The sequence below is a fragment of the Gorilla gorilla genome, chromosome 1, assembly GCF_029281585.2.
Source record: "Gorilla gorilla gorilla isolate KB3781 chromosome 1, NHGRI_mGorGor1-v2.1_pri, whole genome shotgun sequence".
In the NCBI taxonomy this organism is placed as follows: domain Eukaryota; kingdom Metazoa; phylum Chordata; class Mammalia; order Primates; family Hominidae; genus Gorilla; species Gorilla gorilla.
Window position 1 is genome coordinate 161,811,510 of NC_073224.2, and position 118,797 is coordinate 161,930,306.

Genomic DNA, 118,797 nt, shown 5'->3' on the forward strand with positions numbered 1-118,797 from the left:
TTGCTTTATGGGAAAGAAAGTATTTGGTTTATTTCATTTTTATATTTCCATTTACTTTTCACTGAATAGTTGTTAAGAATTAAAACTAATCAAACTATGTATATAACAACCTATCTGAACCACAAGGGCATAGAAATTCTAACTTTTAGGGAAACCACTTTCCAAGGCTAAATTAATTCACTGAATCTGTAATTTTTAAAAATCAGAAACATTATTTTTCAGATGACATATAAGATAAAGCATAAATTGTGTTCAGTACCCTAACTCATACATGAAGGGATGCTGGCTAAAAGAAAATCTAGACAAGGAGAATTAGAGTAGCATTTTTATAAGCTTAGCTTTTGCATAATCAAAACCATAGCACTTACTGTCTTTGAGAGAGGCCAGTCTTCTTATCGTGCATACCAATTCCATTCCACGAAAAGCAGAAATGTTCTTTGAAAACCATTGTTTCAGAAGATCCTCGTCTGCAAAACTAGAAGAGGATAAAATACCTTACAAGGGTAAGTAAATAGCTAATATTTATTTGTATCGTTGGTAAGCATCAAACATGGCATGTAAACCGAGGCAAAACCATCATATGGATTAATCCATAGTGTGTCAATCAAGAAGTCTATTTCACTAAGGTAACCAATTATTCCAGCATACCAAGTTATATTTAGAAAATTGGCTACTTTGTAAAATTAAGAGCTATCCTACTGTCATAGGCAGCTTTTTGTCATGCTACCTTACAGTCCATGTTAGCACTTTTCTGATTGTATTAGAAATCTCTTCATGTCTCTGCTTACCTTGATAGATCATAAGTTCTTGAAGTCATGTCTATCTTCTCACTGTAGTGCTAGGTCAGGGCCTTCAGAGACCTCAAAGTAAAGGCCTAGGATTCACCTCCATTAGGATCACCTGGAGGACATGTCAAAATGCAGATTGCTGGGCCCCCCCTTAACATATGGAATTAGCATAGTATTTGCAAGGATTTCTAACAGCTCTAATAGGGCTTTCAAACTGTATCAATGAAGATAATAAATCCCAAAGGCATACTGCCTAACAACTATAGGTTGACATATCTTCTACTTATCGACTTACACTATTGTTTGGAAACTACTCCCACAATACTTGTTGAATGAAGGAACAAAGGATAAAGTGTCACCCTGGGTAAACCTCCATCTTATAACAGAAACAGCTTACGACTATTTTATATTAACAGTATTATGGCAGTGCTTATCTATGCATCTTTACTGAATCAAGGCAAATAATTTGGGGATTTTAAATAGAACTTAGAGGTTACACCTTGTATAAAATATGTTAAGAAAAAATATACCAAAGATATGTTAAAACCATAAAGGCCTGAACAATCACATGTGTTATCCTTATCACTTATTTAAACAATATTAAAGAGTCTAAAATTATTAAAACTCTAACTCTATTTATGATGAAAATAGTCATCAGTTTTTTCATGAAAAAGTTCTTATTTTAAGGAGTCATATTTTAAATATAATTAATTAGCCAGGCGTGGTGGGAGGTGCCTGTAATCCCAGCTACTCGGGAGGCTGAGGCAGGAGAATTGCTTGAAACCCGGAGGCGGAGGTTGCAGTGAGCCAAGAAGGCACCACTGCACTCCAGCCTGGGCAACAAGAGTGAAACTCCGTCTCAAAAAAAAAAAACTATATATATATATATATATGTATATATATATATATATATATATATGTATATATATATATATATATGTATATATATATATATATATATAAAATAGCTTTACAAATAATTCACTTTTTGATCAACATATGACTAAATCTGTACATCTATCAATATAAATATAGTAAACAGTACATTTTAGAATGGTTCCAAAATATAATTTACAATTTCATATATTAAGAGACTCTCAAATTTCAATCTCAAAAGTTTTTAAAGTTTAAGTAATGATTTTCATCAAAAAAGAAAAACCTTTTTTTCCCACAAAAATAGAATGTTTTATCTGCATATAGTCAATACTATTGCATGGCACAAACAGTTCAAAACATTAAATATTGACTCAAAACTACCTTTAAGAAGTTTTTTCAAATTTCTCCTTTCTGTTACTGCTTGAAAAATATCTATGGTTATACTTAAGTCTTATGAAGACTGTATCCAACTGAATTAAAGACGTCACATTCAATTTTCACACTCCTAGCAGATAATAACCATGAGTCATTTCTTAGAACTAGGTTTTCAGGTAATAGGGTAGGGACAGGCTGTACCATTTTGTATACTTCACAATTTTATCACCATGACATGTGTAAGAACTTGTAATTACTTTATCTCCTTCAATCTGTGTCAAGAAGATAATAAATGTGCATTTTATACAGGGCACTAATACTTGGAACTGTGAGTTGAATAGCATCTCTTGTGTCTCTATTCACTAATAGCTTAGGTAAAACACTTAACTGTCCTTCTAACCTAGTATCTCCACCAGAGTAATGGCAATGTTATTGGTATCCATATATATTTAGATGTATCACAGAGCAAAAGGGCCATTATATGATCAATCTTTTACATCTTTGGTTGATCACTGTACTCTTTTTAGAAGAACCATTACGTTGAAAACTCCATTTTGCTACTATGTTAGACAGGCAATAATTGAAGGAGACCAGGGAGTCTCTAGAAGTGAGGAAGGTCTAGCAATAAACAACATGGGACTGGCCCGGTGCAGTGGCTCGTGCTTGTAATCCCTTCGGGAGGCCAAGGCAGGAAGACTTCTTGAGCCCAAGAGTTTGAAACCAGCCTGGGCAACATGGCAAAACCCCATCTCTACAAAAGTACAAAAATTAGCTGGACATGGTGGTGCACGTCTATAGTCCCAGCTCTTGAGGCTGAGGTGGGAGGATCACATGAGCCTGGGTAGGTCAAGGCTGCAGTGAGCCATGATCAAACCCCTGCACTCCCACCTGGGCAACAGAGTGAGACCCTGTCAATAATAAACAAATAAATAACATGGGACTAAATAAAGTTTTACTTGGAATATGTGTATTCGCTAAAGTTACAAGGGAAAATATTGCAAATTATACATCATTTGAAAAATTACCTCTCTTTAGTTAATTTTCAGGCACAATATTGGATGTAGCAGCTCCAAATAGAGGTTACCTGATTATTGCTTTTATAATTGAATTCTTAAAGAGTTTACATCATAATTATATAATTGTATTTTTGAAACATCACAGAAACCCAACATGTACCTATTTGTAATCATCAGAGTATATACATCTGATTAGGACTCAGCTATGTTCAAGGCCTCATCGAGCCCAACATACAATTATCATTTGCATTTTCTGCTACAATCAAAGAAAACACATTCTGTGCTATTAGTGGCCATTGCAAGAAGGAAGATGCTGTTTTCAATAACAGGAAATCAAGAACAAACAAAATAATCATCTTCCATTTAAAAAAAAAAAGCCTACAGAAAAGTGAAAAGGACAGGGTCCTAAAAACATCTAGTGATGCCAATAAAATGGAATGTTTTTTAAAAAGTGATTTGTCGCACTGAAGCTGCAGAAGGGTATCCCACACTTATATATTATGTGACTGCACTAAAAACAGACCCTTTTTGTGCACTAAGCATTACAAAAAGGCAGAAAGCTCACAAATAGATGCAATTTTAGGTATGGGAATAAAATGACATAAAGAAACTGACCTTGTTATCAGTTTAGCCGTAGAGGTGAAAGATAAGGATATTTCAAGGAAAAACCTATTACAGGTAGTATATAGAGTACTTGGGCCCAGTTGAAGCCCAGGTAATGTGATGATAGTAATGATAATGGTCCACTGAATGCTAACAGACAAGTATATATAGTTACAGCTGTACATGGATATCACAACCTTACACACAAATTCTAGAAAGATCATTGGGAAAAGGACATTCCATAAATCACACGGAATCAGCACCAAGTGTGTCTTTACGCATGCCCAAAAAGGAAGGAGAAACTGACATCCATCAATAATGAACAATGACTTATTTCAAATCTAATATCTAGTGCTGATAAATTTATTTTGTTGTTGTTGTTTAAACTACAATGTTTCTATGGGCCTCCTAAGTCATCTTATGCCTAAAAATAACAGCCATTTTTTGTGTCTTTCCAAGAGAGGTAATATTAAGAATTAATAGGTATTTCAGAACCTCCAAAACAAACTCACTAAACAAGTACCAACAAGTTACAACCTGAGCTGGATTTTATTTTCAAATGATAAGCAACAGCAATAAGGCAGTACATATTCTATAAGCTACTTTTGTTACACATTAATGACTAAAACAGCTTCTGTGTAAATTTCAAATTAATCGGACAAAGAATATCAGCTTTATGGCATTAAACTCATTTGAAAAAGGAGTGGATGGCAATAAAACTAAAGTTTTACCAGAAAACAAGAGTTATCTAAGCAATAATCCAGCAAGAAAAGAGAACTACTTCTGATTTCCTAGAATACATCCCTAACAGGTTATTATTTCTGATTACCATGGCAGCACACAGCATTTTTCATCTAACACTTTACAAAGATGCTTGGTCACGCCATGCTCTGCTGTATTAAATGATCTTCGTTGAAACCATTCATTTCCATTTCTCTTACACCTACAAAATGTCAAATAAGAGTGATAAGACAGTCATTTACTCTCAATTTTCTCTATAATGTAAGGTTTAGAGGAGTGTATTAGAACTCTAAAATAATAGACTAATATATTTTCTCAATTCTCCCTTCCTCCTTTCTTTCCACTGGAAGGAAATCTATTTCTGATAGCATCTCTTCTAAAGTTTAGGGAACTAAAAACTGCTGCTGTTTAACCAAAAAAAAAAAAGTTCTAAAGCATAGTTATTTTGAGTAAATATCTTTCCAAAAACTCTACAAAAAAATATAAAATCTTCCCTGGAGTGCTTATAAAAGGTAACATAAAAGTGGCTATGAGTGAAAAAAGGAATAATGTTTTAAGGACTGAAAAAAAAAATCAAATGCAAGTAGTTCTACCCTACCCATCTCTTTTTTACCCTTCTTTTACACATGCAGAGACACACACACACAGCACAGATTTCAACCACAAGTTTTAAGAGCATGTATAAAGAAGCATACAAGAAAATCAATCAATCTTTGTTTTACAAAGAGAGAAAGTTGGCCATAGAAATCAACATGCCACAGGAATCTTCCTTCCCTTATTCAGAGGATCAAAAAAAAAAAAAAAAAACAATGCTTCTAGACCAATAAGGGGCATAATTCACCTTTCATTTCCTGAACATATCCTGTTCAAACTAGGATAACACAGTGAAGATACTATGAGGTAAATCATACTCCAATCCTAGTTTACATTAAGATTTTGAAAAAAAAAACTACAAAGCTATTGAAATCATCTATTTATATGTGAAAAACAAAGCATGGGTATTAATGGAGAAGAAAATCATCTGTCGAGAAATAGTCCTTAAAACTTACTTTTAAAAACCTTTTGAATGAATATTATAATTGATCCTTATTTAGGTCATTTCTCTTAAGCATACTACATCAGCAATGTTAAAAAGTGCCCAGAAATCAAAATTACCAAAATTATATTTCAAAGAATATATTCCATACACATGAAATTAAACCAGAGTTAGTAAAGGTGTCCAAAAACAGATCTCATAGGACTTTTAAAAAAAGAGGAAAAAAAGAACGATGGGTTGTTTCTTCAGAGATAGAGTGTACACATCATAATCCTCTTCGTTTGGCATCACCAATGACTCCCCAAACATCAAAGACAAATTCGTCTGGGAACGCAAAGTCTCCAAGAGTTTCGTCAAGTGCCACAGCAAATTCATCTGGATTTACTTTGTCCTTTCCAGCTTCAAACATTGTGGTGGCTATCAAAAATAATATTAAAAAATTAACAATAAATGAAATAGCATCAAAGGACTGAGAAAAATGGCAACAGGAAAGTTACTTGCTAAAAGTAACATGCATAAATATATTTCAAATTAAATGCAAAATTAAATGCAAATTAAAACAGTAAGATACCCTCTCTCACACACACACATCAAGGTGGCAAAGATACTTTTCAACAATGTGTCCACTGCACCCAGGTTTGCAGCTGCCACCCTTGCCCCCTACCCAACCTTGGAGCCCATCAGTTGGGAACCTCTGGCATTCCCATGGGTAGAACAAGATCCCCTGAAAGAAACCCTGTGGCTGTGACTAACCCTAGCAGGAAACTTAAAGAACACCCCTTCCCCAACCTCCTAATAGTCACTACTCTCCCTCCCTCCTCCACCAGTCCCCCACTGCCAACTGAGATGGAGTCCAGTCCTCCCTGTCCAAAGACAAAAAGACAAAGGATGACAGCTTGCACTGGAGCAGTCAAGCTGGGGAGAAGCAGAGGAAGACATCTGTCTACCTGTGGAATCAAGGTACCTTTTCTGAGCCCCTCTCCAGTTTGGGATAGAACATGAAAGTGGCGGCCTTGTTCAGTTTTTCTACTAAGTTGCCTGGGTTCCATATTCTATGTCTTGGAACCAGCATCTTCAGGAGTACTTAGGACTTGCCCCAGCTGTCTGGGAGCCCAAGAGGCTCAGTAGATTTCCACTCAGCACCCTAGAAGCACCAGCAACCAGAAAGAGATGGTGTATATGTGATGTGGGACTTGGGTTAAAAACCTCCATGTGAAAGGGAAACGCCAAAGCCCCAGGGAAAAGCTCCAGCATCTCCTTTCCTTCCAGGTTAAGGGTGAACTAATCCAAGTTTGTATGACTTCTCTGAACGAGCCACAAGGTCTAGAGAGATAAAAGCTATGCCTCTTCCCATCAGTTCAGTCCTAACACAAGGCAGGCTAGGAAGAAAAGGGAGAGATGTGGCCTATAGAAGGGCACCAGGATCAGAGCAGAAGTAGGGTGGGGGTGCAGTGAACTAGTAGAGGGATCAAACCTCTAGTAAGGTAAGGAGGGCTTCTATATGGCCAGGCAGCCTGGCATGGGGTGGGAGAGTACAGAAGTGGTGAGGATGGCATGGGAATGGGGAGGGAGGACAGCAGCCACGGTGATGAGAGATTAGTTACACATATGGAGATGGATCACATACACACACACACACACACATACACACACACACATACATACACACACACATACATACACACACACACATACATACACACATACACAGACACATACATACAGAACAACAGGAATCAAGTTTGTCACTGCCGGAAAAGGATAAATAGGGAAAGGGAGAAAATAAGAATGAACCCTATGGAATTAGAATTGTAGATATCACTGGAAATATATATATATCTCCAATTGAGGTGTTATAAAAATATAGACATAAATGCATACATGCACGTGTATACACATTCCTCAGTCCTGGAAGCATGACATCCTAACAACAATGAGTACACAAAGCACCGAAATCTTGGTTCTTAAATACCATTCTCCATTAGAAAGACTAAGACTTCCTCAGAAAAATGGCAGATTCCAGGGCTAGAGCAGGCAAAGTGCAATATGAACTAAGACTATCTTGTACCAGAAAGTAAGAAAGTGTCACAAAATGATGGGAACATGTGAAAAGGATATAGATGTCAGAGTGCAAGAGTTCACACTGACCAAATCAGGGATAATTTAAATATCCAAATAAGTAATGATGGTAATATATTATAACTCCAGTGAATAAAACAGGAAGCCATGAATCCATAATACATACATACACACACACAGACACACACACACACACTATTTTTTTTCCTTGTGTAACCAATGTTTATCTTTAAAACTAAACCCTAGTGGCAGTCTAATCTAAAGAACCCTTGGTTCTCACTACACTACACTACATTAATGCTGTACCCTCATAAATCTGACCACTCAAAATGCTATCTTCGCTGCTTTCTGCCTTTGCCCAGGATAACCTCCTCCTAGCCACCAGCACCACCATCAAAATCCTTCTCTCCTTCAAGGCTCTCTCCTCCATGAAATCCTTTGTCCACAGCTGGAAGAGATATCCCCATTCTCTAAACCCTTCTGCCAGTGTTTTTCATGCTTAAATGCACAAACAAATCACCTAGGATCTTGGCAAAATGGAGATTTTGGTTCAGTAGTTCTGCAGCCCTGAGATTCTGCATTTTCAACTCCCAGGTGATGCTGGTCCTCAGGCAACACTTTCAATAAAAAGGTCTTAGACTGCAAATTCAACATTGCTCTGCACTGACATTTATTTTTCTGTGTATTTTTTCTCTCCTACTAAAAGAATAAACTCCCAACAGATCTTGAGTAGCTTACTCAGTCTTTTATGCCCATAGTAACTAATTCAGTGTCTCATGCATAATAAATGCTAGTGAATGGGCGGTGCAAGAGGAGGGTGTGTAATTACACTTACATACTTTTTGCACAGGCACAGTTAGCATGCACTGGGGAAAGTGAAGTCCAGAACTCTGGTCTCATAGCCAGGATGTAAAAGAAGAGTAGCCAGAATGTTAAGGTGAAGTATTGCTGAAGTAGAACTCCAGTTCAGAATTTTGCTTACTCTACCATTTTAACTCTTTCTCATAGGCTTTACAGGTAGCATTTATTAAGACAACTACCTAAAGATTATAATGACATATGGGTAACACATGTTAAGGAAGAAAGCTAGCTGAGGAAGAAATAAGATGCATACAGATAAAAGACATAAGAAAATGTACAGACCATTCAGAAACAGAAACTAACAGTATAGATGACACTCTTAAATGCTGGGGGAGACAATGACAAGGATGCAGATATTCACTGATGGACACTGAATCAATTTCTCTCTCTACACACACACACACACACACACACACACATATCCTTGGCTATAAGAGGGAAAAAGAAACAACTTGGTACATGGTTTTTTTTTATACCTCAGGAAGCTCAGCAGCATTGTCTAGTGCACTAAGCCCAGGAACTCCATGTTGTAGATCTCACCTGCACTGACTTGCAATGTCTGCTTTGGGTTTCTAGTCATAAAAATGAAAGAAAATGCTGCTTCAAGATGCCCATAGTCTAACCTCACAGTCCAAAATGCATAATCTCGCTCACGCACTCATTCTGGCACAGCAGAAAAGTGAAGAAAAACCCCCACACTCAGTACTGCCCAGAGCTGCTGATACAGTCTAGTTATACAGCTCCACATGTTCTCCCTCTCTTACCACTGCCATTACAACTACTAATAGTAACCATCATTAGTGATCATCACTAAGAATGATAATACCTACATCCATTATTATTTATGATGTGACAGGACTTTATACAGATTATTTAATTTGATTCCTTGGCAACCCTATAAGATTATTTTTATTATGCCCCTTTTATAGATGTGAAAATTAGGATTCTAAGTTTAATAATTTGCCCAAGGGCCAAAGCTCCAAACTAATAAAATTAGGACTCATGCTCCCTGTGAATTCACTACTTTTGTGACTCTCAACAGACATTTATTAAGTACTTACTCTTGGAGAGGTACTGTGGTAAGAGCTGGGATTAAAACTGAGCAAGATATGGTATCTGTCTTCAAAAAATACCTGATCTTGTAGAAGCAACAAAAAAATGCCAATTACACAGCTACATAATTGTGCTGGAAATACTGCATGTAATACAGTGCTCTATACATCTTTTAAAAACCAGTAATTTGCTATATGAATTCAAAAATGGAGCATGCAGCTAAATATGTTATATATTTTTCCTAATACATAAAGTATAAACATCGCTTTTTTATTTTATTTCTCATCCTCAGCTGGGTTTGGTGAACATAGCTTTTAAGACAACTTTACAGGATAAGTAAATGGTAAAATTCATCCTTTTTGATAAAATATTATAGCTCTGATTTAAGAGAAAAGCAAAAGAAAATTTAGCAAAATAAAACACTTTTTATAAAGGTACAGCATATTAACATAAGATAGCCACTAAGATTATTTTCGTCTGTTGATTATAATAAAATTACAATATACTGCAATAATAAACCTGAATGCAATCTGGCAAAAAATATTCCATTAGAAGAGTAGAATTTTCTTTGGGAGGCCGAGGCGGGTGGATCACGAGATCAGGAGATCGAGACCATCCTGGCTAACACAGTGAAACCCCATCTCTACTAAAAATACAAAAAATTAGCTGGTCGTGGTGGCAAGCGCCTGTGGTCCCAGCTACTCGGGAGGCTGAGGCAGGAGAATGGCATGAACCCAGGAGGCGGAGCTTGCAGTGTGCCGAGATCGCGCCACTGCACTCCAGCCTGGGCGACAGAGCAAGACTCCGTCTCAAAAAAAAAAAAAAGAAAGAAAAAAAAGTAGAATTTTCTTACAGTATAATGTTTAGAAACACATGAGAAAAAAAGAAAAAATAGATTTAAAAAATAGTAAATGTTTAACCTGTAATCCCTGCTACTTGGGAGGGTGATGTAGGGAGACTGTTTGAGTCCAGGATTTTGAGATCAGCCTGGGCAACATAGTGAGACCCCATCTCAAAAAGAATTTTCTTAACTGTAAAGAGAATTTTTTTTTACCACATATAGCAGCTAAGTGCTGACCTCTAGTGGCCATTTCTATTACTGCCACTGGACTACATTTACATTATTATTAATGGCAAACTTGTTTTGGTGATACAGATCAACATATAATTTCCATTAACTTTTTAAACACTTAAACAGAACTTTTAAATATAAAATATTTACGGTTAAAAATCTTTACGGTTAAAAATCTTGGTATCAAAGTTTCAGAATTAAATCTTAGTTTTTAACTTGTTAGGTGACTGGGCAAGTTATCAAACTTCTCTGAATTTCAGTTTTCAAATCTATAAAATGGCAAATAACAGGGTTTAAAGATTAGTCATCATTATTGTTAGTTTAATCATAAAATACGCAACTACATCTCATTCTATGGAAGGTCTTCAGGCCTTACTTTTCCTAAGACTTTTTATAAATATCAATGCTTTTCAAAAAATTCACAAGTCAAACATCAAAAATGCAGTCAATGTAGAATGATTTTTAATGAAAATTTCTAAAACTTCATTGGCTTTATCTGAAAAGGATAACTTTCTATAGTGTTCATTGTTTTGAATTCACTATAAAAAGAAAGTGATCTGGCCCGGCATGGTAGCTCATGCCTGTAATCCTAGCACTTTGGGAGGCCAAGGCAGGTGGATCACAAGGTCAGGAGTTCTGGACCAGCCTGGTCAACATGGTGAAACCCCATCTCTACTAAAAATACAAAAAATTAGCTGGCCATGGTGGCAGGCGCCTATAATCCCAGCTACTCAGGAGGCTGAGGCAGGAGAATCGCTTGAACCCGGGAGGCGGGGGTTGCAGTGAGCGAGATTGCGCCACTGCACTCCAGCCTGGGTGACAGAGCAAGACTCTGTCTGAAAAAAAAAAAAAAAAAAGTGATCCTAGGAAGAAAGGAAGAAATGTAATTCTCACTAGTAAAACACCATTACTGTATACTTTTTCAAGAGCTATAACAGACTTCATATCTGCTCCAAAAGCAAAGTAGTAAAATTTTTAAAAAGAAAAAAAAAGAGAAGATTTTATAGAATAAATGACTTTGAAACAATCATTCAAATCTTCTTTCCACACATCTCAGGATCTCAATAAATTTGAAACCCTAAAATTCTGAAGTTGCTTGGATGATCTCCAAACTCCTAAATTGGTATCATCAGAAAACATTATAGTTCTATACACAACTTACACAGTTTCTTTAAACATTCAAGAAGAAACTTGTATGACACAACTTTCCACTGAGTTAGGTCAAGACCATGTGAGGTCTTATAGGACTCAGCATCTTTTAGAACGCTTACTTTTTTTCATGGATAACATCCCAAGGTGACCCATGTTGACACTGGCTGGTAGAAAAGTCATCGTTCACAACTTAACTTTACAATCAAATGAAGCACTTTCATCTTCAGGATTACTCTCTACAAAAATTCATTTAAATTATTTTCCATTTTCAAATAATAAACACCTCTTAATCTTTTTTTGAGGATAGTGTTTTAAGTCACGTTGTTGCCATATTACTTTTTAAATTTTTATGATATATACTTACATTAACAAGTACAGAAAAATGTGATGTCAGTGTAATTTGCATTAAGAATTAACATTTCTGAAAGCTAAGAAATACTGAGAATATTTATACAAGTAAATATATTTGTCTGTTAAATCAGTATCACACTTGTGATTTATATTTCATGCTAATCAGATCTGAACAATGAAAGAAATTCCTAATTTAACAATGGCTTACATTCTTCAAATAATTACTTTCCTTACACTTTACCTCTCTAGGTAACTGATTACATTGCTAATCATGTGTAATGATAATGGCTTTTCATGTCAATTAGAGGAATTTGTTACAGATGACTAATTCACTTTACAAATAAATTTCTGGTTAATTTACAAAGAATTTGTAAGGAATGTTTAGTGCCCTGAATTTCCTTTTTTTAAGCTGCATTTTCTTTGTTCTTTTTTTTTCATTTATTTATTTATTTATTTATTTTTAGAGACAGGGTCTCACTCTATTGTCCAGTCTAAAGTGCAGTGGCACCATCCTAGCTCACTGCAGCTTCAAACTCTTGGACTCAAGCGATCCTCCTGCCTCAGACTCTCAAGTGGCTAAGACTTCAGGTGCATGCCACCATGCCTGGCTAATTTTTTTGTTTTGTTTTGTTTTTGTTTTTTTAGTAGAGACAGGGTCTCATCTCACTATGTTGCCCAGGCTGGTCTCTTTTAGGGTTAGGGTTAGGGTTAGGGTTAGGGTTAGGGTTAGGGTTAGGGTTAGGGTTAGGTTTAGGGCCTCAAGCCAAATATATATGCCTGTAAGCAATACTACATCATATCTCTTTTACTGTATGTGAGCATAAATACATCTATACATATGTGTGTATGTATATGTAAAAATTCATGTACACATATATACATTTGCTTCCCTCCTATATGGAAAAATACCACCAAAGAATGGCCCACAGTCTAGACTGTTGTACGAATAAATATTTCTATTCTAAATTTGATTTATGTACATGTTGATGCCTCTGTTTATATGTTACATATTTCCTTATATGTCTAAAAGTATTCATGTTTATGTGTATGTTTGTCTTTATTCCTAGTTAGATCTTTTCCTAGGCCCTGTGTCTGTGATTCACTCCAGACCATAGCATGGATTCTATTGTTCCTTGAGAGCTGCAGTTTCAAAACAGGAGACTGAGGCTGGGCTTAGCAGCTCAATGCCTGTAATTCCAACACTTTGGGAGGCCGAGGCAAGAGGATGGCTTGAGCCCAGGAGTTCAGGACCAGCTTAGGTAACACAAGTAGACCCCATCTCTACAAAAATTAAAATTAAAAAAATTAGCCAGGCAAAAGGAATGGAAAGAGAAGTTCTCAGACATTGGTTTTCAGCTTTAACTTCTTGTCTGCACAGAGGATAAAAGCATCCACACGAAAATTTTGTATTTTTCTCCAAGGAGCAAGGAACAAACTACCAATGTTTTTAAGTTGCAGACAGCATCTGTACATCCAGTACAGAAATTTTATTTTAAAAGTTCACTCAGGGCTGGCAATGATGGCTCACACCTGTAATCTCTCCCTGCACTTTGACAGACAAGACAGGGGGATCACTTGAGCCTGAGCAACATAGCAAGACCCCATCTCTACCAAAAAAAATTTGTTAAAGTAAAATAAAATAAATAGCCTGGTATGGAGGCACACACCTGTGGTCCTAGCTACGTGGGAGGCTGAGGTAGGGGAAGTGCTTGGGCCCAGGAGATCAAGGCTGCAGTGAGCTATGATTGTGCCACTGCACTCCAGCCTGGGTGACAGAGTGAGATCCTGTCTCAAAAATTAAAAGATACATAAAAGTTCACACAGGCAAGAAAGAAAATAAGAATAGATTGTTAAATAAAATTTATAGGAAGTGATTGGTTTGGACTGAGCTCCTGTACTAGGCCTAACAGACCAAACCAAAATGGAGTTACTCATGCTGAAGTTCCACTCACTAAGCCAAACTAAGTTGTTTATCTGACCTTCCACGAAATCAGGAGAAAGATAGGTAATAGCCAAATCCCCAAATGGGCCAGTTTTAGCTGGCATGATAAGGAAATTCCCCGTTTTCACCTTTATGAAGAAAGTAACCTTGCAACGGGAACCCACTTTTTGTTATGTTTCTGATTTCTTCAGCCATTTTCTGACTCTAAAGTCAACCTCCTCTGCTCAGCTCATCAGAGCACTCATTTTGAGGTGTTGCCTGATACTAGAGTTGCAAATAAAAGCCAATTGAGATTTTTAAGGTAAATGTTGTTTTGTCTTTTGGTAATTCTATAAGGAAAATGGAATATGAGTGGAAGTAGAAAAGGATAAACGAGCTTCAAATACTCTACCTGGTAGCAGATAAACAAAATAGTCAAGTTCTTACCTTTAAAAAATGTAGAAAGTACCTGATTCAAATGCATACCTGTGGATGCATGCAGACATAAACCCCCACACTGGAGTGTACATTTACTCTCTTTTCTCTACCCAGCATGCAACTGCCCTACTTAGTGGAACATTTATCTTGCTTCTGTGTGGGAAGAGTCAGGCCTTTTTCACACTCTTGACCCTTGTATTTCAGGGTCACTGTCAGTTCCAGAGCGTTCAACCCAGACCTACCATCCTCTTGGCCTCAGTGACTGGCTCACTTGAGCCAATCAGACCAACCAGAGACAATATTGGGCATTTTGTTTGAATGATTTGGAAGAGGTCCTCCCTCTTTCTCATTGTGCTTGATGCCACGAGGATGCAGAGGGTGGAGCAATAGCAGTCATTTTGGCCCCATGAGGGAGAGACTGAAGCTGCCAGGGGATACCACAGGGGCCTGAAATGAAGCCAAGACTGAGAGAAGAGAAATCATATCCTGATGACAGCATGAGAACTTGGGATCCAGCCATTCTTGAAGCCAAGGTCTAGCGCTAGAATTTTCAATTATAAGAACCAATAAGTTTCTCCTTTTTTTTTTCCTTAAGCCAGCTGGAATTAGGGTTTTTTGTTTGGTTTTTGTTTTAGTCATTTCAACTGGTAGAGTCTTAACTGATAAACAAGACCCTGACAGCCTAATGATGACATAAGAAATACGCAGAAATTCAACTGCTTAACTGCCCTTCTCAGTCATATGCCAAGTGTGTCCTCTTTCTTCATATTTCTAATTCCTTGTTCATAGGGCTTCAGTAACCCTGTTAAAGGGTGCAATTCAATCAATGCACTTCTGATATATCAAATAATAATGCCTTTTATATGTATCATCTACAAAATTCATTTTGTGTATATTTTTTAAATCCAAACAAACAACACTAAAGGAGATAGTAGTCACAGTTTAATGACTAAGAACTAACTAAAATGTTTTAAAGTTTACTTGGCACTAAGACCTCATAGCTAGAAAGCGGTAAGGAACAGGTCTTCATTATTCTTATCTTTATGTCTGTTATTCTTTTCATCATACCGCAAATATTTTTATCTTCAAAAGTATAATTGGCTGTATGCACAAACAAGACATAAACATTAAGCAGATTAAGAGATATGACTTTTTTAAATAGTATAATCTTACCTAAATCAATATCTCGAATTCCCATGTACAACTCAAGAACATCATCAATCTTTTCAATTGCCTTTGCTTTGGTTTCAGAAGGCTTTATCAAAAAAAGAGAGAAATAAGATATTATACAACAAAATCTCTTGATTGTCAGGGCATACACAAGAGAAAGCCTGATGTGGAGCCGGTTCATAATTGTGTATTTCAGCTAATTTTAATGGAAATAGATCTAGAATGTGCTCTGTAACTAAATACAAATCAATACAGTAAATACTTATTTTTAGTGTCAGCACTAAGTGTTACGGATTCAAAAAAGAAAAGCCAGGAACACAATCCCCAAGTAGCTAACAATCTAGAAGAGGAAACAGATGTGAAAATAAATAACATGTAACAGTTTTTAAAGGATATAAAAGGCACAGAAGCATCACAAGGGAGGAAGCAAATTTATATCTCTAACAGTCATGGAAGACTTTAGAAAGAAGGTGACTTGGCTGAGCACAGTGGCTCACACCTGTAATCCCAGCACTTTGGAAGGCCACGGTGGGAGAGTTGCTTCAGCCTAGGAGTTCGAGACCAGCCCAGGCAACATGGTGAGACTCCATCTCTACAAAAAAAAATTAATTAATTAAAATAATTAGCTGGGTGTGGTAGCACATGCTTGTAATCCCAGACACTTGGGAGGCTCAAACAGGAGGATCACTTGAACCTGAGAGGTCTAGACAAGCCTGGGCAACATGGTAAGATTCTATCTCTACTAATTAATTAATTTAATTAAAAAGTAACCAGGTGTGGTGGTATGCACCTTTAGTCCCAGCCACTCAGGAGGCTAAAGTGGGAAGATCACTTGAGCCCAGGATGACGAGGCTGTAGTGAGCCATAATTCTGCCACTGCCCTCCAGCCTGGCAACAGGACAAGACCCTGTCTCAGAGAAAAAGAAGGATGTCTTAAGAACTGTGGTGGGGTTTTTTTGTCTTGTTTTGTTTTGTTTTGTTTTGTTTGAGACAGAGTCTCATTCTGTTGCCCAGGCTGAAGTGCAGTGGTGTGATCTCAGCTCACTGCAACCTCTGCCTCCCAAGTAGCTGGGATTACAGGCGTGCGCCACCATGCCCAGCTAATTTTTTGTATTTTTTTAGTAGAGACGGGGTTTCACCACGTTGGCCAGGCTGGTCTCCAATTCCTGGACTCAAGTGATCCGCCCACATCGGCCTCCTAAAGTACTGGAATTACAGGCATGAGCCATCACGCCCAGCCAAGAACTGTGTTTTCAGTGATGAAGAGGAGATAAGCAGGAGAGGACACTTCAAGTAGGATGCAATAGATAGGCAAAGTCTAAGTAAGGTCACAGAGTCATGTTAGAGGGATGCCAGAAGTCCCATGTAGCTGGAGAACACAGTGACAAATATGACTAGATCTTGAGGAGTCCTGTGTACCATGAAAAGGACTTTGGTCTTTATTGTGCAGGCCAGGGTCTCCAAACTTTTGATGGCTCATCCCAATAGTAAAACTTTTCTGAACAAATACCCTTATTGTGTATTTTTAACTTTATTGTATGTATTGCTTATCAATTACACATGTATTACCATATTAATATATTGTATACATTATAAAAATACACCAAAAAAGGAAATTTTATAAGAATGAGACAATAAAATAATATTTTTTAAATCATTTTTGTGTTATGTATTAATGGTACCAAAACATTTTTGTTCTTCCCGAAATGATTACTAAACATTTCAGTAAAAATATTATTTTAACTTTTTGGTTTAATATTTGGTAAATTCTGCTCAGTTTATTTCAATACTTGGCTTTAAATGGCATCATAGCTGAAAATGGAATTGCCCAAAGATGTTAACTACTCAACTATACATGCAAATGTAGAATTCATTATTTAGATTATAAGAATTTCATGTTACTTTCAATACTGTTATAAATATATGTTGTTTTGTAGTCTCAAATTTTATTAAAATTATGCATTTTATAGCAAATAAAAATCTATCTCCTTGAAGATATTAATACAACTTTCTCATATTTTTATTTACAAGAACGAAACCTTAAAAACAATAACAGACAATATATTGCTCTTGCCTTCATTACAATGTATCTTGAATTGTCTGTATAAAGCAACAGGCTATGCAAACTAACAGGTATTAACCTTTATATCTATCCAGGCACGTTTTAAGTTACGGTGACAAGTGTCAGTACTCCTCATACCCAAATGGCCACCAATATTTTACCATTCTAATATTTCCTATTTGCTACGGAACAGATCTGGATCTATCACCTCTTCTCCATCCACATTCTGTTTGCCAGTGTTTAGTCCTCATCTTTTCTGATTTGCAGAGGTTTCCTATTTTGTCTCCCTGCCTTTGGTCTTCACCCTCTCAAATCCAAGCTGCTCAACAACCCATAACCTGGAACCAAGGAATTTTTCTAAAACACAAACCTGATTGTGTTACTCCCCTCATAATTCTTAAATGGCTCCCTCATTATCCACAAGGCCCTTCACATCCTAACCCCAGCCTATGCCTCTAGCCTCATCACCCCTACCTAACCAGTACTTCCAGCACCCCACACTCCAATCTCATGAACAGCTTACAGGTCCCAAAAACCCATTATTGTTCCATGCCTAGAACACTCTTCTTCCCCATTTTGAACTCACTCACTAATTTCTTCCGGAGAGAAACACTTCCTGACCTTTTTTTTTTTTTTTTTTTTGAGATGGTCTTGCTTTATCGACCAGGCTGGAGTGCAGTGGTGCGATCTCAGCTCACTGCAACCTCCACCCCCCAGGTTCAAGTGATTCTCCTGCCTCAGCCTCCCAAGTAGCTGGGATTACAGGTGCCCACCACCATGCCCAACTAATTTTTATGTTTTTAGTAGAGATGGGGTTTCATCACGTTGGCCAGGCTAGTCTCGAACTCCTGACCTCAGGTAACCCACCCACATCAGTCTTCCAAAGTTCTGGGATTACAGGCGTGAGCTACTGCACCCAGCCTTCTGACCTCCTTACTTTCCCCAATCCCTGTCAATGGCTGATCAGCCCCTTCTTTGTGACACTGTGTATCCTGCACCTGCTTCCATTAACCCTATCCCACTGGGTTGTAATAGCTTCTTTTCATGCTTCTCTCCTTTTAGAAGAGAAACAGGGTTTTTATTCTTCTTTGTATCACCAGCACTTAGACTGTGCCTGTCTCAGCAAGCATATATTGAATAAAGTATGAGGTTATGCAAGTGGAGAATTGATATGGTTTGGCTGTGTGTGCCCACCCAAATCCCATCTTGAATTGCAATCCCCACGTGTCAAGGGAGGGACCTGGTGGGAGGTGATTGCATCATGAGGTGGTTTCCCCCATGCTGTTCTCGTGATAGTGAGGGAGTTCTCACAAGATCTGATGGTTTCAAAAGCGACAGTTTCTCCTGCACACTCACTCTCTCCTGCCACCATGTAAGACGTGCCTTGCTTCCCCTTCACCTTCTGCCATGACTGTAAGTTTCTTGAGGCCTCCCAGCCATGCGGAAACGTGAGTCAATTAAACCTCTTTACTTTATAAATTACCCAGTCTCAGGTATTCTTTACAGCAGTGTGAAAACGGACTAATACAGAGAATCTTACACCATTTTCAGAATTTGTGCTAGGTGATTAAAGGAGTGATTTGCTTTAAATCCCATAAATCCTTTAAATCCTTAAAGTGTTTGAAATTAGATTTTATGTCATTTGTATCAAATTTAATATTAGCACCAAACAGCTTTTTCCTTTCATTATGAGCTATTTTTAATTGCCCTATTTTAATAAACAGACTATGAAAATAGGAATAGATTTTTAGATGTTTATCTTTGAATGAATCTTTCCTACCTCCCCAGGTAGATCTTAAGCTGCTCTTTTTCCATTCAGGCACCTTTGCCACAGCAGGTGCTTAACAAAGAGTGACGAATGATTTAACCCTTAGAAGATGCTCCTCCTCCTGAAGGGACATGGCATTTTTCCTGCTGACCTGCTTCCATTGTGAGCTGTTTAAAGGTCTGCTCATTTTTCCTCACAGCCTCCAGCAAAAGGCAGAGCTGACTTTTTCCTGGCTCCTCACAGCCAGCAACTTCCCTCTGTTCTTCCCTTCTCTGATAAATTCCTTTCTTCCACTGAGATTTGCTTATTCATTCAATAAACACTTACTGGCCTTCAGCAATATACCAGGCAGTGTGCTGGGCCACAGAGGGAAAATAAAGGCTCCAAATGCCCAGAAGTCACTGCCCTGGGTTTCCTTCACATACCTCATCATATCTCCTTTTCAAAACACTTTTTGCTCTATCAGATCTCTTCATTGCCATTTGCCACTGATTGGTCCTTTCATTCTCCCAGAACCCACACATTTGACTCAGGATCTTCCTCTAGATCCCCCCAAAACTGACAACACCCTGGGTGACTCGACATTCCTAAGGACAGCCTTGGCCTCATGTGTTCCTTAAGTGTCTGCTTCAACAAACCACCCCCATGACCAACCCTGGACCTTGTCACCCAACAAGTTCTGAGATCGCACTCTGTAAAACAGCCTCAAAACTGTTCACCTGTCTGTTTTTTCCTTCAAACACATAGGAACCCAGACAGCATTCACATACAGAGAGACCCTAGAAGGGCCCAGAGCCTTGCCCCTGCCCCCCGGAGCTCACAGGCATCAGTCACCTGCTCGACATCCCATCTGCCCACGGGAGGGCTTTGACCCCCATGCCTTTGCTGCTGTTGTGGGCCTGCTGCTTGCCACTTGGAATCCTTACCATTGCCACCCCAACCTTGCAGTTTTCTTCCTCCACCCTTCTTGCCTCTAGTTGTCACTTCTCCTTCTGGTGTTTTTCACTCAAACACTGACCTATATATAGACAAAGTCATTCAAAGGGAAAAACCCTTGCTTTTCTCAAACTAAAAGGAATCATTTATTAATTCATTAATGCACCAAAGATTTCCATTCCCTTGGTATATCAGGTCCTATTCTAGGTGCTGGGGATGCAGCAGTGAACAAGACATGTGAGCAAAGGAGCTAGACAGTAGACAAAATTAATCAAAGATATAGAGTCCTAGTGTGTTTAGTGCTGATATGGTTTGGCTGTGTCCCCACCCAAATCTCATCTTGAATTGTAGCTCCCATAATCCCCACGTTGTGGGAGGGACCTGGTGGGAGGTAACTGAATCATGGCGGCAGGTTTTTCCCATGCCGTTGTTCTCATGATAGTGAATAAGTCTCACAAGATCTGACGGTTTTATAAAGGGCAGTTCCCCTGTACATGCTTTCTTGCCTGCTGCCATGTAAGACGTGCCTTTGCTCCTCCTTTACCTTCCACCATGATTGTGAGGCTTCCCCAGCCATGTGGAACTGTGAGTCCGTTAAACCTCTTTTTCTTTATAAATTACCCAGTCTCAAGTATGTCTTTATTAGCAGTGTGAAAACAGACTAATACAATTGCTTTGACAAAAATTAAGGACATGGAAGAGTGGGCAGTGGGAGGGGTGGAGGGAGTTGCTGTTTATATAGGATGCTCGGGAAAGGCCTTTGAGATAGATAATGTGTGGGCAGAAACCTAATGATGGCAAGGGAGCAAGCTATGCAGATAAATGGGCAAAACATTCAGGCAGAGACAACAGCAGTACTGAGAGCCTGAGATGGGGATACACCTGGAGTGTTTGGGAACAGCAAGGAGACCAGCATGACTGAAGCAGAGGAAGCCACGGCAGAGGGATGGGAAATGAGAACAGAGAAGAAATACAGAGTTCAGTCATGTTGGTCATTCTGAGGACTTTAGGTTTTATTCTGAGTGTCATGGGAAGCCACTGGAGGGTTGTGAGCAGAAAAGTGACATAATTTCTCTTGCATATTTTAAGGATCATTCTGAGGGTTGTGCTGAGCACAGGTGGAAAGAAGGCAAGGGTGAACACAGGTGGACTAAACAGAAGGTGATTGCAAAATCCAGGATAAGATGATGGTGCCTTGGGGCACAGTGGTGGGCAGGGGTGGTAAGAAGTCACTGGACTCCAGTAACTTATAGAGGTAGATCCACTAGGATCTGCTGATGGAAGCGACATGGGACATGAACGAAAAGAGTCAAAGATGACTACAGGTGTTTTATGTGAGAAGAGGAGTTTACGAATATAATCTTTCATTATCAATATCTTCTTTTGTTTACTCCTACAGGTGGCTCTGAAACATTTTCTTGGTTCTCAGAGAGCTTTGGTTGACTTAAGTTTTTGAGATAGTCCAGCTGTCTATAGAGTCTAGAAACGTCACCTACACGTAACTGAGAATTTCTATAGATCACAATCTCTTCTCATGTCCTTAATTTCTATATTTCCTTTTTAAATACCTTCAGTAATTTCCAGATTGTTTAAATAGACAATGAATTAAAAGTCCAAGTTTTGGTTAGAATGAATGGAATTTTATCTAACTCAACATTTCCAAGCAGAACAGGAAGTAAATGAACATAACATACCATTTCTTCCACGGTGGCAGGACCTTTTGATCTCAGGCGAAGTGTTGCCCTTCCACAACCAATTTTTTCTCCTGATGACTTTCCAGCCTTTGACCTCGGCTCTATTTCTACAATACAATGAACAGGGAAACATACATATACACAGAAAGCATCCCAACAGATTACTGTGAAGGCTAATGTAGTTTCTATCACAAAACTATATACAATTGTTATAGAAATTTGATAAAACGTAGGCCTTCTTATAGAATTTCCCGAAGCAAAATAAATGTACTTGTCATCCATTATTCTCATAAGAGAGTCTTTATGAGAGAGTTCTAACTCCAAGAAAAGGGAATATGTGAAATGTACAGATGGGAAAGACAAAGTTACAAGGAAGAAAAAACAGTAGGCTCTATAAAAAGAGTAAAGAGGAGTAAGTGGTTTCATCAAAGTCACAAAAAAAGGGAAAGAATCATGTCTTGAAAGAAGAGAGGTTTCTTCTCCCAATGGACCAATAGAAAAAGAAGAAACAAAAAAAAATTTAAAGGAAAAAAAAGAGAGAAGAGAGGGACAAGAGCACTATTATTTGAGGATCTACCCTCTGTGTGATGCTTTACATTAAAAAATCCCATTTAATACTCATACCAACCTATGAGACCGGTGATTGCCCTCATTTTACTGATAAGGGAACTGAAGGCAGTAAGAAATGGGGCTGGGATTCAAAACCAGGTCTTGCAGATACAGACCAGATTTCAAAGTTCATATGCTTTCGTGAACAACGCTCCAGCCCACACCTCTTGAAAGCACAAGGGATAAAATCAGAGTTGACATACTAACAGAAATGGGGTCCAAAAGAAAAAGAGCCTGAAAGCAGGTTCCAAGGAAGGAATTCCCTGCAGACAGCAAGGACAAGAGCAGGGAGCAAGAGTTCACAGGGAGCCACTACTTTCCTTATGCTTGTTTTTTCTGTTGTGTCTTATCCTGCATTTGCAACAAACTAAGCGTCACCACCAAATATGTTACCAAGCAGTAACATAAATGAGTGAAAGGGAAGGGCGAAGAAAGAGGATAATTGGAAGAAATGTGCCCTATGTAGGCCCCACTCCAATAACTTATTGTGCTGTGGGAATATAAGCCCTCCATAGCCAGATCATCCACTTTTTTTTTTTCTTTTTTTTTTTTTTTTGGCAATGAAACTGGAGACTCAGGCCAGGGCGATTACAGTAATCTCATGCCTGAATCTCAGCACTTTGAGAGACCAAAGCAGGCAAATCGCTTGAGCCCAAGAGTTCAAGACCAGCCTGGGCAACAGGGTGAAATTCCGTCTCTGCTAAAAATACAAAAATTAACCAGGCATGGTGGCACGCACCTGTAGTCTCAGCTACTCAGGAGGTTGAGGTGGGAGGATAGCTTGAGCTTAGGTGGTCAAGGCTGCAGTGAGCCATGATTGCAACACAGTGAGACCCTGTGAAAGAAAGAAAAGAAAAGAAAAGAGAGAGAGGAAAAGAAGGAAAGAAAGAGGATACTCAGAGTTTTGTGTGCATCTCTGGATTTTTAAATTTTTTAAGTTTGGACAATTAAATCAAACTTTTAAAAACAACATATTGGCAAAAACAAAAGAGATCTATGGGTCAGATTCCAACCACAGGATACTAATTTACAACCTCTGCAAATACCGTGTGCTTCCTTGACTGAGGACTCCACATGGCAGCAGTTCAGGGGAAGAGGCAGGTGGGGAGGGGATGCTGCACTGAAGTAGGGGTCTCCAACCTCCAGGGCCGCAGACTGGTACCAGCCCATGGCCTGTTAGAAACTGGGCCACACAGCATTACCTTACAGCCTGAGCTCTGCCTCCCTTCAGTTCAGCAGTGGCATGAGATTCTCACAGAAAATGAACCCTACTGTGAACTGTGCATGTGAGGGATCTAGGTTGTATATTCCTTATGAATCTAACTAATGCCTGATGATCTGAGGTGGAACAGTTTTATCCCAAAACGATTCTCTCCTGCCTGCCCCATCTGTGGAAAAAAACTGTCTTCCATGAAACCAGTACCTGGTGCCAAAAAGGTTGGGGACCCCTGCACTAAAGAACCGGAGACAATTGAGCACTCCAGTGAGGCATCACAGGACAGGCTGGTGAGTACCAGTAGGCAGTGAGGTCTGTGCAAAGCTCTCATGACACAGACATGAAGTGGCCTGCATTCTTACTTAGAACCTAGGCAGTATGTCTTCTTTTGAGAAGTGTCTGTTCATATCCTTTGCCCACTTTTTCATGAGGTTGTTTGTTTTTTTCTTGTAAATTTGTTTATTTGTAGATTCTGCATATTAGCCCTTTGTCAGATGAGTAGATTGCAAAAACTTTCTCACCATGAGACACCATCTCACACCAGTTAGAATGGCAATCATTAAAAAGTCAGGAAACAACAGGTGCTGGAGAGGATGTGGAGAAATAGGAACACTTTTACACTGTTGGTGGGACTGTAAACTAGTTCAACCATTGTGGAAGACAGTGTGGCGATTCCTCAAGGATCTAGAACTAGAAATACCATTTGACCCAGCCATCCCATTACTGGGTATATACCCAAAGGATTATAAATCACGCTGCTATAAAGACACATGCACACGTATGTTTACTGCAGCACTATTCACAATAGCAAAGACTTGGAACCAATCCAAATGTCCATCAATGATAGACTGGGTTAAGAAAATGTGGCACATATACACCATGGAATACTATGTGGCCATAAAAAATGATGAGTTCATGTCCTTTGTAGGGACATGGATGAAGCTGGAAACCATCATTCTCAGCAAACTAGCGTAAGGACAGAAAACCAAACACTGCATGTTCTCATTCATAGGTGGGAATTGAACAATGAGAACACTTGGACACAGGAAGGGGAACATCACACACCGGGGCCTGTTGTGGGGTGGGGGGAGGCGGGAGGGATAGCATTAGGAGATATACCTAATGTAAATGACGAGTTAATGGGTGCAGCACACCAACATGGCACATGTATACATATGTAACAAACCTGCACGTTGTGCACATGTACCCTAGAACTTAAAGTATAATAATAATTTTAAAAAAGAACCTAGGTGATATGGTTTGGCTCTGTGTTCCCACCCAAATCTCATCTTGAATGGTTATCCCCATAATCCCCACATGTGGAGGGAGAGACCAGGTGGGAGGTGATTGGATCAGAGGGGTGGTTTCTCCCATGCTGTTCTCATGATAGTGAATCAGTTCTCATGAAATCTGATGGTTTTGTAAAGCAGTTTTCCCTGCTCTTGCATGCTCTCTTTCGTCTGTTGCCATATAAGACATGCCTGCTTTCCCTTCCGCCATGATTTTAAGTTTCCTGAGGCCTCCCCAGCCATGTGGAACTATGAATCAATTAAACCTCTTTTCTTTATAAATTACCCAGTCTCAGGTATGTCTTTATAGCAGTGTGAGAACAGACTAATAAACCAGGATAATTCCCATCTTCAGCCAAGTACTGTTTTGCTATTAGGAATCTATGCCAAAGTGATTAAGGAGTTTGCATATTAATTTTGCATATTAATTTTGACCTATATTCAGGAACAGAATCACCAAAACATAAAACATAAGTCTTCCTCTGAGAATACAATTATTAAAAATTAGCATGTAATTAGTACACTAGCCCCGCCTAACCAAAAACCTATAAATGGTGGCTGATAATTTGGGGAACATCCAAATGCTAATCCAGGTGACCCAACATTCACAGGAGACCAGAGCTGTATCAGCAAGCCTACAGTATTGGCCTTGCCAGTTATAGTATGTCCAGTGTAAGGGAAGAAAGAATTATCATGCACTCAGCATAGAGTTTCAAAAAGAGTATCCAAAGAAAAAGATTAAGTTGACCTATCATCAGCACTGTCCAGGATTCCGTACTGCCTAGCAATGTAAGTATCCCCAGCCCAGAGTCATGTATATCCCTAAAGTGGTGAAGATAGCTTCGTCTTAATGGTAGTAATCTTAAGACATGCAACCTCCTTCCTCGACCCTACTGCAATTTCACCAAGCAACCTACTTGGTATAGTTTGTCTGCCCATATAAATTTCCTGCAGGGTGAAAAATGAACTTCTCATCTACCACATGTGCTTTGGTTTACCATTGATTACACATTTCTAATTGTAAAATAATATATTGCCAATCTGACTTTTCAAAAAACTTGTAAGTTTGGTGAGCATGATATAGCCCTGAAAAACTGAACAACTCTACATACATTGAAAAAATAAATAAAAATAAAAAGGTTTCTGGGACTTACAAAGCTAAGGATCCAGCCTCTGGAGTGTGGGGCTTCATAAAGGTTGTATCATCCCTGCCCAAGAAGTCAGCTGGCCTCTCTACATGACGTTTCTATCTTATCTTGCTCTTACCTGCAACACTGGTAGCCAGAAGGGAAAATCTATGTAGCATAGAAGACTTTTCATTAATAAATCTTTTTTGATAGAGCAGTTTTAGGTTCAGAGCAAAACTGAGCAGAAAGTACAGAAGGTTTCCATATGCTCCCTATCCCCACCACACAGGCACAGCCTCTCTCATTATCAACCTCCAACACCAGAGTAAGACTTTTGCTACAACTGATGAACCTACATTGACACATCATAATCACCCAATGTCCATAGTTTAGAGTTCACTCTTGGTGTTACACTGTCTATGAATTTGAATAAATGTATATTATAATATATATCCACCACTGTAGTATTATACAAAATGGTGTTACTGCCCTAAAAATCCTCTGAGCTCCTCCTATATATCCCAGATTTTTTTTTTTTATCATTATGTATTTGCCAAGCCATCTCAAAGCTAACCAACCACTTGGTGGCACCAAAGCAAAAGTTAAATTTTAAATTCTGGCTTGGACCAGCCTCCAGAAAGGCGGTTTTCACCTCTAAGGAAACAGAAGCCGTGTTTGTCTATGAGCCTATGATCCAGGTACATAAATCAATCTGTTTATACACAAAAACAAGCAGGATGGTCCTGTTCATCCACAGGGGAAAAAAGAGGTTTTGTGTTTTTGAAATGTTTTGGAGACCACAAATATTTATAGCCTGGCCTACTTTTGGGGTGCTGGCCTGTCTAAGCACGTCTGGCCAACCAGGCCAAGCCCTAAATCAGTCACTTCACATGAACGGATCTGCACAAGGCTTCTCTTGGGGCTGAGCTATGACAGGGATGCAGTGGATACAGTAGGCACTGGTAACCAGCCTGCACCTGCAGCTAGCTAGCTGACTCGCTAGATGCACCAGGGCTCCCAGTTAAGGGTACTGGCCGTCCGCCTGCCATACGTCACTTAGGGCACAGGAATGCACAGCTTGTGGGTGCCTAACCACTCCCACAGTGGAGTTGCACATAGCCTAGAAGCAATCAGGTTTGTTCCCAGACCTTTTTGTGGCAATTGTATCTGTTACTCTAATTATGTGCTTTGATTTAAAAGTACATGAGCTGATGAAATGAGTGTAAAACAAGGAGTTATTAATGCTATGAAAACTAGGTTGATGGTTGACTGCCTTGGATAGACTCCATAAGAGTGAGTTGCAAAAAAAAAAAAAACAATAGGTGTGGGCAAGATGACTCTAGGAGATTAGAAAAAATATTTTTGGCTGGGTTCAGTGGCTCACGCCTGTAATCTCAACACATTAGCAGGCCAAGGCGGGAGGATCACTTGACCTCAGAAGTTCAGGACCAGCCTGGGAACAGAGCAAGACCTTGTCTCTATTAGAAATTTTAGGCTGGGTGCCGTGGCTCACGCCTCTAATCCCAGCGTTTTGAGAGGCCAAGGGTGGCGGATCACTTGAGCCCAGGAATTCGAGACCAGCCTAGGCAATATGGTGAAACCCCATCTCTACAAAAAAAATACAAAAATTAGCAAGACAGGGTAGCATGCACCTGCAGTCCCAGCTACTCAGGAGGCTGAAGCAGGAGGATTGCTTGAGCCCAGGACATCAAGGCTGCAGTAAGCTGTGATCACGCCACTGTACTTCAGCCTGGGTGACAGAACAAGACCTTGTCTCAAAAAAAGAAAAGAAAAACAAAATATTTCATCAGCCAGGCATGATGGGACATGCCTGTAGTCCAAGCTACTCAGGAGACTATGGTGTGAAGATCATCTAAGCCTGGGAGTTTGAGACTGCAGTGAACCATGATTGAAAAGAAAAAATATTTTTAAACAGCCATCATTTCACATATCTGTTTTTTTTTAATGAAATAGAACCCACACATATGCATTAAGGTTGTGATTACATAAGACAGACATCTTAGAATTCCAATTTGTGTCCTCTACTCAAAGAAAAGGCCTTTTACATTAAGAGTGATAAGAGAATGTACACTTCTATGTTTTAAAACATAGAAATGGGAACTTTCTGTACTTTCTGTTCAGTTTTGCTATGAACCTAAACATTGATTTTTAGTTTTTATGTCGGGAGCACGAGTGCAGGTTTCTTACATGCATATGCTGCTACTGGTGAAGTCTGGGCTTTTCGTGTACCCATCACCCAAATAACGAACGCTGTTCACTATTCACATCTATGTTTTAAATTAAAATATAATGTTTATTTACACATGTATCATTCTTTACAAGAGCCTATTTTAACTGACATTTTCAATAAACAAGCAAACCCCTAGTTTTTGCTATTTGGTGAAGCTCAGGTAGAGAGATAGGGAAATGGAAAAGGCAGAAAGGATCTGTCTTCCTCCCAACAGCCTGTGCCTCGGCCCTAGTGAAAGAAGTGCTGACAGAAGACAAAAGCACTGTTTTCAGGAGTAGCACATGCAACACGGCTTAGATCCTCAACTGTCGGAAGGACCAAGCAGTGGGGAGACTGTATATTCTCCCCACTTCCGCACAGAACGAGGCCTTGTTCTGGTCCCATGAGAGCCCTGGTTGGCCTGGAGTAGGGAGAAGCACCTATAGGGCCTGGGCAGAGACCATGATTTCAACATGAAGTGGGCACAGATGGACACTGCTGTATCCAAGTTGCTCAGTGAACAAGAAATAGCCCAAAGATGCCCAGAGGGAAGAATGGGATGCTATGGACACAGAGAAGGTCAACAAGGTTGCCTAACAGGATCACACTTCCTTGGAGCATATGTGAAACCCTTGAGAACATCTGGAAATAGTTGTAAAGGGGGAACACTGTAGTGGGCTGAGGGCCTGTGTGAAAATGAGGTAGGAGAAAAAAATAATGAGTGGCATTTTGGTGACAAAAAGGAAACAAACCAATTACTTTCAGTTCCAAACTGTGAAATGAAAGTTGTTCTAATACTTCTGATTAGATCTCTGCTGAAAGTGAGACCCTGATAAAATTTTCCTGACTTCTCAAAAGCACATTATCTGGCTCTCTTAAAACATCTTACAAGGACTTTAGTACTGAGGTCTGATTATCTCTACCATCACTCTGTTTTCAAATGTGGTATCACGATGCTTGTAAGTAATGCTCTCAATTGCATTCTGATCACTGATATCTACTGGGATTACTTATAAGAAAATTAGTATTTTGGTTCAATCTGTACTGTTATCCACAGTGTTGTGGTTAAGAACATGGACTTTGGAATCAGTTAAGAACATGGACTTTGGAACCTTAGTTAAAACCCCAGTTCCTCACCTTGCAAGTTGTGTGAACTTGAGGAATAAGTTCTTATTTACAAAATATTTACACCTATTTACAGCGTAGTTTTAAGCACTCAAATGACCACTGTATGAAAGATGCTTTGCCCAGTGGCCTGGCTCACATTAATAGAAGGCTGCTGCTAGAGTTTATAATTTGCTTCTGCTGGTGTGTTTCAACCTGGAGAGACGGAAATGTGCCCTTCCACTGTCTCCTAACAAAACAACTTATATAGGTTTTCTCTCTAAAAAATGAAACATGCAAAGGCTCCTCGTAAAATGTTCAGAAAGCTGTCACTTGAAAGGCCGGGGGCAAAGGTCTCTTCTTTATTCTATTTTATTTCTTCTTTAAAACAGTATGATTTCTCCCTAAAATTTAGAGGAGGGTGGAATCAACAGATGGCCCCTCCCATTGCTCCATCTGAGGTCCTCTAAAGTGGATGAGTGTAAGCCCAGCCCCTCACAGGGCACTTAGTAATGGGCTCCTTCTAGTGAGGAAGGGGAAGAAGAGCCCACTGAGGGTCCCAGAGAAAAGAGTAAAATCCTTGGACTCTGTGGTCTCTGTCCAGTACCCCCCACCGCCCCAATATCCCCTATTACAGTTTTATCACACCATGTGGGCAAGTGACCATCCATATCACCACTCCATCCCAGAAAAGTAAACATGCAGCTCCCTCCCCTAACCACCCATGCAGGGTGAACTCAGCTGTCTCATCAAATTCAACCAACAGTTTCTGTACTTTCCATCTCTGAAGTTACAGAGCACCAAGAGAAATATCAAAGGGTGGGCCAGGTGGCAACTCAGCAGCACTCGGCAGGATGTGCGCACCAACAATCCTCAGTATTGCAGACCCAGGAATGCTTATTTTTTTCAGTGTTCCCAGAGCTGATCTGAATCTTAGGGATTGATTCACACTAACCAAATTCACAAAGAACAGATCTCACCAAATCAGTTTATTAATCCATAGGGAGAGATGTTATCAAAGGCCCAAGTGGGCTCCCATGCTTCATTCTCACACGCCTGAGACTTCCTGGAGAAAGTGATTCATAAGCAGAGACTCAACCATCACAGGTAAAGACAGCAAGGCTAGATGGGTAAAGGGGAGGAGTAGAGAGAGGAAAGTGTTCCAGGCCGTATAGTTCAGCAAGTTCAAAGATTCCAAAAGTGACGAATGAAGAGGTTACATTTCCAAGTCCCTCCCACCTAGGCAACTCTCAGTTCATTCGTTCTCTATCCCTTCCAGAAATGATTCCTTTGAAGTTTTCTACTCACAGGGTTACCTGAGAGGTTTAGTGTGCATGTCACCAGAGCAAAGGACTTTGGCATTAAGGACAATTCTCTCAGGACAAGACTACAAACAGGGAGTTCACAGTTACATATAGTATACAGACATATTTGTTGGATGTGCAGTGTTTTCAGATTTTTTAATTAGTCGCAACCTTTTAAATATTGGGTGATTTCTCATAAAAATTCAAATTTTAGGTTTCTCTTGGAGAATGACACATTTCTACAAAGCAATAATAATTAGAGTCAACAGCTCTACCTGGGCTTTGCGGCTTTCTGTCCCCATTTTCAGATATCTCTCAAGGTGTAGAGGTTCCCTCTACAGATGGCTACCTATCAAGCATTATAGGCTGTTTTTTTTTTTTTTTTTATACTTTAAGTTTTAGGGTACACGTGCACAACGTGTTAGTTACATATGTATACATGTGCCATGTTGGTGTGCTACACCCATTAACTCGTCATTTACATTAGGTATATCTCCTAATGCTATCCCTCCCACTTCCCCCACCCCACAACAGTCCCCTGAGTGTGAAGTTCCCCTTCCTGTGTCCATGGGTTCTCATTGTTCAATTCCCCCCTACGAGTGAGAACATGCAGTGTTTGGTGTTTTGTCCTTGAGATAGTTTGCTGAGAATGATGGTTTCCAGCTTCATCCATGTCCCTACAAAGGACATGAACTCATCATTTTTTATGGCTGCATAGTATTCCATGGTGTATATGTGCCACATTTTCTTAGTCCAGTCTATCATTGTTGGACATTTGAGTTGGTTCTAAACTAGCATTATTCTTCAAGACCAATTTTATTTCAAAAGAAAAAAAAACACACTATATTCATCTAGGGATAGTCAAGGTAAATTATTTGGGGTAAGTCAAAGGTAATGCCTTTTTATTAACCAAGCATTGACTATATCCCAGGTAACAGCATATAAAATTATCTACATGTAGGCTGGGCGCGGTGGCTCACGCCTGTAATCCCAGCACTTTGGGAGGCCGAGGTGGGCGGATCACGAGGTCAGGAGATCGAGACCACGGTGAAACCCCATCTCTACTAAAAATACAAAAAATTAGCCGGGCGCAGTGGCGGGCGCCTGTAGTCCCAGCTACTCGGGAGGCTGAGGCAGGAGAATGGCGTGAACCCGGGAGGCGGAGCTTGCAGTGAGCCGAGATTGCACCACTGTACTCCAGCCTGGGCGACACAGCGAGACTCCGTCTCAAAAAAAAAAAAAAAAAAAATTATCTACATGTTTTAATACTCATAAAACTATTATGAGATACATATGATTATTATCCTAATTTCATGATTCAGGAAACCAAGGCTTGGAAAAGTGAAATGATTTCACCAGGATCACAGACAACCAGGTAAGTGGGCAGAGCTGGAATAAAAGGCCAGGCAGGTCCACCCTAGAAACACTACCTCATTTTGCATTCTATTAAAAGTTATGAGTTGCCATTGGTAAATAACTTTCATTGGTTGTTTTAGTACCCATTGGTCATTTAAGGATCACTGCGGATCAGGGGAAGCTGACTGCTCCTAGCTTCAGATATGGGACACAAGAATGGGCCAAGCCAAACTGATCCCCTTCATCACAGTGATTGTTTCAGAGGCAAGCATGTGACTAAAGGCCGCAAGGTCAGAATAAATCTCAGGACTTTTGCTAGAAATTCTGAGCCAAAGTCTCTCTCCTTTTCTGCTCTGCATGAATAAGAAAGCAGATGGTCCCAGCAGTTGCTGACCACCATCTTGGGACACAGTGTGGAGCTAACCTTAATATGATGATACCTAAATGATGAAGCAGGTACATCAGACAGGACATCAGAACAGAGAGAAAAGGCAAGGAACTGGGTCCTAGTCACATTGTATGGGCCCCACACAGAGCTTTGCTAATGCCAGCATCACTCATGGACTGCTGGTTTGTACGATTCCTGTTTCTGCTTAAGCCAGTTTAGTAGGGTTTACCATGGTCTCCAAATGAAAGAAACCTCACAGATACAGAATTCTGTCCAAGTAATGAGGCAACCTATCTGAAAAGACCTTCCAATGCTTAGATACATACCAACAGCATTGTCCATAAACACATGCTCCCTACCCCACATTCACCCACAACCTACGTACACACTCCTCAGGATAGCTGACATAAAATCTAGCTTGTGTCTCAGAATTTAAGATTTTAACGACACTCCCTTTCTCCCTGCATCCTTCCTCTCTCCAATATTTCTGAAGCTTCTTTAGAATAGGCTTTAAAAAAATACAATTAGTAGGGTGCTGAGACAGACCAAAGGCAAGGAAAAGGAGGCATATACTGATGCCACCTGCATGAAGGTGTCAGTTGTTGTCTATTGGATCAAAAGAGCTGCCCACATATGAATGAACCCCACAAGCACACAAAGGTGTCTCAACCATTCCGTTGATAAGACAGAACAGGGTGTGATGCATATCAGAAGTGCAATAACTGTGCCAGAAATCTTCTTGTTCTTTAGTTAAGGTGTCATTTAAGAAAGCCCCAACGCTGTTTTCATAACTCCCTGAAATTGCAGGCACAAGTTAATGTGCATCTCTGGGGAAAAAGTTCATACCTTTAATCCAGAGGAGACTGTGTTACAAAAAAAGATTACAAACTTCTAGACTCTAATTTGGAAAGGTAAAAGGTCGTTCTTTTAACAAAGAATGATAGCTAAAATATTTTGTTTTATCCTTTCACTTATTTTACCCTATAATATGATTTTATCATGGGAATTCAAGAAATAAAAATTATTGTTCACCTTTATTACTGGTTTATTACACAGCCTGGACCTTCCCCCTAGACTTTACAAAGTTAAGAAAAATAGTTACCAAAACAGATCCTGCAAATGTAAAGAGTTGATAACATATTCTACCACATTTCTCACATGGAACTATTTATAATAAAATTGTTTAATGAGGAGCATCATATAGTTGAAAACTGTAAAGCTACAATACGTAGAATAAGTTTCTTCTACTTCCTAGAATGCTAGCTCTTTTTTTTTTTTTTTTTTTTTTTGAGACAGAGTTTCACTCTGTTGCCCAGGCTGAAGTGCATTGGCACCATCTCAGCTCACTGCAACCTCCAACTCCCAGGTTCAAGTGATTCTCATGCCTCAGCCTCCCCAGTAGCTGGAATTACAGATGCGTGCCACCATGCTCGGCTAATTTTTATATTTTTAGAAGAGATGGGGTTTCACCCTGTTAGCCAGGCTGGTCTCGAACTCCTGACCTCAAGTTATCTGCTTGTCCCAGCCTCCCAAAGTGCTGAAATTACAGGCATGAGCCACCACACTTGGCCAGCCTTCCTTTTTAAAATAATTGTTTTCTGGTTATGAAAGTTAACATGTTTGTTTTATATTTAAAATGTGGAAAATACAAGCCTAAAGAAAAAAAGTCAGCCGGGCATGGTAGGTCTTGCCTGTAATCCTAACACTTTGGGAGGCCAAAGCTGGCATACTGCTTGAGCCCAGGAGTTCAAGACCAGCCTGGGCAAAAAAGTGAGATCCCATCTCTACAAAACACTGAAAAATTCGCTAGGTTGGTGGCCTGCACCTGTGGTCTCAGCTACTTCGGAGGCTGAAGTGGGAGGATCTTTTGAGCCCTGCAGTGTACTGTGACTGCACTACTGCACTCCACCCTCAGAGAGTGAGACCCTGGAAGGAGGGAGGGAGGGAGCGATGGGGAGAGAGAGGGAGAGAAGGAAGGAGGGAAAGAAAGGGAGGGAAAGAGGGAGGGAGAAAGAGAGGGAGGGAGAGTAAGGAAGGAAGGGAGGGAGGGAGGGAGAAGAAATTAAAAGGAAAGAGAAAGAAAAGCCATCCATAAACTCGCCACCTAGGCCGGGCACAGTGGCTCACGCCTGTAATCCCAGCACCTTGGGAGGCCGAGGCAGGTGGATCACCTGAGGTTGCGAGTTCAAGACCAACCTGACCAACATGGAGAAACCCTGTCTCTACTAAAAATACAAAATTAGTCATGGTGGCGCGTGCCTGTAATCCCAGCTACTTGGGAGGCTGAAGCAAGAGAATCACTTGAACCTGGGCAACAGAGGTTGCAGAGAGCCGAGATAGCACCATTGCACTCCACCCTGGGCAACAAGAATGAAACTCTGTCTCAAATAAGTAAATAAATAAAATAAAAAATCCACTGTAAGGTATTTTTCTTCTACACTTAAAAATAGTTTTTGCAAAACTGGGATATTACAGCACGTTGTGTTGTAATCTGTCTTTTTTGTTTTGTTTTGTTTTTGAGACGGAGTCTTGCTCTGTTGCCCAGGCTGGAGTGCAGTGGTGTGATCTCTGCTCACTGCAAGCCCCACCCCCTGGGTTCATGCCATTCTCCTGCCTCATCCTTCCAAGTAGCTGGGACTACAGGCGCCCGCCACCATGCCCGGCTAATTTTTTTGTATTTTTAGTAGAGATGGTGTTTAACAGTGTTCGCCAGGATGGTCTCAATCTCCTGACCTCGAGATCCGCCCATCTCGGCCTCCCAAAGTGCTGGGATTACAGGTGTGAGCCACCACACCCTGCCGTAATCTGCCTTTTCACATTTTTCTTTTCTTTTCTTTTCTTTTTTTTTTTTTTTTTTGAGACAGAGTCTTACTCTGTCGCCCAGGCTGGAATGCAGTGGCGCGATCTCAGCTCATTGCAACCTCCGCCTCCCAGGTTCAAGTGATTCTCCTGCCTCAGCCTCCCAAGTAGCTGGAATTACAGGAGACTGCCACTATGCCCGGCTAATTTTTTGCATTTTTAGTAGAGACGGGATTTCACCATAATAGCCAGGCTGTCTCAAACTCCTGACCTCAGGTGATCTGCCCGCCTCAGCCTCCAAAGTGCTGGATTACAAGCATGAGCCCGGCCTCACAAACATTTTTCCGCACATAAATCAAATTGCTTATCTGCCTAACTTATCTGAAAACATACTCTGACTACGATTTTTAACATAATTTATTAGATCCATTTTCCTATAATTAAATGACAATTCCCGTTGTAAAAATACTCTTGGGGAGAATATGTATTATTTATATAATTGCTGTTTTCTAATAAATAACATTATAGTCATACTATTCAGATTAGAAAAGCCACTTACATTTAAGCATCATTTTTTACCCCTTCATCTCACATTGCTATTTTAATTAATAAGCTTAAAAACAGTTGAAAACTATTATGTACCTCCTATTCATGGTTGTTATTAACTCTAAATGGTCCTTAAAAAACATTACGGTTCTGGTCGGGCAAGGTGGCTCATGCCTGTAATCTCAGCACTTTGGAAGGCCGAGGTGGGCGGATCACGAGGTCAAAAGATTGAGACCATCTTGGCCAACATGGTGAAACCCCATCTCTACTAAAAATACAAAAAATTAGCTGGACGTGGTGGTGCATGTCTGTAGTCCCAGCTACTCAGGAGGCTGAGGCAGGAGAATGGCTTGAACCCAGGAGGCGGAGGTTGCAGTGAGCTGAGATCGCGCCACTGCACTCCAGCCTGGTGACACAGCGAGACTCCATCTCAAAAAAAAAAAAAAATACAGTTACAAGACATCAATCACTGTTTAGGGTAAATGTCTTGAAAAATATAGCTTACAAAGTTTTTAGTATTATAGATTATAATAATTTCATTTTTCTCAGATTAAAAACTGAGCATTCGATAAAAAAAATTTTAATGCAAGTTTACAACTAGAGTAGAAAGGATCTATATTTAGGTATCCAGCTGGGTCTCTACCTTGAAAACCAATTTATCAATTACACTCAGCACTTGTCTAACACATCTGTGATACTCCACAAAAGGGAACTTGGATTTTTTTATTCATCTTCTCCCATAGTATCTTTGTGACAAATGCTAAGCCAAAGTGTAGCTAGATACGAAGAGGCCAGGAAAAACTCTACTACATAATAAGATGATCGACAGTATGCTCTGCCCCTCAAAATCTGTCACTGTGTACACTTACTTTGCCAAAAAATACATGAAAGAGAGTACCACTGTCAGATAAAATGCAATACACCTGAAACTGAACTTTTATCCCTGACTGTCCCCCAAACCATTTCTACATCCCAACTGCCTCATTTCCAATTACAGCATCATTGTTATCACAGGCTCCTAGGATAGAAATCTTGGGAGTGACATTTGCTTCTGAACCTTCTCCCTTCTCCCCTTTAGCTAAGTGTCATCAATCCACCTCCTACCCCATTTTTACCCTTACAATATTACTCACACTTTTTATTTCCTTTGAATTCCCACTGCTGCCCCTAATCCCAGTCCTGATCATTTCCTCCTGAACTGTTCCAACAGCCTCTTACATGGTTTATCCTCTAGTCATATATAGCCGCATTGGTCTCCTGGGCTTAATTCCCAAATATCTGCTTCATCATGTCATTCTTCAGTTCTAATATCATCTAAATGATTCCCTATTACTCTGTAAAACAAGCCTGGGTTCCCCACCAGAACCCAGAGCTATTAATAAAAGCTCTGAAAAATAAGAGTTTTCAGAGCTCTTATTAATAGGGTCCTGAGCGGCTTTTGCAGCCTGATTTGCTACAGATTTCTGTAGCTTTTAAATTTTACTCCACAATTCTGAATGTAAGAAATGCCTAATTGAATCTGACTTTGAGCACCACCCCCCGCCCCCCCTCCCCCTCCTACACACCACCGGCATGGTACAGGTTTGGTGAGAAATTTACTCTTGGTTTTGCTTTGAAGGCCTCTCCCCATCTCCCAGGCTTCAAAAGGCTGATGCTGCACTCTGTCCATCATAGACCAGACCATGAAGCTCTACGTCCAAGTCAGTGTGTGCACTCACAGGCCACCCCCACACCCACACCCAGTGTGTACAAGGGCCTTTCACCTGAGATCGCAAAGCCACAGCACTTAAAAGCTCTAATATCCTTATGCCATTCTATCAGATGTCCTGTCGCCTTTCATGAGAACAGGACATTGATCCCTGTTACTGGTGGGACCTGCCATAAATCACCTGTCTCATAGCTTTCTTTGTTGAGGGAATTTCTTTCCAATCTTACCACCTCTCAATCCCTATCACTCTCTAAGCCTTAGAACCCCTCCCAATCATGGACAAGTCAGCTCTCAGATAAACTTCACTGTTTAAATCTGCACTATAGCATGCATCATGGTCTGCATTATGTTCTGAAGAAGCAGTAACACATAATGTTCAGAGCACAAGCCTCGAGAGCAAACAGGACTGGAGTGCTATGCCCACACTTACGCCTGCCACTGGGCAGTCTTAATGAATTAACTGCCCAAGCCTCAGTTTACCTAGCTGAAAAACCCTCATAGGAATGGCATGAGGATTATTAAGTCAGGCCATAATAGCAGTAGTCCTAGTCACAATGGGTTGCAATTACATAACACTGTTCTAAGCACATACATACATTAACTCATTTCATCCTCAAAATACTTTATGGGTAAGTAAACAGGCTTATAGAAGGGTTAAATAACACCCCAAATCACACAGTTTAAAAGCAGCAAAGATAGGAATCAAACCTAAGTAACTGAGCTCACAGTCTATGCTCTTCACCGCTATACTATATTTCATTCAACAAATGGTAGCTATTATTGTTAGTAGAATTAATTGATTCTTAATGTGTCTGCCTCTTTATGTAAACTGTAAGTTCCCTGAGGACAGCAAGCATGCTGACTCACTGTAACAGCTGTTAGAGAGCTGGCTCTGGAGGCTGACTGCTTGGCTTAGAAGTGTGCCTCCCTCACTCACTAGCTGTAACCTTGGGCAAACTGCTTCACCTTTTAAGTTGGTTGTAAGGACTAAATGATTTCCTACTTAGAAAGTCCTAGGAAAAGCGAATGGCAGCTACTATTACGATGTACTGACATATTTCATTAGTTGATATGAGATGTGATATTGCCATCTGTCTTTCCAGAATCCAAACAGTGCCAGAGTTCTCAACAAATACTTGTTGATCACCAATTCATCCACATTGCTTTTCCTGTTTCAGTGGGTTTATCTTGTTTCTAAAATTATTCCTTAAAGAAAAGGATACACCTTTATAATAATAGTAATAATAACAGATAACTTATTGAAGACTTGCTATATACCAGGGACTGCTCTATGATTCTTTCATGTTTAATCATTTAATCCTCACAACAGCTCAATGTGGTAGACACATCTTCACATTTTGTATGAGGAGACCAAGGCACAGAAAGGTTAAATAACTTACCCAATGTCACATATCACAAGTCAGTCCCTGGCAGAGCCTACATACTTAACTACTGAAATTTATCATCTCTTTTGTAACTTTTTTCATATTCCCAAATATATTTTGTAGAATTCAGTATATATGAAAAGGTACCAAAAGTATTGATTGATTGAAATTTTTCCCTAGATACAGCACGAGTAATAAAAAGTAATTTTTAAATGTTTGAAATGTCTATCTAAAAAGTCATATAAAACTTAAAAGCCACAGTTTATCTCTTAATATCAAATAGGCTTAGCCTTTGAAGTGAGTACATCAGTTAAGCTGAATCACGAAGATGAGGTCCGAGTTTTCCAGCTGTGAATGACTCAAAAGACTAAGATGCACTTCACATACTTAACATCCTATTCTGATGGATACACCGCACAGAAATGAACCTTCTAAAAGAAGATATAACCCAATGATCTGTTACAAAATCTAACCCTAAAATAAAGACCATAAATGCTTTAGGAGGTAAGTTTCTTCTTCCAATTTTCTCCCTGCTTTTGAAAACTCTTACAGAAATATTTCAGGCCTCCTTCCTCAAACCTCTTTCCATAAAGGGCACGCAAGAATCACAAATTGGAAATTTGCAGGATAAATGAAGTCGAGACTCATTTAAGTAAAACCAAATCAAAGCTTTATGGATTTGTTCTTTTTCTGCATTTAAAAGACCTTATAGGAAAACAAATGAGTTGGTCTTGTCTGGTCTTAGAGTCATTTAAATGGAAGAGGGATTTTCATGGCCTTGGGAAAATCTAGGTTTACCGGGCAAACTCTGCAAGGTTGAGCTCATTGTAAAGACATGTTCCTTTTCATTGGCAAAAGGAGAAAGGAAGTGAGCCATGCCCTAAAAAATACCACTACAGACATTCCAGCCGATACTTGATAAGGACTGGGAATGCTGCCATCAGCTCATGGCTAGAAGAAGGAAAATTTGGATCAGTAACCAGCTGACCAGGAGAAACCATGTTAAGTATGGGAAAAATTTCCCATTCAACTACAAACTTTCAACAAGGGAGTCATTTAAGCCAGTGGCTTTCAAATGTTTTTTTCGGTGACCCACAGTAAAAAATACATACGTTATATCATGACCCATAAATATACACAAAGATAATAAAACTGAAATACACATATTTATTTGTAACTGAAACAATATTTGCAATGTACAAAGCACAATATTTTCAACTCTACTCTACTTTGTGTTCTAAACACACGGGTTGAAACCTACTGGTTGAAAAACAGTAATTTAAATTCTGACCAGCACAGAAGATTCTGAGGGTACATTTTCTAATGGCCTTTATTCCTCCCTCAGAGCCCCACAGCCAACTTGGGAAGGTGCAATGGAGCATCTGCTCGTGGGACAAGTGACTTGATCTTGAGTACTTGGATAAAGGCTACCCAGAAGGCCAGGTCCTCCATGTCTGGCCATTCCTCAGTGCTGGCTCCTCCTTCTCTTTCTGCCCCTTAAATGCTGATGTTCCCCTCACTGTTCTGTTTTTGGTCCTTTTATTACTCTCAGTGATTGAATCTATTTCCATAGCTTCTGCGACCAATCAAAGAAAATTACTCATAAATCTCATTCTCTAGGCCCCAATTATCAATGCTCATCTACCTCGTGTGTGTGTGTGTGTGTGTGTGTGTGTGTGTATTTTTTTTTTGACCGGGTCTCACTCTGTTGCCCAGGCTGGAGTGCAGTGGCGTGATCTCAGCTCACTGCAACCCCCACCTCCCAGATTCAAGTGATTCTCCTGCCTCAGCCTCCCGAGCAACTGAGACTAGAGGTGCTTGCCACCATTTCCAGCTAATTCTTGTATTTTTAGTAGAGACAGGGTTTCACCACATTGGCCAGGCTGGTCTCAAACTCCCGACCTCAAGTGACCCTCCCTCCTCAACCTCCCAAAGGGCTGGGATTATAGGAGTGAACCACCGCACCCAGCCCTTTTGTACAAGTCTAACTGAATCGTTCCACAGATTTCAAATTCATTTAGTCCAAAATTGTATTTATAATTTCTTTCCTATCCTATCTCCTCACCCATATCTATTTCTTTGCCAGCTTTCCTCATCTCAAAGAATGGCAGCATACTCCCTCCCTGAAGCCACAAATCTGAGGTCATCATTTGCAGTCTCTCCTTCCTTTACTTCTATGTCCAACAGGTTACCAATTCAATCTTATTATTCAGTGGTGTGCAGGTAAACATTTAACAATCAGCTCTCTGCACTAAAAAAATTAAAATAAAGAGCCCTGACTTACAGGACTTACCTATTTCTCTTTTATAAATATCCCATTATAGCTCATTTAAAACAATTAACCTGACGTCAATGACGGAGGAGTTGGGAACAGATGTGTACAAATGGCTCCAGCACACCACCGTCTATTCCTCCAAACCATTTCTCTTCTCTTCATGCCTACAGGCACTGCCTTAATTCATGTCTCTCGCACTGAACAAATTATAGCTGTTATTGTTAACAGAACCTTTATGATCTCCTAAACTCTATCTTATATCCCTTTATCTAACAGTCTCCAAAATATCTTTGTAAAATTAAAGACTCACCATGTTACCCCTCTGCCTCTTCATTGCCCAGTCTTTGTCTTCATATATAAGGCCCTTGATATATTTGTTCTCTACTGACTCTTGAGCTACATTTCCTGTGACGCCACCACCTATAACCTCTAAACAAAAACACTGGCAAACAAGGTGTTCCCAAATACATGATGCTATTCTGTACCTCTGTAACTTTGCTTATTCTGTTCCCACTTCCTAGGACAACCTTCCCCAATTCATCCGCTAAGTAAGCACCATTCATACCTTCAGACTCAACTCAAATCTCTTTCCTTAGAAAGCTTTTGCTGGCTGGGTGCAGTGACTCACACCTGTAATCCTAGCACTTTGGGAGGCCGAGGTGGGCGGATCACGAGGTCAGGAGATTGAGACCATCCTGGCTAACACAATGAAACCCTGTCTCTACTAAAAATACAAAAAATTAGCCGAGCATGGTGGCACGCGCCTGTAGTCCCAGCTACTCGGGAGGCTGAGGCAGGAGAATCGCTTGAACCTGGGAGGCGGAAATTGCAGTGAGCTGAGATCGTGCCACTGCACTCCATCCTGGGCAACAGAGCAAAACTCCATCTCAAAAAAAAAAAAAATAGAAAGAAAGAGAAAAGAAAAGAAAAGAAAGCTTTTCCTGAACTTCTTAAGTACACTTGATGTCTCCCACCTTTACACATTCAGTATATTTTAGCTCCTCTAATCGCCTTTATTAAATTTATTTATTTTTTCATATCCATCTCTTCTCACTAGACATGAGTTCCTAGATCTGGATCTTATTCATGCATGTACCAAGCAGGTGGTATGGTGATGGTATACAGTAGGCTTTCAATAAATGGTGACTATTATTGTCTAGGGCAACTAATACCCTAAGACAAGCATATACTAATTGCTCAACAAATGTCTGAATGGAAACATATTAGTATGCTCTTGCTGTCTTCCCAAGGCCAGAGGAATGCTAAAATACCTGTACCTTCTAGATTATTAGGAAGCCCAAGGTCTACTTCCATAGTCAAAGAACTGGTACTGTAATTTTTTTCCTATTATCCTCTATAATTTCCTAGTGCTGCCATAACAAAGTACCATAGACTAGGTGGCTTAAACAATAGAAATTTATTTTCTCAGAGTTCTAGAGGCCAGAAGTTCAGGATCAAGGTTTCTCTAGGGTTGGTTTCTTTTGAGGCCTCTCTCCTTGACTTACAGATAGATAGTTATCTTCATGTTCAAATGGCATCCTCCCTGTGTCTGTGTCTAAATTTCCTCTTCTAATAAGTACACCAGTCATATTGGATTAGGGCCCACCCAAATGATGTCATTTTAACCTAGTTACATCTTTAAAGCCCCTATCTACAAATCCAGTTGCATTCTAAGGTACGGAAGATTAGGACTTCCATATGTGAATTTTGAAGGACACAATTCAGCCCATAACAGCCTCCTGCTAGACCATGAGCTCCTCGAAAGGCAGAAGCCATAACTTAGTCTTCCTCCTTAGTATTTTCTATGCCACACAGAGTACCTGAAACACAGAAGAGTCTCAATAATTTGTGAGATAGATAAATTAAAAATCTTCCTAGAAGCATAGTCAAAATTGGTAATTATGGTCCCCTCCAAATCTGACGGCCAGCACCAAGGAAAATGTGACTTTACTCTTTCTCTGAAAGAAAGTTGGATGCTGTCATCATCTCTAGATAGTCCACTGCCAAACAGCTATGTATGTGGCACCCAACTCACAGCAGAAAAATAAAATCCTTAAGGTCAAACACCCACAACAATTGACAATACGCTTCTCCCTCCAAATCCATTCCAATACTCCCAGACTGACAGATATCATACATGGCTACAGTCAGATTCAAAATCAAAAGAAAATCAATACTGCTGTGGCTGCAGAACAAGATATAACAGCTTAGAAGAAATAGCAAAATGGGCATCTGCTACTTTTTTCCGACCTATAAGGAAATTTATCCCTTCATGTTATGTGTGATTTTGGTAGGTGTATCATATAGCCTGCCTTCCCCATTATCAAGATGGGTACAAGACCTACTTACTTGCTCCACCTCTCCCAGGAATTTGAATCCTGAGTGAAGTGATATGAAAATAGAAAATAATTGCCAAGAGTCAATTCAGCCAGTGCCATGAATGGTTCCTGGTACACACACCGCTGAAACAGGCTTGGTTCCTGGTACACACACCGCTGAAACAAGCTTGGTTCCTGACCTTGTCAAGGCTCAATTGACTGTTTCTGGGACCTACATGGTAGTCTCCAATAAATGCCTTTTCCTGAAATTAGACAGTGTTTATTACGTAGCTCTCCATCAAAGAATATTAACACATATAATGGCCCCTGGAAGTGGAGTGTAGCTAGTGGTGGACCTAAAATATGGAAATGAAGGCAGGCAGTAAGGATTTCCCTACCCACTACAAAGAAGTGGTGCTTGCAGTCCTAGTCACGCCATTGCAAAGCAGCCAACTATGCTCCTTCCTCTTGTGTTTTGGGATATAGTCCACATGCCTCTCCAGGCTAAGTCTTTAGGGAAGTTGGTAGGAAAATGTCAAAATATTTGTGCATATAGCCATTTCTGACAGCTTTTGTTAAAATCCTATAAGTGACTTAGCTACAGCCAAGGTGGCCTATCTGAATGCAGAGAAAACTCTGCCTCATTAAGACTGGCCCTTCTCCTGGTAGAAATCCAAGAGGACAGAGAATCAGACAATCATGAAGGACTATGAAATTTGAATTCTTGGCCCTGAGTCAATAATAATGCCAGAAAATACAGGAAAAAAAGGAAGGAAACATAGCAAAAGATAAGATTAGGACCAAGAGAATTGGGGGAAGCCTGATTCCCCAAGTACCCCTGATATATGCTCCCCTCTCTGGCAAAGAGCTAAGCACTGGGACGAAGCCAAAGGATGAAAAACAAAGTAGCTTTGTCTTTATCCCAGAGGCAAAACAATAAGCAGAAAAATTCAGGGCTGGAGGATAGGCAGAGCAGCCAGGCTTACTTTTAAGAAAGAAACCCCTCACACTAGGGCCCAGAGTCAAGAATCAATCCACAGCACAGAAAATGCATAAAGACCAGCAGCTTGAGTTAAACTTCCATAGAAACCTTGGAAAATAAAAACTTATTCCTCCAAAGTCAATCTCTGGATGTTGTAACCAACAGCACTACCAGAATTCAGGATGCTCAAATAATATACCTCTATTAGGAAAATCCTACTCAGGGTACTTTGCAAATGTGTCCATTGATTTCATGAGGCAACAGAAAGCCGGTTCAATAGTAGTTAGGTACATAAGGCAGTGAAGTATACTGACTCTACTCATGTCTACAACACTGAAGGGAAAATCTAATCATGGAACAATAATAGCTAAATACAATGACCTTTGCAACATTTAAGACTATCACCAACCTAGCATCCAAGTTAAGGTATATCAATAACTTTCTACAAAGACATGAGGACCAAAAGATCTAGATGCAGACAATGGAGAAAAAAAAACAGAAAAATTTACTCTGGAAACAGATTATGTAGTGGAGATCAATACAGAAAAAAATAGATTTCTTGAATTGTGCTAATAGAATGGCTTTGATTTACAAAGAGTCTAAATCAAATAAGAATATTTATCTCAAACCATCTACACCCTGTCAATTTATTTCACCATGCTATCTGGGGAGTTAGGTTACCAAATGAAGCCATCTTGAAAGGAGTTACTGGATAGAAACCTGAGTGCTGCTTTCCTTCCTCTGTGAGAAGTGAGCTCAGATGCTGCAAGGCACCAGGCAGAATCACAGCATCTACAGAGGTAGTTCCTAGAGTGCTCCCTCCAGGAGGTACTGGAATAAGGCATCTTTTTCTTACACCTTCTGGAAAACTGCCTCCCACAGGTAATATAACCTACACTTGTATTTCTGTTAAATGGTGCAGAAGCATGTAGAAGCAGAGAAAAAATTCTAATTCCACATGCCTAGGACCTGTCACTTACTTGCTAAGACACAGAAAACATAATTCCCCAGATCCACTGCATTCTTCCATTATTTCCAATAACTGCCCTGAGAAAATGGCATTAGAGACAAATTAAATGGAATATTTATGTTCTGTGAACAAAGGAAAGAACATAGGGTGCGTGGGGTCATGATGAGTAACAGCAAGCCTGAGATGATTCTGCTAAAGATATTTTAACGCTGATGAATGCTAGGCCTTGGTTTGGCTTATTAAAATAGTTCTGGGTGGTAAGAGAGAAGCTGGCACATTTTTCTGTAGATGAGATAGCCCTGGGTGATTGAACAACAGTTGGAATACAGCTGCCATGGCTAAAACCAAGCAAGTACAGATGTCACCCCAAAGTGGAAATAATTTCATACCATCCCATGCTGCCAAATTCAAAATGCCAATGGAGGAAAGGTATTGGGGAAGCGGGTCTTTAAAATGGACTAGATAACTATTTTAAATACCATTCTGCATATAACTATAATTTTTGCTGCTGAGATCCGTGAGCAACAGTTATTATGGTTTAAAGAGCTCAGTCAAAAATCTTACTGCTCAGCAAAATGAAAACAATACAATGTGCTGTTCTCAGAGATAGGAACAGCCACATCAAATTCCGTCACTAGACATTAGACTTTGTAATTTCAAATGTTTGGAAAATGTCCTTTTACAAGGCAATAATTTTCTTTTTTCTTCCTTCAATAGTTGTCTTTCTTATAAGTAGTGCTACCATTTTCTATGTTTTTAACTGATATGTTAGATAAGAAGACACTAAAAGCACATAGCACCATATCACAGCACTCATTTCCCTTAGAAAGATAAACCAGGGAAAGCAAACATTTCACACACCCGCCCACCAACCCCTGACTTACCAAATGCCTTCTTAGGTTCTATTAACTTCATGGTAAAGAGTTCCTCCTTCTTTAATTCCTTTAACTTCTTAGCAACATCATAGTGACGCCACCCAACAATATTTTCTCCATTTATGGATTCAATATGATCCCCAACACAGATTGTTTTAACTGAGTCAATAACACCACCATCTTTAATTCTCTGAAAGAAAATTTATGATAACATAATATAAAATAGAACTGTGTAACGAATGCACCAATCTCATCTGATCTTGGAAGCTAAGCAGGTTTGGGCCTGGCTAGTACTTAGATGGGAGACTGCCTTGGAATATCAGATGCTACAGGTTTAAAAAAAAAACTGTGTAACAGTACTTTTTATGCTTTTGAGACATTAAATACAATGTATTGACATAACAATGCAGTCTGATGCTCAGTTAGAGATGGAAGACTGAGCAACCAAGAACCACTATCTTACCTCCAACCATTCTTCGTCTTCCTTATCATTCAGAATTCAGCTCACTCATACACCACCTCCTCTGGGAAGCATTTCCTGACATTCCCAACCCACTCCACCAAGAACGGGTAAGGTGCCACTCTCATGCTTCTACAGTACGTTTTGCTGTATATGCTGAATTCTAAACTAAGCACTTTACATTTGTTATTTCATTTAATTCTAAGAACCTTTATGAGATTCTCATGTCACAGGTCAGGAAGATTAAAGCTTCAGAAGATCAAGTAATTTGCCAGATTCAACATACCACAGTGCGATTGTTCATTTACGTCTCAGTCTCCATTACTAAACTAATATCCTTGAGGACAGAGATGGTCTTATTCACTACTGCATGTCTGTGCCTAGCACAATATCTGCAAAGTCCCTTCATTAGTGATTACTGAATCATTTCAATTGAGGCCCATCACATAAGAATAGAGCTTGAGCTTTTTCAATTGGCTGCATTTAGTTACAGATGCAAAGACACAAAGAATAATACCATCTTAGCTAAGATGCCTGATACCCAATGAAAGATAAGTATGGTTATCATTTTGGGAGCCAGTAAGGGTGATTTGATGCTATTGTTTTTCATTTATGTATTTTAGATGAACAGAATGTAGGACCCCAAGGAGAAACTTCAAGTTGGCCTTTCTTAAATCTATCTTACTTCTCTACAATACACCTGTAGGGTAAAGTACCAAAATGGTATCTAGTATTCCCAAGATGGCACCAAGAATTTCTGAAAGGATTTTAGGGGCAGGAGCTCCAGAAAAATCTTCCAGAATTGCAGAAAACAGCCCTGCAGAGGATGTACAAGTTCTTCCACAGTGATGAGGAATGAGGCAAAATGAAGGCCATAATCTGTCTCAGAAGTCCCAAATCCTTCATAGGAATGATAGCAATATCAGGAGTGGCTGCTATTGTGTAATAAAGGTTGTGTATTCTTTACCCTTGCTAGGCGGAAGTATAACATCTTCTGAATCAGCAGGGTGATTGATCATTGTGTCCAAGAGCTAGGAGAAAACAGATCTCAACTACCTCCAGCATCTCCGTCATATTGTCATCAGGAACAAGAATAACTTAGGAAGGTTAAGCATTTTTAATGTTTAAATTGCATTATTATAAATCAAAACTCAAAATAGATTTCTCTTTTATCCCAAATTTTAAGAATATTGCTATGTTCATTCATTCTAATAGTGACTGTTAACATGCTATATGCAAATGTCACAATAATGCCAATTTAAACAGAGCTCACTGTCATTAGAAATAGTTAAGCAAAGATACCAGAAGTTTCATAATCTACCGACATTATTTTATTAGAAACCCATATTAAACTTATATCGCTAACAGAAACAATGGGAATCACTCAGTACAACTAGACTTTCTCAACTGTCATAGAAAAATAAACAAGATTAAAGAAAAGACTAGAGTCTAAAGAACAAAAAACTATTAAATATTTTACACAATTCATAATTCATCAAAGAATTCAATAATCTATACTTTGATTTTTTTTCTTAGTTTTTATTCTAATTTATCTCTTGATACATCTTGAATTTATTTTTTTATTTGGTCAACTACACCATACAAATTTCAGAGTCTCACCACACAGTATTTTTAGCTTAAGATTTAGAGTTACAATTTTATTTAAAATAAGCATTATATAAAAGTTAAAGACTTTGAAGACACACCTGAATCTCACCAGGGAATTAAAGGTCAGAGTAACAGAAATCTAGGGTTGCAGAGGCCCATGAGTCACTTCAGTAATCCTAGAGATGCCTCAGCAACCAGAAGAGTGCCCAGACAGAGGGAGGAAAGGCAGTCACCGGAAGTCAGAGCAGACAGCAGGGTGAGAATCCAGGTAGCAAGAGAAAAGTCACAGCACATTTCACTATCAGAGGCAGCAGATAAGAATCTGGAATGAAGACACAGGAAAATCAATATAGGAAACTTGGAGAAGATGAACCAGATGAAGAAGCAAAGTTGGAGACATGGATTATATATTTTATGGGTTACCTGAGCCTTAGCCTCCAAAGTGGGCAGAATAAACAATATAGGAGCAATGGAGACAAGTTTCTGAAACCTAATGTGCTTTGATAATCATAAAATAACTTGACAGAGATTAATAATATTGCCAAAGGCACTAATCAGATGCAAAGGAATAAGAAGGAAAAAAGAGAGGCATTAATGTTATACTTTATTTACTGAGTTACTTATACTATTCTCTATAACACTCAGGAACTTTCACCTGTCTTTGAAGCTTGATGGTGCAAAAGGTAGAGAAGATTTATTTATTTATTGGAAGATAGGATTTACATTATTAAACATAGAGGTTTCCAACCATTTCAGATCATTATTATAACATCTCCCATTATGTTCATCCCATATATTTAGAGAACTCTGCCTTCTCATCACAGATGTCAGCAGAAGTCTAGGGCAGCATACACTCTCCCTAAAATCTTTTTTTTTCCCCTTTCAATTCATTTAATTTCAAAAATCTGTCAAAAACAGCCAATAAACAAATACTGAATTACATTCTCTTGGGTTTTTTAAAGGCTCTAGACTATAAAAACATCTTGTGTGTCTCCCATCCTGAGCACCCTGCTACTTTTCCATATACCACAGGCCACCCACAGACACAAAGCCAGGGGGTGAAGCTGACATGGTCTACTTGGAGCCAGTAGACAGGAGGGCGATGAGTCCTGATGAAGCACTTATGGACAAAATGTAGTTCACTGTGGGGTTGAAGTTCTTCAAAACGAAGAAGAAGCAACAATGACCAAGACCAGAAACAGAGTGTTGTTAATAGAAGATAGAAAATCTTGTAGCTTCAGAACCAGCAACTTCATTCTTCTTCCACAAGATTCTTACATCTTTCTCCTTCCGAGACATCTTTCTATTATCAGCTTCAGAAAGTTTTCTAGTCACTTCTTTGGAAACAGTATCCTCCCTCTTCTGTGCTACTTTGTGCTTGAGAACAAATTTAACATTCTTGTATGCAAAGGCTACCAAATATGTGCTTTCTAGGGTCATCACACTATAGAAAACAGCAGACTGAATAAGATCCATATGCCATATTCTCCAGTATAACCAGATGGGGATGGCAGACACGACGAACGCATTCCGGAAGAAGATCGCGAAGGACTTGGCCGAGAGGTTGCCGCTGAAATCCTGCAGGAGCAGGTCCTCCTCGGACGGCTGTTTGGAGCTGCCTTTGGGAGCCATTAGCGCAGCGGGAGGTGAAAACAGGGAAGGTAGAGCCAGCCACCAAGCCAGGCAAAGGCCCCTGGCTCCGCCGCTGCGGCCGCCTTATCGGCTCCACTCTCCCTAAAATCTTAAGCACCAGACTCTGAGCTACATGTCCAGTCGCCATGATCAGCAACTTTGAGATTTGTGTTGCTGATCCTTCCAACACTGTCCTCAAACCTCGCCCATAATAATAAGCTAACAGTCATACAGTTGTAAATAGTTATCTCATTTAGTCTTCACAATAAGCCTAGGAAAAAGATATTTATCATTCCATTTAATGAATGAGGAATTTAAGCCACAATAATTACATGGCTTGCCCAAGATAACACAGCTAATAAACAACAGAATTAGGTCTCAAACAGAGGTGACATAATTTTTAAAATTAAAAATGTTTTTAAAAAAGTATAGAACCCAAGGTCTTCTGACCTAAAGCACAAAGTTTTGGGTTATAAATGTCCAAAATAATCTATCACCTTTGAACTCTGAAATTTTTTTTTGACAGCCTTATTTTTCCATTTTCTGTTTCCTTATTTCTACTAAAGCTGTCTCTCATCAACACCTCATCATGGTCTCCAGATCTCAAACAGTACCTGTTTTCACAAATCATCATGTCTATTTCTGGCTTCACAGACCTCTGCTCAGATCCTAGCTTCCATCCTGTAATCCTCTGCCCCCTTGACTTCCTACATTTCCAGTCTTGCTGATTCTTAGTTTGGGCAAATGAACAAGTAAAATGTTAGAAATATGTAAGTATCATATTTCTCGAAATGATCACTCTAAAATGTGGTTCTACTAAAGCAAAAGTATGGCAAATCATAAAGATCTGCAGGAGATATTCTGAGAATGACAGTTTTGTGGTTAGTCAAACCATTTCAATTTAAAACAAAGTCAGGTGGGTTTTTAAAAATCAATTTAGCCTCATTTCTTAATTGCATGTTATAAATCCTTATTTTTATTTTAAATTTGAAAGTACAAGTCTCAGCTGGGTGCAGTGGCTCATGCCTGTAATCCTAGCACTTTGGGAGGGCGAGGCGGGCAGATCACCTGAAGTCAGGAGTTCAAGACCAGCCTGGCCAACATGGTGAAACCCTGTCTCTACTAAAAATGCAAAAATTACCCAGGCATGGTGGCACATTCCTATAACCCCAGCTACTCGGGAGGCTGAGGCAGGAGAATGGCTTGAACCCAGGAGGCAGAGGTTGCAGTGAGCCAAGACCACACCACTGCACTCCAGCCTGGGCGACAGAGTGAGACTCTGTCTCAATAAATAAGTAAGTAAGTAAATTAATTAATTAATTAATTAAAGTACAAGTCTATTCTCTTAAACTAGGTGTCATCAAACTATGGCTTACAGCAGAACTCCAGGGTGGTGTGTACCCTCCACCATGGGCCACCACCTGTTTTTATATGGCCCATGAGTTATGAATGGTTTTTACCTTTTTGAATGGTTCGGAAAAAAATCAAAAGAAGATTTATGATGTGAAAATTATAATAAATTCAAATTACATTGTCTATGAGTAAGTTCTCACTGGGAAACATGCATGCTCATTCATCTAAGTATTATCTGTAACTGTTTTTGTGCTACATGGGCTTAGTTAAGTAGTTGCAGCAAAGACCATATAACCCACAAAGCACAAAATATTTACCATCTGCCCTTTACAGAAAACATTTTCCAGCTGCTGCCTTAACTATATACAGGTTTTTTTATAAGTATGCTCTTAATTTTCTCATTAAGTTATTTATATACTTTTTGTTCTTGGAAATGTTGAGACTTAGATAATAAAATCATGAACATTTAAGTAGGTTGTTTTTTCACCTAAAAAGTTTCATCTGGGCCATGTATGGTGGCTCATCCCTGTAATCCCAGCATTTTGGGAGGCCTAGAGAGAGGGATCACTTAAGCCCTGCTCAACTGAGCAGCATGGCAAAACCTTGTCTCTACAAAAACAAACAAACAAAAAAACCAGTTTCATCTGTGTGAACCATACAAAACTATAAAATGCATTTCTCTGCCATTGATCTCTCCTAATTATATAATAGTTTATTGTTAGAACTATTATTAAAATATTAGCTATTAATTGTGAGTACTGCAGACATTTTAAGCGTGTCATTATATTTATACCCCAAATAATACTATAACGTAGGTGCTAACATTCCCACTTGAGAGAAGGCTCAGAAAAGTTTAATGCCTTGGCCAATGTTACACAGCCAGTAAATAAGTGATCTGGCTAAGACTGAAAGCAGGCCTATCTGATTCTAAAGTCCATGCCCCTATGCACCGCACTGTAATGCCTCTCTCACCATGGAATGCTCACCCTCATTTGAACACCTACCACACTGTCCTACTGTGACTTTAACCTACTCTTATTTCCAGCCAAGTTAAAAACATACCAAGTGCTCACTTCAGCAGCACATACATTAAAATTATAATCACACAGCATGGTCTCTGCACATGGTGATATGCAAACTCATGAAACATTCCATTTTGCTTATCTTGGCAAAAAGAAACACAGGAAGGATAAAACAGAAATTAATAAAATTGGTTATCTCTAAGGAGTGTGGAAAAGTAATGGGATAGAAGAGTTAGGAGAAGGAGTGACACATCTCTGAATGTATTTTTTAATATAGTTTGACTTTTTTTTTTTTTTTAAGAGACAGTGTCTTGCTGAGAGTGGTGGCATGATCATGGCTCACTGCAACCTTGAGTTCCCCAGGCTCAAGCAATTCTCCCACCTCAGCCTCATGAGTAGCTGGTACTATAGGTGCATGCCACTATACCCAACTAATTTTTTCTATTTGCTGTAGAGACAGAGTCTCGCTATGTTGGGGTCAAGGGACTTTCTATTTGTTGTAGAGACAGAGTCTCACTATGACTGGGGTCAAGTAGACCCCAGTGTCTGTTGTTTCCTCCTTTGTGTTCATAAGTTCTCATCATTTAGCTCCCACTTGTAAGTGAGAACATGCAGTACTTGGTTTTCTCTTCCTTCCTGCATTAGTTTGCTGAGGATAATAGTCTCCAGCTACATCCATGTTGCCATAAAAGACATGATCTCATTCTTTTTAATGCTGCATAGTATTCCATGGTGTATATGTACCACATTTCTTTATCCAGTCTGCTGCTGATTGGCATTTAGGTTGATTCCATGTCATTACTATTGTGAACAGTGCTGCAGTAAACATATACATGCATGTGTCTTTATGGTAGAATGCTTTCTAATCCTCTAGGTATACACCCAGTAATGGGATTGCTGAGTCAAATGGTAGTTCTGCTTTTAGCTGACGAATTGCCATACTGTTTTCCACAATGGCTGAACTAATTTACACTCACACCAACAGTGTATGAGGGTTCCCTTTTCTCTGCAACCTCACCAGCATCTTATTTTTTTATTTTTTAATAATAGCCATTCTGACTGGTGTGAGATGGTATCTCACTGTGGTTTTGATTTGCATTTCTCTAATGATCAGTGAGGTTCAGCTTTTTTTTAAATATTATTGTTGGCCACATGTGTGTCTGCTTTTGAAAAGTGTCTGTTCATGTCCTTTGTCCACTTTTTAATGGAGTTGTCTTTTTTTCTGGTAACTTTCCTTAAAGATGCTGGATATTAGACCTTTATCAGATACATAGTTTGCAAATATTTTTCTCCTATTCTGTAGGTTGTCTGTTTACTCTGTTGATAGTTTCTCTTGCTGTGCAGAAGCTCCTAAGTTTAATTAGATCCCACTTGTCAATATTTGCTTCTATTCTGATTGCTTTGGTGTCTTTGTCATGAAATCTTTGCCCATTCCGATGTTCAGAATGATATTGCCTACATTGTCTTCCAGAGTTTTTATAGTTTTGAATTTTACATTTAAGTCTTTAATTCATCTTAATTATTGTATATGGTGTAAGGAGGGGTCCAGCTTCAGTCTTCTGCATATGGCTAGCCAGCATCATTTCTTAGCTGCATATTGCTATCCCAGCATCATTTATTAAATGATCTCCATTGCTTGTTTTTGTCAGCTTTGTTAAATATCAGGTGGTTGTAGCTGTGCAGCCTTATTTCTGGGCTCTCTATTCTGTTCCATTGGTCTATGTGCCTGTTTTTGTACAAGTACCATGCTGTTTGGTTACTGTAGCCCTGTAGTACAGTTTGAAGTCGGGTAATATGATGCCTCCAGCTTTGTTCTTTTTGCTTAGGATTATCTTGGCTATTCAGGCTTTTTTGTCACTGTTGTTCCATATGAATTTTAAAATAATTTTTTATAGTTCTGTGAAGAATGTCATTGGTAATTTGATAGGAATAGCATTGAATCTGTAAATTGATTTAGGTAGTATGGCCATTTTAATGATATTGACTCTTCCTATCCACAAGCATGGGATATTTTTCCATGTGTTTGTCTCTTCTCTAATTTCTCTGAGCACTGTACCAGCTAATACAAAACATACTTACACATAGACCAGTGTTACTATAAAGCAATCACACAAACAAGCCAACATAATAACCAGCTAATAACACAAAGATAGGATCAAATCCACACATATCAATACTAACTTTGAATGTAAACAGGCTAAATGTCCCATTTAAAATGCACAGAGTGGCAAGCTGGATAAAGAACCAAGACCCAATGGTATGCTGTCTTCAAGAGACCCATCTCACACAAAATAACACCCAAGATTCAAAATAAAGGAATGGAGAAAAAAATCTACCAAGCAAATTGAAAACAAAAAAGAGCAGGGGCTGCAACCCTAATCCTGTTTTGTTTCAGACAAAACAGACTTCAAACCAACAAAGATCAAAAAAGACAGAGAAGGGAATTATATAATGGTAAAAGGGTTCAATCTGACAAGACAACCTAACTATCCTAAATATATATGCACCCAACACAGGAGTACCCAGATTCATAAAGCAAGTTCTTAAAGACCTACAAAGAGACACAGACTCCCACAGAACAATAGTGGGAGACTTCAACACTCTACTGACAGTAGTAGACAGATCATTGAGGTAGAAAATTAACAAAGATATTCAGGACCTGAACTCAACATTGGACCAAATGGATCTGAAAGACCTCTACAGAACTCTCCACCCAAAAACAACAGAATATACATTCTTGTCATCACCACATGGTATATACTCTAAAATTGATCACATATTATAACTGGACATAAAACACTCCTCAGCAAATGCAAAAGAACTGAAATCATACCAAACATACTCTTGGACCACAGTGCAATAAAAATAGAAGTCAAGAAAATTGCTAAAGCCCATGCAATTACATGGAAATTAAACAACATGCTCCTGAATGACTTTTGAGTAAATAGTGAAATTAAGGCAGAAATCAAGAAATTATTTGAAACTAATGAGAACAAAGATACAACATACCAGAATCTCTGGGACACTGATAAGGCAGTTTTAAGAGGGAAACTTATAGCACTATAATGCCCACATTAAAAAAGTTAGAAAGATCTCAAACATTAACTACCTAACATCACAACTAAGTGAACTAGAGACGCAAAAATAAATCAACCCCAAAGTTAGCAGAAGATGAGAAATAACCAAAACCAGAGCTGAACTGAACAAGACAAAAAAAAAAAAAATTCAAAAGATCAATAGATCCAGGAGTTGGTTTTATGAAAAAAATTAGTTAGATAGATAGGCCACTAGCTAGACTAATAAAGAAGAAAAGAGAGAAGATCTAAATAAACACAATTAGAAATGATGAAGACAATGTAACCACTGACCCCACAGAAATAAAAATAACCATCAGAAACTACTATAAACACCTCTATGCACACTAACTAGAAAACTAGAAGAGATGAATAAATTCCTGGACACATACACTCTCCCAAGACCGAACCAGGAAGAAACTGATTTCCTAAACAGACCAATAATGAAATTGAATCAGTAATAAATAACCTACCAACCAAAAAAAAAAAAAAGCCTAGAACCTGATGGATTCACAACTGAATTCTACCAAATATACAAAGAAAAGCTGGTGCCATTCCTATAGAAACTACTGAGGAGGAGGGACTCCTCCCCAATTCATTCTATGAGGCCACATCATCCTGATACCAAAACCTGGCAGAGACACGACAAAAAAAGAAACCTTCAGGCCAATATCCTTGCTGAACACTGATGCAAAAATCCTCAACAAAATACTTGCAAATCAAATCCAGCAGCACATCAAAAACCTAATCCAGCATGAGCAAGTAGGCTTCATCCCCAGGATGCAAGATTGGTTCAACATAAGCATATCAATAAATGTGCTTCATTACATAAACAGAACTAAAGACAAAAACAACATGATTATCTCAACAGATGCAGAAAAGGCTTTTGATAAAATTCAACACTCTTCATGTTAAAAACTCTCATCAAACTAGGTATACATACATCAAAATAATAAGACCAATCTATGACAAACCCACAGCCAACATTATACTGAATGGAAAAAAGCCAGAAGCATTCCCCTTGAAAACCAGCACAAGACAAATATGCTCTCTCTCACCACTCCTACTTAACATAGTATTGGAAGTCCTAGCCAGAGCAATCAGGCAGAAAAAAGCAATAAAGGGCATCCAAATAGGGAAAGAGGAAGTCAAACTATCTCTGTTTGCAGATGACATGATTCTATATCTGGAAAAGCCAATAGTCTTGACCCAAAAGCTCCTTCAGCTGATAAACAACTTCAGCAAAGTTTCAAGATACAAAATCAATGTACAAAAATCCCTAACTAGCATTCCTATACACCAACAGCCAAACCAAGCACCAAATCAGAAAGACAATCTCATTCACAATTGTCACAAAAAGAATAAAATACCTAGGAATACAGCTAACCAGGAAGGTGAAAGATCTCCACAATGAGTAAATATTTTAATGACTTTGAAAGTAAAAATTTTGATGGGGAAGCCAAGAAATAACCCTGTGGGGCAGGATGACAATTAGAAGCATCGTTACGAGTTCGTAATTTTTTTTTTTTTTTTTTTTTTTTTTGAGACAGAGTCTCCCTCTGTCGCCCAGGCTGGAGTGCAGTGACATGATCTCGGCTCATTGCAACCTCCACCTCCCAGGCTCAAGTGATTCTCCTGTCTTGGCCTCCCAAGTAGCTGGAATTACAGGCGTGCACCACACCCAGCTAATTTTTGCATTTTTAGTAGAGATGGAGTTTCACCATGTTGGCCAGGTTGGTCTCGAACTCCTGGCCTCAAGTTATCCACCTACCTCAGCTTCCCAAAGTGCTGGGATAACAGGTGTGAGCCACCATGCCTGGCCCAATTCATAACTTCTAATAAACATGTTCTCTAATTCTACCACTGAAAGGTTCTAGAAATAATGCACTCCAATAGCAATGTATGAGCACAGCTAACACCAGAACTTGACTATCAATCTTGACTTCAGTGTACGAGCACAGCTAACACCAGAACTTGACTATCAATCTCTAGTAAAAATCAGAGCTTCTGAGAGAAATAGTTGATTCTAGGTCAGGGGAAAAGGAGATACAAGATGGGTCTAGAATATCTTGTTGTGTTCTAGAAAGTAAGAACCTACTCAATAAAATGATAGGAGCCATGTCAAAAGGACATGGGGGCCCACTTACAGGGGTTCCTGCAGGCCAAGTCTCAGGAAATTTGAGCGTCAATATAATTGATAGTAATAGACTATAAACCATTCAGTAAAACACGAAGTCATGTACCCATGTTGACAATAAATAAGGGCAGCTTTTTCCCTACCATAAAATGCTTTCAGAGAAACATATAAGGAGTGGTGGAATTAGAAAAATCATCATTTTTTCAACCATTATAGGAAAAATTAATTCAGGTAAGACTCATCAACAGATACTAAATTTGTGCCATGCAAGTAAGAAAACAGGGTATCTTCATGATATCAAAGCATCTCTCCACAATTACGTATCACAAAGGAAAATAATTTTGCAGTGAAAAAGACTGGTGGACACTACCTCAGACAAGTGACAAAAATTAATCTCACAAACAATGAGACAAACCAGTTTCATGTACCTTCTGATGTGGTGCACTGAGAAGGACACAGCATCACTTATGTAACTTTCCTGCCAAAAATGCACAATCTATTTATCAACATGAGGAAACATCAGAAAAACCCAAATTCAGGGACATCCTATAAAAGGCTGAGGAACTATTCTAGATTAAGGAAGACTAAAAAGACATGACAACTATTCTAGATTATAAAGAAGACTAAAAAGACATAAATGAAATACAGGATCCTAAATTGGACCTGTATGAGGGGAAAATAATGAACACAATTAGGACAGCTGATAAGACTACAATGTGAACTATAGATTAGTTTAAAAGTATTATATCGATATTAGACTGTATGAATTTCATAATTGTACTGTAGTTATATGTAAGAGAATATCCTTGTTCTTAGTAATTACACTCTGAAGTACTAAGGGGTAAAGAGTATATATATATGTGTGTATGAGACAGAACAAAAAACTCAAACATGGCAAATGGTAAAAATTGGAGATTTGGATAAATGATTTATGGGAGTTCTTTGTATTATTATTGCAATCTTTATGTAAGTTTGAAATTATCCTCTCCCAATTTTTAAAAAATTTCATCAACCATGTATACAGTATAATGTGCATCTCTCTTCTAAGTTGAACTATATGTTGGCAGTTTAGATTACGCCTTGCTTTCTCCTTTGCTAACATGCCCTATATCTCCACAGGGCTAGTGACTAGTACTCTGAGGCAGGCACATGTTTGACAAAGCATTTTTTAAAAAATAGAAAGACAAGCTCTGAATGTCAGAGGCTAAGATTTTAAAAATCCACACGTTTGTGAAACTTCCAAGCCCTTCTCTGCTGCCTGTGCCTCGTGTCCTGAGCTTCCCTTGGATAATCCCATATGACTTTCCCAGTCACAGATTTTCCATTTGGTCACTCACTCAACCTTCAGCACAGTCATATCTTTTGCAGAGCTAAAAATAGCCATTCTATCAAGTGGGTAGCGAAAGTCCCATTTACAGTTAAGAAGATAACTTCCCTAAGATTATTTAATGGTGACAATGCATCAGCAAATCAAGATTTGGACAAAATAAAGGCACAAAATATTCCCTGTTGCATGAAATCTATCATTAATTCTTAATCGAGTGAATAGAAGTGCCAGCTCTGAAGTCAGACCTCATAGATCCAAATCCTGAATGTGTCCAGCTGTATAACTTTGGGCAAGCTACTTAACCTTCCTGAGCCTGTTTCCACATCTGTAAAATAAGGTTGGAAATAGTACCTATCCATGGATCTCATAGGCATCTTTTTGAGCAAAAGAAGCTGAAAATAGTGGAGTATATAATATGTGATTATATGAAGTTCATGGCAATAGATGCCAGAATAATGGCTACTTTGCGGGGAAAGATTATTGACTGGGAAGGGGCACAAATGAGCCTTCTGAGTGGCAGAAATGCAATTTATCCTGATCTGGGTGATGGTTAAACAGGGATAAGTATGTAAACATTCATTAAGCTGTACATTAAAAATGTCTTATACTGCAACAAAAAAATAAATACAAAGAAAAAACATAATACCAACCAAATAGAATTGTGAGAATTAAGTGAGAAATTGTATGCAAAGTGCCTAGTACATGCATTCAATATAAGTCTGTTACTATTATAACTATTACAATAATAGAGTTGTTATTTTTAAGAGATGAGACTACCTTTCTCCTCAGTTCTTAATTTCACACCATTTCAAACTTTTATCTTGCCTTTGAAGCTCTATATCGCTCTCTTTGTATTTGAATAAAGGAATTACAGTTGGCCCTGGGTATCCATGGGGGATTGGTTCCAGGACACGCCATCAATACTAAAATTCCACTGATGTGCAAGTCCCTGGTATAAAATGGTGTAGTATTTGCATATAACCTATCCACATCCTTCTATATACTTTAAATCATCTCTAGATTATAATACCTAACACAATGGCAATGCTACGTAAGCAGTTGTACTGTATTGTTTAGGAAATAATGACAAGTAAAAAGGCCATACATGTTCAGTACAGATGCCATTTTTTCAACTATCTTTAATCTGTGGTTGGTTGAATCCACTAATACAGAACCTACAGATACCGAGATCCAACTTTATATACTTCCTAAAATTTTGAAGGGCATTTTTAAAGAAGTAAATAGGGCAGTCAAAACTATGAACAGTTGGAAATAACACTAATTCAATGGAAATAAGCCAGAAATTCATCAGATGTTAAAACCTACAGACATGGAAAAGCTTACATGGATAATGAGTAGGCACCAGGGTTAGACTTTCCTTTCAGTTAGTTCTAAATTCTAGGGGAAGTTTAAACTAAAGGGAAGAAATTAAGAAAATAGTAAACACAAACTGATATCTGAACATTTTTCAAATGAAAGTGAAACATTACCAATTCATGCATCCTTGCTGAGCGGGCTCTCACTCTGAAGATCATTTCTTTTTTTTTTTTTTTTTTTTTTTTTTGAGACGGAGTCTGGCTCTGTCGCCCAGGCTGGAGTGCAGTGGCGCAATCTCAGCTCACTGCAAGCTCTGCCTCCCAGGTTCACGCCATTCTCCTGCCTCAGCCTCCCGAGTAGCTGGGACTACAGGCGCCCACCACCACGCCTGGCTAATTTTTTGTATTTTTAGTAGAGACGGGGTTTCACCATGTTAGCCAGGATGGTCTCGATCTCCTGACCTCGTGATCCGCCCGCCTCAGCCTCCCAAAGTGCTGGGATTACAGGCGTGAGCCACCGCGCCCGGCCTGAAGATCATTTCTAACTTTCTTTGGCCTGGTAGATTTTCTTAAATGTTATCCTCAATTAGGTTACACTGTTATTTTTTAAAACTTACCTTTATAAAAGCATAGCCAACACCATTATCTGTAATGGTGAGACCAAGTGAATCCTCAGATTTATACACATTCACTTCTTTTTTGATTCCTTTCACGTGGGCAAATATGAAATCTTCTAGTCCTAGTTGTCCTCCTAAGAGTCTTTCCATGTCAATTTTAGGTGTGTTTAAAGTGCAATATAAGATCTGCAAAGAAAAATAAAATGTCAGGTCCATTTCCACTTGGAATACATCTGACCGTTAATTTATTTATAAACATTTATTGACTGAAATACTCCTCAATTTATGATGTAAAGAGTTACATCATAAAATGTGTTTTTATGCTGGCTAGAGAGATTCTGGGACACATTTTCAGACAGTAGCATTAGGTAACATGTATTGAGGGTTTCCTGTAGGCCAGGCTTCACGCTAGACAATTTACATCCCATTATCTCACTTCATCTTTACAGTAACTTTATAAAGGACATTGGTATCACCATATTACAAATGAGGAAACTGAAGCCTGGTAAAAATAAGTAATTTGCCTAAGGTCACACAGCCAGTGCTTGTCAGAGCCAAGGATTTGAGTTCAGGTCTCACCAATTTTAAAGTGGTTTATGCCAAGGGACTTGACATTTTATAATGCTGAAATCAAAGGTTATAGTCCCAAAGGTCTGCATCATGCATACAGTACAATTAAAATATAGGCAAGCCTATATTTGAAAGTTGGTAAATACATTTTTTAAATATAGACAATTTTATTTATCTTGCATTATAGTGCCTGAAAAAAAGCAATTTATTTAGTGAATGAGGTGTTAAAATCAGTATGTTTTAGAACTAAAATGGACTTTAAAGACTATTAACCCAATTTTAAAAAGGGGGAGGGGGGCCATGGAATTGGGGTCTGGAGATTTTAAAACAACTTGTACCAATTCATGTGACAGTAAAAAGAGAGCAAAAAAGAAACCAAATGGTGAAAAGTTGTGTGGAGATTTCAAAGGGGCTTTTTATGTTTACCAAGTCTTTATTTGACCTCATTTTTCTTCAAAAATATGACTCATTTGACTAAAATGTGCAGTGCTACTCAAGTTTGTCAACCATAATCTGGGTAACTTGTGGGGCCCAAATCATAGAAGAAGAGAAGCAGGGTTGAAAAGGTATCATCGATTAAGAAGCTAAGTTCAACAAACATGTATTGAGTAGCTTCTATTTAATAAGCCAAAAAGGGCATTTTAATATGGCTGTTTCATGCCAAAATCACTAAATGAAATTTATCAGATAATGTCCACCACAGGCATTGCAAGCCTCTTCCTCCATCCCGGATCCTTACCTCAGGCCTCACTCTCAACCCTCTCCCAGTATCCTGGAGTTTCACACCAGTCCTAATTCCTAACAGAACCTTGATTGAGCCTTAACACATCCATAACCTACATCCCACTCAGAAATAGGGTGCATTTACTACTTACTGAATGGCTTTTTAGGCCATGTCAAAATGTGTCTGAATCAGAAGAGCTTCATAAAATAAAGCTGTCCCTGCTATACAATCAAAGGTCAAGAGTGTTCAGCCAAGCTCAGAGCAAATCCCAGAGGTGTGTTAAAGGAGCTAGTGATGAGGACAAAAAAAAGGCCACTGGCTACAAAACAGTGAATGCCTACAGGAAACAACTATGGCCCCCCAACTTGTCCTCTTTTCATCCCAGTCTTTGTTGAGCCTTCAATTTAACCCTTTATGTTCCCGGCAAGGGCAAAATACATTCAGCTTTGTAGATAATAAGTTTTTGCACATATTCTCTAGTGTAAAAATGATATTGTTCTCGGGGGAAAAAAATCGGTTAAGTCAAGAATGGTGCATATTTCTGATCCTAACTGTAAAATCAATGGCATATTAGTTTGCTGACAAAAATCACTGTGAATGGGTTGAGGGAGAAGGGAGTATGTGTAGAAAACAGCTTTTCTGACTCTCCTTCACAAAATGATGGGAAGTAAGTAGAAGAAACAACATTTTTCTCCTCCTTGGTTTGTTTTTTTTTTTTTTTCCGGTGAATCTGTCCATGGTATTCACAGTGGGTCCCAAACACCAATATAAAAGCAATTTACCCATTAGCTAGGAAAAAAAAAAATTAAAATACCATGGTGGTATAACAGGATAGAGAAAAACAAAAAGGAAAAAAAGGAAATCTCACACAAACTGAACTTCTAATGACCAAGCCTCTTCCTTTGCTTCCTTTCTTTCAACTTTTCGCATGCTTCACTACAGAGCAAACATTAGATTTCCTGCAGGTAGAAGAACCCTTTTCCATCGTGCTTCCTCCTGTGCAGAATAACATTCCATTCTAGACAGCCAAAAGTTGGCAAGCAGGGCATTAGTTTCTTTTTTCTGTAAGGAATGGAGCCAGCTATATCTTTCAGTGAATGGAACTTCATGGGAAGCTGTGTTGAAAACCTGTAGGAATGTGATAGCCACTGCAAGGTGGAATAAGAGCAGCAGGTAACTAAAGCTCCATGACTTCAGATCAGTTCTTCACGGGAGAATAAGAAGCTATCACAGTATCAATGCACAACTATCAGCAAATATACCTCTAAGTATATGATAAAGGTCTAGAAATTCAAGCATCCTCAAAGATTTTGTATTTTGAACTGCAAAATAAGAAAGTGATACACTAGTTTCTAAAGAATGCAAAGTTCCTGCTCATTCACTCATCAAAAGATAATGAACATTTAAGTCAAAAGGAACCTTAAGAAGCTACTGTGAGCTTTCATACCCTCACTCATACTCATATGAAAACAATAAAACTAACAGTGAAGTGGCCATATTATCAATGCTCCTCTAAGAAATATTTGCTTCCAGAATCTAAGTACGCTACACAACAGGCAGTGAAAGGCAGCATTTAACTTTTTTTTAAAATATAACACTCTCTGACGGACAAACTAAACTAAATCAAAAAAGATTTGGAAAGTAAACTCGTAACAAGGTATCACACAACGTAAGGAAAATGACTGATTCAGTAGATATAATCTTAATGATGTTTTTCATTGTAAAATGAAATCCTTAACACCTTCTGGGGTAATCTGTATTTGTTGCTTTACTGCCAACATTGCCTATTTCCATAACTGATGGAGTACCCATGACTATTTCATTTTCTAGAGCATCACTGCCCAATAGAAATACAATGTAAGCTAAATAACTTTAAATTTTCTAATAGTCACAGTAACAAAAGGAAGAAGAAATAGCTGAATTAATTTAATTTAAAACTATATAACCCAGTATATCCAAAATATTGTCATTTCAGCCTATAATCAATGTAAAAATTATTAAGATGGTTTTCATTTTTTAAATTAAGTTTTTAAGATCCAGCATGTATTTACCCTTACATCTTGTCTCAATTTGGAAGAACCAGCTACATTTAAAGTGCTCAGTATCCAAATTCGGCTAGTGGTTACAACATTAGGCAGTTCAGCTTTAGAATCTCATGTCTTTAGGCTGGGCGCAATGACTCACACCTGTAATCCCAGGCTTTGGGATTACTCTGGGAGGCTGAGGCGGGCAGATCACCTAAGGTCAGGAGTTCGAAACTAGCCTGGCCAAGATGGTGAAAACCCATCTCTAAAAATAAAAAAAAATAGCCAGGCATGGTGGCAGGTGCCTGTAATCCCAGCTACTCAGGAGGCTGAGGCAGGAGAATCGCTTGAACCCAGGAGGCAGACGTTACAGTGAGCCGAGATTGCACCACTGCACCTCAGCCTGGGTGACAGAGCGAGACTCTATCTCAAAAAAAATAAAATAAAAATAAAACCTTTTAGTAGGTAGGGATTTTATCTTACTAGCCTTATTTGTCTTATTGCAGGGGTCCCCAACCCCTAGGCTGCAGACTGGTACCAGCCCTTGGCCTGTTAGGAACCAGGCCACACAGCAGGAGGTGAGTAGCAGGCAGGCAAGCATTACTGACTGAGTTCAGCCTTCTGTCAGATCAGCAGCGGCATTACACTCTCATAGGAGCATGAACCCTAATGTGAGCTGCACATGCGAGGGATCTAGATTGCCTGCACCTTATGATAATCTAACGCCTGATGATCTGAGGTGGAATAGTTTCATCCAGAGACCATCCCACTTGTCCCAATACATGGAAAAACTGTCTTCCATGAAACCAGTCCCTGGTGCCATAAAGATTGGGGACTGCATGCTTATCACTCTGCCTCATCTATATGGAAGACAGACTAATTGAAGGAGAAAGCTATTGCCCTTTGGGGCCAGAAGATGGAGGGCCTTGAATTGTTATTATTGTACTAGACATCAACATCTTCGGTATCTATTCCCTTTCCCCCTAATTTTCCTCTGGAAACTTCTCTTCCCCATTTTAAGCCATATGGTAGCTTGGGTGGGAGTGACCACATCCTCAGGTTTAAATTGCTTAATGACTACCAATTTAGGCCAAGAAAATCCAAGAATGAACTTATTGGGGGTTTGGGGAAAGAATCCTCTTCTCTTTTCCATGGAAGCTACCAAACGGTGGTTCTCTGTCCCTCACTTCTTCTAAATTATATGAGGTCTAAAATGACTGCAGTTATCACTGCAAACATTAGAAGAGTGGGCCTGGCAACAACGCTGACATGAGGAAAGCAGAGCCTCTGGCTCCGGTCTTACTTCGAGACAGTCAGGGGTGGGCACTGGAGATTGTCCCCTCTTTTCCCCTCCTAACACAATTCCCAGATGTGTACAGATTGCAAGCACTTTGGAGGAAAATGACTCACATCCCCTATTCCAGGCATAAAAGTGAACTAGCCTAAGTGGTGGTTTAGGTGTAAGCATGTGGCCCAATGCCAGCTTATAAGACATAGGAGGAAGATGTCCAGGAAGCTCTGGAAAATATTTTTTCACGCCTAATAAAGAAACACAGAAAGAGACAGTCCCTTTCTTCCTCTGTATTTTGCCTTATCTGTGTGTGGTCTAGGAATTTCTACCACCATCTTCCTGCCAGCTGAGAAAGACACCAATGCCAAGAATGGCAAAGCAAAAAGAAGAAATAAACCTAAGTCCTTGGTGACATCGGTGAGTTGCTCAGTTAACCAATTTGGAGCCCACTCTACCTCTTATTTATTTTGAGACAGGGTCTCACTCTGTCATCAAGGTTGGAACACAGTAGTGTGATCATGGTTTACTGCAGCCTCAACCCCCCAGGCTCAAGTGATCCTCCTGCCTCAGCCTCCCTAGTAGCTGGGACCACAGGCACATACTACCAAACACAGCTAATTTTTTTATTTTTCGTAGAGACATGGTCTCACCATGTTGCCCAGGCTAGTCTCAAACTTGTGGGCCTAAGCGATCCTCCTGCTTGGCCTCCAAAAGTGCTGGGATTACAGGCACAAGCCACCACACACAGCTCTCTTTTATGTAAAATAATAAGTTAAGTTATCTTGGTTTAGCCAGTTTGAGTAAGTAGTTTTCTGTTACTTGCAGCTGAAAACACGCTGTCTGATACACAGTCCTGTCCCAGAATGTTTAGTTACGTGAGTCAATAAATTTCGCCAAGCCATCCTGGGTTGGATTTTCTGTTACTTTCAACTAAAAGGTTCCTAACTGATAGAATCATTATGCCTTGTACCTTTATAATTCTTCATAGTTTAAAAGTTCTTTCTGCCTACCATCTCATTTTATCCTTTAAAAAATATCTAAAGTACATGGTGAATTGTGTTTCTTTTAATACACTGAGGTATTATGGCATCCTAATTTCATATTCTATCACCCCTAACAAAAATTTCAGACAATCTCTCCTCCTTACTTCCAATATCAGTAAAATAAATAAATCGATAGACTGGAATAGCCTCATTCTTGTAATGTGTTAAATAGAAAGAAGAGAAAAAGAAACGTAAGAGATGAAAATAATGGATTAAGAGTTAAGAGTTCTGGATCTAGTTTCAATTATGTACCCTTCAATCTCAGGGGGTTTAGTTGAGTCATTTGGCCTCCTTGATCCTCAGGTAAATTGTGGCATTATTAAAGTTTGGTCTACATCAAATGGTCATTACAAAAATTCAGTAAGTATATAAATATGCTTTTTAAACTAAAAAGCTCTCAGGAGGCTGAAGTGGGAGGATCGCTTAAGGTCAGGAGTTCAAGACCAGCCTAGTCGCCTTAGCGAGACTACATCTCTTAAAATAAAATAAAAAAATAATTATCTGACACATGCCTGTAGTCTCAACTACTTAGGACTGAGGCAGGAATATTGCTTGAACCCAAGAGTTCAAGACTGCAGTGAGCTATGTGCTATGTGCTACTACACTCTAGCCTGGGTGACAAAGCAAGATCCTATCTCTAAAAAATAAGTAAATCAATAAAAAGGCTCAATTTAAAGGTTTTTATTATTATTACTGGAATACAGGGCTTCATGAACAATGATATTTATGCTTATGCTTGAAAGCTTCTTAAAGTGCATGAACTTTCCTGAAGTATCAGATTTTGCTCCTTTTTAATATCATAACCAGGATAGATTGCATTTCTCCTCATAAAAAAACTATCCTTCAACTTTTGTTGTTGTTGAAGAATAACTTGCAGACAGTTTTCTTGCTGTGCATTTATATTAAATTTCTACTTTCCTCAGTATTTTCAAATTCTTACCACATGGTTATGATTATTCATCATTGAAACTCAATATGGCTAGGAAGATAAAAGTTCGAACTATCGCACAGAGCCATTAATATCAATTAATATTGCTTTTTCTCTGGTGGCACCATTATATACTCCACAATGTGCTTTGTGAATAGCATTAAATAAATTATTTGTCATTAGTGTTTCAAAAGATATTCTGGTCCACAAACAGGTTAACAAATCTCTCCCAAAACACATCAAATTCATGTTTAAAACTCCAGGAAGTCCACTTCCAACTTTCTTTTGTTGAATGCCTTCCTTAAACAGGAACTGAGCTGGCCAAAGATTCTACATGTTCCAAAGATCTCTGGAACAAATTATGGGCTTATGCAGCTACAGTTACATTATTTGTATATGTGATTTTAAACATAAGCAGTATTATTATTTTTATATGACTACCCTCCTACATCTCAATCTACCCCCAAAATTTTGCTTACTTTTTTATACTGTATCTCAAATAAACATTATAGAAATATCAGCCAATGTCATTATAGAAAATAAAGAGAAAGTCTGGGTGCAATGGCTCACACCTGAAATCCCAGCACTTTGGGAGGCTGAGATGGGTGGATCATTTGAGGTCAGGAGTTCAAGACCAGCCTGGCCAACATGGTGAAACCCCGTCTCTACTAAAAATTAAAAAATTAGGCAGGTGTGGTGGTGTGCACCTGTAGTCCCAGCTACTCAGGAGGCTGAAGCAGGAGAACTGCTTGAACCCAGGAGGTGGAGGTTGCAGTGAGCTGAGATCGGGCCACTGTATTCCAGCCTGGGCAACAGAGTGATACTCTGTCTCAAAAAAAAAAAAAAAGACCGGGCATGGTGGCTCACGCCTGTGATCCTAACACTTTGGGAGGCCAAGGCAGGCGGATCACAAGGTCAGGAGATCGAGACCATCCTGGCTAATACAGTGAAACCCCGTCTCTACTAAAAATGCAAAAAAAATTTAGCTGGGCGTGGTGGTGGGCGCCTGTAGTCCCAGCTACTCGGGAGGCTGAGACAGGAGAATGACATGAACCCGGGAGGCAGAGCTTGCAGTGAGCCAAGATCATGCCACTGCATTCCAGCCTGGGCGACAGAGCAAGGCTCTGTCTCAAAAAAAAAAATAATAATGAGAGAGAAAAGAAACCATACTTTCCTCAGGAGTTAGTACCACATATTTATACATAAGAAAACCACCTGGATTATGGTTCCTTTGTTAGTGACTAAGGTTTTATCTGGGTTGTTCTTATTATCTAAGTCTCAAAGATTTTCTTCAAAGAGAAAAAATAATAATTATTTGACCTCCATCTAAATTACTGTCCTTAAAGTTATAGGAATTAAAAACAAACTGAAACTAAGAATAAAATAATTATGGGGGAGAAAAAAAAATAGTCATGTACCCTAAGTGCTTGAAAAGAAAGGATCAGCTCTACCTAAGCCACAGGGACAGAATCACATTGCTCAAAACTCTTCCAAAAAGCTCTGAGTGTCTTATGCTACATAATCACCCCCAAAATATTTGGTAAATGTGTCATATCAAGGAACTTCTAAAACTCAAACTAGTCTTCAATTATATGCATAGACTGGGAAACTGCTTGTCTCTCTTATTTGTACACAGTTTGGATACTGGCTCCCACTTCCAGTTAAATGCTGTATCGTGAAAGTAAATGAGCTGGGGAGAGGAAGGTCAGCAAGGACTTTTTTCAAAATCAACATTAAGGTCCAAGAAACACTGATTAATGTACCAGCTACTTTCATATGTTACCTCATTTAATTATCAACAACAATTTTATGTGAGATGTATCATAATACCATTTTTTTATAGATTAGAAAACAAAGGTTTAGAGGAGAAAATGGCTTGTGTAGGGTCACATACATAGTAATTGGTGCAATTGGGACTCCAACCCTGGTTGTCCAACTCCAAGTTGTTTTCCCGGCAATGCCTCTCTGACAACTATTATCTGTGTGGGGACATCTAAGTTACTGGTCACTTCCTAATGCATTAGCTGAACTAAATCCTTGTGAGTCAGGTCATGAAGACAAGTATCAATATGCCTTGTGCAGAGAAGAAAACCAGCTCAGACATGTTAAGTGATTTGTGTAGGGTCACACAGCTAGCGAATGACAAAGTCAGAACCAGAATTCGGGCTTTTTCTAACCCATGATACTGTAGCTGTGATGTAAATATAAACACAGCTTTGAATTTAAAACTTTTAGAAGACAGGCATGACGGCACACACCTATAGTCCCAGCCAAGGTAGGAGGATCACTTGCGCTCAGGAGTTCGAGACAGCCTGGGCAACTCAGTGGGACCTCTTCTTTTCTTAAAGAAAAAAAAAAAGAAGAAGAAACAAAAGAAGAAGAAAGAAGAAGTAGAAAAAAGAAGAAGAAGAAGGAGAAGGAAGGAGGAGGAGGAGAAAGAAGGAGAGGAAGAGGAAGAAGAGGAGGAGCAAAAAAAACCTTCTAGAAGAGACTATACAGTTTTATACTCTATATGGAACCAAATATATTGTGTTCATTTAATAAACCCCTCACTTTCTAAAAGGAGTAAGACAGTTTGCATAATATAACTATTTATAATTAGACTTTAAAAGCCAAACATAAATATCAAAATAGGAATAACATTATTTAATTTAAATTATTATAAATGATTTTAAAATTTATTCCCACTAGTTTTAAAAATGACTAGTTACATTTGTTTCTTTGTATTATAAACACAGTAATTTAAAATCTCAGCCTATTATTTTCCCAGTATAATGCACGTACTAAATTTCTAGGATTAGTTTTAAAATATGCATCATTTTATATATACAGTGCCTTTGACTTCATCTTGTCAATAGCTACAGTCATCTAGAAACAAGTTTCACAGGCTGGAAAAGATATAAAATTGGCGACAAGACAGATATTTAGAAACATGATACCGTATGCTCTATTTAGACCTTCATGAGTATATTGTATAAAGCTCTGTCCTGAACTGTGTAGAACTTTCTATAAATGATTCACTTCTAAATTAGCTGCCCTGGGTCAGCAGTGGCAAGCCTTAAATAAAAGGTGAATCATCACTCTTTGTGCTCTTCTCCAGTAGAACTACTTTTTTCAGTATTTCTAATGAGTAAAATAATATGACAAATAAGAATTCTATCCAAAAAAGAAAAACAGTCAAATTCATATTTTGAATCTATCAAATGACTTCCCAGCATAACCAAAAGAACATTTTTTTACTAATGAAATATAATAAAGGGAACTGTGTATCCAAGAAAATCAAAATCCCAAAGCAATCCTTGAGACACAAGAAAAGGATAAAGAATTGGAATAGGTGTAAGTCTTGCCTTTGTGGACATTACACAAATACTAAACCAACGAATAAAATAAATCAAATGCATATAGCCATATATATATATCATCCTCTCCCACAATCTTTTTACACTCAGAGGAGATACCTGAGCTTATCCTAGTCTAATAATGCTGCAACATTGCATGCCAATTTGAAAGACATCATAAATCACTGCTATTTCCCCGTCAGGTGCTGTTAAATTTTCCATGCTTTCTGAACCACTTATCTTCTTAAAAGCCTCCTCTTGTTTAACATTAAAGATGGAAGAGATTCTAAACAGGCAAAGAGAGACTATAACAGGGGACATTTTATATGCTGGAATAGGATGGCTTATAAAACATCATAATTATACATTATAATTATTAGTAAAGAGATTTGTGGATTAAACGTTCCAAATTACCAAACAAATATACAAATATAATTTGTAAAAGATTGCCATTAGACCTCAAAAGGATCCTTAAACAAAACTTTAAAATTTGTTTGGCAGAAGTTCGTAGAGCACTGTGTTCATTTTGGCCCACGAGGCTGAATTCTAACCCCTAAAATGAAATGTCTGAAGAGAGTGTGATATTTAAAAACCACCCAAATGAATCATGGAAAATTGGAAAGCATGGTGAGCCATTCAGGTGTCAGAGGGAGTGATGGGGGAAGACAGTCTATTCCTTACTACACCCTACAACAGGAATTCTGACAGAAAGAGATGAGCACTCTATGGGGAAAATATGGGCCACCTGAGAAAATATCAAACATCTTGAGAGAGAAAGATGTTTCTTCTAAACTAAAACACCTAAAAGTCATCATAAAAATGTACTACAGGGGTCAGGTGCAGTGGCTCATGCCTGTAATCCCAGCATTTTGGGAGGCTGAGGCAGGCAGATGACCTGAGGTCAGGAGTTCAAGACCAGCCTGGCCAACGTGGTGAAAGCCCGTGTCTACTAAAAATACAAAAATTAGCCAGGTGTGGTGACAGGTGCCTGTAATCCCAGCTACTCAGGAGGCTGAGGTATGAGAATCACTTGAACCTGGGAGGCAGAGGTTGCAGTGAGCCAAGATTGTACCACTGCACTCCAGCCTGGGAGATAGAGACTCTGTCTCAAAAAAAAAAAAAAAAAAAAAAAAGTACTACAGGGTTCCCTAGATGAGGGAGCCAAATGATCTGGGAGAAAAGGGTGAAGGCAAATTCACTGACCACGTCACACACTTATATTTTTCATCAGGAAGTTTGAGAGCATAAGAAAATTCACCTATGGGTGGGCCTGACAGGACTGAATCCACAAGTGAGGTTAGCCCTCAATCTGGAGTGTGTGTGAGGATTCTTCTAGGTTCAGACTTTTCCATTTTGAACCACCTCCTGCCCCAGGGATAGAATAAGCCCAGGAAACTGAGAATGGGAAAGGGTGAAGAGCAGCCAAGAACAGAATTCTGTCACAGATTTGGAGGTACCCAGGCACTGCCCTGGCTGACTGACCTTTGCTCGGAGTTGTTGATTATCAGCAACCTGTTCCCTACTCTCACCAAGCAGTTTCTTCCAACTCTCTGCTTGCCAACATTACCGCCATTCCCGCCTGCAAGACTCCCGGTGCTAGGGGAGGCAGAGCACTTAGAAAAGAGAGGGAAAAGACCAAGCAGGGGCAGGAGCTGAAGAAGCTGACAGGCTACCACAGGACTCCATCCTCAACTCCCAGGAATTGTCACCAAGCCAGAGCCAGGATGAGGAGTACCAGTCTCCTGGCTCCAGTCTGGGTGCTGACACTGAGCCCTTGCTACCTGCTTCTATTTTTATGAGCACACATACTCCCTCTCCCTAGCCTTCCAAAAAATGCCTATAATGCAAAACCTTCCTTATTCCCCAGGAAAATGGCTTATATATTGTTGGCAATTAATAATTATATGATAAACTTTCTCACATCATATTTTTCTTCTTTCTCCTTTTCTAGCAAGCAGTTTGGTTATAACTGGGATAACTCTAGGTCCCAGTTTATCCCTGTTGTTCCAGAGTAATTATAAATACTATCTCTTTCACTCTCTGAAGCATCTGGGTTGGTTTGAAATATCAATTTTACACTAACCTGTTTATGTTAAGCTGATCAAATAAGAATGCTCCCACTTCAAGATGCTGAGACTAAGACAGCATGGGATAAAAGGAAAGTCATGTGATTTGGATGTTGAGGAAAGGCAGTGGTAGAGTTCTTCTATCCCTTGGTATTGAAGTAATCTTCTCCACATGCCCCAATCCTGGGCTTCTTGGGAGAAAATACAAGTCCCCACAACTTGAGCACAATGACCAAGATTCTAGGAGACTTAATGAGTGTGGGGAGAGTTGGATATTAACTCTATAAATGTTCAGTGGGGGAAAGAAGTAGAATAACAGAATTATACGCTGAAACAAATTCTGTCACAGGTACTCTCTATGCCTAGAAATACGACATGAAGAACTGCATGTATTACTAAAAGGTTTTTTTTTTTGGCTTAGAAGAATAAGCATTGACAAATGCAATACAAAGCAATTCTGAATAAATTGTATTATTGCCCAAGTTTAACTGAAATGTTCAACTTAGTTGACTGAAATTGCTTATTAGGTTTATACTAAATTTGATTGAAAGAGCCCTCATCAGAAGAGTCCAGGCTAGTTACTATAAAAGAATCCATGCAGGTAGTTTAGACTAAGGACCATCCACAGAGAGTCCGGGTTAGTTACTATAACAGAATCCACACAGGTAGTTTAGACTGAGGACCATCTACAGAGATAGACATTAAATTTGTTCTTATTTTCTGGATGTAGGCAAAGGGTGGGAGAATGAAAACTGTACCTGGTCTAGAATAGAAAAATTATAAGAAAAATTTGAGGCGAGGTGCAGTGGCTCACGCCTATAATCCCAGCACTTTGGGAGGCTGAGGCAGATGGATCACAAGGTCAGGAGATCAAGACCACCATGGCCAACATGGTGAAACCCTGTCTCTACTAATAATACAAAAATTAGCCGGGCATGGTGGTGGGCACCTGTAATCCCAGCTACTTGCAGGGGCTGAGGTGGGAGAATTGCTTGAACTAGGGAGGCGGAGGTTGCATTGAGCTGAGACCACGACACTACACTTCAGCCTGGGTAACAGAGCAAGATTCCATCTCAAAAAAAAGAAAGAAAAGAAAAATTTGCAAAAATAAGTGTCATCCAGCATCTTTTTTGAGGAAAAGAGGAGTAACATTTATTGAACCATTGTACCATTGTTCTGGACACCTAACATGCTATTTCATTTAATTCTCACAACAGTCCTATAAGGTAATTCATTGTACATTTTATTAGTGAGAAAATGGCTAGAAGGTGTCATCTCCAGGAATCAAACCCAGGACAGGCCACCCTACCCTGAAACCCTCCTCCCCATCTGATCTCAAACCCTATGCTTCCCTATCATTCTACCCTAACTTTTGCACCTGCTATAGGACTCTATAAACCTGTCAAATAGCCACAGCAACAGGTGACACTTCAAGATATTACAAAAGATTGAGACATCATAAATTTTTCTAAAATCGCTACTCAATTTTACATGATTTTTTTCATTTAAAGTTCGGGGTACATGTGCAGGTTGTACAGATAAACTTGTGTCATGGGAGTTTGTTGTACAGATTATTTCATCACCCAGGTATTAAGCCTAGTACCCATTAGTTATTCTCCCTGATCTTCTCCCTCCTCCCATCCTCCACCCTCCACTAGGCCCCAGTGTCTGTTGCTTCTATGTGTCCATGCATTCTCATCATTTCACTTCCACTTATAAGTGTGAATACGCAGTATGTGGTTTTCTGTTTCTGCATTAGTTTGCTAAGGATAATAACCTCCAGCTCCATCCACATTCCTGCAAAGGGCATGATTTTGTTCCTTTTATGGCTGCATAGCATTCCATGGTGTATATGGACCACATTTTCTTTTCCAGTCTACTACTGATAGGCATTTAGGTTGAATCCATGTCTTTGCTATTGTGAATAGTGCTGCAATGAACATACATGTGCACGGGTCTCTACAGTAAAATGATCTATATTCCTTTGGGTATATATCCAGTAATGGGATTGCTGGGTCAAATGGTATGTCTATTTTTAGGTCTTTGAGGAATCACCACCCTGTCTTCCACAATGGTTGAACTAATTTACACTCCCACCAACAGTGTTTAAATGTCCCTTTTTCTCTGCTATCTTACCAGCATCTGTTATTTTTTGACTTTTTAATAATAACCATTCTGACTTGTATGAGATGGTATATCACTGTGGTTTTGACTTGCATTTTCTAATGATCAGTGATGTTAAGCTTTTTTTAATATGACTGTTGGTCACATGTATGTCTGCTTTTGAAAAGTGTCTGTTCATGTTCTTTGCCCACTTTTTAATGGAGTTGGGTTTTTTTTCTCGTAACTTTCCTTATAGATGCTGTATATTAGACCTTTTTCAGATGCCTAGTTTGCAAATATTTTCTCCAATTCTCTAGGTTGTCTGTTTACTCTGCTGATAGTTTTCTTTGCTGTGCAGAAGCTTTTTAGCTTAATTAGATCCCATTTGTCAATTTTTGCTTTTTCTTGCAATTGCTTTTGATGTCTTCATCATGAAATCTTTGCCCATTCCTATGTCCAGAATGGTACTGCCTAGGTTGTCTTCCAGGGCTTTTATAATTTGGGATTTTGTTAAAGTCTTTAACCCATCTTGATTTAATTTTTGTATATGGTGTAAGGAAAAGGTCCAGCTTTAATCTTCTGCATATGGCTAACCAGTCATCCCAGCACCATTTATTGAATAGGGAATCCTTTCCCTATTGTTTTTGTCAGCTATGTTAAGGACCAGATAATTGTAGGCATGCAGCCTTATTTCTGGGTTCTCTTTTTTGTTCCATTGGTCTATATATCTATTGTTGTACCAGGACCAAGTTATTTTGGTTACTATAGCCCTATAGTATATTTTGAACTCAGATAACATGATGTCTCCAACTTTGTTCTTTTCGCTTAGAATTGCCTTGGCTATTCAGGCTCTTTTGTGGTTCCATATGAATTTTAAAACTTTTTTTTTTTAATTCTGTGAAGAATGTCCTTGGTAGTTTAATAGGGATAGCACTGAATCTATAAAATGCTTTGGGCAATATGGCCATTTTAATGATATTGATTCTTCCTATTTCCATTTGTTAGTGATATCTCTGATTTCTTTGGGCAGTGTCCCATAGTTCTCCTTGTAGAGATCTTTCACCTCCCTGGTTAGCCGTATTCCTGGGTATTTTTTTTTTCATGTGGTAATTGTGAATGAAATTGCATTCCTGATTTGGTTCTCAGCTTGACCATTGTCAGTGCATAGGAAGAATATCACAAATTTAACAAGCCAAACACATGTTCAACTCTTTTAATTGCAGTCCTGTAAGACTAATCCTGGGCAACATAGTGAGATCCTACCTCTACAAAAAATTTTTTTAATTAGCTGGGTGTGGTGGCTTTTGTCTATAGTCCTAGCTACTCAGGGGCTGAGGCGAGAGGATCACATGAGTTTAGGAGTTCAAAGTTTCAGTGAGGGCCGGGCACAGTGGCTCACACCTATAATCCCAGCACTTTGGGAGGCCAAGGCAGGCAGATTACTTGAGGTCAGGAGTTTGAGACCAGCCTGGCCAACACAGTAAAACCCCATCTCTACAAAAATACAAAAAAGTTAGCCAAGCGTACTGGCATGTGCCTGTAATCCCAGCTGCTTGGGAGGCTGAGGCAAGAGAATCGCCTTAACCAGGGAGGCAGAGATCGCAGTGAGCCGAGATTGTGCCACTGCACTCCAGCTTGGGCAACAAAGTGAGACTCCATCTCAAAAAAAAAAAAAAAAAAGGTTGCATTGAGTTATGATTGTACCACTGCACTCCAACCTGGGTGACAGAACAAGACCCTCTCTCTAAAAAACATTTTTAAAAAAGATGGATCCTAAAACTAAAAGTACAAAACCAACAGGAGGTCTTTCTCCTTGTTCGCCCTCTTATTGTTTCCCATCCCCACTCACTCCCGCACCTCCCTTTTTATCATCTTCTAACTTCACAGTGTAGGACAATTACTTAACCTCTAGCAACCAAGTATAAAGCAGTATTGCTGGAGGTGACAGCCAATACTGGCCTCTAAGGAAACAGGTGGAAATATCAAGGGGTCTCTTTGATTGTTAAAATGATTGTATGGCACCGCTGGCATTTGAGGGAAGCAGGGCATGGGTCAAGGATTCTGTATGAATTGCAATGCTTGAGAAGCCCAGCTTGATGAAGAACTGCTTTGTATTCCACATGATGCTCAAATGTCCTATTAGACATTCATGCTGGAAGGATGGGGGGAAACTATTAACTATTTAAGCCTAGCCCCTAATTCTGTGTTACACACAGTGTATTTTTTATTCTGAATTTCTATGGGCTGCAATTACCATGTAAATCAAGGGGAGACTGTACTTTTTTATGCAGTGCCTTACCAAGAGTTATTTATCGTTTCAGAAAATCAAGTCATTGACAGCAATGCTGCCCATGTTATTTGGATTTGTAACATAAAACATTTATATCAGTCTGCTCCTGTTGTTGCACTATGGCAATTCTATGAGCATTTACAAACATTAATATCTCTTATTTTAAAATGTTGAATATGAGGAAAAAGAGACAAAAACAATCAATTGAATCCCATCTTTTTTTTTTTTTTTTTTGTCTTTTTGAGACACAGTCTTGCTCTGTCACCCAGGCTGGAGTGCAGTGGCACAATCTCAGCTCACTGCAACCTCCACCTCCCAGGTTCAAGCGATTCTCCTGTCTCAGCCTCCTGAGTAGCTGAGTAGCTGGAAATACAGGCATGCACCACCACACCCGGCAAATTTTTGTATTTTTAGTAGAGATGGGTTTCACCATGTTGGCCAGGCTGGTTTCGAACCCCTGACCTCAAGTGATCTGCCCGCCTCAGCCTCCCAAAGTGCTGGGATTACAGGCATGAGCCACTGCACCCAACCTGAATCTCATCTTATTCTTACTCTTTTCAAATCCAAATGTATTCACTACAAGTAGATACAAGCAACTGCTTCATGTTTTTTGTTTTGGTTTTTTGTTTGTTTGTTTGTTTGTTTGAGATGGAGTTTAGCTCTTGTGGCCCAGGCTGGAGTGTAATGGCACAATCTAGGCTCACTGCAACCTCCATTTCCCAGGTTCAAGCAATTCTCCTGCCTCAGCCTCCTGAGTAGCTAGGATTACAGATGCATGCCACCACACCTAGCTAATTTTTGTATTTTTTGTAGAGACGGGGTTTCACCATGTTGACCAGGCTGGTCACGAACTCCTGACCTCAGGTGATCTGCCCGTCTCGGCCTCCCAAAGTGCTGGGATTACAGGCATGAGCCACTGCACCCAGCTGCTTGATGCCTTTTAAGATAACTTTTCCAAATACTTGGATATTAAAATCCAAGTTTGTTTCTAATATTAGAGTTAAGGAATCAATTATGCGTATAGGTAGAAAACATTGTTTAAAATCCTATTTCAGGAAAGTAAAGACGGTATCACAAAATACTTTTTATTAGAGGAAGCCTTTGGGTCTGCTAAGGTTAAGAATCACTTTTGTAAAGGAAAGAATACAGACTTTGACGTCAGATAGACCTCAAGTCAAAGATATCCCTCTGGGCTGTGAAACTTGAATAATTTACTTTTACTCTAAGCTCCAGTTGCCTCTTCTATAGATTGTAATAATTTCTGGGGGTTATGGCAAGAATTACCATTTCCGTTAAGATAGCATAGGTTAAGTGGTAATCGGTGTTCAACAATAATTCCTTGGCCAGGCACGATGGCTTATGAGTGTAATCCCAGCACTTTGGGTGGGTGGACCACCTGAGCTCAGGAGTTCGAGACCAGCCTGGGCCACATGATGAAACCCCATCTCTACCAAAAATACAAAAAAAAAAAAAATTAGCTGGGCGCTGTGTCGTGCCTGTGGTCCCGGCTACTTAGGAGGCTGAGGTGACAGGATCACTTAAGCCTGGGAGGTGGAGGTTACAGTGGGCCAAGATCGTGCCACTGCACTCCAGTCTGGGTGACAGACTGAGACCCCCTCTCAAATAAAAAAAAGAAAAAGAAAAAGAAAAGAAAAGAAGAAACACAGTAATTCCCTTCTCCTCAATTCTTAAGAAATGCCTCCCTTCCTCCACCCACTTTTACATACAGGCAGGAAAATGGAGAAAGGAAGGGGAAAGCACAGAGAACACAGAAGAAGGAAGGAAATAACAGGAATCGTGACCAGCACCTAATACCCAACCACACCCAGAACACACTGCTAGTATCAAATGTGAGAAGCTTCAGGTGGTTAAATTAAGGTTCTGGCCCTGGATCATGAGGGACATAGTGTTAACGCCAATTATACAACCACTACTACATTAATGAAATATATGGATATGTAAACTGTTTTAAGAATAGATACACAATTATCATTTCCTCAACTTTGTTACTGTGTATCCCTTTAAGGCTACTTTAACACTGTAACTTAAGAACCTGTGACTTTTATAGACTGAGATGTAGAGCCTGGATTTTAGTCATCCCTATCCATGTGCTTTGATTTATCTCCAGGGAGATTTTTATACACATAGCAAATACACATTCTGAATGCTTGAGTTCTTAAGCCTCTTAGCCACACCACCTACAGAGGGTCAAATATGTTTCTAAAAAGCAAACATTCAGGCTGGGCACAGTGGCTCATGCCTGTAATCTCAGCACTTTGGGAGGCCGAGGCAGGCGGATAACCTGAGGTCAGGAGTTCAAGACCAGCCTGGCCAACATGGCGAAACCCTATCTCTACTAAAAATACAAAAATTAGCCGGGCATGGTGGTGTGCGCCTATAATCCCAGCTCCTCAGGAGGCTGAGGCAGGAAAATCGCTTGAAACTGGGGCCTAACTGTTTAAAATTAGTGTAAAGAACACTTTATTATAAATTAGCTTGGCTTGGTGGCTCACGCCTGTAGTCCCAGCTACTCAGGAGGCTGAAACAGGAGAATCACTTGAACCCTGGAAGCAGAGGTTGCAGTGAGCCCAGATCGCACCACTGCACCCCAGCCCGGGCGACAGAGGGAAACTCCATCTCAAAAAAAAAAAACCATTCTACCACTGACAAAGCTCTAAGTCCCTTCAACTTCCCACTCCACATTTTAATCACCCAAACCTCAGAATACTCCACACACCCCAAACAGCAGGGCTAGAGTTTCTGAGATGAGTAATGAAGGCCAGTTTCTTGGATCCCAATTCAGACAAGCAGTGACAGAGCCGTCCACCTTCAACTGGCTTCCTCTTTTCTTTGTCTAAGTGAGCAACTAGCCCAAAGGTGTTTGTTAGTTACTTCTCTCTGAATAAGCAGTGTCAAGGAACACGTTTGGTTATATCAGGTGATGGGGGTTTATACTAAGACACAGGGAAACAAAGGCAGCACAGGAAACCCTTTCAGGAAACAGGTAGACTTCTTAGAAATTATTAAAATTTGTCTAATCACAATTAAAGATACAGTGGCAGCTCTCCTTGCACAAGGACTCCCTGGTGGCCCTATGAGACACTGCAAGGATACAGTGACTGCCATTCCCAGGCCTCAGCATTTCTTTCTTAGGGCTACTCCTGTTCTTCTCCCACTACCAACCATACAGAACAGAATACAATATGCTCTTAATTGAGTGAAAAAAAAAAGAAGATAAAGTGGGGGGGATATACCCACACAGATATGAATGTTTATCTATCTATCTATCTATCTTATCTATCTATATATATATATATATATATACACACACACACACACATTTATAGAGTATTTTTCTGGAAGGACAGTAAAGAAAGTGGTTACAATAGATGGTTCTGGGTGGCCCACATCTTTTGGATGTTTACCATGTAAAGATTCAATTTATATACCTTACTTTTTCAACTAAAATAATCATTTACTGTGTAGCTCCACTGTGGACTTCAGCTTTATAGAGAGTAATTTCTGCTAGTAACTTCAGTAAATGAATGCAGCACAAAAGCAAGAGATCACTTTCCTTTGGCAGCCTCTGGTCAAACATATGGATGCCCTCATTAACTGAGAGCCAACAGGTTAATGGGAAGAGGAGGACTTGAGAGGTAGGTTGCAGTTAACACTGAGATAAAATCAAGAGATGAAAGAGGGTCGGTCGGCTGCAGTGGTACACACCTATAATCCCAGTACTTTGGGAGGCTGAGGCGGGAGAACTGCTTGAGCTCAGGAGTTTGAGACCAGCCTAGGCAACATGGCAAAACCCCATCTCTACTAAAAATACAAAAACTAGCCACACATGGTGGTGCGCACCTATAATCCTAGTTACTTGGGAGGCTGAGGTGGGAGGATCACTTGAGCCTAGGAGGCTGAGGCTTCAGTGATGATCACTGTGGGTCTCAAAAAAAAAAAAAGAGATGAAACAGGTTAGATTAGGAATAGATCTTACGAATTGATTACAGCCCACCTATATCCTTTACCTATAAAGCTTTGAAACAACTATAAAAGAATTTGTGTGATATCGCCATCCCAAATTTCCAAACATTACATTTGATGTCAGAAAAGCAGAAAATATGCTTCAGCTTCTAAAAAAATTCTTATTTCAAGTTTATACTACTATGCCTTACTGAATTATATTCATAGAATTCTATTTTCCAAAAGTCCTCATTAAGTTCAAAAACACTACATCTTCATTTTTTGATATCTAATTCACAGAGTGCTATTGGCACTTCAGTTTTAAATTCTCTGTCTAGCACGTCTCTAACAAGAAGTGATCTCTAAATGACTTTATTTATTTTTTCTTTTTTTCTTTTTGTTATTGTTTTTTGTTTTTTCTCACTCTTGTTACCCAGGCTGGAGGGCAGTGGCACGATCATGGCTCACTGCAGCCTCAACCTCCCTGGGCTCAAGCAATCCTCTTGCCTCTGCCTCCCGAGTCCTATCCAAGCTTCAACTTGGGACTACAGCTGGAACTAGAGGCACACATCACCATGCCTTACTCATTTTTGTATTTTTTGTAGAGAGGGGATTTCACCATGTTGCCCAGGCTGGTCTTGAATCCCTGAACTCAAGTGATCCGCTGACCTTGGCCTCCCAAAGTACTTGGATTACAGGCATGTATGTGCCACTGCACCCAGCCTAAATGACTTTAGATACACCAGGGTCTCTACCATTTCAAGGATTTCTATAGTCAAGCCACTTGCAAAACACTGTCATAGTCATCACTGTATGTCCCTCAATACTTTGTACATAAAGATGACACTGGAATATTTTTAATTGAATGCACAAGCTCTGGAGGAACATTCAAGCTAGAAAAGACCTTGGATCTCTTCATTTAATTCAGTGGCTCCCAAACACACAATCTACCAATGGATGACAGGCCAGCCACCTAAGTATATCAGGGAAGCTTTTTTAAAATGACAACATTCTCAGGCCCTAGTCAAAATCTGTAGGGGTGAAGCCCAGAAGCCTGTGTTCTTTAAAAAGGTCACCAAGGTGATTCTAAGAAGCAACTGGCTTTGGGAACCACTGGTGTAGTTCACCCACCCCAACAAGAGGGAAGACTTGCCCAAAGTTGTATAGTGAGGAGGACAGGGCAGCAAAACGATCAGTAAAGGACAAGGATGAAATGGAAGCTATTTGGCAGAGTTCTTTGGTGCTAAATGGGCATTCACTATAACAGAACATTATGAGTTATCATAGAGTCCCTTTTTATCACAGAATAACTGATGAATCATTTTTGAAAAAACATACCAGCATTTTTTTGAAGTATATATCTTGGAATATTGGTCCAGGGAGTGTTTGTTATGCAGGAAAAAAGGGAGAGCACCATACTCAAATAAGTGAAGGGAATAATAAACACCAAGATTCTTGGATATTTAAATTTTTAGTGGACTTCTCAAAGCCATTAATATGTATCATGAATTTACAAAATACAGTTCCCAAAGTTATTTGACAACTCGAGGCATTTTTTCTATAATATGTCAAGGGATTCATGTTGCTTGGAACACATTTTAGGAAACCTGCACTAGCTTGTCAAATTGTTTGTCATTGAACCACACTCCACTGGAGGATGGAGCTATGTCATCTTCACCTTTAAGTTCCCAGCATCAAGCACAATGCTGAACTCCTAATAAGCGCTCTGAGTGAATCCTTCAATTAAAAAAAAAAATCAGTTAAAAGTAACTAAAGATGGTTGTCTATTTGGTAAACAAGTTCAAAAGTTAGAATACAATAAAGACTCTTCCAACTCTAGAATTATAACTACCATTTAAAAAATATCTACTATGTGCCAGGCACAGATCTTACATACATGATTTTTCATGTACCCCTCACGACAACCTTTTGTGATGACAAGTATCATTAACCCCACTTTACAGATGAGGAACAGAAACAAAGAGCAGCCAATAACTTGCCCAAGGTCTCAGAGATAGTAAGCGGCACTCCTAACCACTAAGCTATACTATAATTCCACGCTTCCAAACAGAAGGGAGGTTTAAGAGTATATGGCACAGAGGAGGTATTAAGAGTGGCCATATAAATGATGGAACATTTTCCAGCAAAAAGTATAAACATACTTATGTTTTCCTCTTGCTTAGCAAAAGCTTCTAGGTCCTTAAGGCAAGAAATGTGGGTATAAAAAGAAAACCTATAATTTATAAGAGTTCAGAGAATAACCCAACAATGTCTATTGCATTCAGTCTCATTGACTCAAGAAGTACCCATCTCATAGGATGGAGGACTAGAATGTAAGCTCCATGTGGCCAAGGATATTTGTCTGTTTTATTCACTGATGTATCCCAACATTTGGGGCAGTGACTGGCACAAAGCCAATAACCAATAAGTTTTCTAATGAACAGTAAGATTGAACATGCCTAAATTATCTACCTTCCATTTTAAAACTGTATTATAATCACTCTTTCCAGCTATAAATTCATAACATGTACAAATGATCAAAGTAAACTTTTTTGACATGGTACACACCTTTTATTACAGGGTTTTTAGTTCTTTCTTCCCTGTATTTGGTTCTTTATACACATAACAGGAAGAAATATCTCCACAGTGATTTCTTTTGAAAAATTAAAATTTCACCAGTAATTCTAAATTCCCTGACTTGATCATTACATATTGCATGCCTGTATCAAAATCTCACACATATCCCATAAATATGTACAATTATAATGCATCAAAAAAATTCTGCCAGCATTCAGATGTAGGAAAAGCACATCTGGCTCTGCTCAGGGTATAGCTGGGAGGGTTTCATAGGGATGAAGGGCTCACAGATAGTCCCAGCCATACATTCAGAGGGTTATAGAAAAACACAGTTGCTTCACCGTACAGACAACTGAAACAAAAAACAGAGGAGAGACTTTTCAAAATGGGATGGAGTCTATTCCAGTAGAATAGAACTGACGACATTTTAAAAGGTAAGACCCCTATTTTATCTGTTGATTTTATTCATTCAATATAAAATTTTAACTACACTTTTGATATTGTCTCATCGGGAAAAAATCAAACCCCAACTGATTAAACCTAGACTACAACTATTAATTTATAGGAAATACAGTGACTGGGGATGCCAAACTAGACTACAGGAATGCAATCAGCAAAAAACAAACTGTGAAACACACAGGGTAAAAGATCTGGCTTCTTCAACAAATACACTGGAAAGAGAACAAGACGAAGGGGAATCTATAGATTAAAAAAGACTCAAAAACATATTTAAAAGAAGTCCAAATTATGGTGTTTAGGAAAGCACATAAATGAAAAAACTATATAATGGGATTCATTACCATGAAAGTCAGGATGGTTATTACTCTTGGGTGCAAGTGGGAAGGGGCACATGGAAGGTTCTCAGGTGGCTGATAAAGTCTATCTCCTGACATAGGTGTGGTTACAAAGGTGTTCAATTTATCCATTAATTTACACATTTGTTTTATGTGCTTTTCTCTACTTGTGTTATATTTAATAAAAATTTTGTTAATGAGGGAAGAAAAGAAATGTTGGCAAATGTTGACAATTGTCGAAGCTGGGCACATGGAGTTAATTACACTATTTCCTTGATTTTTGCATGTATTTAAAATTTCTGTAATTTTTTGTTTGTTTGTTTTTTTGAGACAGGGCTTTTGTCGCCCAGGCTGGAGTACACTGGTGCAATCTCAGCTCACTGCAACCTCCACCTCCCAGACTCAAGCCATACTCCCACCTCAGCCTCCCAAGTAGGTGGGACTACAGGCTCACACCACCATTCCCAGCTAATTTGTTTGTATTTTTTGTGGAGACGGGGTTTCACCATGTTGCCCAGGTGGTCAAGAACTCCTGAGCTCAAGTGATCCTCCTGCCTCAGCCTCCCAAACTTCTGGGATTACAGGCGTGAGCCACCATGCCCAGCCATAAGTTTTACTGCATATTAACTGCCAGTCTTTGCCCAGAGTGGCTCTCAATCTTATGGAAGAGACAGACATTAAAGCAACGACGACCATAAAGTCTGATAAGAGTTATGGAAGTTTAGAGGATAGGCACAGAACCCAGTCCTGAGGTAGTGGGGAGGCTTCAGGTAATGACCTGCAAGTCCTGCAGCACAAGTAGGAGTTAACAGGGGAAGAGTAGGGGAGAGATTTCCAGATAAAGAGAACAATGCATAAAGGTCGTAGAGAACGGAAAATACTTTCATTTTCTAAACAGGCCATGGAAGGTGTCTGCCATTTACGTTCCCCTAAATCAAGATGTCTCAGAATATCTACCATGTGCATAGCTCTCTCCTGCAGGACTCTTTATCCACTGCTCACCTACCTTTTTACCACATGACCCTGTAGGCTGGAGCAGAGATGAACCTGACCCACAGGCCCAAGGGTCCTGTCCCACCTGTGCTGTACCCTGACACAACAAAGACTCTTTCTTAGGAAGTTTAATAAGACACACAGGCAGGGCACAGAAAGTAGAGAGGTAAAGAAACACAAAGACACAGTGGGGTGAGGTAATAATGGGAGGAGCAAAGGCAAGAGGATGAGAAGAAAGAATTAGTCAAAAGTAGAATAAGCAGGGAGAGAGAGAGGCTGAGATGGAAGGTTAAGGACAACTAGACTTGCTCTCAGTTCTCTACAGTATAGAGCTATTGCTTTAACCTGAACAGAATGAGCAACGTTCCAACTGTCCATGGAACCTGACTGTGCAGCGGCAGAAGCTGTCCTAAGCTTCCTTACCTCCCTATACATTTTAATATAAATATTTATATGGACTGAACATGTGTGTGTCCCCAAGCTTAATCCCCCACCTCCTACCAGGTGATGGTATTTGGAGGTGGGGTCTTTGGGAGGTGACTGGGTCATGAGGGTCGAGCCTTCAGGAATAGGATTAGTGCCTGTATAGAAGAGGCCCTAGAGAGAGCTCCCTTTCCCCTTCTGTTACATGAGGATGCAACAAGATGGCTGTCTATGAACCAGGAAGTGGGTTCCCACAAGATACCACATGGCCGGCACATCAATCTAGGACTTCCCAGTCAATAAATTTTTGTTGTTTATAGGCAACTCAGTTTTTGATAGTCTGTTACAGCAGCCAGACAGACATATACATACATACAAATTGCCCAAGATAACCTGCAAGAGCCTTCCACTCCACTCAGGGTAGCTGGGTTGGTGATTGCAGGTGAGAGAATGTGAACGGGCTGGCTATTAACCTACAGGTAGCCAGGGTTTGAAGAGGAGTCTACCCCTGCCCAAGGGTGTAAACTTTATTTTAGGGTTGTTCAGATATCTTCTTCAGGGTACTTCTAGCACAACAGCAGTCTTATCCATTTCATACCCTCCTGACAGCAATGAGGTCTATAAGGCAGCTGGTTGGATTCTCCTCCCACTTCTCAAAATGAGTCATGTTTTTCTTGCCTGAATTTTTCATATAAAAATGAGGCTGGTGCTCAGGAGGGGATATCAAGCCTACATAATGACTGTGATATATTTATAACTTCTCAGATGGTATGATGTAAATCCAGAAAATACCATTATATTCCATTTAAACTGAATATTATTTAGAAAGAAAATACAGAGAATGAATGGTTGAGTGTGCTTCTACTTTGTAAAACATGTGTCAGGGATCCTTGCTTCTTCCGAAAAAGATCTGAGTTATTCTCATTGCCTACAGAATAAAATCCATACAACTTCAAGGACATTTGTAGTCTTACTACTATCTATATCCTCAGCTTTCTCTCCTACTATATCCATTATCTACTTTTATTTAGTAAACTTTTAAGGAGCAGCTAAACCATCTAGCTAACCATCTAAGAACAAGATTTAAAAAGGAAAAAAGTCCCAGCCCTCAGGAAGAAATAGAGGAGTAACTAAATTCAATCTTATGTGCAAATACTATGTTAAAAATCATGCAATAGCGGGTATCCAGATTTGTGGATTCACAGGGTAGGCTTCTTGGAGGAAATTACAGGACTAGAAAAGTGAGTAGGAGTTACTGGAACAAAGAACAGCATGAGAAAAAGCACAATGGAATGAAACAGTTATATACTGTTGAATGTAAAGGGGATTATTAAGAAGTGAGATTGGAACAGTGGGCATAGGAGAGGACTCAAGAGGCAGACAGGAATATGAAACATTGTTTGGCTGGTAGTAATTGGTTTGTAAGTAATGAGGAGCCCTTGCAGGTTTTTGTTTGTTTAGACAGTCTTGCTCTGTTGCTCTGGAGTGTAGCAGCACAATCATAGCTCACTGTAGCCTCAAACTCCGGCTTGAGTGATCCTCCCACCTCAGCCTCCTGAATAGCTGGGACTACAGGTACGTACCACCACCTCTGGCTAATTTTTTTTTATTTTTGGCCTTTTTTTTTTTTTTTTTTTAGAGGCAGGGTATCACTACGTTGCCCAGGCTGTTCTCAATCAAACTCCTGGCTTCAAGGATTCTCCCTTCTCAGCCTTCCAAAGTGCTAAGATTAGACTGGTATGATCACAGCATTAAAATACTAAAAGAGGATGAGTGGAGTCAGGGAAACCAAATTCAGGCTGCCTCTTTAGATCTGCATTGTAATAACCCAACAGTGACAAGTGACAACTGTCAATACCTTCCAGGCAAAGTCCACCAGGGATTCTCACCTGCAGTTTATTGCTCCTTGTGAGGAGGGTGACAGCACTCTATGGGAAATCCTGGGGGTTTCAGAAAGAGACATTACAAACGATTTGGGCTTGTGTTAGGTGATTTGGGAGAGGGTCCAAAGCAGGGGTTTGTTCTGGATAGGGTGCTGTCAGGAAGTGGGTGCAATTCCATGACCAGGAATCTTAGTAAACCTATCTGTAAGGTAGGAGAAATTACCACAGTCAGAGCGGTCTTATCTGCTGTTGACATGCTGTGCAATTGTTTATGTGCAACAGAATGCCAAGGCCTTCCTGCAAGTGCCAAGGCCCCTACCAGATGTCAGGGACTGCTTCTCACACTTTTTCTACTCAATTTTGACAGGCTTACTTCATATTCCTCAGACCTCAATAGCAATATTCACTTCCAATTCCCAATTCTTTCATTTTTTGTAGATTTTTGTAACTTGTTTTTCCAGGGCAGGGGTTGCTATATGCAAATCAGTAAAACCCTATTTTCTCTATTCGTCCCAGTTTCCCATTTGTGAACTAGAAAGATAACAGTTCCACTTGCCAGTTATTTGCACTGCTGGGAAATGATAAAGTCTGCAGAACATTTCATGTCTTCTAGAAGTACCACATAAATACACAATATTGACTTTCAAAAGAGCTCAGTGCTAGTGTCAGCAAGTTGAGAAAAGGAAGCAGCTTCTGGGAAGCCTCAGGAAGCAGCTCCTCATATGCTGTAACTCATTTAGGAAGTGACTTTGCTTGCAAACAGAGCCTCAAATTTCATAGTTTCTAAGATGGATATATTAATTAGCTTGACTGTAATAATTATTTCACTACTTATATCAAAACATCGTGTTGTATACCTTAAATATATACATTTATTTTCAAAAAATTTTAAAGATATGAGTGATGTTCCTCACTACCCCCACCTAAAGGCTAGTCTCTTTCCTCATAGCAGAACATAAAAAAAATTAACACCTACATAAGATATTAGTATTGTAACCAATACTAAAGCTTTATGCTAAAGACACTAGGTTTTAACTACTGAATTGGTCAGGATCCTTTTATTCAACAAATATTTTTTTAAACTCCAACTATAATATGTTTCAGGCAAAGTCTAGGCCTTTGAGGGCCACATCAGTAAACAAAGACAAAAATCCTTGCCTTTGTGGAGCTTCTATTGGGGCAAGGGGGCAGACCATAAACAAAATAAGTTAAATATACATAGGATAGTATGCTACGGAGAAAAATTAAGCAGAGAAGGGAACAGGGAGTGTTGCACCTAGAGATGATCAGTGCTAGCCTCACCAAGAAGATGACATTTGAACAGACTTAAGGAAGGGCATTCTGTAGGAAGAGGTTCTGGTGGAGGCAAAAACCAATGCAAAAGTCTTAAGGCTCCAGCATTCAAGGAGACCAGTCTGGCTGGAGCAGAAGGAACAACGATTCTGAAGAGGTAACAGAGCCCGTAGCCCATCATAGTATTTTGGTTTGTTCCAAGTGAGAGGGGAAGGCATGAAAGGTTTAGAGCAGAAAATGAGATACAAATTGTATCTCAGAGACAGCAACTTTTGAAGAGTTTTGCTAAAAAGGAGAAATGAGGTGGTAATATAGGGGATGTGAACAGGTGTCAAAAGAAGGTTTGTCTGTTTAAGAGAAATAACAGCATGCTTGTGAGGATAAAATCTCACCTTAAAAATCACAATTCTACGCCAGGTGCGGTGGCTCATGCCTGTAATCCTAGCACTTTGGGAGGCCGAGGCAGGCAGATCACCTGAGGTCAGGAGTTCAAGACAGGCCTGGCCAACATGGCAAAACCCCGTCTCTACTAAAAATACAAAAATTAGCTGGGCATGGTGGCATGCACCTGTAGTCCCAGCTACTCAGGAGGCTGAGGCAGGAGAATCACTTGAACCCGGGAGGCAGAGGTTGCAGTGAGCTGAGATCACACCACTGCACTCCAGCCTGGCTACAGAGTAAGACTCCATTTCAGAAAAAAAAGAATCACACTTCTTGCCTTTTCTGCTTCTCAAGTACTCTGCTTTCTTTGACTGCTTTATGTATGGGGAGAGAATAAGTCACTGAATTACTCATTTATTATTCAATGAACTATTTGGTATCTAATATCACATACAAACTAATCTAAACAAGTAAAAGGAAGTAATTTCTGAATTCTGCAGAGAAACTGCATCTGAATTTCCAGTTTCTGGACATGTAAAATTTCTAACTATAAAACTTATCTTTTTTTATGAATAATATTTCTTTGTTATTCTTTTAATGTCCAAGGATCAATAATGATGACATCATTTCTTTTTTTTTTTACATTTTACAAAATGAATTTATTGAGCAAAGTGGGGTTCTTTTTTTTATTATACTTCTTTTCTTAAGTTTTCACATTCATTATTTTTTCCTACAATCTTTCCGCATAATAGAGAATTAGGAAAATATATCATGGTAAAAACTACTTGCCAAACAATTACAGTAGTCAAATATTCAAAATGCCCCTTCAACAAAATTTATGACCATAGCTCGAGAGTTTCATGTAACCTGGATATTTTAGAAGATGGTATGTATTGGCCGGAAACGGTAGCTCACGCCTGTAATCCCAGCACTTTGGGAGGCTGAGGCGGGCGGATCACGAGGTCAGGAGATCGAGACAATCCTGGCTAACACGGTGAAACCCTGCCTCTACTAAAAATACAAAAAATTAGCCGGGCATGGTGGCAGGCACCTGTAGTCCCAGCTACTCAGAAGGTTGAGGCAGGACAATGGCATGAACCCAGGAGACGGAGCTTGTAGTGAGTTGAGATAGCACCACTGCACTCCAGCCTGGGCGACAGAGTGAGACTCCGTCTCAAAAAAAAAAAAAAAAAAAAAAAAAAAAAAAAAAAAAAAAAGATGGTATGTATTAAACTTTCTCAAGAAGAGTCTTTGCATTTATGTAGGAGTTAATTGTTCTTTAGATGAGATTAATTTACAGGGTTTTTTTTCTTTTTACTGAATTGTTCATTTAATTGTTTTGAAAAAAGGCATCAGATATGAGGGATTTTTGCATAACTGGCCATCTGTCTCAACTTAATAACAAATCTTAACTGATTCACAGCCTTCATTAGCTTATTCCTTCAGGGACCACAAAACACTAGCTGAAGTCCAAAACTGTCAGTCTCACATCAACATCTTTTTGAGGCAATAAATATTTTTGTGGTTAAGTCTGAGGCTTTTATTGCAAATAAAAATTTGTTTACAAAAGACGTTTTTCCAGGTTTGTGTTTAGAATTTGAATGCAGCTACCAAGAATCTCACAGCTGCTATGTAATAGACATGGAACCGGCCAGGTGCAGTAGCTCACGTCTGTAATCCCAGCTCACTTTGGGAGGCCGAGGTGGGCGGATCACCTGAGGTCAGGAGTTTGAGACCAGCCTAGCCAACATGGTGAAACCCCATCTCTACAAAAACACAAAAATTATCCAGGCATGATGGCGCGTGCCTGTAATCCCAGCTATTCAGGAGGCTGAGGCAGGAGAATCACTTGAACCCAGGAGGCGGAGGTTGCAGTGAGCCACGATCACACCATTGCACTTCAACCTGGGCGACAGAGCTAGACTCCATCTCAAAAAAAAAAAAAAAGAGGTTTTTCTGGGTTCATATTTGGAATTTGAATGCAGCTACCAAGAATCTCACAGCTGCTATGTAATAGACTTAGAACCAGGAAACCAGAATTCAAATCCTGGCTCAGCCACATACCAGCCTATTTAACTTCTTAGAGTCTCACTTCATTCAACTGTAAAATGAAAAGATTCTGGTGAGGGTGGAGTGAACACACTGTAGGTTTACAGGCGTAGCACAGCTGTGGGCACATTATGGGCCCTGATTATCTGCTCCACTTGACATCAAGTCTTTTCCCTTTCTCCTCAGTAAAGAGTGGCTAGCTCTTCATGTAGTGCTATTTATATCCTTACAGCCACCACTCTAGAAAAAAGGCAGGACTTCTGAGTTAACTATCTATTCAATCCCATTAAGGGGGGCAAATGTTTTTGTCCCCACTGACATCTCAAAAGTTATTTACATCACAGGGCTGGGCGTGGTGGTTCACACACTTTGGGAGGCCGAGGCGGGCAGATCACCTGAGGTCAGGATATCAATTCAAGACCAGCCTGGCCAACATGGTGAAACCCCGTCTCTACTAAAAACACAAAAATTAGCCAGGCATGGTGGTGCGTAATCCCAGCTATTAGGCAGGCTGAGGCAGGACAATCACTTGAACCCAGGAGGTGGAGGTTTCAGTCAGCCAAGATCGTGCCACTGCACTCCAGCCTGGGCGACAGAACAAGACTCCATCTCAAAAAACAAAAACCAACCAAAAAAAAAGTTGTTTACATCATTATTGCTGAGGTAATTGCTTGCTGGGGAAATGGGCTATGAAAATGGAATCTCCTTGGTGTGCATTTCATTTTAGTGAGTTACTTCTGTTTCAGTGAACCACTGAAATATTATGCGTACTATGCTATGATGACCAATACTTTATTCTACATATAATTAACTTTTTCTAATCCAGATGGAAAACTTGCATTAATGTTGGTTATATGCATAAACATGGTAAAACTGGGGTTTTACCCATATACCCCATATACTTGGGTTAGAAAATGTTATAAACTTTGATCTAACACATGAAAACAACTCGTGTATATTATCTTGGAAACTGACCTTGCAAGTCAGTGCACTGAAAATGTTGAACGTGGCTACCAAGCTATTGCTGAGACTCTGGAAAACTTGGGAAACAATATAGCTTCATGGCAGGAAAAAAAAGATGGGCACAATGGCTCCGTGTCTGTGTTATTCAAGAGACTGAGGTAGGAGGATCACTTGAGAGTAGGAGTTTCAAACCACACTGAGCAACACAGAAAAACCACATCTCTAAAAAAAAGTTTTTTTAATTAGCCAGATGTGGTGGCACATGCCTGTAGTCCCAGCTACTTGGGAGGTTGAAGCAGGAGGATTGCTTGAGCCTAGGAGTTTGAAGCTATAGTGAGCTATAATCGCACCACTGCACTCCAGCCTGGGCAACAGAGTGAGACCCCATCTCATTAAAAAAAAAGAAAAGAAAAACAGAAAACAAACAAAAAAAGAATACACTGAATTCAAATCCAGACTCTGCCACTTGCTATGTGTAATTCTGGAAAAATTCTGAACCTCAAAATCTGTTTCCTCTCTGTGAAGTGGGGATATTAATAATAATACTTACTTCTTAGGGATTAAGTAGATTGAATAAAATCATGTACCTTGAGCTCAGAATAATGTCATATATAATGATGAGGAGAAGTGTTAATGCAAAATACACATGCTCCTCTACTTACCAAGGTGTTATGTCCCAATAAATCCATTGTGAGTCAAAAATATCATAAGTCAAAAATGCATTTAATACCCCAATAAACCCATAAAGTGGAAAAATCTTAAGTCCAGGAAGTTACATCCTAATAAATCCATGGCGAAGTCAAAAATCTTAAGTCTAACTATCATAAACCAAGGACCATCTGTAACTAAAACTGAAGTCCCTGGTTGTCAGTTAAGTATGCTAACAAGCTCACTAGCTTAGGAATCAGAAGATCCAAGTTTAAATTACAGTCAAGTTTTTTTTTTGCTAGGTATGTGACCTTGGCTAAGGGCCAATCACTTTGTACTTCAGTCCTTCATTTAACTGTTAGGTATTAATAATATTAGTTACCATGTATTAAGCCCTAAGCATAAACTATGCAATCCGATACGTTTACATATGGACTCCACTCTTCACAATACTCTTCAAGACAAATATTCTAATCTCTATTTTATAGATGGTGAAAACTGAAAGAAGTCAAACTCATTCAAGTCCACACAGCTAGTAAAGGGTAGACCTGGCTCCATGTCCAAGTTATCGTATTTAACCTGCCACCTGCCTCCCCTAGAGATCAAAGGAAAGTGTCCTATGAAAGTGTTTTTTGAAAAAAAAATCCTATATAAATGTAAAGTATTATTAGTATCCTATATCAATACAAATAATTCACAGATGGGTTTGCGATTTGCCCCTTAGTGCCTGGGAACTTCGAAAGAACAAAGGGTTACACTTTAAGCTCTCTTTCGTCTCCTCTTGGAATTTTGCCTTGACCTCAATTTCCCTTGAACAGACCTGATAAACAACTAATTAAAGAACTCCAGGTGCCGCTGTAGGCCTCAAAGACAGCTCTCTGCACTCCTCTGAGTCCAGGGCAACAAAATTATATGCTTTTCCTAGAAATGTGGACAAAATATTTTGTTGAGCTAACTTCTCACACCTACCTTTGCAGTTCACTTGGGTTAGCACAAATAAAGTGGTCACATAAACGTTCACATAAACTAGTGCTTTAGGTCATGCCTGTGTCAAACTTAGTTCCAGGCCCCCATGCAATCTAATTAAAGCAAATTTCAGTCCCTTTTTAAGAATATGATGTAAAAGAGCTGATCTTCCTCATGAAAATTTTGTTAACTAGTCCCACGTGATTAAGTATGACTCTCTAGGTTATCCACTCTTGGAATAACAGCCCAGCTTTTTAAACTTCTTGGAAATACCACCAAAGGGTTTCTGGTGCTGATGTTAGAAATGACAGATTGGGGGAAAGTGGGCCTCCGTTTGGTATTACCTGGAAGGCTCTTCAATTTTTTCCCCCCACTTAATCTGGGTATCACCTGCAAGGCACTTCTATTTCCCTCCCCCCCCCCCCCCCCCCCCCCCCGTTAATCTAGGGAGATGACCTGCGTGACTCTCACGCCTGCGGAGGAAACAGGAGAGTAAAGTCCAGATGAAGTGGAGGGTATTAATCTGCCCCGCCAGATCTCGAGTCTGGGAAGGTGCTCACGCCTTGAACGGCCAGCGGAATCCGGGACATCTGGAGCAAACACATTTGCAAGCGGAAGAAAGGTTGCCTCCCTCAACCCGCTTCCCAAAGGCCAGATCTCGGAGCAAGGGGGAATGTGACTTTCTCCGGTCCTGCCAAGTTAAATTTTCCCTTCCAGGGAAGGCACACTCACTTCCCCCCGGGACGCCCCCGGCAGACTCAACACGGCATCGGATTTCGCGCTCCGGGAAACGCCGCTCAACCCTCCTGGGCCCACAGAAGTACGCGCGGCGCGGCGGAGAGGCGGGAGAGCTTGAGCACCTGGCGCCTTACCTCCGACGGCGAGATTTCAAACGCGCCCGCGATCTGGGCGTAGAGCTCCTGGATGCTGGAGAAGCCCTCCACTCGGCCCGTGGCGCTACCGTGCGCCAGCTGCGCGTGGAAGACCAGCCTGCGTGCGGGAGCCCGGGACGCTGAGAGGCTCCCACCGCCCGCGCCCGTTGGCTCGCCCTCCACCAGCCCGGCGGTCTCCTTGGACTTGGCCTTCTTCTTCCCCCGCAGCCTCAGGGGCATCTTGCAGGGCCGAGAGCGCGGGCCCACCTGCGCTGCTGTCCGCCGCTTCCTCCCCCCGGCGCCTCGGACTTTGCGCCCCGGGCCCCGCGCAGGTAAAAGCAGCCTCCAATGGCAGCCGCGCTTCCGCCTGGCTGCGTTGGGTCAGGGCCCCGACCTCCACCCCTGGACCGGAGCAGCCGCCCGCCCGCCCAGCCTCCCCCGGGATGGATCTGGAGAGAAAGAAAGTTACGTAGTCCCTCATCCTATCACCAGGTGTATCCCTACTCCTTGTAAAAAATGGCTCTATTTACGTGAACGCCTGAGGATGCCGACGCTACAGAACAATACGCCTTAGGCAAACACGCTAGCCCTTTTCTGCTTCTCATAAATCTGTAGTAGGCACCCACGCATGATTTGGCCACAGGCCTTCGAGTCCGTACGTCTGGACTTTCGGGGATAGGGATTTAAGTAGAAGTCAACCTTCGTCTGCATTTTCTGCGTCTTACACTCTGCAGGGCAGAATTGGAAGAGAAAGTCACATAACCTTGAGCTTGGTGCTACGTTGTATTCATAAACCCCCTCAGCCGGGTCCTCGGCACCTCTGAGTTTCCCTTTTGCCTATTTCCTGGGCCGCTTCCTCTCCCAACATTCAGCACGCCTCCAAAGTCATTTGCCCCAGCTCTGCCCTTCTTAGTCTCTACAGAGGACCTTGCCTCATATAGTACAAAGAAAATTGAGGCCATTCGGTGTGAAGTGTGAGTTCCCTCAATTCCCTATCTCGCGTTTATTGCATTGTTTTCAAGTCCAGTCCCCTCCAACTACGTTTTTTACAACAAAGCAAAACAGTCTTGAATTATTAGCTACGAAATTTCCTCACTTCTTCTCTGCTCTTAGAAGCACTGTGATCAGACTTTGCCCCCACACTCTACTGAAATTTCACTTACTATGCAATTTCAGTGGAGTGAAATCACTATCATATCTTAATTACCAAATACAAGTAATTCTTTTAGGTTTTTATCTTACTTGATCTGCGTTGCCCATTTCATTCTTCTTAAATTTTGTCCTCTTTTGGCTTCATTACCTCTCCTCTCCCCGTCCCCCACCCTGCTCCTTGCTAACTGCTAGTCTCCAGGAGTTGCATTCACCGACAGTTTTTCCTCGACAAACTTCCCTTCTTACTTAGCTTTGCATGTTCTTCCTGTGTGGTCACATCAACATTCTCGGTTTCACAGACGTTGTTGTCTACCAAATGTCTCCAACTCCAGCTTATTCTACCAGAAAGGGAATGTACTGTAGGAAACCCAAATTGAGACTGAACAAAACTGACCTCATCATTTCTCCTGCATCTATCTTTTCTTTTTTTTACTCCTGATTTCAGTTAATAGGATCACCAAGCACTCCCAGACCAGACATTGTCGAGTCGTCGTATCAGGATTTTTCCTCTTCCCTCACCTCTCACATCAATTCAGTCCTGAAAATCCATGTTTCTCAACTTAAGGTTAGCAGATGTACTGGGGGAGGAGAGTCTTAAGAATTCTTTAGGAGGCCAGCGCGGTGGCTCACGCCTGTAATCCCAGCACTTTGGGAGGTGGAGGCGGGCGGATCACCTGAGGTCAGGAGTTCGAGATTAGCCTGGCCAACATGGTGAAACCCCGTCTCTACTGAAAATACAAAAATTACCCGGGCGTGGTGATGCATGCCGGTAGTTCCAGCTACTCGGGAGGCTGAGGCAGGAGAATCGGTTGAACCCGGGAGGCGGAGGTTGCAGTGAGCCGAGATTGTGCCACTGCACTCCAGCCTGGGCAACAGAGCGAGACGAGAGAAAAAAAAAAAGCTTTAGGATAACTTTAACATTTTTGTTTTATGTTTCTGTGACTTAGAAAAGTAATGCAGGGACACCTGCACTCAGCCAGTGCTGCTGCTGTTGCTTCCCAGGAGAGCCAGGGCAACTTTCCACTTGGCCCTCATCCAGCTTCAAGTTTCTTCATCAAATCAGATAACAACACTCGAGCTTGTAGCCTTGTCCGGGAGACAGCAACACAAGGAGCCAAAATGGTTTCTTTGTTGGAATGCTTTAATTCTCCATATGGCACAAAATATTTTCCTGAATATGCAGCGAAAATTCCTGGTAAATCCACACAGAAGGTTTCTGAAGTAGCAAGGGAATACAGCCTCACTAGAGGTTCCATCCCTGAAGAGGATGCTGGGAAATTAGATAACACCTGTGCTGTGTTTGCACCTCATGGAACTTTACTAGTAAAGCACAGAAAGGTCCATCTGCTTAACACTGGTGTTCCTGGAAAAATGACGTTTCAAGAATCCACAATGTTGAGTCCGGGCAATGGTTTCTCCACATTTGATACTCCTTACTGAAGAATGAGTCGGGGCATCTGCTATGACACTGGTTTGCAGAGCTTGCACAAATCTACACACGGAAAGGCTGCCAGCTGTTGGTTTATCCAGGGGCTTTCAGTTTGACCACTGGACCAGCCCACTGGGAATTGCTTCAGGCTCTTGATAATCAGGTGTATGTGGCCACATTCTCCTGCCCAAGATGACAAAGCCTCCTATGTTGCCTGGGGACACAGCACTGTAGTGAACCTTTGCTGCTAGGGCTCTCAAGGAAGAAACAATCATGTATTCAGACATAGACCTGAAGAAGCTGTCTGAAATCCGTCAGCAGATCCCCATTTTTACACAGAAGCAATCATACCTCTGTGCAGTGGAGACGAAAAAGCTCTAAAGTTTATGTTTCCAATGTGTCGCAAAACAAGAAGATACGATTCTGCAACATAATCAACTCCCTATTCTTTAATGAAGATCCTTTTTTTAAATTTCACCCTTTTCCTTCCCAAGGAGCTCTCTATTAAGATGATAAATCCTCAGCAAGCTGATATTTTCCACACCACAATAAGTAGTTAAAAAGGAGCCTGGAGCCGAAGAGCTGGCTCTGAAGTTCCTTCCGTATTTAAGTTGCCTCAGAGCAGTTTGTGAAAGTAACCGATCTTGGTATCCTGGTGATTGATTCACCTAATACAAATATATTTGTGTCATGAACCTCTTATCCCACTTGCTGCAGTTGGAATCCATTATCTGGAAAACTTGATCTGATGCCATTCTTTTCCTAGCAGTACCTTAAAGTTCCATTTTTTGTCCACAAGTAGCTATAGGACGTAAGGTGATAGATCTTTGGTGTTTGCTAGAGGAGGTTGCAGCCCCTTCCTTCCTAGCAGCCTTTGGGCTCTTCAGATTTAAGAAGCTCATCATTCAACCCCAGACCCTCTTGGTCTTTGGGGGAAAGACTGGGTCAACAATGACCCCCATGGGAGAATGGCAGTGGTGGCATTTGGTGAAGGCAACAGTATGAATCTGCAAAAGATTTGATAGGGTCGAGTGTCTGCAAGTCCAAAGTCCCTTTTTTTTGTTTTTTTAATTTTTCCCCTAGTAAGACTTTCTCGCTCCATAGATAAGCAATCACTGTACCAAGTGATTCTTAGAATTTTTGGTCTCAGAATTCTTTTACACAGTTAAAAATTAAGGACTGAAGCCTGGCATGGTGGCTTACACCTGTAATCCCAGCACTTTGAGAGGCAGAGGCAGGCCAAGACCTGGCCAACATAGCGAAACCCTGTCTCTACTAAAAATACAAAAATTAGCCTTGCGTGGTGGCACACGCCTGTAGTCCCAGCTACTCTGGAGGATGAGGCATGAGAATTGCTTGAACACGGGAGGTGGAGGTTGCAGTGAGCCGAGATCTCACCACTGCATTCCAGCCTAGGCAACGGAGCAAGACTGTCTCAAAAAAATAAAAAATAAAATAAAAATTTCAAATATAAACTAAGGACTGAGACCCAGCACGGTGGCTCACGCCTGTAATCCCAGCACTTTGGGAGACCAAGGCGGGAGGATAGCCTGAGTCCAGGAGTTTGAGAGCAGCCTGGGCAAAGTGGTGAAACCCTGTCTCTACAAAAGAATATCAAAAAAAAAAAAAAATCAGCTAGGTGTGGTGGTGCATGCCTGTAATCCCAGCTATTCAGGAGGCTGAGGTAGGAGGATCGCCTGAGCTTGGGAGGCAGAGGTTGCAGTGAGCTGAGATCGTGCCACTGCACGCCAGCCTGGGTGACAGAGTGAGACACACACACACACACACACACACACACACAAAATTAAGGACTGTCAGGCATGGTAGCAGGCATCTGTAGTCCTAGCTACCTGAGAGGCTGAGGCCAGAGGATCCCCTTGAGTCCAGAACCTTGAGTTCAACCTGAGACCCCATGTCAAAAATATATATGTATTATAGGACTGCAATGAGTCTTTATTTATGTTAACAGCTAGTGATGGGCTGGTAATCGTTTAACCAGCTATTCATGAAAAAGCCCCGATTTTGCTAATTTTCATTGTGTAAATACTTCACCATGGCTGAGTTCCAGCTATCTACATGACACCTCTAAACAGAGTTGGGAATGTATGTACACAATCAGCTCTCAGGAGCTGGTGTAATAAAGACATTGTGTCATTTAACCATTGGAAAACAGCACTGGTTACTCAGAACAAGAATGAAAAAGACAAATGACTTTTTAAATATTTTTAAATTTGTAATTGACACATAATTGTATGGACTTTTCTTTTTCTTTTAATTTTTTGTAGAGATGGGATTTCCCTATGTTGGCCAGGCTGGTCTCAAACTCCTGGGCTCAAGCAATCCTCCCACTTCAGCCTCCCAAAGTACTGGGATTACAGGTGTGAGCCACTGCACCTGGCCTGTGTTGACTTTTTTTAAAAAATTAGGTGTACAGTTTGGTAAAATCTGACATATATATATATAGAGAGAGAGAGAGAGAGAGAGAGAGTGATAAACCACTTCAATGAAGATAATGTACATATTTTGCCACCTCCTCCCCAAAAAGTAATGTAATATATTCTGGTTCATCTGAATAACTCTTTGAAAACAGGATACTACCACAGAGTTTCAGGGCTCAAATTTGCCTTCGTGATTATGATTGCTATAGCACTAAATAGTATTACTTTGTCTTGGGCTAATGAGAAAAGAGAAGAGAAAACCTATAATACTAAGCAAATGATGCATTCCCATCAAGGGAAAGCACAATGACTTCACAATGCATTGTATGAATAAAGAGCTCACAGAAATTTGACTAAAGAAAAGTAGGAAGAGAAGTGAATCATCTTAAGGTACATGGCAGGTTCATTATCAATATCTGCGAGCATGTGACAGAACACCAGAAGGTGTGAAACTAAGAAAAACTTCAAAGAGAAGAATATCTTTCAGCCATGTCAAAATATCAAAGGAAGAAGCCAGTGTATTGATATAGGGTGGAAAGGTTGGATTCTATAATCTTTTGTGCCCTTTCAATTTCTAAATTCTATTTTTTCTTACTTAGAAAGTGAAAGTTCCCCTCAAGGCTATGTCGAATTCACTTTTGCTGTAAAATCTCACTTAAGGAACCCGCTGTATTGGGCATGCTCACACAGGAAACAAATGGTATATCCAAGTTAAGGTATTTGGTGAAGGTTTAATAAAGAGATTGGGCAGGTGGTAGTCAGAGAGTAAGCATAATATTAGTACTCCGGGGCTGTTTCTTTTTTTCTTTTCTTTTCTTTTTTTTCTTTTTTTTGAGACAGAGTTTTACTCTTGTTGCCCAGGCTGGAGTGCAGTGGCGTGATCTCAGCTCACTGCAACCTCCGCCTCCCAGGTTCAAGCGATTCTCCTGCCTCAGCCTCCCAAGTAGTTGGGATTACAGGCATGCGCCACCATGCCCAGCTAATTTTTGTATTTTTAGTAGAGACAGGGCTTCACCATGTTGGTCAGTCTGGTCTCGAGCTCCTGACCTCGTGATCAACCCTCCTTGCATTCCCAAAGTGCTGGGATTACAGGCATGAGCCACCACGCCCGGCCCCCAGGGCTGTTTTTATCCCCAAATCCAAAGACATGAGGAATTAAAAAGTTCTGTAGAGAGAGTTCATTTTAAGAGGAGCTATGACATTTGCTTGAAGGAAACATGTAGGCCAAGGCAATCTAGAAGGAAAGCACTTGGGGAAATTAATACCTTGACCCAATATTACCCTTAGAGCTGGGCAGAAGTTCTGCTCTGGCATTCCTTTAGCTGCATACCACCCAAGGTAGGGAGCCCACAAGGGCAAGGGGGAATGGCCACCCAGAATTCATGCCCTCCTTTCTAGACCACGTTCTACACACCCAGGATCCCTGATTTCCCTGCCCAAGTGGCCCCCAGCCTGCCTCCAGAATGTGCATAGGCTTCGCCAGGGTCCAGGTAGCCAGCATCCCTATGTCTGAGAGATGGCTAAGGAGCAGCTTTTGGTCAGGGTAAAGTGGGGATTAGGGAAGGACAGAACAGAGCTGGATAGAAAAAGAATAGGGTACGCTTCAGGCAGAGACCTGTTTCTCCCACATCCCTATATTCCAGTGTGGAACTATTGAATTGGAGAACTCTAAATTTGGACTTATCCATTCCGATCACTATGAAGATATATTGGCCAAAATAGAAGTATAAAACATATATTATTTAACAGTTGATTATCAAGCAGTTTAAAATAGTTAGGCTTATGGTATCTGGGTCTCTATTTGTATTCTTGTCCCAGGTTCCACAAATGTGCCTACCGACCTCATTCCAGTCCCACCCTCAGATTACCTACCTAGACTCAACACTGAATTAAGCCCAAGGCCAGAGGGAATGGAGTCTCTGCTGATATGGCCCAGGCTGCAGATGCCTCCAGGAGAGAGCAGAGGGTTGGAGGTTGGATCTAGAGATGTAAATAGAAACGGTGGCATATCAGCCCACCTAGTCTCTCATTTTTCTGAGTTCCTAATACACATCTATTGTAAAAAACTTTATTTACAACAAAGTTTTGTTTGTATATATACTGACTTTTTTCACATAGGGTAAATTATGAAATCCAGCAAGATAAGTCCTTGATGATAGAAACCATGTTTCATATTCCTCTTTGGTATCCTGTCCAGATTCTCCCATAGTATTATATATATAACAGATATCAGTAAATATAATTGGATAACATTGATTAACCTTTGTTACTACTTAAGATAAATTAAAAACAATTAATTAAAAGTATTAAGTCTTCAATTTATATCTAGGCTTAGAGTTCAACCCACATTATCAATCTACAATATTTCCACTCAGCATTTGGTGTTCCCAACAACCTTAAAGTATCAACTATAAAGTCAAGCATGAGTCATTAAAAATTCTATGATTAATGTCTGCCAAAAGCAATATTATTTATAAGACATTGTCTTGTTTATAAGAAATTGTCTTGTTTATAAGAAGCTATAAATGAATCATAAGATAAATTTACTAACTTGTTTTTCCCAGCAAATATAGCCTCTAATTACAACATGTAACATTAGGAGTTCTGAAGAAACACACACTGATCACCTCCCTCTATGCCCCACTCTCCCTTATGTATGTATCCAGTAAGCAAATACTTGAGAGAAAATAAACACAGGATTTGTTAAACCATATGCAGTTTTCCCAGGGACTAAAGATAGCATGTTTTATAGTTGCATGGCAACAATGAACAACTGAAGGTGGCAAATGGGGGAGGAAATAACTCTTAGCTGAAATTCAAATAAATTTTATTATGAGTAATTGGAAATACAGAAATGGAAAATGGAAAGAGGAAAAGGAGGTGGGGTGATAGAGGGGGAAGAATAAATTTAATAATAAGAATACGTAGGTGCTCCTTGAGCAAGCACCTACTGTGTGTCTGGCTTAGTCCTCAATATTTTACATGCATTATCTCATCTGTGTATACTTAGAGGAAACCCTCTGGCATGGACTCCAGATTACTCCACATCTCCAAGGTTATGGTGAATAAACATTGAAGAGACAAGAACAAATGTGGACAGTAAGCTAATTTAACACTAGTTCTACAATAACATACATATGGAAAAACGGCACGAGGTTTAACGCACAGCCACATTCAAAGTCACACATTTTAATCTTCAAGCACTGTATGCAAAACTGAAAAATAGTAATAGTAATTGGTTGACATACAAGCCTTTGATGACTCCGAGTTGAACAAATAATTTCTGTTATACAGACCCAAAATACTGGATAGAGTTAAACAGTTTTATTTTATTTTTTTTTTTTGTGAGACAGAGTCTCACTCTATCACCCAGGCTGTAGTGCAGTGGCGCGATCTTGGCTCACTGCAACCTCTGCCACCCAGGTTCAACCGATTCCCCTGCCTCAGCCTCCCAAGTAGCTGGGATAACAGGCACCTGCTACCGCACCCGGCTAATTTTTCTACTTTTAGTAGAGACGGGGTTTCACCATCTTGGCCAGGCTGGTCTTGAACTCCTGACCTCGTGATCCACCTGCCTTGGTCTCCCAAAGTGCTGGGATTACAGGCGTGAGCCACTGCACCCAGTCCAAATATTTTCAATGAAAAGAATAACTTAAAGCTATTGAAGATAACCATTACAGTAATTTTAAGGCCAAGATATGGCAATGACAAAAAGAAATATAATGTCTTTAAGAAAAAAACATTTCATATAAGAGTAGAAATTTTTGAGTAATTCTATTGTAGACCAAAAACATGAAACCTGGAGTCAATCTTCCTTCCATTTGCTGGGGTAGAGGGGAGGTAAAAGATTGTCAGCCCCTGAAAGTCATTAGCTGGTAATGAGATAATTTTCTCCATTTTAAACTTGAAATAAATGCAAATTGTAGGTTTCCAAAAACCGCCAAATATTTTTCGTTTTATTCCTCAGTTATACTGGAGAAGGAATGCTAGTAAATGTTATCCAAAAATATTTTGCCACATTTGGTAATTAATTTTAGAACACTGAACTTACCCAGTACATTTTTTTAAATTAAGAATTTGACCTGAAAACCATCATTAAAATATAACCCTAATAGTTCAATATAACATAATTAAGGTTTTGTTGTAATTTTAGCAGAAGCAGGGCTGAAGTTTATATCTGCCAATCAAAAATGCAGAGAATGTTGATTTATATGGACTAGAGATAACGTGAAAATCCAAGTAAAATTTTTTGGTGGGCCTTCTGCATTCTACTTTTCCTTCAGAATTCAAGTTAACAAATTGAAATGATGAGATGTGTCGCTTTTCTATCGTTTCCACAACTATTATAATTGAAGGAAGCTGTTCAGTATGCCAATTAAGAGCATGAGTTTTAGATTGAACCAAGAGACCTGGTTCAAGTCATCGTGCTGTTTGTACAGTGGTAATCGATTACAATCTTGGGCGAATCTTTTCATCTCTCGGTTAATTTTTCATACTTAAAGATATTTAGTTCTTATAGCTAAAATAAATATTGCATAAAACATACTGTAAATATACTTGTATTGTGTATCAGGTGACAGTACCTACCACATAATAAATGATTTAAAATATTAGTTATTATTGCACAATAGATGTTCGTAATGAAAATGAATGGCATACTCTAAGATCCTGTAGTATCTTCTTTTTTTTTGAGGCAGAGTCTCGCTTTATGTCATCCAGGCTGGAGTGCAGTAGCACAAACATGGGTCACTGCAGCCATGAGCTCCTGGGCTCAAGTGATCCTCCCGCCCCAGCCTCCTGAGTACATGGGACTACAGTTATGTGCCACCATGCCTGGCTAATTTTTTATATTTAATTTTTTTGTAGAGATGGGGGGTCTCACTCTGTTGCCCAGGCTGGATGTAGTATCTTCTAAATCAAGTACATGCTCTGTTTTTTTATCATAATTTTCATATGGCGTATTTCATTGTACTCTTAAGCATTGAAAGTAGGCTATCAGAACATGGCATATATTTAAGTTGTTCAAAAATAATGAATGACAATATTCTAATTCAAGCATTTTGGACTAAGAAAAGTTTATTTAAATAGTGAATATAAGTTATAAGAGAAATGTTAAAAACTCTTGCAATCATTTTGAAGTTTAGTTGGAAATTTCAACAATTGGCATGCTAATCACATTTTTAATCTGTTTATTAATTCCAGTCCTGAAGTACATTTACTTGACAAATGAATATTTCAAGTTATCAACTAAACTATCACTCTGTGATAAACTGTATTTAATATTTAATTTAGAATAGTCTAGTTTTCTAAAATTATTCCAATTCATTGTGTTTCAAAAACATTTTATATAATCTGCCTCCTTGGATGTCTTTCTTAAATAAAAATATCAACAAATTAATTTCACAAAATGTTTACTATTTCAATTATTCAGCATAAATTAGAGAAACATTTGTTGAAAAATTGTTTTCTATAAGGACTGACCTAAATGTGGGGAAAGAAAAGTCCATTTTCAAGGATGCTCAGTCTAATGAGGAAGATTAACATAATTATTATTATGCAAGTCAGATTGTAATAAGCTCTACAAGGAGATGAGCAGAATAAGAAAATGACTGGTTCTCAAAAACATCAGAAATGTTTTTGGGACCTTGAGCTGGACCTTGATTTTGACAAATAGAAGATGGGAGTAGAATGGGAACCCCATGAAGAGAAAAATTGTTGGGCATTCTTTCTTGCAGAGACTAAACATAAGTAGATGGTTTATGTATGGCTTATCTTACAAACAAGCCTAGAGTTGGAGTTTCAATATGTAAAACGGAAAAGGTAAGTTGATATCAGATTGCAAACAGTCATAAATACTAGGAAGAAGTTTGAATTTTATTTTTAGCCATTGACAATAACCAATTATGTGGTTACTGCAGAACACCAGACCAGCACCGAGTAAACCCAGTTCAAGCTCTACTACCCATTAGCTTGTGGGAAGTCATTTACCAGCATTACGCAACATTTTCCTCACTTGTTTAAAAAAATATATTACCAAAAGCTAAGTGTTTGACTGAATGATGTGATTCTTTTATATACAAGAGTAATATAATTCTATAATTCAATATAAAACTATAGAACCATAACTTTTTGTCATTCAGCATCATTTAGAAGGTGAAAATGGATTCTTCCTTCTTAAATAGAAAATCTAGCTCTCCCTCTCCCCTCTCCCCTCTCCCCTCTCCCCTCTTTCCATGGTCTCCCTCTGATGCCAAGCCGAAGCTGGACGGTACTGCTGCCGTCTGGGCTCACTGCAGCCTCCCTGCCTGGTTCTCCTGCCTCAGCCTGCCGAGTGCGCAGGCGCGCGCCGCCACGCCTGACTGGTTTTCATGTTTTTTTGGTGGAGACGGGGTTTCGCTGTGTTGGCCGGGCTGGTCTCCAGCTCCTAGCCGCGAGTGATCGGCCAGCCTCGGCCCCCCGAGGTGCCCGGATTGCAGGCGGAGTCTCGTTCACTCAGTGTTCAATGGTGCCCAGGCTGGAGTGCAGTGGCGTGATCTCGGCTTGCTACAACCTCCACCTCCCAGCCGCCTGCCTTGGCCTCCCAAAGTGCCGAGATTGCGGCCTCTGCCTGGCCGCCACCCCGTCTGGGAAGTGAGGAGCCCCTCTGCCTGGCTGCCCAGTCTGGAAAGTGAGGAGCGTCTCTGCCCGGCCGCCATCCCATCTAGGAAGCGAGGAGTGCCTCTTCCCGGCCGCCATCACATCTGGGAAGTGAGGAGCGTCTCTGCCCGGCCGCCCATCGTCTGAGATGTGGGGAGCACCTCTGCCCTGCCGCCCCGTCCGGGATGTGAGGAGCGTCTCTGCCCAGCCGCCCCGTCTGAGAAGTGAGGAGACCCTCTCCCCGGCAACCGCCCCGTCCGAGAAGTGAGGAGACCCTCTGCCCGGCAACCGCCCCGTCCGAGAAGTGAGGAGCCCCTCCGCCCGGCAGCCGCCCCGTCCGAGAAGTGAGGAGCCCCTCTGCCCGGCCAGCCGCCCCGTCCGGGAGGGAGGTGGGGGGGTCAGCACCCCGCCCGGCCAGCCGCCCCGTCGGGGAGGGAGATGGGGGTGTCAGCCCCCCGCCCGGCCAGCCGCCCCGCCCGGGAGGGAGGTGGGGGGGTCAGCCCCCCGCCCGGCCAGCCGCCCAGTCCAGGAGGGAGGTGGGGGGGGTCAGCCCCCTGCCCGGCCAGCCGCCCCGTCCGGGAGGTGAGGGGCGCCTCTGCCCGGCCACCCCTACTGGGAAGTGAGGAGCCCCTCTGCCCGGCCACCACCCCGTCTGGGAGGTGTACCCAACAGCTCATTGAGAACGGGCCATGATGACAATGGCGGTTTTGTGGAATAGAAAGGGGGGAAAGGTGGGGAAAAGATTGAGAAATCGGATGGTTGCCATGTCTGTGTAGAAAGAGGTAGACATGGGAGACTTTTCATTTTGTTCTGTACTAAGAAAAATTCTTCTGCCTTGGGATCCTGTTGATCTGTGACCTTACCCCCAACCCTGTGCTCTCTGAAACAAGTGCTGTATCCACTCAGGGTTGAATGGATTAAGGGCGGTGCAAGATGTGCTTTGTTAAACAGATGCTTGAAGGCAGCATGCTCGTTAAGAGCCATCACCACTCCCTAATCTCAAGTACCCAGGGACACAAACACTGCGGAAGGCCGCAGGGTCCTCTGCCTAGGAAAACCAGAGAACTTTGTTCACTTGTTTATCTGCTGACCTTCCCTCCACTATTGTCCTGTAACCCTGCCAAATCCCCCTCTGCGAGAAACACCCAAGAATGATCAATAAAAAATAAAAAAATAAAAAATAAATAAAATAAATAAAAAAAAAAGAAAATCTAAAATTTTTCTATCCTGTGGTTGTTAAAATATGATTTAGTTTTGCTGATACCTGGTTCTAAGTTTGTTACAAACATTTTCTTTCTAGGGATTAAATCACATTTATGTTCCCCCAAAGAAAGTTTATCCCATTCTCTGCCATTATAGCACTTCATTCTCTGCCATTATAGCACTTCCTTCTCTGCCAAGATTTCAGATGCTTTGAAAAAATCCAGAGAGACATCAAAATTCAAAGTGGAGTACCTGGCATTTAATAAGTGCTAAATACTCATTGAAATGAGGTTTTTTCCCTATTTCTCAATTCTATTACTAACTTTAACGCAAGCCCTTTACTTTCTTAACACAATCATTTTGATTGTCTTCCAACTAGCCTTATTTCTCCTGTGCTGTGTCTTTCCTATCAATCTGACATACGTCTACCTGTGAGTGATCTTGGTTAACTTAAATCTGATTGTGTTAGTCTCCTGTTTAAAACTACTTGTTTTCTGTAGTGCTCAAAGTGTAGTTCCCAAATCAGCACTATCAGCATCACCCAGGAACTTTTGTAAATACAAAATCTCTGATCCCACCCCAAACCCACAATCCATGTTTTACCAAGTCTCCCAGCACTCTGATGCACCCTACAGTTTGGAAACTACTGGCTTACAGGATAAAATATAAATACCTAGGATAGCATACATTCAGCACTGGTTCCCCACATATTTCTCTACCTCTCTCCCAAATCAAATGGTATACTTTAGCTCTGTTACAGTGCTAGAAGTTCCTAAACACCACTGTGCCCTTTGCTCATGGAACTCCTAGAAAGCACTTTCCCAACATGGCAGCCTGAGAGTTCCCTGCTCATTCAAAATTCACTCAAGAGTATCTGAAGTGTTGTGGCAGATATAGCTATATGGAGCTTCTAACAAATCCCAATAGGAGAATCCGGGTGCAGAGTCCTAGGATTTTGGAGTAAACCATGTCCTCTGCTGCCAACAGGCTTTTTCCCATTGAAAAGCAGCTCCTGACTTGCTGGTGAGTTCTGGGAGAGACTGACAACTTTATGATAGACTACCAAGTGATGATGTGACTGGAGCTACTCCTCAACCAAATCTTCAAGTTGAGACATGCATTCCATTATTTAATATGAATGATATATGCAAGACTGGACCTACGTAATGACTAGTTAATAAAAGAGAAAAAGTTCAGGCCTGCTCTGCACATTACACTGGCACAGCCAGAAGTAGACAGCTACTACACTCATGGGTGGCCCTGAAAGGCATGGTAACAGGAAATTCCCCCTAGGCTGTAGAACTTATGGCTGTTCACTTGTCCACTTTGAATGAAAGAAAAATGGTTTGATATCTATTTACCTTGGCCACTTCCCCTTGATCCTCTAGCTGATAAGGTGAATTGAGGAAGGGGCTGCAACAAGGACCCTGTCCGAATCAATGAGTTGAAGGGCGTGGGAGATGAGCCTAAAGCCACAGAACCCCAGGCACCATGTAAATACTACTGATCATTCTGGTTTGCTGCTTATACATTAGGCAACTCCTGTGTCAGAGTTTTTACTTTAAATCCTTAGTGAGAAGCCTCCTTGGGAGAGGAATACACCAGCCCAAGGGTTTTGGACAGGAAAGAGGAGGAGAAATGAATATCCAAGGACTACAAGTCAGTCTACATTTGTTTCCATCAACACTTCTTGCTACCAAGGCTTTTGCACTGCCCTGATAATACTCTGCAGTATCAGCATGCACACCCTGAGCTTTTGTCTCCAATTTTGGCAGTGAAGCTGCAGGCAATATCTGTTACAAGGTAATTCTGGAAAAAGTCAAGGGCAGACTTTAAAAGCTTTCCTCTGACTAACCCTCTCACCAGCCTACCCTAACACTCAAAATGGTTCAAAACGGCCTTAAATCTCTACAAGGATTCCTAGCTTCCATCTAGCTCTATAGTTTCTACAGGGCTGATTATGCAACAGGGAGCTTGCCACTCCCGCTGCTTTCCTATCTTGGCCAGAAACCAGAAACCCTCAAATTCTCATGAAACATACTTAGCATGTGGTTTGTTCTTAAATTTTTAATTAATATTGAATGAATAAATTCTGGCAACTGAATTCTGAAACCAGAAATCTAAGTCCACTTTCAAATGAAGAGATGCTGTGACTAATAATAGCTAATGTTTATTATTGAGCCAAACACTATTATAGGTGCTTATTTCTTTAAAAGAGGTAACACATGTAATAAATGAAACAACTATGACTTCCTTCCGTGTTCTGTAAGAAATAAGAAAAAGAAACATACTTCTTTATAATAACCACATACATTGAGGTGCTTAATATGTATAACGATTTACCTAATAGGTCTAATATCTTCCAAATATATTCAGTCAACTAATACTCTGATATTTTTCTTCTAAAAAGAAGCTTTTAGTTTTTCTGAAAATACATTTTCATGGCCGGGTGTGGTGGCTCACGCCTGTAATCTGAGAAATTTGGTAGGCCCAAGGCAGGAGGATTGCTTGAAGCCAGGAGTTTGAGAGCAGCCTGGGCAATATAGTGAGACCCTGTCTCTCTCTCTCTCTATATATATATACACACACACACACACACACACACACATACATATATATATATATATATATATATATTTTTTTTTTTTTTTTTTTTTTGAGACAGAGTTTTGCTCTAATTGCCCAGGCTGGAGTGCAATGGCACGATCTCAGCTCACCACAACCTCCGCCTCCCGGCTTCAAGCAATTCTCCTGCCTCAGCCTCCCGAGTAGCTGGGATTACAGGCATGTGCCTCCACGCCTGGCTAGTTTTCTATTTTTAGTAGAGACAGGGTTTATTCATGTTGATCAGGCTGATCTCGAACTCCCGACCTCAGGTGATGTGCCTGCCTTGGCCTCCCAAAGTGCTGGAATTACAGGCATGAGCCACTGTGCCCAGCCCCTAAAAATATATTTAAAAAAAAGAAAAGAAAATATATTTTGATGGCTTTGAAAAATATACATGTATGCACATACATCACTTAATGCAAATTAATTTTCTAATTTCTAACTTACTTATAAAAACAATTATTAGACAATTCTTGGCTGTTGCCTCAGAGATGTATTTAAGTGGCCCATTTATTTCTATCCCAGAAGCACACTTTGGACTGAAATAGCAATAATAAAGAGGATACTTACCTAAAGGTCTATGGATTCTAACAGGCTACACATAGATACTATGTACAGTCTCCTAAAACATTAAGATTACACTGAATGCTTAGAAATGAAAACCACTGAATAACTCTCCTCTACATTATATTTGTGGTCACTGATGATAACCATAAAATTAAGAAACAATATGAAAATAAAATTTAGTCAGATACTTTTTTTTTTGAGAGACAGAGTCTTGCTCTGTCTCTCAGGCTGGAGTGCAGAGACATGATCTCAGCTCACTACAACCTCCACCTCCCAGGTTCAAGCAATTCTCTTGCCTCGGCTTCCCAAGTAGCTAGGACTATAGGCATGCACCACCACGCCCAGCTAATTTTTGTATTTTTTTAGTAGAGACGGGGTTTCACTATATGTTGGCCAGGCTGGTCTCGAACTCCTGACCTCAGGTGATCTGCCCGCCTCAGTCTCCCAAAGTGCTGGGATTACAGGTGTGAGCCACCGCACCCAGCCTAGTCAGATACTTTTAACGGTGTTTTGTTTTCTCATATATAATCCTTAGAGGAATGGTTGTGATGCTGGCAAACTGAGTAGAAATTTTTTAAAGTAAATTTTAAGTTTATTTTAAAATTTAAAGTAAATTTTTTTCTTTTTTATTTTTCTTTTTTATTTTGAGACAGAGTCTCACTCTGTCACCGAGGCTGGAGTGCAGTGGTGTGGTTATGGCTGGCTGCAACCTCAACCTCCAGGGCTCAAGTAATCCTCCCACCTCAGCCTCCCAGTAGCTGGGACCTCAGGTGCGCACCACCACACCCAACCAATTTTTGTGTCTTGAAGAGATGGGGTTTCATCAAATTGCCCAGACTGGTCTTGAACTCCTGGGCTCAAGCAATCCTCCCACCTCACCCTCCCAAAGTGCTGGGATTACAGGCATGAACCACCGCACCCAGCCCCAGTAAATTTTTAAAAATTTTTAAATGTGATTTATTTAGAAGTTCTCTTTTCTGTAATCAGGGTAAAGCAACGCATCAGAAATAAACTCACTCAAATCTATTTTGAACTAAAATCTAAAGAAATCTAATGAGAAGCTTAAGAAATTTCTGTTTCTTACTAAAACACCCATTTCTTTATGTATGACCTTCATAAAGTCTTTGGTTAGTAAATTTATTTTTTTCTAATGTTACTAGCATAGGTTTGCTAAAATACTATATAGACAGAATTTGAAGGAAATCTGAATGTTATTGTCACCACTGACATGAGAATTTAATAGGGCAAATTCAACAGAAATTTACTTTTCCTATCTATAATTATCTTAAGTTGAAGGGGGAAATAAACTCATCTATAAATTAATCGAAATAATGGTCGTTTATTAGAATTTGTCTTATGACCCAAAAATAGCTATATCTACTGCTGTTCCAACAATCAAATAATGAGTAAAAATTTTCCAGTCAGTAGTTTTTAAATGAATTTAAACAAATTGACATTTAAGTTTTAAAATTTAACAATTACTACATTTATATCCTTATGAGAATTCTAGGAGTGTTTTTCAAACTGTGGAGCTGTTTCACAAATGTAGATCATGAAATAAATGCCATGGGATGCAATTAGAAAAAAATTAATAAACTAGAGTAAAATTTTAAAACGTCAGAGTTATTCTATCTAGGAATGGTAAGTAATGGTTTATTAAACTTCCATTTTATATACATATATGTAAATGAAATATTATTTTCATATGTAAAAGATAGGTAATTTCATATTGCCACTTTTATAGATCAAAAAAGTTGAGTATCTGTGATTTCATATGGCTTAAACTAATATACACATACATTCACACACAATGTAAACTAGTAGATAATACTGTAAAATGTATTCTTTTTTTTTTTTAAAGATAGTGCAGACCCAAAGAGTGAGCAGTAGCAAGATTTATTGTGAAGAGTAAAAGAACAAAGCTTCCACGGTGTGGAAGGGGCCCCGAGCGGGTTGCCCGTAAAATGTATTCTTACTGGCAAAGAGTAACAACAAAAACAACCCCCCCCACACACCCAAGAATGCTCTCTATATTACATAGTTCTAGAAAATAGCCTAAAGAGTTTTTATTTCTGTTGAATTTCAGAGTAGTTTTACTTATTTATTAAATGTTTGTGGTTATTAAATTTTATACTATGTTATAAAGTGGATGGATATTTAAAAATTTATTGTAAACAAGCTTTGTAACAAGCTTTTTTAAACAAAGCATTGTAAAATAGTCAACTACCTGACTTTAATACCATGCATCACTTACTGTGATTTCTTAACATTAAAAAGAACATGAAGTTTTTTTTTCTACCCTAACATTATTATTTTTTTATTTTTGTTAGGATACTTGCCGACACTTCCAAAGTTCTTAACAACACAAACTTCTAGTCGGTGATTTTTAAAAAATACACACTAACAAATTAAATTTTACTCTAGTCTATTTTCCACGGTGAACTCTGGTATGATCTCTAAAGGCAGTTTCGCCTACAGAAGGATAGACCTCATCTAATGTCATCTCCTTCTAACGGCCGTCGCCAAAATTATAATCAAAGCCAAGGCTAGTAGCTCCTAATCTGATGTCTCCACATCCCAAGGAGACTACAAAGGAGGTAGGTAATATAGATAAGTGATGCTACTTTCAGTATTGGAAATCACCTAATGGGAATCACACACCTAACAGATTATAGAGTGACTTTTTTTAAATAGCATTCTTAGCCAGGTGCTATAGCTTATGACTGTAATGCCAGCGCTTTGAGAAGCTGAGGCAGGAGGATTGCTTGAGGCCAGGAATTCAAGATCAGCCTGGGCGACATAGCAAGGACCTTGTCAGTACAAAAAAATAAAATCACATTTTTTGTTTCTAGCTGTTCACTTCCTGTTTATCAGTAGTTGACTAGCTGTCATATTATGTTGGATATATTAAAATAATAGTTCTGTTTTTCTCAGAGGCAGGGCCTCACTCTGTCACCCAGGTTGGAGTATAGTGGCATGATCATAGCTCACTGCATCCTCAAATCTTAGGGCTCAAGTGATCCTCCTGTCTCAGCCTCTGAAGTCGCTGGGACCACAGCCATGTGCCACCATGCCCGGATAATTTTTTTTATTTTTTGTAGAAATGGGGTCTCACTATGTTGCCCAGGCTGATCTTGAACTCCTGACTTCAGGCAATCCTCCTGCCTCAGCCTCCCAAAGCACTGGGATTACAGGCATGAGCCACTGTGCCTGGCCTAAATATAATAATTCTAACAGCCGTCCCCAAATATAAATATAATAATTATTAATAAATACAGCCTGTTCAGCACAAAAAAAAGTTTAATTTAATATGGGTGGGGGTAAGAATGTAATAAAAGGCCTATTTGGGGTAAAAAGGTTAGAACCAATGCTATGAAAAAATTTTTAATGTAGTATACCCATGATCTTTAAAATTTTTATTATGAATCTTATGTGTAATTTAATTTTTATTTTCATTTTCAAGAGGTAAAGCATTTCAAAATTTAAGAGTATGAGGGAAACTATCAATATATGAATCAGCAGCCTGAGAAATATAGAATCATATGTCTTTTAAAATCTTCATTTAAAAAAATTTGAACAAAGATAACATTTTAATTTAACATAATTTAAAATGTCTGAGTAAACTTCTCTTTCAACATTATCTCGTCCATACCTAGTATTGTTTATAGAGAACTGTATTCTATTAAGAGATACATATGATAAGTATTCTCCATTTACAAATAGGAAACACAAGCCTGAAAAGAAATGGCCTCTATAGACAGCAAGAGCCAGGATCAGGCGCCAACACTTGACATTTTCTAGTCATATCTTTGGCTAGGTGCAATGGCTCACACCTGTAATCCCAGCAGTTTGGGAGGCCAAGTATCATGGAATACTATACAGCCATAAAAAGAATGAAATCGTCCTTTACAGCCACATGGATGGAGCTGAAAGCCATTATTCGAAGTGAAATAATTCAGAAACGGAAAATAAAAATACTTGAGAGCTAAATAATGGTTACATGTGGACCTACAGATGGAAATAATAGACACTGGGGACTCCAAATGGAGGAGAGGTGGGAATGGGGTAAGATTAAAAGACCAGCCTGGGCAACCTGGTGAAACCCCGTATCTACTAAAAATACAAAAAATTAGCCAGCATGATGGTGCATGAGAATATCTTGAACCCCGGAGGTGGAGGTTTCAGTGAGTTGAGATCACACCACTGCACTCCAGCCTGGGTGACAGAGTGAGACTCCATCTCAAAAAAAAAAAAAAGACATTTTCTAGTCCCATTTTCTTTATCTGACATCTACTTCTGCCTCTTTGATATGTATTAGGAAACATAACATCAACAGGATTTGAAAATTAGGAAGTAAATTATATATTTTTCTGCTTTTCAATAAAGGTTCCCATCTCTGGACTTTTGTCATTGCTGTTCCTTTTTCCTTAAATGTTCTTCCAACAGCTGCCCGCTTTGAATCATTAAGGGCTGAATGCAAATGTCTCTCTCCCCGGAGAGGCTGTCTTTGATGACTCTAGCTAAAAAGTAACACACTTCTTCCCCCTCCAGTCAGTTTCTATGCCATTGTCATTCTTTTCTTAATGCTTATCATTATTCAAAAAAATGACTTACTTGTTTTTTAATGCAAGTAATGTTTCTTAGTGTTTATCTTCTGTGATTAGAATGTAAGGTCTTTAAGGGTAGGACTGTATCTTTAGCACCTACAATGTTATAGCCTCAGTGTGCTCAGTAAATACTTGTTTAATAACTAACTAAAGGTGATTTGATAACTGAAAAATGTTGATACGTTTATGAAAAACAGTGTGAAGATTTCTCAATGAGCTAAAAGTAGAACTACCATTAAACCTAGCAATCCCACTACTGGGTATCTACCCAAAGGAAAATAAATTATTATATTAAAAAAGACACTGGTGCTTGTTTGTTTATCACAGTACTATTCACAATAGCAAAGTCATGGAATCAACCTAAGTGTGTCCATCAATGGTTGATTGGACAAAGAAAATGTGGTATATATACATCATAGAATACTATACAGCCATAAAAAGAATGAAATCATGTCCTTTACAGCCACATGGATGGAGCTGAAAGCCATTATTCGAAGTGAAATAATTCAGAAACAGAAAATAAAATACTTGAGAGCTAAATAATGGGTACATGTGGACCTACAGATAATAGACACTGGGGACTCCAAACGGAGGAAAGGTGGGAATGGGGTAAGAGTTGAAAAATTACCTATTGGGTACAATGTTCACTCTTTGGGTGATGGGTACACTAGAAGCCCAAACTTCACCATTATGCAAAATGTCCATGTAATAAACCCACACATGTATCCCCTGAATCTCAAAAGAAAAAAAATTTAAAACATACTGTATTGAAAGGAGGCGGAGGTTGCAGTGAGCCAAGATCATGCCATTGTACTCCAGCATGGGGGCAGAATGAAACTCCATCTCAAAAATATAAAAAATAATAAAAAGTTCTATGAGGGTAAGGAACAGGTTGGTTAAATTCACCATTACATCTAACACAGATCTTGGCACAGAGGAGAAATGAATTTTTATTTTATGTCTATCAAATTAATACAAAATAATAAATTTCCCCGTCTTTCCTTAATTTGTGCAAAGCAGGAGAAAAGAGGTGTATTTGGGTATCATAAAACTAATACAGTTTAGACAAAAGGAAAAAACAACCTCATATTCTTGGTTCTGCCCCTAAATGATACCTAGGCAGAAACAACCACTAGTGGTAGAAAACACATTTCTCATAGGAGGAGGGCATATGGTGCATTTCCACTGTCATGCATTTTATGTATTATGTCCTCAATTCTCAAGTTTGTGAAGGCCTTTATAAAGATCATTCTTATCTGTGACCCCAGCATAGCCTGGTGCCCTATGCAAAAAAAAATTCTGACACTGACAACAGCAAGGCATCATAATGAATTTGTCACTATTCATTGAAAGAAATCGGTGGCTTCTGTCAATCTCCTAAAATTATTATCTTAAATAATTCAGTGGATATGGAAGGATTGGTTCAGGTTTTTCAGGTAGAACAAATGAAGACAACTACCATCTTCACAACCATGTAGCCATGAACAGTAGATATAGCAGGTCAAAAATCACAATCTGGGTGTGAATCTCAGTTGCATCTCTATCTGTGTGATCTGGGATAAAGGACTTAAGAACGCCTGAATCTCTGTTTCCTCATCTGCCACATGAAGTAGTAATAACAAATAACTACTTCACAAAATTATCAATTACTATACAAAAATATTGGGCCACATATTTGAAAATGTTGATTATGAACTATGTGTTTGCACTCTATGCTCTCATGAAGTTAGTATTTCATAAACTAAAATCAAAAGCAGGCAGGGTTTTTATTTTTATTTATTTATTTTTTGAGACGGAGTTTCACTCTTGTTGCCCAGGCTAGAACGCAATGGCAAAATCTCGGCTCAACACAACCTCTGCCTCCCGAGTTCAAGTGATTCTCCTGCCTTAGCCTCCCGAGTAGCTGGGATTATAGGCATTAGCCACCACGCCTGGCTAATTTTTTTTTTTTTTTTCAGTAGGCATGAGGTTTCTCTATGTTGGTCAGGCTGGTCTTGAACTCCCGACCTCAGGTGATCCGCCTGCCTCGGCCTCTCAAAGTGCTGGGATTACAGGTGTGAGCCACCATGCCCGGCCTTTATTTCGAATTTTAAAAATACTTACAAATCCCACAGTGTATAAATACTTCAAACCATCATGTTTTACAGAATAAATACATACAATTTTATTTGTCAATGTAAAGAAAAAAGTACTTATAGCAATATATAAGTAGGCATAAGATACTTGGTTCAATCTTTTCAGAATAGTCACACATTCACAGTAATTTTGAAATATTTTTTCTTTCATGTACCTCTAGATATAAAATGTTTTAACATTAGATATATTTAATATTAAAGTATTTAAGTCTAACTACATTTACTAGTTAGAATTATATGTTGCTCTTTGATTTAGTGCCTTTTCTGAAAAAAAAATTTTTTCTTTTTTTTTTGAAACAGGGTCTTGCTTTGTCACCCAGGCTGGAGTGCAGTGGCACAATCATAACTCACTGCAGCCTCACTTTCCCAGGCTTAAGCAATTATCTGGTGCCAGCCTCCTGTGTTGCCGGGACCAAAGATGTGGACCACCATGCCTGGTTAATTTTCATATTTTTTGTAGAGGCAGAGTCTTGCCATGTGGCCAAGCTGATCTTGAACTCCAGGGCTCAAGCAATCCACCTGCCTTGGCCTCCCAAAGTACTGGGATTATAGGCGTGGGCTCATGCTGGGATATGCCCATGGGCACAGGCAGATCACTTGAGCCCTGGAGTTCAAGACCAGCCTGGCCAACATGGCAAGACTTCATCTATACAAAAAATACAAAAATTATTGGGGCATGGTTTATACAAAAAATACAAAAAGTATAGGGGAATGGTGGTGTTTGCCTGTCGTCCCAACTACATGGGAGGCTGAGGCCAGAGGATCACTTGAGCCCAGAAGTTCGAGGCTGCAGTGAGTCCTAATCATGCCACTGCACTCCAG

At 39.8% G+C, this 118,797-nt stretch overlaps 1 protein-coding gene and 2 pseudogenes across 3 annotated transcripts; 1 reads left to right on the forward strand and 2 right to left on the reverse strand.

The window, feature by feature from the left end:
- Positions 1 to 4,188: 4,188 nt before the first annotated feature.
- GIPC2 (GIPC PDZ domain containing family member 2) lies at positions 4,189 to 96,597 on the reverse strand. Of its 3 annotated transcripts, none has more exons than XM_063697591.1 (7): positions 96,444 to 96,597; positions 95,732 to 95,929; positions 61,020 to 61,205; positions 46,483 to 46,663; positions 21,993 to 22,099; positions 15,536 to 15,617; positions 4,189 to 5,852 (listed from the first exon to the last, which is right to left on the reverse strand). In XM_063697591.1, exons 2-7 carry the CDS (start codon positions 95,804 to 95,806, stop codon positions 5,701 to 5,703), a joined length of 783 nt encoding a protein of 260 aa, XP_063553661.1. In that variant the 5' UTR covers positions 95,807 to 95,929; positions 96,444 to 96,597; the 3' UTR covers positions 4,189 to 5,700. The 3 variants fall into 3 exon arrangements, with proteins under 3 accessions (XP_063553661.1, XP_063553654.1, XP_004026063.1); XM_063697584.1 differs by lacking the exon at positions 96,444 to 96,597 and adding an exon at positions 96,020 to 96,107; XM_004026014.5 differs by lacking the exons at positions 95,732 to 95,929; positions 96,444 to 96,597 and adding an exon at positions 95,202 to 95,646.
- Positions 49,409 to 50,173, reverse strand: LOC101151117 (translocon-associated protein subunit gamma-like; annotated as a pseudogene).
- Positions 95,830 to 98,316, forward strand: LOC101153284 (omega-amidase NIT2-like; annotated as a pseudogene).
- Positions 98,317 to 118,797: the final 20,481 nt, after the last annotated feature.

Excerpts from the sequence above, each read along its gene's own strand:
- GIPC2 (XM_004026014.5), bottom strand. The coding sequence starts at position 95,441 with ATGCCCCTGAGGCTGCGGGGGAAGAAGAAGGCCAAGTCCAAGGAGACC. Across the intron at positions 22,100-46,482 it reads AGAACCTAAGAAGGCATTTG|AAATAGAGCCGAGGTCAAAG; the intron begins GTAAGTCAGGGG and ends ATTGTATTGTAG. Across the intron at positions 5,853-15,535 it reads AATTCGAGATATTGATTTAG|CCACCACAATGTTTGAAGCT; the intron begins GTAAGATTATAC and ends TATTTTTGATAG.